Source organism: Myxine glutinosa, chromosome 4, assembly GCF_964187855.1.
Source record: "Myxine glutinosa chromosome 4, kmMyxGlut1.1, whole genome shotgun sequence".
Lineage (NCBI taxonomy): Eukaryota > Metazoa > Chordata > Myxini > Myxiniformes > Myxinidae > Myxine > Myxine glutinosa.
This window is the reverse complement of record NC_136264.1, coordinates 40,870,597-41,010,178: the sequence shown is the minus strand read 5'-3', so window position 1 is coordinate 41,010,178 and position 139,582 is coordinate 40,870,597. Positions and strand designations below refer to the sequence as shown.

Below are 139,582 nucleotides of genomic sequence, written 5' to 3'. Positions count from 1 at the left end.
GATGAACTTGCTGTCACTTTGGAAAATGTTAATCCTGAGCATGATGATGCTGAATTCCCGCCAGCAGAAAATAGCGAAACTGTCGCAGTTACTGCTCTCACTTCATCACCGGGTGAAGCTGGAATCGCAGGAATCAATATCTTGCAAGAGACTCCTATTCTGCTAGATACCGCCACACCATCGGAGGTTGTTGCAGTCGGGGGAAGCAACATCGCTGCATCTGCTGATGCTGTTTCTGTTTCACAAAATCCACAGATTATTGCTGTTATTCCTCAAAGCAATGTTCCCACGGTGGGAGAGCACACAGATGTTACAACTAGTGCAGGTCCGTGTGCCAATATTGATGACAGCAGCGACATGCAGGATTATACAAGCTTGTGTGATTCGGAAATTAAAACTGACTCCGACGAATCTGACCTGGAGGAAGCAAACAGCCAGGTGGAAGCAATGGAGAAACCTACCAGTCTAGGTCCTACTTCCCCTGAACAAATACGACTTTTCTTGCAAAATACGTACAGGAAACGCAGTATAAACCTAACAGAATACTTTCCCGATTTACCGTCCTTCCTTGAGTGTGCTCAGGCTATTATACGCAGGCCTGACTTATTCAACTTTCCTCAGACACATTGTCACCGTTTAAGAAAATTGATCGCCAAGACGAAAAAGACTCTAAGTTAATTCATGGTGAGTTTCAAGAAAGTTAATTCATGGTGAGTTTCAAGATTGGAACAGTAAATGTCAATGGTGGTGGAAGTTCACTCCGCCAGATCCAGATCAAGCAGCTGATAAACGCAAACGGTCTCGACATAGCGTTGTTGCAGGAGACCCACGCTGTCAGATCTGTTCAGGCCCAGTGGCGGCTCATTATGGATAAGGAGTGTTTCTTTAGTAACAGCTCCTCGTCTAAGGCAGGAATCATGTTTGTCTTAGGGAAACATTTCCAACCATCCTCGCTTCAATTTGCGAATATCATTGATGGCCATCTTGCCTCTGTGACCTTCTATCTCAATCAGGTCAAGTTTACAATCCTTAATGTGTATGCTCCAAGCAAAAATGGTGAGCGGATCTCCTTCTTTGCTGAACTGAGAAAGTTCCTCCAAACACTGGGATCTGCAGACTTGTCTAATTATTGGTGGCGATTTTAACTGTACTGTTATGCCTCATGCGACCGAAACGGGCCGGAACCTCAACCATGTACCGCAAAACTCTTTGCAAATATCATCGCAAAATATAATCTCCATGATGTCTGGCGCTTGCAACACCCTTCCGAACAATCCTACACATGGTGTCGTTGTTCCAACAACCACATCTCACTTGCGAGGCTTGATCGCATTATGTAAATTCTCACCTGTTACATGGAGTTTGCAAATCTGACATCGTGCCTTCCGGTTTCTCCGATCACTTCCTAGCTCGAGCATTCGTTCAACTCTCGAAACCGTGTCCAGGGAGTTCTCACTGGAAGTTCAACAATAGTTTAATAGAAGACTTCACTTTATTCAGGCTTTTGAATCTTTCTGGACAGATCTCTTGGAACGGAAGCTAAGCTGTTCTGTTAACCCACTGGTGTGGGTGGGATCTAGTAAAAACCCAAATCAAAGGCTTCTGCCAACAATACCAGAGCTTCTCAAAAAGGGCTGATTATGAAGCAAGGAAATTATTGCAATCAGAGATTTTACATCTTTCAGAGGGTCACAGGACAAAATAATAATGTGCAAAGAGCCTTAACCGAAAAACAGTCTTTATTGAAAGAAATAACTGAGAGGAATGCACGTGGTGCCCTAGTTCGGATGAGGGTGCAGCACCTTAACGAGACAGACATACCAACTAAGTATTTTTTTTCCTTAGAGAAACGCCTCCCGAACAAACAGCTCTCTCAACTGCGTTTGGCAGACTCACCATCACTTTCAACCAATCAGTTATTAAACTTTTCACAAGGAATATTCTCGAAATATACTCGATGGAGCAAATAAATCCCGTCAGTGTCGCCTCTATCTCATAGGGCTGCCAGTGTTGTGTGAGGGTGGACGTTCCTACCTGGAGGGGGCCCATTACCTTGGACGAACTTGGCGCCGCTCTGCACAGCCTTGCTGTTGGGAAAGCGCCCGGATTGGACGGACTCACAACTGAATTTTATAATAAATTCTGGCATCTACTGGTCCCGAACTCCTCAACACCTTGAACGCAAGCTGCCAGCTTGGAGAGCTCCCTCAGAGTTGCCGACGGGCTATTCTCACCCTCATTCCAAAGAAAGGAGACTTGCTCTATATTAAAACTGGCGCCCAATCTCTTGCTATGCACAGACTATAAAGTATTCTCAAAAGCCCTGGCATTGCGACTTACTCCTCATCTCTCCTCATTGTTGAAGAAGACCAATGTTATTGTGTACCCAAGCGCTCCATCTATGACAACATCTCCCTCGTAAGAGACATGATTGAACTGTGCAAAGAAAACCCCACTAGATTTGGGACTCCTTCTCCTTGATCAGGAGAAGGCCTTTGACCGCGTCGATCATCGGTACCTCTTCAAAGTGCTTGAACGGTTTGGACTTGGGTCCGACCTTCATTTCTTACATTAAGATACTGTATAACAATATCTCTAGTGTGCTTAAGATAAACAATGGACTTGTTACACCCTTGCCTGTCAACAGGGGAATTCGACAAGGTTGCCCCCTCTCTGGCTTGCTCTATGCCTCTCTCCATCGAACCTTACTGGGTTATTTGCGTGCTAGACTAACCGGGGTTGGTTTTTCTCATCTTGAACGGCCCATTAAGGTGCTGGCATATGCTGATGATGTGTGTGTTTTTGTGCGGAACCTCAATGACATTAACGTTGTCCGTTATTGTCTATCCGTGTTTGAAAAGGCTTCTTCAGCCAAAGTGAATTGGGAGAAAAGCGAGCGCCATTTGGCTTGGTCCGTCATGTCACTCGGCACCCAAACTTCCTGCTCCTCTTGCATGGGCCACTGATGGCGTGAAATACCTTGGAGTGTTTCTGGGTAATGACGCCACAGTAGCAAAGAATTGGGCTGGTCTGTTGGATCTTGTTGAAGGGAAACTGCAAAAATGGAGAAATCTGATAACACAACTGTCTTATCGTGGAAGGGTCTTGGTGATCAACAGTTTGGTGGCCTCTACCTATGGCACAGGTTCTTTGTGCTGCACCCTCCGGTAGTGTTGCTTCAACAGCTCCAGAAGTGCTTTGTGTCTTTCTTCTGGGATGGAAAGCACTGGTTGCGACCCGAGGTCCTCAGCTTGCCACTGACCGATGGAGGCCAAGGCCTGGTTGACATAAGAGCCGGTTAATGGCCTTTCGACTCTCGGTTGCTCTACGCATGCTGTACATGCACCCCTCTCCACCTTGGTGCGGCGTCGCTCATCGCCTTTTGCAGCAGGCGGGGAGACTAGGCTATGACCACGCTATATTCTTGATGGATCTCTCGCATCTTGATATGTCTCCCCTCTCCAGGTTTTATCAAAGTTTTACTAAACGCATGGCGAACTCTAACAACAACAAGAGCTACGCATTCATACACAAAGCAAATGTTCTTGATGGAACCTTTGTTTTACAATTCAATTTTCCATGATAGCCTGCTGATAGGTGCCTCGTTCAACGCTTTGTCGCGAAGAACATAAAATCGGTCGCCGATCTTTTAAGCCCAAGTGGCAGTTGGATCGGAGCTGATGCATTGGCAAGCTGGTTGGCGTGCGATCCTCCAGAGTTGTGGCACGTATGCTACGCTGTGTGCTTCATACCTATGTACAGCTTGCACCTAACTGGGAGCAAGTCCAAGCAGACAACGAACAAGGTGCCTCTCCTGCTACCTTTCCTGAACTTATTTGCAAGTTTTCTCTTGCCAACTCTCCTCCGTGTACCCCTTTAGCATAGGATTCAATGGGGTTCCGAAACAAAAAGGACCTCTATTTGGGTTGCGTAAGTTTCCTTTTGCAAGGGCAAATGACACAGCGGAGGGTTCGATGGAGAGACTCTTACCTTGTTCCCCCCCATATTTTCCTAATTGGAAAGGATTCTATCATCCTCCTGTGCCGCCACGACATGGTGACCTCCAATGGAGACTTGCACACTGGATCCTCCCCTCTAACCACTTGCTGCACCGCTTCTCAAGTCTCCTAGCAGATGAATGTCCCTTTTGTAAAAGACCTGAAAACCTCTTTCATATTTATGTGAATGTCAACGGTTGGCTCCTTTATTTATCTTTCTTAAGAATTGTTTTGGCAGGATTGGCTTGGTTTTCAACACTTGTGTTTTCATTTATGGCTTAGACATCTCACACAAGAATATGAATGATGTGTTAGGTAATTTCCTGCTTGCACAGGCAAAAATGGCAGTGTATAAATCAAGAAAAAGAAAGTTGATGATCCCGGAGCTAATGAGGAAAATGCCTTATTCTTGTTTAAAAATCTTGTGACGAGCCGTGTAAAGTTAGACTTTGCCTTTTTCTCCATAACAGGAAGGCTGCCACAGTTTGAGACCAAATGGTGCGTAAAAGAAGTCATTTGTAAATCCTGGAGAAACGTTTACTGTTTTGTGAAATGTTTTGTGCATAATTTTTACTGTTTTTTACTGTATTAATATTTTTTTTTGTTTGTTTCTCTGCTTGAAATGACAATGACAATGTGACCCCTATTTGGGGGTTTTCTTTTTCTATTTTTATAATAAAAAGATACAAAAGTCAAGTCTCTCTCTCTCTCATCTCTCTCTCTCTCTCTCTCTCTCTCTCTCTCTCTCTCTCTCTCTCTCTTTCTCTCTCTCTCTCTTTCTCTCTCTCTCTCTCTTTCTCTCTCTCTCTCTTTCTCTCTTTCTCTCTTTCTCTCTTTCTCTCTTTCTCTCTTTCTCTCTTTTTCTCTTTCTCTCTTTCTCTCTCACCATCTGCACTACAACCACCAGCACCTGATTATGCCACCATTGCATCTTCCAGCTGCCATGCTACTGGGCATGCACTCAGTGCATTCTGTACGTCTGTCGCGCAACTCCCCCTAGGTTAAGACCGGGGAAATCGCGGATGGCCAAAGTGAGCTATAACTCCGAGGTGACGTTCAATGGCGGATTTTGCTATACATATGTGCGGGGTAAAGAAGGAAAGAGGAAGAAGCGGCGAGATTTACCTGACGGTCCGCACGCGCCAGCGTCTTCAACCTGCGAAAATTAACTCACATGAACACGGAATTTCGAATAGAAAAGAAAACAATAAAAGGGTTTATTTATAATAACTATGAGGACAAGGAACGCGACGATAAAAACGATACCTAGGTTGGGACGTCCCCACTCACAGACTTCACATACAGCACAGGGGAATGAATAATAAAAATAACCGTTTTATTGTGTTTGTGAATGTGAGCTTATCTCAATCAGTAGTCTGCAGTCGTCAAGGATGGTCCGGCTCCAAGCGCAGTCGTCCGACCGCAGATCCGGTCAGCGGGAAGTAGGCCTCGTACACATGAAAGACATCCTCATACACCTCGTACCCACAGAATCTTGTTTCTCACAGTCTGAGAGTCCTTTAGGTGCTTTTTTGCAAACTCCCAGCGGGCTTTCATGTGTCTTTCACTGAGGATAGTGCTTCCGTCTGGTCACTCTGCCATAAATCCCAGATCGGTGGAGTGTGGCAGTGATGGTTGACCTTCTGGAAGTTTCTCCCATCTCCACACAGGATCTCTGGAGCTCAGCCAGAGTGACCATCGGGTTCTTGGTCACCTCTCTTACCAAGGCCCTTCTCCCCCGATTGCTTAGTTTGGCCGGGTGGCCAGTTCTAGGAAGAGTCCTGGTTGTTCCAATCTGCTTCCATTTAAGAATTATGGAGGCCACCATGCTCTTGGGAACCTTCAATGCAGCAGAATTTTTTTTTGTAGGCTTCCCCAGATCTGTGCCTCGGCACAATCCTGTCTCTGAGCTCTGCAGGCAGTTCCTTCGATCTCATGGCTTGGTTTTTGCTCTGATGTGCATTGTAAGCTGTGAGACCTTATATAGACAGGTGTGTGCCTTTCCAAATCATGTCCAATCAATTGAATTTACCACAGGTGGACTCCAATCAAGGTGTAGAAACATCTCAAAGATGATCAAGAGAAATGGGAGGCACCTGAGCTAAATTTCAAGTGTCATAGCAAAGGGTCTGAATACTTATGTCAATGTGATATTTCAGTTTTTTCTTTTTAACAAATTTGCAAAACTTTCTAAAATCCTGTTTTCTCTTTGTCATTATGGGGTATTGAGTGTAGATTGATGAGGGAAAAAATGAATTTAAACGATTTCAGCATGAGGCTGCAACATAACAAAATGTGAAAAAAGTGAAGGGGTCTTCTGAATGCACTGTATATGTCTAATTAAATACAGTACACAAATTAAAGAAAAATATAAAAATAGACAACAATGTCGAGTTCACTATTTATCAATTTAATTTCTCCCCACCAACATCCACTCCCCCTTTAATATCACTGACTTTCTTTAAAAAGATATACAAAAGATTTCAAAATCAACTCGTTCTGCACATTAAACATCCTAACCTCCTAGCAGACCTCATCTGTTCATAAAACACTGGACCTACCAGACCTCGTACATATAGTGGGTGGATCGTGGATACCATTTTAAGTCGTATCATCTCGATTCTCGAAGAGATGAACTAATAAAATGGGTCGTCCGTCCGTCCGTCCGTTAACTTTTTGCTATTTTTGCTACTCCTCCATTATCACCCGGCTGATTGTTCTGAAACTTGGCACACGAATACAAGACAGTATCCCGCACAAACGTTCGGGCTTCGATTTTTCTTTTTCGGATCATGGGGATTCCCAGGGGGGTTAACCCCCAAACTTTGGATCCCTACTCGTCCCTTATTTACCAACTGCTTCCTCTGCAACTCGATACAACCCTTCCACTCGATAGTCCAAAGGGTCACCCCGTCTTAGATTTTTCGACTTCGGATCGGGGAGCTCCCAGAGGGGGTGGGGGAGTCGGGTTCCCCCAAATCAGCAGAGATCTGAACGACAACCTCGAGATGACCGTCGGCCCACACAGGGCTCTTCACTCGTTCAGAAACTACACCTACGTTTGTCTTCTCTCCGAGGATCTTTTCCATCTGAATGAAGGTGTGCTTTTATGAGGCAAGTAGTGCCCACACGATTAATCATGTTATTTATTGGTACAACTTGAACTGTTGTGACAACGTATTGAATGTTTGCTCCACGTTGTTATGTTTGTGAATGCCGGAATTGTTCGGTTGTCCCATTTATGGCTCCTTTTATCTATTTATGCCATTGTCTGTAAAATAATGGTTGTTACAAAACCAAGGTTCTTTCATCGATCAATGTCCAACTGGTAGTTGTCAAACTTGGGTTCATCATAATATTAGTGCAACAAATCCACACAATCGATAGTACCAAACAAATTGTGACTTCATTGCCTCCCCCATCCTATCCAATTCTCTCTGCTTTACTATTTATCAACTCAGTCCAAGAACATTCATGAAAACACCTTACTCTAGTCTACAAACTACAGTACATTTGGTTTGCCTTCCTATCCAACGAGGGCTCTTCACATGAAGCAAATGTGTGAACTGTGCAAATGATCGAACTTCAAATGAACTCCATGTTCATTTGGTCATCTCTATTCTCAGAGATGAACTTATAAAATGGGTCGTGATGTCCGGATGTCTGTCCGACTGTCCGTCCGTTAACTTTTTGCTATTTTTGCTACTCCTCCATTATCACCCGGCTGATTGTTCTGAAACTTGGCACATGAATACAAGACAGTATCCCGCACAAACGTTCAGGCTTCGATTTTTCGATTTCGCATCATGTGGGATTCCCAGGGGGGTTAACCCCCAAACAAACATTGGATCCCTACTCGTCCCTTATTTACCAACTGATTCCTCTTCAACCCGATACAGCCCTTCCATTCGATGGTCCGCAGGATCGCCCAGTCTTACATTTTTTGATTTTTGTATCAGGTGGCCTCCCAGTAAATCGGGGGGGGGGGGGGGGTCCCTAAAAACCAGCAAAGGTCTGAACTACAACCTCAAGAGATGACCATCAGCCCACTCAGGGCTATTTTTTTGTGTATAGTAGATAAGCTTCTGCCCAGACGGCAACCATACTCGAACAGAGCAAACAGTGTCACCTTATGTTAGCAGTTAGAGAACCTCCAAGAAGACCAGAAAACGTCTTCGCCACAGTTCAAGTAACAATTGTACACCGCTCCTTTCCTATGCCATCTCCAGGCGCTGCATGACGTCATTACCGGGCACCGAAGGGGGCAGGCAATGACGCGCGCTGAAAGGGAGTACTCAGTTTTCACTCTGGTTGTTTGTTTTCTTGTTTTCTTGTTTGTCCAGGCGATATCTCAGCCATACTTTGAGCTAGGAAGCTGAAATTTCGGCACAATAGTGAGTAAATACTTTGTGAAAAACGGTATTTTTTGTTTTTGATTAATGAATTAATTGAGGAGTTATTTAATTATTAGCGATTTATTAAGTAATTATTTATTTCCTTTCTCTTCTGGCCATTATCTCAGGCACCTTTTCAGTTAGGAAGCTGATATTTGGACATGACAATGACCAAGTGCTTTGGCTGTAAAGGCTATTTTTGATTTATTAATTAATCAATTAATCAATTAATTATTCGATTAATGACTTAATTAATTAATTTTATTTAAAGTTACAGATTCAGATGAAACCATGGTGGTTTCGGTATTCTGTTAGCCAATTGATTAATTATTTTATGATTATTATTTATTTATTTTCGTTATTAATCATTTATTTATTTTATTTATCATCTGGGCAATATCTCAGGCACCTTTTGAGCTAGGAAGCTGATATTTGGACATGACAGTGACCAAGTGATTTGGCTATAAAGGCTATTTTTGATTTATTGATTAATCAATTAATTATTTACTGATTAATCAATTAATTATTTAATTTTTCCGATTAATGGCTTATTTAAACACTCTGGGCCTGTCTCTTTGTCGGCTCTGGGCCTGTCTCTTTGTCGGCTCTGGGCCTGTCTGACTCTGCTGGATTGTTGGCCTTGCATGTGTGCTCCTCTCTTGGCATGGTTCACTCTGCCGTGCTGATGATCGACCTCACGCTGCCGGTCCATGTTGGGATCGTCGTTTCCTGCTTGTGCTTCTCGGTGGCGATGACGGGACGGTTGGCGCCACAAGGAGAGGAATTTTGGAGCACGTAGACTTTGTGCTAGCAGGTTCCTTTGTTGTTCGTTACCCTCCCCTCCTCCTTGAGAGTGTGCTGGGCGCCCATGTGATGTATATCCGTAGTAATCGTAATAAGGCGTAGAATAAGCTAAGTTTCTGCTTCTCGTCCCTTTTTCTTTGGTATTGAAATAATCACATTGTAAATATCTGTAATAAATCAAATTGTTAAACGCTTTCCTTCCTCTCTGTCCATGAATGTCTCTTCCTCATTGATCCGCCATTGTTCATATCCAGTTTAACATCAACTGTAACGGCTTTAGCATTACCTAGGCGGTGACCAACGGTTTTCGCTCGGCCATGTAAATTTCCATCAAGGAACAAAGGAACAGGTAAGCTATCGCGTGACAGACCAATCGGTGTTCGTAGTTGCTGAATCGCAACCTGCTGAGTGAGTATGAAGTTATTCGTGCGCAGCAGCCGCAGGTCCAGTAAGTTCTGGAGGGAACAGAGGTTAACCCCCTCGTAGTAAACCCGAACCCCGGGCCATAACACATTTGGTGTCTTGGTGCGGAATTAGAATCCTCCGAGCATCGTAACAAATTTGGTGCCGGGAGTGAGATTCTGCTCCGGATACCGTAACTATATACAGTATATATACTAGCTGAATGCACCCGGCATTGCCCGGGTTCTTTTTGAATGAATTTAATTTTCTGTACTAAAAAGGAATAAAACGCGGCCTTGCGAAGCAGCGGAGTTTGACTATCCGGCCGCGGCCGCATTTCGTTCATTTACTACTATAATTCAGCTTTTACTCGCGGCCGTAGAAGATTGACTCCTATAATTCAGCTCAGCTTTTAATTGCGAAATAGGCCCAGCCCGGCCGAGGTGGGCCTCGACCGGCCTCGCCACACAGCCTATAACCTTCCCAGGGCACGTCTCGACATTTTTTGTTTCAGAGGTTTCCTCCTATCTTTCACTGTTCAGGAGATTAGCGTATGCAGACAAACAAACAAACAAACAAAAACTTTCTTTTATTTATATAGATAATATAGAATATAGATATAGATCGAAGATAGAAGAAGATATATATATATATATATATATATATATATATATATATATATATATATATATATATATGTACATATCACGAAATCTCAAAAAGTTATGGACAGATTATGACAAAACTTGGTGGATGAGTTGGATAGGTGACAAGAACAAGCCAATTCTATTTTGGTTCAGGTCTGAATCTAGATCTGACCTGTCAGTGGGATACAAAACGTAAACTGTTCAGCCTGGCAGAGTTATACGCACTTTTGTGTGCCGTTATAGTTACCTTCGGCACCAAAGGTGTGTGGATGTTATGTTTTCACCCCTGGCTGTTTGTTTTTGAACAGGATATCTCAAAAAGTTGCGGACGGATTTGAAAGAAATTTGGTGTGGAGATTGGGTATGTGACAAGAACGAAATGATAAAAATTTGTCTAAACAATAGATGGAGGTCCTTAACCCTCTGGAGTCTACAAGCCGATTATATCGGCTTCACGTATGCGCCAAAATGTCTGCAAGCCGAATTGATCGGCTCTAACCGCATTACCGCATCTAACCGCATAGTAGACTCCAGAGGGTTAATGCCAAACAGGAAATCAGAGCTGTCTCCCTTAACATATCACGTGCCTTCGATACGGTCTGGCACCTTGATCTGCTCACCAAACTGTCCTCCTATGGTATCCATGGAAAACTCCATGTATGGCTTGCGGACTTCCTCTCTAGTCGTAGTCAACGTGTGGCCCTGAATGGGTTTCTCTCATCTCCCCTTCCTGTTCAGGCTGGAGTTCCCCAAGGCAGTATTCTGGGCCCTGTGCTTTTTGTGGTCTTCATCAATGATCTCTCTGACTCTCTGGAAAATCCTCTCTATCTCTTTCCTGATGACTCTACTCTCTGCTGCTCCATTCCTCAGATTGAAAGTCTGCAGCCTCCTCACTCTCTGCAGACCTGGACAAAATCACAGACTGGTCAAACAAGTGGAACATGTCTTTCAATCCTGACAAATCTCACATTCTTACGATGTCTTTCCGAAAAGACCGACTGGACAACCTTCCCATCTACTTTCTGAACAATCCTCTCCAAGAAGTTCTGTCGCTCAAGCTTTTGGGTCTCACTATCTGTCATGATCTTTCCTGGGAAAACCACATTTCCAAGCTGGCCTCCAAAGCCAGTCGCCGACTGGGCATCCTCCATCGGGCGAAGTCCTTCCTTGGCACACCTGAGCTGCTCAACAACATACAAGGCTTTCATCCGCAGCTCAATGGAATACTGTTCTCCCCTATGGGCCGGTGCTCCTGCCTCACACCTAGCTCGGCTTCACGCTGTTGAAACCAAAGCTTTCAGAATCATTGGAATCTCCCGCGATGAAGCTAACTCCGAGGACCTTTCACTCACTCACCACAGGCAGGTTGGTGGTCTTTCTGTCTTTTACCGACTCCTCTCCAGCCTAGCTCCCCCAGCTCTGTCTGTGCTCTGTCCCCCAAATATTCCTACAGGTCGCACAAGATCTGCCAGCAACCCTCTTATGGTTAAACTGCCAAAATCAAGACTCTCTGCTCACCTTCACTCTTTCATTCCTCCTTTCTCCCACCTCTGGAACAAACTCCCTCACTCTCTTCAATCCCACTCCTTCCACCAGGTCTTTAAAACAGCTGTTCACCACCATCTCTTGTCCTTCCCTCCTCCAAAACCTTGATCTTTTCTACCCCGGTTAATTCACCCCAGATCCACTTTTTTTAATTCCGACTTCTTTCCTGGAAGTCCTCGCAGTCTCCCAAGCCCCCTCCCTCCCACAGATCTCTCGATGTCCCTGCTCTCAAATGTTGTACTTGTGTGCTTCCCTCTCTCTCTCCATCTTGTCTCCCGCTGTACAAAAAAAAAACAAAAAAGAAACATGCGGATCCGGCTACTATAACCATTGAGAGATGTGGCCAAAAACAATATAGAGCAGGATATCTCAAAATGTTGTGGACAGATTCGAACAACACTTTGCGGACATATTCGATGTGTGACAAGGAAGAATTGTTCGATTTTGGTGGAGATTCTAATCCAGATCCAGATCAAAGAATTTTTGAAGTGATTCTTCATCATTGAGTGATAGGGCTAAAAATAATATATAGCACGAAATTTCAAAAAGTTATGGACGGATTCTGCCGAATTTGATGGACATGTTGGGTATGGACGATTGAATTATATTTTGGTGAAAATCCGAACACTGATCTGGAACTTGGGGGATGAGTTGGGTAGGTGACAAGGACAAGCCGATTAGATTTGGGTTCAGATCCGTATCCAGATCCGGCCTATCAGTGGGATATGTTACGAATTCCGGGTTTATGGGGGTTACAATTCAGGTCATTTCTTATTAATGTATATTCTATTAAAGGTTGTTGTGATTAAAGGGTCAGGAGCCCTTCTGGGAAAAACGAGACCGGAAACGGGATCGTGAAGAAGAGGAGGAGGAGAAGGAAGGGCGGCCATCTTGAGCTTCGAGAGCTCCGACGCGAGCGGAGGCGATCGTTACCTACTTTGGAACGGAGTTGGAAAAGCCCATCTGGCGAGAGGAGTTACCTGCGCGGGGTGATTGATTGCCGGTTACGTGTCAAGGTGCCGTGTGGTCCTGGAAGGAACCAAGCGCCCGGCGCTGTTCGCCTCGACGCCTACGAGGGCGTGTACGGGTCGCACCTTGGGCCTGGCGCGCGAAAGAGATTGGAAGGAGACGGTTGAGAGTTGAGACTGCAGCTCGAGACCGAGCCGCCGAATGTGAAGGACAAGGGAACCGTGCCTCGGTGAACCGAAGTCCGCGCGTCAGGAGAGCGCCAGATTACTGCGGAACCTGCGAAGTCGGGTATCCACGCTGAGGTTGTCGAGTATCCTCACTCACAGCCCCGGATTGGAATCGGACCTAGATTCCCCGATCGCTGGATCGACTCGACGTCACCTGGGAGGCGTGCAGGAATCGGACATTGCTTCCCCGATCGCTGGATCGACTCGACGTCACCTGGGAGGCGTGCAGAGACATTGGGGGCAAGGGCCGTGAGTGTTGCCACCTATACTATAGATAAGGATTGTATGGAAGTGCTGTAAACGCATTGTGATTCCTGTGCGGGATTTGGGAATATATTGGGGTTTGTTCGTAACCCTTGGTGTGGACTCGTTATTGATTGACTTATTTTCACCCAAGGACCATACATCTTTCTGCCGGGTTTGTTTCCACAAAACATAAACTGTTAAGCCTTGCGGAGGTATGCGCTCTACCGAGTGCCTTTGCAGTTCCATTATTTAATGGCTTGTGCTTGTAGAGCAAGGGAATTTGGCCAACTCGAAACCAGCTTCTGCTATTTTTAGAGAGTTAAATTTCTAGTTAGATGTACTATATAAGAGAGATGTCTGTCTGTCTGTCTGTCTGTGTCGCCATTTTTCTCAGAGATAGCTGAACGGATGGATCTTCGTCAAACTTTCAGAGGTTCATCAGTGAGTGCCTGGGAATGTTTTACGCAACAACAACAAAAACGATTTAAAAAAAAGAAAAGATCGTTTTTTTGGAGTTAAAAAAAAAAATCGCTTGATAGTGCCTAAGCCTTTTTAAATTAATGACAGTTATATACAAGTACACATTCGCATGTATAAATACAAAACAATCACCAGACATTTGAACAAAAATAAATCAAACAATTCGGGAAGTGTTCGAAGTTGGTAGTACGGCTTCTTCTTCTTCTTGCTCAGCATCACCCACCAGCATATATATGAACCCCCTTCCTCTCCTGCTTCCCCCCCTCCCCCCTCTCCCCTCCCATTCCCCCCTCCCCTTCCCCTCCTCCCCTTCCCCCTTCTCCCCTTCCACCCCTCCCTCCCCTCTACCCTCCTCATTCCCCCTCCCCATCCCCTTCCACTTCCCCTCCTCCCCCCTCCCTTTCCCGTCCTTCCCCCTCCCCTTCCCCCCTCTCCCTCCCTCCCCTTCCCCCCTCTCCCTCCCTCCCCCTCCCCCTCTCCCTCCCTCCCCCCTCCCCTTCCCCCCTCTCCCTCCCTCCCCTCCTCTCTCCTTTCCCCCCTTCCTCCCCTTCCCCCCACTACCCCCCTACTCCTTCCCCCCATTCCTGAAATTAACGGGGGTAGAAAAGACCCCCCTTCCCCCCCTCCCCTCCCCTCCCCCCCCCATTTCCTCCCACACCCCTCCCTCCCCTCCCACGCCCCCTCCCTCCCCTCCCACGCCCCCTCCCTCCACCTCCCCCCCCACGCCCCCTCCCTCCACCTCCCCCCCCACGCCCCCTCCCTCCACCTCCCCCCCAAGAACAAATTGCTGTCTTACTTCCCCCTCTTGCAGAGGAAACGACGGGTTAAATATCCATGGAAAGGAATGGGAGGAGTTACATGTCCATGAAAGAACCATGAGTCCCACGTCATTTCTCATCATTGCCTTCCCACGTGCATGTGACTCCTCACGTGCATGTTGCAGTTGGTGTGGTTGGTTGTGTGTGTGGTCAGGTTTAACTTGTTGAGGGTCACGAGGGATTGTTTTGTGTGAGGACCTCTATGGGAATGTGGAGGTGTGAATGTGTGCTTATCATCATTCACAGGCTTCGTGAGCATGGTATCAGTGGTTTATTAGCACAAATACTATGAATTGCAAAGGTAAATTGCACGAGGTTAATCATTTGCCCATTTCTTTATTTGAGGTGTGCATGGGTTGGGAGCACACTGTTGTGGATTCTCTTCAATGATCATTCCCAAAATATTGTCTTGGAAACTCGGCTGTCTTAACTTCGCAGGTGTCAAGCTCCCTACGTTTGTTCCGTTCATAGAATTAAAAAATAATTATCAGGAGAAATAAATAAATTTAGTTCAGTGAATGTCACTTCCTTTTTATTCAAACAACATTCTGCATTTAGACTTTAAAAAGATTAACTTACTTGTATTTTTGGGAAACAGCATTCCTCAACTACCCATCTGTTTTGAGGTAATCAGTCATGATGACCCCTTCAGTGTTCCTTAAAACAGTGGCCAAGACCATCCCGCTTGATGCCTTCTTATTGAACTTCCGGGGAAGCAGAGAATGTGTGTGCCTTCCGCCTTCCGCATGCTCCGGCCGCAGAATCAAATTGGTGAACCTATGACTCATCCCGGATCACAATCCCAGGTATCAAGATGTCTTGCTTGCCTGACAATGATGAAGACGTTCCCTGCAAATGTCAAGTCGAACTCTGATCAGCAGTGAAGATTCTGGTTACCCATCTTGCCGAAACCTTTTTCATGCCCAATGTTTCAGTGAGCATGGATTGCTGAACCTTGAGCCAGTGCAGCTGCTTGCAAATGCAAAATGGCTCCGCAATTACTGTGTGGACAGTGAAATAATAACCTGGACAGCACATACAGGCTAATGTTGGCTACTCAAGACAGTGTCCCTGTCCCACAATCTCTCAAGGGCCCTTACAATTGCAAGCTCAGACACTTGATTGGGTCGAGTGGATGCCCGTTTTCTTAATCTTCAAAATTGTTTCTTTTAGAGCTAACTGCAATATGGAAGCAAATAGATAACTTTTTTTTTTAAAGCAAATATTTAAAAAACATTCTTTTCATTTTTAGCAAATAGGTAACATTTTTTGGACTTGATGATCCATAATCTTTACAGAGTGTTAGAGCTGCCAAAGCAGGTCCTTGGCAAGGGCTTTCCTGCGTGGTTTTCCATTACCTTCCCAAGGCTGTTTGTACATGCTCTATCCTCTTAAATACTGAGCATCAAACAAGGAAGTAGCAAGTACCATTTTTTAAAGTCTTACTGTACTCACCTTGAAGCTATGATACTGTTCTCACCTTGAAGCTATGATACTGTTCTCACCTTGAAGCTATGATACTGTTCTCACCTTGAAGCTATGATACTGTACTCATCTTGAAGCTATGATACTGTTCTCACCTTGAAGCTATGATACTGTTCTCACCTTGAAGCTTTGATACTGTTCTCACCTTGAAGCTTTGATACTGTTCTCACCTTGAAGCTATGATACTGTTCTCACCTTGAAGCTTTGATACTGTTCTCACCTTGAAGCTATGATACCGTACTCACCTTGAAGCTATGATACTGTAATCATATTGAAGCTTTGATACTGTTCTCACCTTGAAGCTTTGATACTGTTCTCACCTTGAAGCTGAAGGAACTGCGCTCCAACGCGAGTCGAAAGAATTGACGCGACCAAAGACGGAATTCGTCCGAGTTGCTTTATTGAAACAAAACAGCTCAGGTATTCTCACAAGCCCGTTTATCGGGCAGCAATATATATACACATTTATGTCGGGAAGTTTGCCCGGCAAAAGCTATACCGGGCATGCCCGGGTGTCAAGGGCGAGCCTTGGAAAGGCGAGTCTGGACCTGCCCGGGCGTGTTTGGCTGCGGCCTGGCAAGTCGAGGCTGGGCGTGCCCGGGCGCTCTGGACGAGCACTGGAAAGGCGAGAGCGGGCATGCCCGGACGCTCTGGGCGAGCCCTGGAAAGGCGATAGCGGGCATGCCCGGACGCTCTGGGCGAGCCCTGAAAAGGCGATAGCGGGCATGCCCGGACGCTCTGGGCGAGCCCTGGAAAGGTGAGAGCGGGCATGCCTGGGAAAGACGAGACCGGGCGTGCCCGGGAGGTTCGGGCGTGCCCGGGAACAGTGAGTCCGGGCATGCCCGGGAGAGGCGCGTCTGGCCGTGTTCTGGCCGGTGCAAGGCGATTGTGTGCATCCAGCGGTAACCGCTACACACGCCCCTCCAGAATCGACCTGCACCGGCAGGGTCAATTTAAGGGGGGTCCGGATGACCCGGCCGAAGCGACCCCTGGAGGGTCGTGGGGAGGGGTCCGACGTGGTGGTGGGTGGTCGAGCGGGGGGAACTGTGGATGGGGGGCGGCCTCGCCGCGGAGGAAGGGCAAACCGTGGTGGTCGGTCGACGTCCATGTGCGCCGGTTTGAGGCGGTCCACAGAAATCCGGTCCGGCCGGCCGCCGAAGTCGACGATGAAAGACTTGTCGCCCCGTCGCAGGACCCGGAAGGGCCCGTCGTACGGCGGCCGGAGTGGCCCCCGGTGCGCGTCATGACGCACAAAGACGTACTCCGCTGTGCGAAGCGCCGGGGGGACGTAGGACTGGGGGCCACCGTGGCGGGACGTCGGCACGGGGGCAAATCGTCGGGCGGCCTCCTGGAGGTCCGAGCGCTGGCGAGCGGCGGACCAGGGACTGGTAGCATCGGGCATGAATTCGCCCGGGATGCGCAGCGGCTGGCCGTAGACGAGCTCGGCGGCAGACGCCTGGAGGTCTTCCTTGGGGGCCGTGCGAAGGCCCAAAAGGACCCACGGCAGCCGGTCGGCCCAACCGTCGTCCTGAAGGCCGGCCATGAGTGCGGCCTTCATTGAGCGGTGAAACCGCTCTCACAACCCGTTGGCTTGGGGGTGGTAGGCCGTGGTGCGGTGCAGCGTGACCCCCAACGAACGGGCGACCGCGCCCCAAAGCTCAGACGTGAACTGTGGGCCGCGGTCGGACGAGATGTCCGCTGGTGCGCCGAAGCGCGCGACCCAGGTGGCGATGAACGCCTGCGCCACGTCGGCGGTGGTGGTGGAGGTGAGGGGCACGGCCTCCGTCCACCTGGTGGTCCTGTCCACCATGGTGAGCAGGTGGGTGAACCCCCGCGAGGGGGGCAGGGGACCCACCAGGTCCACGTGGACGTGGTCGAAACGCCGTTCAGGCATGGCGAAAGGTGCCAGCGGGGCCTGGGTGTGGCGGTGGACCTTGACCCGCTGGCAGGCCATGCAGGCGTTGGCCCAGTCGCGGATGTTTCGTCGAAGGCCGTGCCAGACGAAACGCGCCGACACCAGCTTCTGAGAAGCTTTCCGGCCCGGGTGAGAAAGGCCGTGGATGGAGGCGAAGATGCGGCGCTGCCAGGAAACGGGCACGATGGGGCGAGGCTGGCCCTGGGAGACGTCGCAGAGCAGGACGGTGCCCGCGAAGGGAATGTTGGCCAGGCGGAGGCCCGTGTCCGCCGCACGGAGTGCCTGCACCGAGGCGTCGGTGGTCTGGTCGGCCGCCATGAGCGCGAAGTCCACGCCGAGGTGGACCGCGTTCGCGCTGGCCCGAGAAAGACAGTCGGCCACGGCGTTGTCTTTGCCGGCGACGTGCCGGATGTCCGTGGTGAACTCCGACACGGCGGAGAGGTGGCGCTGCTGGCGGGCCGACCACGGCTCCATGACCTTAGCCATTGCGTAGACCAACGGCTTGTGGTCGACGAAAGCCGTGAACGGGTGGCCCTCCAGGGGGTGTCGGAAATGGCGAACGGCCAGGAATAGCCCGAGCAGCTCGCGGTCGAACGTACTGTAGTTTAACTCGTTCGGCCGGAGTTGCCGGCTGAAAAAAGCGAGTGGCTGCCAAACCCCGTCCACCCATTGCTCATGGACGGCGCCCACCGCGTAGTTGGAGGCATCCGTAGTGAGGGCGATGGGCGCGTTGAGCACCGGGTGAGCCAGCAGCGTTGCGTCGGCGAGGGCCCGTTTGGCGCTGGCGAAGGCCGCGTCCATGGCCGCGGACCAAACAATGTCATGCTTGGCCGGCTTGCCCCGGAGGGCCTCGTAAAGGGGCCGCATGAGCTGAGCAGCGCGGGGCACGAATTGGTGATAAAAATTCACCATGCCGAGGAACTCTTGGAGGGCCTTGATGGAACGGGGACGCGGGAACGTGGTGATGGCCTCGACCTTGGTCGGCAGCGGCACGGCCCCGGTATTGGTGATGCGGTGGCCCAAAAAGTCAACGGTCGTCGCGCCGAAGTGGCATTTGACCGGGTTGACAATTAAGCCGTGCTCGCTGAGGCGACCGAACAGTGTTCGGAGGTGGAGGAGGTGCTCGGCGCGGGACGTGCTGGCGACGAGGATATCGTCCAGATAGACGAAAAGAAACGGCAGGTCGCGCAGCACGCCGTCCATCAAGCGCTGGAACGCCTGGGCCGCGTTCTTGAGGCCAAATGGCATCCGCAAAAATTCGAACAGGCCGAACGGCGTGATGACGGCCGTCTTCGGGACGTCGGCCGCCCAGACAGGTACCTGGTGGTAGCCCCGTATCAGGTCAATTTTCGAAAAGATGACCCGTCCCACCAAACGGGCGGAAAAGTCCTGAATATGCGGGATCGGGTACCTGTCGGGGGTGGTAGCGTCGTTGAGACGGCGGTAGTCGCCACACGGGCGCCATCCACCCCCCGGCTTTGGCACGATGTGCAGTGGCGAGGCCCACGCGCTATCGGAGCGCCGCACGATGCCGAGGTGCTCCAACACGGTGAACTCGGCCTTCGCCATGGCGAGCTTGGCCGGGTCGAGGCGGCGGGCCCTGGCGTAGACCAGCGGGCCCGTAGTGGGTATGTGGTGCTCGATCCCGTGCCGCACCGCGACGGCCGAAAACGTCGGCCGTGTGAGGACCGGGAATTCCGCGAGCAGGCGAGCGAACTCGTTCGCTGCCGGGAGGGCGCACGCCAGTTCGGTTGGCGCGGAGCTGCTCATTGTGCACGCCAGGGAGCTGAAGGTCTCGGCGTGGACAAGGCGACGTCGTTTGACGTCGACCAGCAGCCCGTGCGCGCAGAGGAAGTCGGCGCCCAGCAAAGCCACGGGGACGCTGGCGGTAACAAAAGTCCATTGAAAACGCTGGCTGCCGAAGCAGAGGGTGATGACGCGTGGGCCGAAAGTGCGTATGGCCGAGCCATTAGCAGCGACCAAAGAGGGGCCGCAAACGGCGTCCCGCCTGTCCTGCTCGGAGGCGGGTATGACGCTCAGTTGGGCGCCGGTGTCACACAGGAAACGCCGCCCAGACGCTTTGTCCCGAATAAACAGCAAGTTGCCCGAGTGGCCGGCGCTCATGGCTGGGAATGAACGCCGGCCCGGCCGTTTCCCGACCTGCCGAAAGTGCACGGGGCTCGGCACGTCCGAGCCTTGTGTCCGAACCTGGCGTGGTAATAACACCACGCCCGGTCAGGTGGAGGCCCCGGCCGTCGTGTCGGAAGCGGGCGGTGCGGCATGGCGGCCGCCAGTTGCACCGGCAGTTCGGCCTCCAACCGCGCAGGGCGCTCGGGCATCGTGGGCGTCGCCTCGGACGGCGGCGGGCTCCAGGTAACCGCGCCGATGTGCTGGCCCGCCGAGGAGATCTTATCGGCTTCCCTGGCGAGGGCGCGGGAATCCGTGATCAACATGCCAGCCAGGGCGAGGCGTACCGGGTGAGGCAGCTGGCGAAGGAACAGCTCGCGGAACAGAAAATCCGGAGAGTGCTCACCGAGCAACGAGAGCATATAGTCCATGCGCTCGGAAGGGCGCGTGTCGCCGAGCTCGGGCAGAGCGAGCAGGCGCCGTGCGCGTGCTGCCGGTGAGAGGGCGAAAGCGTCGAGGAGGAGCGTCTTCAGCGCGTCGTATTTGTCAGCAGCCGGCGGGTGCTCGAGGAGGCTCAAGGCGCGGGCCGCGGTGGCGGAACCGAGCGCCGCCACAACATGGTGGAAGCGGGTGTCGTCCGCAGTGATGCCTCGCAGGGCGAACTGAGAGTCCGCCTGAGCGAACCAAACAGCCGCGTGAGCCTCCCAGAAGGTAGGCAGTTTAAGCGTCACTGCCGTATCCATGTCGGTAGGTCACCAATGAAGGAACTGCGCTCCAACGCGAGTCGAAAGAATTGACGCGACCAAAGACGGAATTCGTCCGAGTTACTTTATTGAAACAAAACAGCTCAGGTATTCTCACAAGCCCGTTTATCGGGCAGCAATATATATACACATTTATGTCGGGAAGTTTGCCCGGCAAAAGCTATACCGGGCATGCCCGGGTGTCAAGGGCGAGCCTTGGAAAGGCGAGTCTGGACCTGCCCGGGCGTGTTTGGCTGCGGCCTGGCAAGTCGAGGCTGGGCGTGCCCGGGCGCTCTGGACGAGCACTGGAAAGGCGAGAGCGGGCATGCCCGGACGCTCTGGGCGAGCCCTGGAAAGGCGATAGCGGGCATGCCCGGACGCTCTGGGCGAGCCCTGGAAAGGCGAGAGCGGGCATGCCCGGGAAAGACGAGACCGGGCGTGCCCGGGAGGTTCGGGCGTGCCCGGGAACAGTGAGTCCGGGCATGCCCGGGAGAGGCGCGTCTGGCCGTGTTCTGGCCGGTGCAAGGCGATTGTGTGCATCCAGCGGTAACCGCTACAAAGCTATGATACTGTTCTCACCTTGAAGCTATGATACTGTACTCACCTTGAAGCTATTATACTGTTCTCACCTTGAAGCTATGATACTGTACTCATCTTGAAGCTATGATACTGTTCTCACCTTGAAGCTATGATACTGTTCTCACCTTGAAGCTATGATACTGTTCTCACCTTGAAGCTATGATACCGTACTCACCTTGAAGCTATGATACTGTTCTCCCCTTGAAGCTATGATACCGTACTCACCTTGAAGCTATGATACTGTACTCATATTGAAGCTTTGATACTGTTCTGACCTTGAAGCTTTGATACTGTTCTCACCTTGAAGGTATGATACTGTACTCATATTGAAGCTTTGATACTGTTCTCACCTTGAAGCTTTGATACTGTACTCATCTTGAAGCTATGATACTGTACTCACCTTGAAGCTATGATACTGTACTCACCTTGAAGCTATGATACTGTTCTCATCCTGAAGCTATGATACTGTACTCACCTTGAAGCTATGATACTGTACGGTACTCATCTTGAAGCTATGATACTGTACTCATCTTCAACCTATGATACTGTACTCATCTTGAAGCTATGATACTGTACTCACCTTGAAGCTATGATACTGTACTCACCTTGAACATATGATACTGTACTCACCTTGAAGTTATGATACTGTACTCACCTTGAAGCTATGATACTGTACTCATCTTGAAGCCATGATAGTGTTCTCATCTTGAACCTATGATACTGTACTCACCTTGAAGCTGTGATACTGTACTCACCTTGAAGCTATGATACTGTTTTCATCTTGAACCTATGATACTGTTCTCATCCTGAAGCTATGATACTGAACTCATCTTCAACCTATGATACTGTACTCATCTTGAAGCTATGATACTGTACTCATCTTGAAGCTATGATACTGCACTCACCTTGAAGCTATGATACTGTACTCACCTTGAAGCTATGATACTGTACTCACCTTGAAGCTATGATACTGCACTCACCTTGAAGCTATGATACTGTACTCACCTTGAAGCTATGATACTGTACTCACCTTGAAGCTATGATACTGTATTCACCTTGAAGTTATGATACTGTACTCACCTTGAAGCTATGATAATGCACTCACCTTAAAGCTATGATACTGTACTCACCTTGAAGCTATGATACTGTACTCATATTGAAGCTTTGATACTGTTCTGACCTTGAAGCTTTGATACTGTTCTCACCTTGAAGGTATGATACTGTACTCATATTGAAGCTTTGATACTGTTCTCACCTTGAAGCTTTGATACTGTACTCATCTTGAAGCTATGATACTGTACTCACCTTGAAGCTATGATACTGTACTCACCTTGAAGCTATGATACTGTTCTCATCCTGAAGCTATGATACTGTACTCACCTTGAAGCTATGATACTGTACGGTACTCATCTTGAAGCTATGATACTGTACTCATCTTCAACCTATGATACTGTACTCATCTTGAAGCTATGATACTGTACTCACCTTGAAGCTATGATACTGTACTCACCTTGAACATATGATACTGTACTCACCTTGAAGTTATGATACTGTACTCACCTTGAAGCTATGATACTGTACTCATCTTGAAGCCATGATAGTGTTCTCATCTTGAACCTATGATACTGTACTCACCTTGAAGCTGTGATACTGTACTCACCTTGAAGCTATGATACTGTACTCATCTTGAAGCTATGATACTGTTTTCATCTTGAACCTATGATACTGTACTCACCTTGAACATATGATACTGTACTCACCTTGAAGTTATGATACTGTACTCACCTTGAAGCTATGATACTGTACTCATCTTGAAGCCATGATAGTGTTCTCATCTTGAACCTATGATACTGTACTCACCTTGAAGCTGTGATACTGTACTCACCTTGAAGCTATGATACTGTTTTCATCTTGAACCTATGATACTGTTCTCATCCTGAAGCTATGATACTGAACTCATCTTCAACCTATGATACTGTACTCATCTTGAAGCTATGATACTGTACTCATCTTGAAGCTATGATACTGCACTCACCTTGAAGCTATGATACTGTACTCACCTTGAAGCTATGATACTGTACTCACCTTGAAGCTATGATACTGCACTCACCTTGAAGCTATGATACTGTACTCACCTTGAAGCTATGATACTGTACTCACCTTGAAGCTATGATACTGTATTCACCTTGAAGTTATGATACTGTACTCACCTTGAAGCTATGATACTGTATTCACCTTGAAGTTATGATAATGCACTCACCTTAAAGCTATGATACTGTTCTCACTTTGAAGCTATGATACTGAACTCATCTTCAACCTATGATACTGTACTCATCTTGAAGCTATGATACTGTACTCACCCTGAAGCTATTATACTGTTCTCACCTTGAAGCTATGATACTGTACTCACCTTGAAGCTATGATACTGTTCTCACCTTGAAGCTATGATACTGTTCTCACCTTGAAGCTTTGTTTTACTCAGACAGGGACCACCGACATCCCAGACTCAGAGTGGACGCTACCAACATTACGCCACCAAGTCTGGTTGATTAACACCACATGCTTTGCTTCTAAACAAATTATTTATTAGGCCTAGAGGTAAACAAGAACAAACAAATAAACCAAATGTACTCAGTGTCAGCAGATACAGCTAAAGAATGACCTAAAGGGGAATAAATCAAATCAAATGAGGGTTGGAGGATTTAAAGGTAAAAAGTATTACGATAGGTCTGTCCTGATAGGAGGACATGGAGGGTACGTGCAGAGAACAGCAGATTGGAGGAGGCAAATAACAGTTTCAGCCAATGCTGCTTCTGAGATCGGGGTGGAGAATTTTAAACCTTTGGTGCAGAGGAAACACCTTCGGGGCACCGGCAGGACAAAGAGCTGCTGCGTGGGTACAGGAGGTGAAGGCGCACAAACTAAGGGCGTTCAATGCACACAAACCACCACAGGAGTCATAAAGACTCATTGATATCAGAAAGAGCGTTGAGGGTGCCAATAACATACCGTACATGCATCATTGCGTGAACATGGGGGTGTCAACATCCTGAGTGTGTCAGCAGTGTGTAAATGGTACAGTCACATTCCAAACTCGTGAAGACAAATGGAACCATCACGACACCAACGCCACCACTTCAATCCCCAGCATGCATTGCTTTACCCCATACTATCATATGAACCAATTCTAAAAGTTGAATGCAACTCTCTGCATGAAACTTTACCACCTCAACTTTCCTCAGATGGCTGTCTCTATGCTGCAGCATCCCTGCTCCAGCTTCAGTCCATCCTTGAAAAAGCCGAAGATCAGATGGGCTGCCTCAATAAACTGTTTTTTTTTCAACCTGAAGATTCGAACCATTGACACGGAATGTATATATTCAAATGCATATTCAACAAGAACTAGTACGGAATTTGTAGAGATCATAGTCTCGCATCGTGTGTTCCATCTGACGACAAATACTGTTGCTAATTGAACACGCTACTATTATGGCCCACTGCTAATATGGCCCATATACCTGTATCATCTATTCACCCTATTATGTCACATCGTTTTTTGCCATTGGTTATGTACGTCATAAAGGGAATTTTTCACTCACATTCGGTCATAGATCAGGATGTACGAAGTTCAGATATTTCGGATAAAGATTTCAATTCAACCGATTATGGCTGGAATACCACTTCACTGATGACATCATTGTTATCACCGAATATACACCTTGGGGAGTTGATGACATATGCCAAGTTTCAATTTTTCCTTTCAATTTTTGTTGAGTGGTTTTGGAGAAAATTATGTTCAATTTTTTCCTTTAATCCAATATGGCTGCCATACCATGCGACCTAAGATGTCAAAGTTAGCAATAAAATATTCTCCATGGTTAAAATTTTTGCATCGATCGGTCAAGCTGTTGCAAAGAAAACCATTTTTAAAGCGAAAACACACACACACACACACACACACACACACACACACACACACACACACACACACACACACACACACAAACACACACACAGAGACACACACCGAGACACACACACAGACACACACACACAAACACACACACAGACACACACACACACACACACACACCGAGACACACACACACACAAACACACACACACAGACACACCGAGACACACACACAGACACACACACACACACACACAGAGACACACACCGAGACACACACACACAAACAGACACACACACACACACACACACACCGAGACACACACACACACACACACACAAACACACACACACACACACACACAGACACACCGAGACACACACACAGACACACACACACACAAACACACACACAGACACACACACACACACAGACACACACACACACACACCGAGACACACACACACACACAAACACACACACACACACACACAAACACACAAAGAGACACACACACACACAGTGGCACACACACACTCACAGAGACACACACACAGTGACACATACACACACACACACACACACGCAGACAGAGACACACACACACACAGACACACACACACACACACACACACACACACACACACCAAGACACACACACACACACCAAGACACACACACACACACACACACCAAAACACACACACAGACACAAACACACACACTGAGACACACACAGACACACACACACTCGCGCGTGCGCACACACAAACACACATACATACAGACACACACACACATACACAAAATTCAACAATCTTTTGCAGAAGGAACAGCTGGGCAAGTCGTTTCCCCAGTTCGTCGATCTGACCATTAGTCATCGCGAATCTGCTGAACTGTTGGACCAGGGAAGAACTCAAGGAACTGCAGAAACTTCCAAGAACGCACGAAATGCCGTTACTGATGATCATTTTTTTTAAATTTCCTGGGGGAGGACCCCCACACACCCCTTAGACCCCCCCCCCCCCGGCGCTATGGGTAGGTGCACCCCTCCGTATTTAAATTCCTAGATCCGCCCTTGTCCTGGGAGGACTCAGTTCCACCATCTGAAACCCATATTATTGAGATAAGAAACAACGACACTCACACAAATACACGTCATTGCGAATCTCCACCTCCGGGAGACGGGCTAATAAATCACACGATCATCAAGTCTCATTCTTATCTTGCCGTTATTGCGACTCAATTTGAATACGTGAAATGATTGTCTGGCAGCCAATGGGAGGTGTCAGAAACAGAACCAGTAACTGCTCATAAAAACGTTCCCTGTGTTCCCTCCATACAAACAGGTTATTTTACTGTTGAAAGAGTTTCTTGTTTTTTCACGACTCTTCTCCGACTTTTTTCACGACTTTTTTTCACGATAGCAGAAAGATTTCCCATGGAGGTGTTTTTTTGGCTTGTGCTATGCGCTCTTTTACAAGGTAAGACCTCACTTACTTTGCAATCCTTCTAGTAGGGTTTAACATCATTAGAAAACAAATTATTCAGAAAAAGTCGAGAGAAATGTAATTGAAATGTTCCCTGATGGTTGAGCCATCCATTTATGGTTGGCACGCACCAAACTCTGTAGTGCAATGGTTGGAGGGTCTGCTCTGGGTCCAGGAGGACGGTGATTCGAATCCTGCCAGAGTCATCCCAAAGTCTATTTAAAATGGTGTGTGCTGCTCCCTTGCTTGATGATAAGTATTTAAGAGGATAGAGCAGGGCCAAACAACACTGGGAAGGCAATGACAAACCATCTAGTATAACCCTTGCCAAGACTGCTTCGGCAGCACCAACGCGCCATAAAGAGTATAGTTATAGTACATCAAAATCCACGAGCGAGACATGGGTAATGAACGTAGAGCAGCAACGAAGGCTGGAAAGGGTGGAAATGCGAATGGTTCGGTGGATGTGCGGAGTATCGTTGAGAGAGAGGAAGACAAATGATGAATTGCGAAAGATGATGGGAATAGAGCCTGTGATTGATGCTGTGAAGAGGAACAGGTTGAGATGGTTTGGTCATGTGTTGAGGAAGGATGAACGTGACTGGTTGAGAATAGTGATGGAAATGAATGAAGAAGGAAGTAGAGGACGGGGAAGACCGAGAAAGTCTTGGCTAAAGATGGTGGAAGAAGAAATGCGGGCAAGGGGGTTAACAAGGAGAGATGCAGAAAATAGGGCAAGATGGAGAAGATTGTCATGGGGACCGCAAGGCTAACCACCGCTCTTGCAGGGGAAATGGCCTTAAAATGCCTGTTGTTGTTGTTGTTGTTGTTGTACGTCAAAATCAACAAGAGGGAGAATTGCTTTGCGATACGTGTCCCCTACCGATGTAATATTTTCTAAGTTCAAAAAAGCGCACAACTCTGTGAAAAATTGATGAAATGCCCTCAAACTCAAACTAGTTGTGTAACTTATCGTAATCGAGCCATGTACCAATGTACCAAGTTTTAGTTCAATATGTTAAAGAGTATGGCGAAAAAGTCTGAAAAACCACAGGTGGGACGGACAGACGCACAAACGTCTCGCGTCCCTTCTGGTGAAACCGGTAGGGGATTAATAACCCAAAAATGTAAATTGAAATTACAGCAAGTGTGAAATGATCTTGCCTCTTATGAGTGAAATACTGTAAAAATAAAACTATCTCAACAGCACCCGTGATTTACTGGGAAAAAAAAATAAAAGGAAAAGCAGACACAGGAAAAGACAATTAAGCCCATCCACCTGTACTGCATCCACAACTAGTGCAAGAGCATCAAACTACTACTATTACCACTACTACTTCTACTACTACTACTACTACTACTATTACTACTACTACTACTACTACTACTACTACTACTACTACTACTACTACTACTACTACTATTACTACTACTACTACTACTACTACTACTACTACTACTACTACTACTATTATTATTATATTGATGGCTCAAACTGTTCCCACAGTAGACAACAAGAAAACCATGAAGACAACAACTTAAAGCACAAATGGCTATGTAGATAGTTTTATCCCTCCTGCCGTCTCGCTCTGGAATTCACCACCTGTAACATGCTTCCCATTATCCGACGATTTACTCTGCTTTAAGAGGAATGTCAATGCATACATACCTCACACTACTCTAGGCAGGAAGAATGTGATTATATACTGTAATCTCACACTACTCTAGGCAGGAAGAAGGTGATTATGGACTGTAATCTCACACTACTCTAGGCAGGAAGAATGTGATTATGGACTGTAATCTCACACTACTCTAGGCAGGAAGAATGTGATTATGGACTGTAATCTCACACTACTCTAGGCAGGAAGAAGGTGATTATAGACTGTAATCTCACACTACTCTAGGCAGGAAGAAGGTGATTATAGACTGTGATCTCACACTACTCTAGGCAGGAAGAAGGTGATTATAGACTGTAATCTCACACTACTCTAGGCAGGAAGAAGGTGATTATAGACTGTAATCTCACACTACTCTAGGCAGGAAGAAGGTGATTATAGACTGTAATCTCACACTACTCTAGGCAGGAAGAAGGTGATTATAGACTGTGATCTCACACTACTCTAGGCAGGAAGAAGGTGACACCTCTCACTGCTCTCGGCAGGAAAAACGACGGTTACACATCTCACACTGCTCTCAAGAAAGAGAGCGGTGACTAATCTCACAAAAGAATGCAGGAAAAAGTATTATCAGGAAGGAATTTATGACAAGATTACAAACTCATAAAAATGACAAAGGAATTCACAAAAAAGATAAATAAATAAATTAAAAACGTAGTTCAAAATAATGAATAATAAATAATGTATTTAAAAAAATAAAAAAAAATTTAAAAAAATTAATATATATCTTTATAATGATAAATTATACTTATAAATAGTACTTATAGTACTTATAATAGTATAGTACTTATAAATAATAAATAATGAATGTGGAGAGTTAATGAGGGATGATGATACCTACCGAGCTGTTTGGTTTTGTATTTTCAGCTATTTGGATGCGAAAGTGATGGAGGCCCTTGATTCGAGTCCTGTGTTGAGTCAGAGTTTTTCACACTTAGCCCCAAGCAGGAATTTAATTCCTGTTTATAAAAATTGTAGATGAGTTAATCTCCAATGCACTTCTACATATACTTGCATACACATACATACGCGTACATATATTTGCGCTCACATCCGGGGTCTGTCTAGCAGGCACGTAAGACATCGGCTATTATAAAGCTCGCAGTGTTAAGTGTGGGGTATTTCTAAGGAGATTTTGCCTGGCTCAATAGCGCAGAGGGCTGTCACCACGAAAGTGATGGAGGCTTTTGGTTCGAGTCCCGTGTTGAGTCAGAGTTTTTCCACACTTAGCCCCTCGCAGGAATATAATTCCTGTTTATAATATACATACATATACTGTATATATATATATATATATATATATATATATATATATATTGTTGCGGTTTTGAGTTTGTACAGTGAGTTTAATAAAGGTTAAAATTTCCCCCTCATAGTTAGTCACACAAGCAACATGTAGCCTCGCGATAGTATAGTTATTTTTTCGTATTTGTGAGCTTAGTCCTTTTCCATTGTTAGTTCTGCGTTGAGTAGAGTCAGGAGAATAGGTCCTACTTCTACTGACTTTCCAGCTTCCCTAGCCTCATGCCCGTTTGCACTAACTTTGGTTCATTTTGGGCGAATTAACACGAGGCAGGCTAGGAGGGTCGGGGCGGAGCCGAAGGCGGAGCGGCAGAAGTGCTGACGGTAAGCACGAGCCGCCAATTAGGGCTCAGAGGTGGTGGTGGTGGCGTTGCGTCACAGGGTGTGGTAAGAAGGTTCGAGAGAGTTCCAGAAGGTTCGGGGGTGTACCGATATAACCCATCGCGCAAAGCCCCCAGGAGGACTAGCGCAGGAGGACTAGCGCAGGAGGACTAGCGCAGGAGGACTAGCACAGGAGGACTAGCACGGGAGGACTAGCGTGGGAGGATTCACTCGCTGATGAGCAAAGGACTCGCGAGAGAAGGACTGGCACGGGAGGACGGCTGCCTGAAGGGACTCGATAGGACTGCCAAGGAATAACTCGCGCTCACTAACCAACTTGGAGGAATCGTGGAAGAGGAGTTGTGATAGTCAGAGAACTGTGCAAGATACGCAGGTGAAGCCAGACAAACATGAACCGAAATAGGCGCTATTAATAAGTGATGCTCGGTTGAGTTTGAGGCCGATCCATATACGGTGCATTAAGTCGCGCGAGTGAGAATGGCTGTGTAATCGCCAGCCGTGCTGAAAGTCCCGCATTTGCCGTTCCACCTCATCATCTGCCTTTGTTCGGGAGACGTGCTACGAGGTTCCTTCCACCGCCTGCTGCCATCTTCGCGGGACGTGCTGGGACCGTGGAGAGCCGGACGGGGCCGTTCCTGGACGACCATGTCGACGCGTTTCGCTGAACATCACTCCATCTGCAATTCCCTGTGTGAGTGTGACGGGCCTGAGTCTGGGAAATAAGATAAGACTGATAAAGTGCTGCCCTGTGTCTCTGCGTCCCCGATCATTGTACATACGTGTGGGAATAATTAAACCTGTGGTCTTCCTTTCTTCCATTCTATTGTTCCTGTGGTTTCTTCATTGGCTAAGCGTGGTACGAATAGAACCGCTCAAATCGGGTTCCACTACAAAACTGTACGGACCACGTGGTACTCAATCCGCTCGGCGTACTCAAACCACATGTGGCTCGTGTGAGGCTTGCTACCTCGCTTCTGTGGCGGCGCAGGGAATTAGGTACGAACGAGAGTTGGTCCCGAAACCCTACTTTGCGTTTGCCCGGAAGGGACGTCTCAAGTCTCGGTTCCGTCAAGCCCAGAAAGAACAAGGGGATTAATCCCCCATTGGTAAGGGGAAGTAGGGCGGCGGAGAACCGTAACAATTGGTGTCAGGAGTGGGATTGGACCTGGAGTGCGCTTCACGCAAGTGAAATTGCGAGTGGACGAAATTTCGTTTTTAAAATTAAAATTTTAAATTCGTACCATGGCTAGCCAAGACGGTCGAATGCCCGTGGGGGTAGAAGATGAGGTAGATGAGGAGGAATTAATGACCCAGGACCCACGGGAAGAATTAGTAGAAGAGGAGGAAGCAGAAGAAGGGCTGGCAGCAGGGGTAGAAAATGGCGGCGCGTCGCACGTGGCGGGGGCAGCCGGGGCCGCTGAGTGGACCGGGCTCGACATTGGGTTATACCTGGCCCGGATAATGAGGAAATTGGACGCCCAAGGCGACAAATCCACCAAAGAAATGAAAGAAATGAAGGGCGAACTGAATTCGAAAATGGACGCCCAAAAGATAAATAAAATAATTGGAAAAATGGACATCCAGAGAGACGAAGTGAGGAGTAACATGGAAAAAATTTGAAAGCAAAATGGGTGGCCAATTGAAAGAAATGGGAGAAAAATCCACCCGGGAATTGGAAAAATTTATGGCGGCGTCGAAGAAGGACCAAAAAAAAGCAGGGAAGGACATAAGGCGCAAGCTGAGCGAGGAGGTCACATTGGTACACGACAAGGTAACGCGATGTGAGGAACGCGTGGAGAGCAAGCTTGGAAAGAGAGCAGCCAAGTTGACTGGGAGCATAGAGATCGCGACACGGGGTGTAGAAAAGCCGACGGCCACCGAATTGGACAGGGGAAATTCATGCGCGCCGGCGGTCGTCGAGGAAAAAGAAATTGGAGAAACAATTGGGGCCGAAGAGACGGCAGAAATAGAAAATGAATCGAGGGAAGAAATGGATTGCACACAAAGTTCGTGTTCGCATCGTGATGTCCGGCTTGCTAGCAAAATGAAAGGATTGCAGGTGCTGCTGGCAAGAAAGAGAATCCCCCAGGTGAGATATAATGGCGCGAATGTGTTTGGCGGGAAAAGGGTTTTGGCGCGCTTGGGATCAAGACGAAACCCGGGCGGTCGTGGAAGGTATATGGTGTGGTGTGCGAGGGCGACTGGTGCGCGGTACAAGAGAGAGTGTGCACCGGAGCACGAGTGGGTGCGAGAAAAGTGTGTTACAGAGTGCAAGGGAGAAAGCACAATGGAATGTGTGCGGGAAGAGTGTGTCGGAGAAGATTGTGTTACGGAGTGTGTAACCGGAGAGTGTGTTACAGAGAGTGTGCAGGAGTGCACCAGAGCATGTGATTGGGTGTGTACCAGGAGAGTGCACACCCGTGGGCATTACGGAGTACGTAACGAGAGAGTGTGTAACGGAGTGTGTGGAAGGTATGAGTGTGCCAGGGTGTGCGCGAGGGTGTGTGATAATGTAGTGTGCAAACGGCATGAGTGCACCTGGGTGGTGTGCACCAGAGTGTGCTATAACAGAGTGCGAGAAAGAATGCACACCGGACCGTGTGCGGAAAGAGTGTGCTGTAACAGAATGCATGGAGTGTATGGGGGCGCCTCAGTGTGCGAGTGTGGAGTGGGTCGCGAGGTGTGGTGAGAACGCGGCTCAAGCATCGACACAGACCGGGGAAGTGGTTAGCGCGATGGATAGCCGACGTGAGCCCTCGGTGAGTTGTGTGCGGTGGGGATAGGCGAGGATCGGTGCCGCAGCGGTCTCACAAGAACCGGCGTGCACGATTCGTGCCGGACCCCGCCCTGTATGGTTGGTGCCGCGCCGTGGCGGTAAAGGCGAACGGCAAGGTTCAAGAGGAGGTAGGAGAGTTCGGAGCCGCGCCCCCTGGCGGGTGCAGTGCTCCGACCGTGGGCGGTTGGGCCATCGTGTGTGGGACCGCGAGGCCACGCATAGAGATGGAGCTCTGAACCTCGGCCCATCCATGCCTCCTCCCCTGGATCGAAAATGCCGGACGGACCCAACCTACAGTCGACCAACCACCCGAATGGATCGCTCGGCCTCTCGAGGTCGAGCCGTAATGGCAATGTATTTCCGCACGAAGAGGCTCAGGTGCAGTGGACGAATGGCAATAGTGTTGGGGAATGGTACCCTGCGTGGAGGAATGGTAGTTTTACCATTCTTCACCCGGGCTCATGAGCATTAGATTAGGGGGATGGCAGTGACATGCACATGGGGGACCAGCGATGATTACCTCCATGGGGCACCGAAGCTTGACGAGGGCGGGCTAGGATAATTGATAGGGAAATTAGATGACAGCAGATGACATGAGATTTAAGTAGTGACATTTGTACGGTAGAGGGGACATAGGTAGCTTAGATGGTTGATAATGACGAAGGGAGTGCTTAGTTTAATGGGATGACGGGGAAGCACGAGTTTTAGGGGAAAAGCAGCTAGCTAGATGATGCTGTGTGTGTGATGATTTGTATTGAGATAAAAGGAATTGTGTTTGAGGTGTATGGGAAAAGGTGTGTGAGCGCAAAAGGTGTGCGAGACGAAAGGGGTGTGAAATAATTGGTGTGCAAATAAATGGTGTGGAATACTTGGTGTGGAATAAAAGGTGTGGAATACCTGGTGCGAAGGAGTGAATGTGGGGAGATGGACCCATTCACGAATACCCGGGGTGGGTAGTTTAAACCCAGGTAGAGGGCTTAGGTAAATTGTTTGGATATTGACACCTGTGGTGCAGGTAGTGGCAATGTAGTGCTTTGGAGGGTGCATGAGTCAGTGACATGGCTGGGTGTGTGGCTTAATTGGTGCGTATGGTTATTGAGGCACTCCGCCACTGGTAGTTTGTCGGCCAGGTGAGGCTGCAGGTAGGCTCTGGGAGCCAGTTAGGGTAGTTGTGAGTTGTTCAGTGGGGCCCGAGGATCCAAGGGAAGGACCCGGGTTGCCCAATGCCAAGGAGGGCATCAGAGGGGTAAAGAGCCAGGAGGGGCCTTCCCCAGTTTAGGTAGTCGCAGGAGCAGGTAAGCTCGGGTGGTAACTTCAGTGGCGGAGGTGCGCAGGTAGGTAGACCTGCTAGTAGAGCCACACGACCCAGCCACGAAATTGTTCAAGGGCACAGTAAGAAAAATTGGGGAGTGAGACCCAAATTCGTATGGCACCGCAGAGTGGTCAATGGGGATTCTGTTTTTAGAACCACATCGTTTAAAGATGGCCGATTGGCAGGGTACGACCCCAGGTAGTGTAAAAGTAAATATCAGTAGTGTAGTTAGGAATTGAGGAACTCCCTTCGCGCCATCCACATCCATTCACCAAGGAGGACGAAGCTCCGTACCAAGATCAAGTGAACTGATTTGAGTGTAAGATGCATCATGACGTAATGGGACATTGTGTTTGTTCCATTCCTTCCTTCCTGGGAGGGATTGGGAGACGAATTTGGATTAGAGGGGGATATGGGAGACAAGACGTAGAGACGAATTTGTAAATAGTTAATACAAGGAAGGGCTAGGGTAGTCTAGCCTACGTTGGGGGGTACGAACGGTTAGGGACGAGCTAGCTCTGCTCGCTCTCCCGCGCCCCTCGTATTGCATTACCTTGTATTGCTGTGTACCTTTGTGCCCTTTCCGCTTTGCTGGTCGTGCTTTGTCTCTCCCCCCACCCCAGGACCATTTTGGAGGTGGAACTGTGCAGCTCCACCTTGCTACACCTGTGCAGCACCCCTGCTGCACTTTGCTACATCTGTGCAGCTGAACCACGCGGCACTTTGCTGCCATATCCTTTTCATTTGTTATAACTTTGCTGCACGTGTGCAGCACTTGCTGCCATAAACACTTTGGTGCACATTACACTTATGGACCACAAGTTTTGTGGCCTTACACCTCACCTGTGTAGCACTTTGCTGCAAATTCACCTTGCATCTTCGGACCACTTGTTTTTGAGTGGCATCAGTGTCACGCAGTCGGACCACATAGGGTTGGCCCTGCTGGCAGAAATAAAACGAACACACTTGTTGTGCATTATTTATTTATTGTGTGCTCGGGACTAGAAGGTGGTAAGTTTATTTAGCCCCGAAGAGCAGGAATGGCCTGTATGCCGGTCCGGGGGCTTGCCGGTTTGATATGTGCACAAAGAAGACAGAAGATGCAAGACACCAGCAGCAAATGAAATGTGAATTTTTGAAATGTGTATTTGTGTACCTTGCTGTGCTTTCTCTCCCCTCCAATCTTCTTTCCAAAAAGGAGGGGTCCTGGGTCATAGAACTGTAAATAAGATTAGGTTTTGTGCTTGTATATAAAAATGCTGCCCACCGGCTCGATGTTTAGATTGAAAACAATTCCGGATTCGGTTAATTGTGGGCGTGATTCTGTTAGTTAGCTACTCAACGCAGTAGGTGGGACATATTTAGTGTTTTAAAACTGTCGCACACACGGGTTAGAGTAAATGTTAGGGGGAACCACATCTATATGTCACATGTAAGTAAAAGTTAGTCCCAGATCTTTCTCAAAAACGGTCGTACCAGATTTTGTAGGTTCGACTCGGGGACGAGTCTGACAAGGGAGAGGGGTAGTGTTGCGGTTTTGAGTTTGTACAGTGAGTTTAATAAAGGTTAAAATTTCCCACTCATAGTTAGTCACACAAGCAACATGTAGCCTCGCGATAGTATAGTTATTTCTTAGTATTTGTGAGCTTAGTCCTTTTCCATTGTTAGTTCTGTGTTGAGTAGAGTCAGGAGAATAGGTCCTACTTCTAACGATTTTCCAGCTTCCCTAGCCTCAAGCCCCTTTGCGCTAACTTTGGTTCATTTTGGGCGAATTAACACGAGGCAGGCTAGGAGGGTCGGGGCGGAGCCGAAGGCGGAGCGGCAGAAGCGCTGACAGTAAGCACGAGCCGCCAATCAGGGCTCAGAGGTGGTGGCGGCGGCGTTGCATCACAGGGCGCGGTAAGAAGGTTCGAGAGAGTTCCAGAAGGTTTGGGGGCGTACCTATATAACCCATCGTGCAAAGCCCTCAGGAGGACTAGCGCAGGAGGACTAGCGCGGGAGGACTAGCATGGGAGGACTCACTCGATGATGAGCAAAGGACTCGCGAGAGAAGGACTAGCGCGGGAGGACGGCTGCCTGAAGGGACTCGATAGGACTGCCCAGGAATAAATCGCGTGCACTAACCAACTTGGAGGAATCGTGGAAGAGGAGTTGTGAGCATCAGAGAACTGTGCAAGATATGCGGGTGAAGCCAGACGCGCATGAACCGAAATACGCGCTATTAATAAGTGATGCTTGGTTGAGTTTGAGGCCGATCCATAAGCAGTGCATTAAGTCGCGCGAGTGAGAACGGCTGTGTAATCGCCAGCTGCGCTGAAAGTCCCGCATTTGCCGTTCAACCTCATCATCTGCCTTTGTTCGGGAGACGCGCTACGAGGTTCCTTCCACCGCCTGCTGCCATCTTTGCGGGATGTGCTGGGACCATGGAGAGCCGGACGGGGCCGTTCCTGGATGACCACGTCGACGCATTTGGCTGAACATCACTCCATCTGCAATTCCCTGTGTGAGTGTGACGGGCCCGAGTCCGGGGGATAAGATAAGACTGATTAAGTGCTGCCCTGTGTCTCTGCGTTCCCCGATCATTGTACATATGTGTGGGAATAATTAAACCTGTGTTCTTCCTTTCTTCCATTCGATCGTTCCTGTGGTTTCTTCATTGGGTAAGCGTGGCACGAATAGAACCGCTCAAATCGGGTTCCACTACTAAACTGCACGGACCACGTGGTACTCAATCCGCTCGGCGTACTCAAATCACACGTGGCTCATGCGAGGCTTGCTACCTCGCTTCCGTGGCGGCGCAGGGAATTATGTACGAGCGAGAGTTGGTCCCGAAACCCTACTTTGCGTTTGCCCGGAAGGGATGTCTCAAGTCTCGGTTCCGTCAAGCCCAGAAAGAACAAGGGGATTAATCCCGCCTTGGTAAGGGGAAGTCGGGCAGTGGAGAACCATAACAATATATTGTTGCGGATCTCCCGAAGCCCGTTCCCGTTACAAAGGGGGGATTAAGCCCCTTTTTTCCCCCTGGGTCTTCGGGTCCGCGAGGCCGAATCGCCACTTCCGGGCAAACGTGAAAAAGGGTATCGGGACAAATTCGCACGTACCTTTAACCCACGCTGCCACGAAAGCGGGGATCGAGCCTCGCACAAGCCACGCTTAATCGAGGACGCTCGAGTGGTATGCGTATCTCGTGACTAGTGCTGTTACTTTTATTGGAACCAGATTTGAGCGGTTTTATTTGTACCATGCGAAGCCAATGGATGGAAGGGGCAGGATGGTCAAATCAGAGGAAGAACATGATTTATTATTATTTACAATGATAATGATGAAGGAAAGGGGGACACAGAGCAGAGCTTAATAAATCTTACCTATCCCCAGACACGGGCCCACGCACACACACGGGGAGAAGAAGAGAAGAATGTTCGCACGCCAAGCGTGCTTCGCCGTCGGTCGCTCCGGGGCAGCTCGCCCGGCGTGGCTCTCCGGTGTTCACGGCACGTACATAGGCGAAGGCAGACAGGAGGAAATCACGCGTCTGTGGCCCGGCGTGGGTCGTCCTCTCGAGCGCGCGATTAATACGGCGCAGAGTGCAGGGCACGGGGAAAGTTCGTGTACAATAGGCAATTCAATTCGCTTGCTCGGCAGCTCCACTCGCGTTCTTAAGCTCAACCCAACTCACTCTCACGGGAACTCTAAATCGTCTCACAGGGAACTGTGACGTGCACACGACTCTGACCGAGAACTCCTCTTACTCAACTCAACTGCCAACTCAACTCCTTCTCAACCCATCTTATGGGCTGCGCGACTCATCTGAGGTGGGGGAACTCGGAGCAGGGTTATATGGCCCCACCCGGCCCAACTCGAATGTTCCAAACCCCGCCTCTGGTCGTCGTGGTTAGCCACTCCCCTCGAGCCCTGATTGGCGGCTCATGCTGACCGACCACTCCTCCCGCCGCGCCTCCCTTCAGCCTCGGTAGACTTGTTCAGGCCTGCCGCATGGCATTTCAGCGCCAAAACCAAACAAAAAGCACCAAAGCAAAGCACCAAAAGAACACCTAAGCTCACTGGCCTACTCAACACAAAACTAAACACAGGAAAGGACTACGCTTACATTCACTAAGAAATAACTGAACTATCATGAGGCTTCATGTTGTGGTGCATCTACCTACGAGGGGGAATTAATCTTTATTCCAAAACCGCAACACTACACCCCTCTCTCGTCAGACTCGTCCCGAGTCGAAACCACCAATGGAACGACCGGTAGAGCCGGACATGCAAAATTAACCTTACTTTTAAATGTGACACATAGGTGTGGTTCCCCCTACCATTTACTCTGACCCATGTGTGCGACAGTTTTAACACTAAATATGTCCCTCTTATTGCGTTGAGCAGCTTCCTAACAGTTTCACGCCCACAACTACCCGAGTATTTCTGGAATTTTAAACTAAACACATGGCCGTTGGGCAGCATTCTTATATTTACAAGCACGTATATTTACAATTCTATGACCCAGGACCTGTTCTTTTTGGAAGAGAAGATTGGAGAGGAGAGAAAACACAGCAAAACACACTCAAAAATGGCACTTGCTGCTTGCTTCTTGCATCTTGCTTCTTGCTTCTTCCGTGTGCGTCTAACAAACCGGCTGGCCCCCTGACCGGCATACAGGCCATTTGAAGCATCAGGGCCAACTACACTTACAGAACTTCGTTATCCCTAGCACACAATAATAAACAAAAATGCTTTTATATGGCCAGCAGGGCCGTTCTCACGTGGACCAACTGCGTGGCATCAATGCCACTCAAACAAGTGGTCCGAAGTTGCAAGATGATTTTGCAGCAAGATGCTGCACAGCAGAGGTGCAAGGCCACAATGCTTGTGGTCCTTAAGTGTGACAAGGTGCAGCAAGAGGTTTGTGGCAGCAAAGTGCTGCACAGGTCGGCTGCACGGGTGCAACAAAGGTGCAGCAAAAGGACATGGCAGAAAGGTGCTGCACTGTTCGGCTGCACAGATGAAACAAGGACAGGGCAGCAAGGTGCAGAAGGGATGCTTCACAGGTCGATGGTGCTGCACAGTTCGGCCTCCAAAATGGTGCTGGGGCGGGGGAAGACAAGGCACAACAAGCAAGCAGAAAAGACGCAATGGCACATAGAAAACAAGGTGGTGCGGTGCGAGGGACGCGGAAGAGCGAACAGAACAGGCTCGTCCCTAACCATCTGTACCCCCCACCGTTGGCTACACTACCCTAGCCCCCCTTGTATTTACAATCCGTCATTACGTCTTGTCTCCCATATCCCCCTCTATGCCAAATTCGTCTCCCAATCCCTCCCAAGAAGGAAGGGATGGAACACACACAATGTCACCCTTACGTCGTGACGCGTCTTACTTTCCAATCAGCTTACAGAGCCTCGTTGTGGAGCTCTGTCCTCCTTGGTGATTGGCTGTGGATGGTGCGAAGGGATTTCTCATCCTAACTACTCCAGTAACGTTAACTCATTTAACCTACCCGGGGTCGTACCCTGCCAATCGGCCTCTTTAAACTATGTGGTTCTAAGAACCCGAATTCCCATTGCCCACACTGTGGTGCACTCTGAATTTGGGTCTCACCCCCACAAATTTTCACTGTGTGTCCTCACACAATTTCTGGGCTGGGTTGTGTGGCTCCACTAGCAGGTCTTCCTACCTGCGCACCTCCGCCACTGAAGCTGCGACCTGAGCCGACCTGCTCCTCGCGACTACCTAACTGGGGAAGGCCCTCTTCTGGCTGCTTACCCCCTCTGTGCCCACTTTGGCATCGGGCAACACGGGTCCTCTCCTGGAATCCTCGGGCCCCACTCACAAACTTCACTATAACTAACCGGCTCCCAGAGCCTACCTGCGGCCTCACCTGGCCGACAAACTACCAGTGGCGGAGTGCCCCAATAACTATACGCACCAAGTAAGCCACATGCCCAGCCATTCCACAGTCTCATGCACCCTACAAAATACTGCTTGCTACTACTTGCACCACAGGTGTCAATATCCATACAATTTACCTACGCCCTCTACCTGGCTTTACACTACCCACCCCGGGCTTCCACGAATGGGTTCCACTCTCCCCCAATTCACTCCTTCGCACCATGCATTCCACACCTTTTATTCCACACCAAGCATTCCACACCACTTATCTCGCACACCATTTATCTCGCACACCTTTTATGCTCACACACCTCAAACACAATTCCACTTTTTCTCACCCACACAATTCCGTTTATTCTCAAACACACAGCATCATCTATCTATCTACTTCCCCTAACACTTGTGCTTCCCCGTCATCCCTTTACACTATGCACTTCCTTTTCTTTATCATCCACCTAAGCTACCTACGTCCCCGCTACAGTACAGGTGTCACTACTTAAATCTCAGTGTTATATGGCCCCGCCCCGGCCCGACTCGAATGTTCCAAACCCCGCCTCTGGTCGTCGTGGTTAGCCACTCCCCTCGAGCCATGATTGGCGGCTCGTGCTTACCGACCACTCCTCCTGCCGCGCCTCCCTTCGGCCTCGGTAGACTTGTTCAGGCCTGCCGCATGGCATTTCAGCGCCAAAACCAAACCAAAAGCACCAAAGCAAAGCGCCAAAAGAACACCTAAGCTCACTGGCCTACTCAACGCAAAACTAAACACAGGAAAGGACTCTGCTTACATTCACTAATAAATAACTGAACTACCGCGAGGCTTCATGTTGTGGTGCGTCTAGCCGTCTACCTACGAGGGGGAATTAACCTTTATTCCAAAACCGCAACACTATATATATTGTTGCGGATCTCAATGTCGGCCTTCCCCCTTACCAAGGGGGGGGGGGGGTAATCCCCTTGTCTTGTATCTAGCCGACGCGATCCGGGGCTATGACGTTCCTTCCGGTCAGCGCTGGGTAGGGTCGTAGGCCGAATTCCTAATACCTAATTACCAACGCCTCCCAGGAAGCAAGGAAATAACCCCGCCCGAACCACGGTTTTAGAGGAAATGCCGAGCGATAGCGAGCCGTGATCCGAGCCGTTAACAAGAACTAACCCGATTTGAGCGGTTCCGAATCGTGCCACGCTTACCCAATGGAGGAAAAGACTAATACGGTCCAATTAGGAAGAAACCAGGAAGAACAATTGGTTTATTAATAATTTGTACAGGAAGGAGCAGAAGTACACAGAGTGAAGCTTATACAGTCTTAACTTATCCCAGGACAAATGGGCCCGCACACACAGACACACTCACACAGGGAGGTAGATGGGCAGGGTTGATGGTCCAGGGATGATGGCATCCAGGGCTCACTCCGGTCCCTGACTCGTACCGTGAAGGCGATGGTCAGGTGGCAGCTGCCAGGATCTCTCCTCGTGTCGTTTGCGTGGAGCGGACAATTACAGGGTGGAATGCGGGTGAAAGGTAGGCTGGCTTGGCGGTTACACTCGCGGCTCAACCGCGTACGTAATAATCGGCAACTTGAACGCGCTTCTTCATGTGTTTCTCCTCACGAGTCCTTTTTGCACACCCAGACGTCTCCACGCTGTCCTCTTAATGCGACCAGTCTTCTGTAATGCGCGAATCGTGCCAGTCCTGTACAGTCCTGTCGAAGGGCTTTGTGCGCGCGTTTATATAGCACCGCCCAGCGAACCCTCTGGAATTTGCCAGCCACGCTCTTACCACGCCCCTCACGCCATTCCACCCGAGCCCTGGTTGGTTGTTGGCTCTTACCGGCTCCGCCCTTGACGTGCTGCTTGACGTGGCCACACCCCAACCTCACGCTCCTCCCCCTTTCCAAGCCTACCTCGTGGCATTTGGCTGGTTTCGAGCAAAAACCCAAGAGCAGCGAACGCTGCTGGCAAAGGAGGTGGATTAGCCGAATCAGGGTGCGGGATGGATGCTGCCCAACAAGGTCGATTTGGAGGGTGGGCCTCAAAATGAATGGGGCCTACTCTTATTTCTTTCACACAACGCAGGTATCACTATTGGAAATGGCCTTATTCTCACATATACTATGACATAACTAAAGTTCTAAGGTGGCCTACGTGTTGCATGTGGACTAACTATGGGGGCAAACCTTTAACCTTTATTAATCAATATGTACATTCTCAGAACCGCAACAATATATTGTTGCGGTTTTGAGTTTGTAAAGTGAGTCTAATAAAGGTTAAAATTTCCCCCTCATAGTTATTCACACAAGCAACATGTAGCCTCGCGATAGTATAGTTATTTCTTAGTATTTGTGAGCTTAGTCCTTTTCCATTGTTAGTTCTGCGTTGAGTAGAGTCAGGAGAATAGGCCCTACTTCTACCGACTTTCCAGCTTCCCTAGCCTCATGCCTCTTTGCGCTGACTTTGGTTCATTTTGGGCGAATTAACACGAGGCAGGCTAGGAGGGTCGGGGCGGAGCCGAATGAGGGGCAGCAGAAGCTGACGTTAAGCACGAGCCGCCAATCAGGGCTCAGAGGTGGTGGCGGCGGCACTGCGTCACAGGGCGTGGTAAGAAGGTTCGAGGGGGTTCCAGAAGGTTCGGGGGCGTACCTATATATCCCATCGTGCAAAGCCCCCCAGAGGACTGAGCGTCAGAGGACTCGACTCGCAGCAGAAAAAGGACTTGCCCAGGGAGAACTCGTGCGCATTGACCAACCAAGAGAATCATTGAAGTGGAGTTGTGAGCATCAGAGAACTGTGAAAGATACGCGGGTAAAGAGAGATGCGCATGAACCGAAATATGCGCTTTTATGAGTGGCGCTCGGTTGAGTTTGAGGCCGATCCATATACGGTGCATTTAGTCGCGCGAGTGAAAACGGCGGTGTAATCGCCAGCCGCGCTGAGAGTCCCGCATTTGCCGTTCCACCTCATCATCTGCTTTGTTCGGGAGACACGCTACGAGGTTCCTTCCATCGCCTGCTGCCATCTTCGCGGGACATCCTGGGACCGTGGAGAGCCGACGGAGCCGTTCCTGGACGACCACGTCGACGCGTTTGGCTGAACATCAACCCATCTGCAATTCCCTGTGTGAGTGTGACGGGCCCGAGTCCGGGGGATAAGATAAGATTGATTAAGTGCTGCCCTGTGTCTCTGCGTCCCCGATCATTGTACATACGTGTGGGAATAATTAAACGTGTGTTCTTCCTTTCTTCCATTCGATCGTTCCTGTGGTTTCTTCATTGGCTAGGCGTGGTACGAATAGAACCGCTCGAATCGAGTTCCACTAACTAAGACTGCACGGACCACGTGGTACTTAATCCGCTCGGCGTACCCAAACCACACGTGGCTCGTGTGAGGCTTGCTTCCTCGCTTCCGTGGCGGCGCAGGGAATTAGGTATGAGCGAGAGTTGGTCCCGAAACCCTACTTTGTGTTTGTCCGGAAGGGGCGTTTCAAGCCTCGGTTCCGCCAAGGCCCGAAAGAACAAGGGGAATAATCCCCCCTTGGTAAGGGGAAGAAGGGCGGCGAAGAACCGTAACAATATATATTGTCATGTATAAAGGTGCAAACATTCCCCGTTTTATCCCAACACCGTGACCGCGGGTTTATTTCCATTTCCGGGAGTTTCGGCTCAGCTCGGACAGCGCTGAGGTGAATCGGGCCTGTATCTGCAGAGTCAATAAATGTGCAACAATCGATCATAGTCTGTCGAGATACATTACATGACATCCTCCCTTTTACAGTAGTATAAGTCCTTATAAATAATGAATATGGATAGATAATGAGGGATGATGCTACATACCGAGCTGTTTGCTTTTGTATTTTGATACTGCATATTGTTTTTGTTCTGTTCTGAAAATAGCATGTAATAACTAGAACGCCACTCAGTAGAGCGCATACTCCCGCCGTGGGTCAAGTTGGAATAGTACGATTACATAAAAGTTTGAGGGAGTAGTTCAGTGACAACACAAGACAAGACAATACAAGACAGACACTGCACAGATATATATTTAGAATACTGTATATAGAAGATAATGTTTAAAAAAAACAAGGCAATTTCACTTACATTTTCGGATTCAGCGTTCAATTCTATATAAGTGAGTGTATTTTGAGGCATGTGTGACTTCAAATAAAATTCTAAGCCAGGAAAAACATTCGTTTCATTCCTCAGGGTTACAACATGTAAAACTGGCCCAAACGTCAAAACAAAACTCGCTCATTTGAAGTCGTCCAAGCTAATGCGACCACTCATTCTTCTGGGAAGAATCCCGTGCACATGCTGGTCACACTTATAAGTCACCTAAGTCTTTATAAGTTAATCAAATACCGACACCGCGATTGACATTCGCTGAGGTAAATGTTGATATCTCTTCTGAGGTTAAAAAAAACAAACAAACAGTTTTAAAGCATTATACGTATCAAACGATACATTTTATGAAACGCGGAACACTAATACACACTTTGGTGGTTTAAAAATGACAGAATATGTCTTTATTAGAAAAAAAACAACCTTGAAGACAACGCTGCTAGCAAAATACACCGCTCTAACGCATAACCACGAGTTTAAACTACATTGTTTACAACAAATATGAAAACTATTTTCATATCACAATGTTAAATATAGAATATATAGAAGATAATGTTAAAAAAAAATGAGCCCTGTCTTCCAATGGTAAACAATCCTTCAAAAAATTCCTGGATCCCGAATAATATCCTGAGCTTCACCAAAAACGAATCAATTCTTCCCTATCCCAAGGGCAATCATCCCACCAACTTTCATCCAAATCCGTTCAGAACTTTTCCAGATATCTTGTTCACAAACACACACACACACACACACACACACGTACACGAGCGAATGCATTACTCCCTCGCGGGAGTAACTAGACTGGAGGAAGTCCTTATTCTCAAAGGAAGGTCTGTGTGCTTACGTCGTGTATCGAAGTACAACTTTTCTTCACAGGTCCACAACTTATCTAACATGTCATTGTTAATTATTATTATTATTTTACAAACTTGTGAAACAGGTATTGGGAATTAGTAACAGGCAAAATGTCTCAACCTGGGTTCATAGTCGATTTATCAGGGCAGGCCATGAATGAGCTCAAAGTCTCACCTTTTACAAACTTGGTCGGGTGTTTGTGGGAGGCAGAGCAGGAGCGAAAATGTGGGAATTCCGATTTAAGGTTGTGTGAAAAACGGTAGTTTACAGAAGTTAAAAAAAAAATAGTTCGAGTCCATGATTCATACAGTGCGGTATTATATTTATAATTTAGATATTAATAGAGGAGATGGTATTACGAAAATGTGACCCAACCCACACCAATGTAATCGGGCAAACAAAATTTTCATATTTATGGTGTTTAAAACTTTATCCCAAGGTTAAACATCAATAATGAACATGACGCACTATTCTGTAAACACAGATTTCTTTATATCCTCTGCTATGACATTGGGGTACAATGTCTGAGTGATGACCCATTGAACCCGATTTAATATGTTTTAGGATAGGACTGCTCAGGCAACGAAGTGATATCCCTGGGATTTATTAGCCCCCGGTGGACTTAGTCGGAAACGGGGGCTTATTGATTGGGTCTCGTCCGGCATACATCCGAAACCGTGTCTCTGACAGGTATAGACCGATTGTGTTCGTACTAGGTGGAGACAATCAATACATGATGGTAAACATAAGCACATTGTACAGGTGCTTGGTGACCTGTTCCACACCGGCGGGCGTATGAACAAGAACGTGACGACAACCTTGCCAAAGAATTCCGTTTTATTCTGGAATGAACAAATCATACAGAAAATATATTAATTCATACAAGCAGTAAGGAGCTATCAAGCAACAAATCGAAAATAAACAACCACGAAGAATGTTGTTAAATGTTCAAGGAGGCAGAAATGAACATCTGAGTTTATTCAAACAACACCGTGACCGAACACCGTGAAGCCTTCGGCTGCAGGGCATCATGGAGCAACTGACTCCTCCTACCCGGAAACGGAAACAGGCTTACATAATACGTCATGTGTAATACCAAAGGGTTTTGCAGTATCCAACAAATGACAATGATTAAAACGGCACAAAGAGCGAATACTCAAAGGAAAATACAAACGGAGAAAAGTGGCGGTTTGCGCACTCGCACGCAAAACGGCAGAAAGAGAGAAAACAAGTACAAAAAGTTTTAATTAAAACAAAAGCCACGTCGATGTTACACAATGCCTAGATGCAGCTGTGCCTATAACGTCGATGTTATAGGCACAGGACATTCCTATTGATTCGATTACTTGATGTTATTTTTGTGCAAAGTGAAAATATATCTCGGCAATTTCCCGTCTGTTATTTCAGGCGGTGTATGACTGACCATGCCGCGATTTAAAATATATATATATCTCGGCAATTTCCCGTGCGTGGCGACACGTGAACGAAGCTATGCTCCTCTCTCCACATTATTGTGACGACGTATAAATTAAATATTTCATCGTGACGATTGTCATCAAATGGACGAATTTTTTATATATCTCGGCATTTTCCCGTCTGTTATTTCAGGCGGTGTATGACTGACCATGCCGTGATTGTAAAAAAATATATCTCGGCAATTTCTCGTGTGTAGCACACGTGAACGAAGCTATGCTCCTCTCTCCACATTATTGTGACGACGTATAAATTAAATATTTCATCGTGACGATTGTCATCAAATGGACGAATTTTTAATATATCTCGGCATTTTCCCGTCTGTTATTTCGGGCGGTGTATGACTGAGCATGCCGCGATTTAAACAAAATATATCTCAATGGACTTGACGTTTCAGGCCTTTGAGAATTCATTTCGTTCTATAAAGGGCAACTTTCATCGGATTTTCTTCCCGTTTTTTTTCAACCGAGTCTAAAACTACGTTAGCGACTGAAAAATGAAATGATATATCGAATTTGATTTGAAAGAAAACTGTGTGAGAGAGGAAGACACCACGGACCTACAAAACAGGCCTCAAAGCTATGCGAGTTAATAAAATGGTGGATATTTGTTTATATGAAGCCTCTCCCACAATGGGTGGAGCTATGGTTCCCAGAATGGGTGGAGCTTTGAGGTTTTGTCTTCTCTGCAAGAACAAGAAGAAGAAGAAGAAGAAGAAGAACAACAACAACAACAACAACAACAGCAGAGGGCACTATGAGCAGCGTCTGCGACGCGGCTAAAAAGGCACTTCCGCCCTCGGCCCGAGTTGTTGTTTGCTGAATCTCAACCGCGGGAGTTGTTGTTGTTGTTGTTGTTGTTGTTGAGCCTCAACGCACATCATTTTGTTTCGTGATGCAATCAAAGATGGCCGACCGGCGGCCATTTTAGTTGTACAAACCCCAATATTGTACATGTACTGAACCATTTCTCGGACATGCATTTACCGATCTTGTTCAAACCTGGCACACAGATAAGGAATGATGGCTTACATATGAAAGTTTTAAAAATTATTATAGATCAGATCCAATATGGCCGACTGACGGCAATTTTGTTATTTCAACGTATCTCCAACCATTTCTCGGACATGCATAGACAGATTTTGTTGAAACTTGGTGCATATACAATACATGAGACTATACATATGCAGAATATATATTTTTGGAATCCGACCAAAGATGGCTGCAGCCTTTAACTCCATACAGCAAAATTACTAAAACCATGGGAGCTATGGCATTGTACGTCTTTTCCCCTTGTATTTTACAAAATCTAAGCTTATGGAAAAGTGAGTTGACAAAGAGCAGAAGGAAAAGTGGTGACACTGAGTGGGGTGCTGGGATGACATGCATGCAGAACAATGGGTTGAATAAACAGGATGAGGAGGGAAAGGAAAGAGAAGGAAATATAGGAACCTGCAAGCAAGTGTGTAGAATTAGTGAGGGATGATGACCTGAAAATATGAGGGATGATGCCCTAGTGCACAACCAACCTGAAGCCCTTGAGGGTATAATGGGATTGAACAGACTCAGGAAGGATGCTCCACAAGTGGGAGAAGAGAGGCGTGTAACGTGCTCAATTAGGCCTTACTAATAATTTTCTTTCGACATGTGATTTTTTGGGGTCCCTCATCATGAGTGACACTCGACCCAAGCAAAGTCAATGGAAATCTGATGCATCAAACCAGGGCAATGCATAATTATCAGCAGAGGCCTGCAGGCCTGATGTCTTCGGCCCACCACAAACCAAGATAGCGGCCATATTATTTTGTCTCTGTGGTGTACGGCAGTTGTCCGATCAATGGGTGCACATTTCAAAAATTAACCCTCACCAGCAACGACAACCAGGCAAAGCGTGTGTAGACCTGCGATACGTCACATGTAAAAACTTGTGCAGTGCTAGCAGAGAGTGTTATATTGATGAACTCACAATCTTTCACAGTTGGTTTTACTTCGGCTAGATTGTCCACATTTTACATGCAATTGGACGTCAAAAGTCTTATGTAATATTTTGAAAGAGTAAGATATGAATAATATGTATGAGAGAGAGTAAGATATGAAATACTGTGCAGGTCAACATAATCTGAAATGTGCAGGTCAACCATGAGGTTTTTTTTTTTTTTTTTTTGTATACAGAGTCGAGGCTCGTGAAAGAGCTAACATTTATCAAACAAACAAATCAAACAAACAAGCAAACAAAGTATATAAAAAGGGGAGCGGTCGACAAGATGGGGAGAGAAGGGGAGGAAGCACACAAACACAACATTTGAGAGCAGGGACATCGGGAGATCTTTGGGAGGGAGAGGGCCTGGGGGGGGGGGGCGGGGCAGGATAGGTATAAAACGCAAGGACACCACGGACTTCCAGGAAAGAGGTCGGCACCTCAAAAGTGGATTTCAAAAGTGGAGATGAAACCTTCCTTCATTAGGTCTCATCCTCCTTTACAAACCTCCTCAAATTAGTGCGGAAATATTTTGTTGCCTGACCTCACTTTGGTTTCCTGCCAATATCACCACCAATGTGCACGTTGAAGTCTACAAAAACACAACTACCAATGGTTTCCCAGTGGAGATTTGATGTTAATGATTTCCCACATGAAAATGACTGTTGTGGAAATGTTAAAAGATAAGATTTGGGATTCAGATGACACTCTTGTGAATATGCATGATGTTCGTAATGTATTTGTAAACAACCTCGGTGGTATTTCTAACAAGATTTTGAAATTGTATAACTAACAACTTTATGCATTTGCCCCAGTGTTTACTTGTAATTATCAATCAATTTTGGACAATGGGATTATTCACCAACATTGGATATCTTCAATCAGTATTCCAGTGCCAAAGGTAAATAAACCCAGTGAGGTGAATGATCTCCCCACTCTACACCTCCTAATAGTATTGATATGTAATGTAATGAAGTGTCTTAGATAGGATAATGTTGAAATTTTAGATAGGGAGGCTTTTTTGACTCATTTCAATTTGCACATCAGAGTAATGAGGGTGTTTGACCTTGCTGTGCTTGTTTATCTCCAAAGGCTGTAGCATTTTTTTTGTATACATGGCCGAGGCTCGTGAAAAATATAGCTGAATGGGATTGAACAAAATGAAAAAGGGAAAGAAATACCAACAGCAGAGTAGAAGTGAGAGTGAGAGTGAAATGAAGAGGAAGGGGAGAATGACACATGGGGGTGAACAACAAGCTGCACACAAGCTGAATGAAACACAACAAGAAGAGGAAGGGGGAAGGTAGGGATGAAACAGAAAAGGAACAAATCAACCAACACCGAAAACAAATGAAAGTAGGTGATGAAAACGGGGGAAAATCACAATAACCTGGAAAAAGGGAGAGATTGGGAATGGATTCATTTGGATCAGAAAATACAGAAAGTATTCACACCCCTTGACTTTTTTCACATTTTGTTGTGCTCCAGCCTGAATTTAAAATGGATTAAATCGAGATTTTTGTCAATGAGCTGCACATTATACCCCATAATGTAAAAAGTGGAATTTTTAAAAGATATTTTCACAAAATAATTTAAAATGAAATACAGAAATACGTATCTAATTTTCAAAAGTATTCAACCCCCAAGTCAATACTTCATAGAAGCGTTTTTGGCAGCGATTACAGCTTCGAGTCTTCTTGGGTATGTCTGTAACAGCTTTGCACTTCTGGATTTGGGGAGTTCCTTCCAATCTTCCTTGCAGATTTACTCAAACTCTGTCAAGTAGGATGGGGGTAGCATTGGTGAACAGCAATCTTCAAGTCTTACCACATATTCTCAATGGGATTCAAGTCTGGGTTTAGCTGGGCCACTAAAGGACTTTCACGTTCTTGTTCTGACGTCATTCCAGTGTTGCTTTGGCTGTATGCTTGGGGTCATTGTCCCATTGGAAAGTAAGTCTTCACTGCACTCCAGGGTCTTCTGCACTATGAAGCAGGTTCTCCTCAAGGATTTGCCTGTATTTGGCTGCATTCATTGTTCCCTCTATCCTTACAAGTCTCCCAGTCTCTGCCGATGAAAAGCATCCCCATAGCATGATGCTGCCACCACCATACTTCATGGTAGGGATGGTGGTAGATGGGTGATGAGCTGTGCTTAGTTTCCACTAGACATAGCACTTTGCATTCAGGCCAAAGAGTTCAATATTTGTCTCATCAGACCACATAATCTTTTGCCTCATGCTCTCAGAGACTTTAATGTGCCTTTTTGCAACCTCCAGGCATGCTGTAATGCATCTTTTTCTCACAACTCGCCTCCGTTTGGCCACTCTCCCACAAAGCCCACATTTGTGAAGGGCTGCGGAGACTGGTGTCCTTCCGGCAGGTTCTCCCATCTCAGCCAATTAACTCGAATTCTGTGAGAGTGGTCACTGGGTTCTTAGTTAACTCCCTGACCAAGGTCCTTCTTGCCCAGTTGCTCAGTTTGACCTGACGGCCAGCTCAAGGAAGAGTCTGGGTCGTTCCATATTCCTTCTATTTCCTAATGATGGAGCTCACTGTGCTCTTGGGAACTTTCAACACTCTAGAAATTGTTTTATACCCTTCCCCAGATTCTATCTCGTCTATGTATGACTGTTCTACGGACAGTGTCTTGGACTTCATGGTCGGGTTTCTGCTCTGACGCACAATCCACTGTGGGACTTATATAGAAATGTGTTTTTTTTAATCATGCCCAATCAGTTGAATTGGCCACAGGTGGATGCTGATCAAGTTGTAGAGACATGTCAAGGATGATATAAGGAAATTGGATACACCTGAGCTCAATTTGGAGTGTCATAGGCAAAGGAGTTGAATACTTATTGACTTATTGACATTTCAGCTTTTCATTTGTCATTATTTTGTAAAAAAAAAAAATAGTAAAAAAACATTCCACTTCGACATTATTGGGTATGTCTGTATCAGCTTTGCACGTCTGGATTTGGGGAGTTTATTATGTGGAAACCATTGACGAAAAAAAAATCTGAATTTAATCTATTTTAAATTCAGTCTGAAAACAACAAAATGTGATAAAAGTCAAGGGGTGTGAATATTTTAAGTGAACATCTATTGTGAAGCTCTGGATCGAAGAATGGGAACGTGGAAGAAACTGAACAGACTGGGGAAGTTGGTTCCACAGGCAACAGAAAAGAGGAACAAATGAGTGTATGTGAGCAGTGAGCCTGGATCTTTGGGAGTTCAACAAGAAGAGTTACTAGCAGACAATGTGCACCCTCCAGAAACCTGGGAGGGACAGATCCAAGAGAGGGCTGAGGGTGCAAGACCAAAAAGGAGGCGGTAGAACACAGAGAGGCTACCAATGTGTCTATGATGGCAAAGTAACAGACCTAGACATGCAGCTTCCTTGTGGGAGATCCCAATGATTATGAGGGCCTTGTTGTCCCTTGATGATCCATGTTCTTTTTTCATATATTTTTTGTATACAGAGTCAAGGCTCGTGTAAGAGCTAACACATTACACACGAGAACAGGCACAGACCCATAAAACACAACAAATAAAGGGAGCGGGTGACAAGAGGTGGAGAGAGAGGAAAGCATATTAGCACAACAACAGTAGAGAACAGGGACATCGGTAGATCTGTGGAAGAGAGAGGGCCGCTGGGGTGAGGGAAGGGGTAGGCCTACATTGTATAAAACAAATTGACACTACTAGGAATTTCAGGAAAGAAGTTGGAGATTGAAAGAGGTGGATTTGGGGTGTTTTAACGGGGGTAGAAAATATCAAGGTTTTGGATGGGGGAAGATAAGAGATGGTGATGAACAGTTCCACTTGTTTGAAATTGAGAGACATGTTCCACTTGTTTCACCAGTTTGTGATATTGTCCAGGTCTGCAGGGAGTGAAGAGGCTGCAGACTGCCGATCTGAGGATGGATGATGATGATGGATTCCATGACCTTGCTGATTATTGGGAGCAGGCTGATTGGTCTGTAGTTGCTAGGATCTGTTTTTGCACCTTTTTGTGTAAAGCGGTGATGTTTGCTGATTTCCAAGACGATGGCAGATGACCTTGAGCAAAGGAGAGGGTGAAGAGAACAGAGAGAGGGAGTGAAAGAGCAGCAGAGCAGGATTATAGGACCCTTGGGCTGATGCCGTCTGGTCTAGTTGCAGAATCAGAGTCGAGGATTGACAGAAACCTCTCCACCTTGTCAGGAGAGAAGGACACAGATTCCAGGAGCAGTTGGGTTCGACTGGGTAAGGTGGGAACAGAGAGATGGGTTTGGGACACAAGATTTTGAGGCAAACACAGAGTTGAGGCATTCGGCTTTTTCACGTGCGGAGTCAGCTGTGTAGCCGTTTGAGGTAAGGGAGGGGATGGAGGGGGAACAAACACCAGAAACAGATTTGACCAGATGCCACCAGGATTTGGATAAAGGAGACAGGTTTGAGAGTTCAGTCTTGAGAGTAGAGATAGTGCTTCCTGGCTCTCCTGAGGGTGGACACACACTTGTTTCGAGCTTTGTGAAAGGAATGGAGATTACCTTCAGTTGGATTTACCTTCAATGAGGAGAAAGCAAGTTGTTTCAGGGCAACTCCCTCACCACAAGATTCCGTGTACCATGGACGGGAGGAAGGGTAAGACAACTGAGGACGAGATGGGATAAATCTGTGCATGAGAGAGAGCAGTTTGCTTTGGAAGAAATGTCTGCGATGGTCAAAGTATAGAACAAGTTTCTCAGGGTAAAGGCCGCCGCACACTCACCAATGTTTGCCGACGCAAGGCAACAACATATTCGTTGGCGAGGATCTTGTACAATGTTGTTTTGTCGGAGACTGCCACACACTTGTCTCACACTACTCCATTGTCGACCGCACAATTGCAGGGAGAAGAGGAAAAGGGTGAAAGCTCTTAGCACTGCTGCTTTGGCACTAGTGCTGCTATGTCACAGATTTACCCTGTGGGTAAAGCTCTGGGTGGAGATGTGGTGGGCAGCTCAATGAGCAATCAACAACTTGTTCGTGGAACTTGCTGTGGAGGATAAGGGAACCCATGTTTATATTTAATAGTCAATACCCATTTCCTCTGGGAGTGTGCCGCCGCATTAAACTAAAAATTTCGCTTCTTCTTCTTCTTATTTTTCGTCTTCTTCTTCTTCAGAAAATTGGGAAAGCCGTTCTTTTAAAACAGGCATCTTTATGTTTAAACGGACATGAATTTTTGTTCCAAATAAATCGATTATTAACTTTCAAACGTCATCATTTTTGTTAGAGCGAGTCGCAATAACTTTGTGTTCTTTGTCCACAAGTAATGAAGTACTGAACTCTAAACAAGTATTGACTCGAAGCAACACACACACACACACACACACACACACACACACACACACACACACACACGTACACACACACATACACACACACACACACATGTACAAACACACACACACACACACACACACATATACACACATACACACACACATACACACACATACACACACACATACACACATACATAAATACACACACATACATACACACACACATACACACACACACATACACACACATACACACACACACACACACACACACACACACATACACACACACAAACACACATACACACACACACACACACGTACACACACACACACACACACACACACATACGTACACACATACACACACACACACACACACACAGTAGTTATTTGTCAAAGTAATTAAAAGGCACAGACTTTGTCATTCAGACGCAGACAAAGTTTTTATTGGCACTAAAATTTTTATAACATAATGGCCCGCTGATAGTACTATTTTATTGTTTCTGAAATTTTGTTAAATAGAGGAAACTAGAACGCCACTCGGTAGAGCGCATACACCCGCCGTGGGTCAAGTCGGAATAGTACGATTTCACAAAAGTTTGAGGTGACAACACAAGACAAGACAACACAAGACAGACACTGCACAGATATATATATATACGTATATATATATATATATATATATATATATTGTACGGAAACGGAGTACGGCGCTCACCCTTAGCGGGGGGGGGGGGGGGGGGGAGGGGGGGGGGGTAATTCCCCTTTTATTTTCACTGGCCGTCTCCGATCCTGAAGCCACAAGGGGGGTAGCTCCGCTCGAGACCGCGGACAAGATGTTATTTGCCGAGCGGATTAGCAGCCCGCGGCTCGAGCCATTAACAAAACTAAACCCGATCCTAAACGTTGGCCAAATCGTGCCACAGGTACTCAATGATGGAAATCACAAAGACGAACGGATGTGAAGAAAGGAAGGCAAAGGTAGGAAGAACAGGGATTTATTACTAATTATGTACAAGTCAAATAAACCAAGGAGAAGGAAAGAAACGAAAATAATTTACAGAAGAGGAAGACAGTGCAATTCTACTTATCTATACAGGCTTACTTAAACCCCAGGGACAACACAGACAAACAGACGACAGTCAGACTTACACGAGTGGGGAATGAAGGCAGGAATCAATGGCTGGAAGGGGGGGGGGGGGGGGGGGAAGGTTCAGCTGGAGCTTGCTCCCGTACGGAACGTTGGGCTGGACATCGACGGCCACCGATGCCACCGCAATCTGGTTCCCGCGTAGCAGCGGGTTGAAGCTGTGTTTCGAAGCTCAACTCAACTACGATGGACTCAGCTGCGGTGGACTCAACTGCGGTGGACTCAGCTGCGGTGGACTCAACTGTGGTGGACTCAACTGCAGTGGACTCAACTGCGGTGGACTCAACTGCGATGGACTCAACTGCGGTGGACTCCTCACTCATCTGCTTGGGTCACGCATCTGCCACATCTGCCGCATCTCTCCGAAAAGGCTTGCGCGGGAGCTTTTATAACGTGCCTCCAGATCAATGCGCGCCACGCCCGGGATGGTATCTCATGAACCCTGGTTGGCTGGTGGGGGCTCGCTGGCTCCACCTTTTGATGACGATGGGCGGGCAACGCCCTTGATGTAGCTCCTCCCCCTTCTTCTCCGAGGCTTGACCATGCCGTAATGGCGGCAAATGCAGTTGGCAATAAATGCAGTTGGCAATAAAGCAGTTGGAAAGGGAGGCTTTGGGGGAATTTGAAAAAGGGGATCTATCTTATTCGATTGGGTGCAATGCAGTGTCAACTAATGGGCAACAGAGCCTTAAACTGGAACACATAATAAGGAAATAACTATTTAGAAGGGTATATGATTTTCTATGTGCATGCGATGTAGTCCGTTGGCTGAGTAGGGTTTACATGCACCCCCCCCACAACTTAACTTCCCGGGTATGTCCATGTACCCCCCACCCTAGGGGTTAGGAAAAACCATGTTAACAGAAAAAAACTCATTCCCTCATAGTTTGACCTCTGGTGACCTCATTAGTGACCCCATTTGCATATAACACATATATCATTGTAAAGCGTGTCCCAGGACAAACATTTTGAGGGGTCATATGCAACCATAGGATGACGAGGTAAAAAGTTATGGCCATTTGAATTTCGCCTACCTCTAATTTTCGGAAATCACTGACACAGGGGGGGTAACATCAAAATATGCGTGGGAGGTACCTTGGGAATGAGTTTTTTTTCTGCTAACATGGTTTTTCCTAACCCCTAGGGTGGGGGGTACATGGACATACCCGGGAAGTTAAGTTGTGGGGGGGGGGGGGGGTGGTGCATGTAAACCCTACTCAGCCCATGGACTAATGGACTAACTAAGGGGACGACCTTTGACCTTTACACAAATTGATGGAGGTATTTACAAAGATCATTACAATTGACAGAGGGTGATATTTACAACACAGGATGCTCAAATCCGCAACAATATATATATATATATATATATATATATATATATATATATATATATATATATATATATTGTTATGGAATCGGAGTACGGCACTCCCCTTAGCAAGGGGGGGTTAACCCCTTGTCTTGTTAAGCTGGCCGTCTTCATTCCTGGTACTTGTAATGCTCTTCTGCGGGGTGGAACTGATCAGGGTTATTTGTCCAGGGTTTATCCCGAATACCTTTATCAGTCCCTCCGCAGAACAGGGAGAGAAGTACCACTCGAATCCCGGACAAGATGGTATTTTGCCGAGCAGTTTAGCAGTCCGGAATCCGAGCCGTTAGCAATAGACTAAACCCGATTGCGAAGCGGTTCGGCCAAAATCGTGCCACAGGTACTCAATCGGGAAATCACTAAAGCGGTCGGATGAGAAAGAAACCAAAGTAAGGAGGAACAGGTATTTATTTATTATTATTTACAACAAACCAAAGAAAGCAGAAGAAACGAAGGTAATTTACAGAAGAGGAGACACAGTGCAATCCTTAAACAGGCTTAACTTATACCCCAGGGACAATACAAACATCACAAACTCACATACACTAATGGGGAATTGAAGGCAGGAATGAATGGCTGGAAGGAGAAGGTGGGACCACAGGGCTGGAAGGATGAGGTTCAGGTCCGTGCAGAACGGCAGGGCTGGAGGCGAGCGGCCGCCGACTCCCCGCACTCTGGTTCACATGGCGGGGTTGCTCGCGGCAGCGCGTCAAAGGTTCACGCGGTAGGGGCTGTTTGAAACAGCGTCTCTCTCTCGTACCTCACTCCACCGAACTCCGAACTTGGTCAACACTCAAGCGCCTCCCTCCACAGAACTGCTTGGTTCGTGCTCCCTCACCCATCTGCATAAGCAGTCCCTCACTCCTCCTTTTATTGCCCTCCCCGAAATCAAGCCGTGGGCTACGAGGGCACGCCTACCGGGTCGCTCACCGCGGTGCTGATGGGCCGTTAGGGCTGGCTGACTCCACCTCTGATGACGATGAGGTGCCACGCCCCCCTTCTTCTCCGAGATGAGCACATGGCAATGGCGGCTTGCAGGAATGGAAAACCACTCGCACCCTTTTGAAGGGAAAATGGGTGTACTCTTATTTGATTGATGCAATGTAGATTCATCTATTGGAAACATGGCCTTACCTGAAACACATAATAATGGAATAACTATGAAAGGGGTCCTATGATTTGCTATGTGTTGCAATGTGGACTAACTAAGGTGAAATTATTTCATTTAACAGCCAGTTAAGGGGAAATGTACACAGGGGTTATTTATAAGGAAATTTACAACTAAATTTACAAAGTAAAGGTTCTAAAAACCGCAACAATATATATATATATATATATATATATATATATATATATATATATTAGGGTGGTGCTCAAAATAATGTTTTTTAAATATTTACTGGGACATGGCTTTTGGTTGTTCCTTTTGTTCGAAAATGAAAAGACACCAAATATGAAAGCAATCTGATTTTATTTAGGGGTGCCACATCAGCCTTCAAACTAAAGGTGTCTACAAAACTTTTCTATATATGGATCGAAAGCAAAACCAGAAGTTTGTTTTATGAAAATCCACCCTCCACTCACTTTCTTTGTATTCTAGCAAACACAAGTTACAATAGCTGCACAAATAGCACTATATTGCTATGAAAACTCAAATTCAATGATAACAATCCAAATGTTCAGTTCATAAAATGAAGAGACACCATATCACATAATATTAAAAAACCCAAATATCATGAGAAATGTAACTCCTATTTCTGGGCCTGTTTCACCACTGTTGCCTTCTTGGCATCGGAGTACATCTTCCTGTGAGCAGCAACAACTTGGAGCAGAGCTTGCTTTTGCTCTTCATCCTTTGTAAGGAGCTTATTGTAGTCTTGTATCAATGCGACACCCCTTTCTGCCCTGTCGTTCACCACGACTAAGCCACTGGCGGCTTTCTTTGCTTCCTGAAAGCTGGTTTCTTGCTCCCATGAACCAGGATCCTTATCCATCCAATCAGTTGGGGTCCCTAGGATGCTGAAGAAATGCTTGGTGTGTTTTGTTATGAGGCCAGCGATTGACAGGGCGGTTCCTCGTTTGATAGCTGGTCTCTTTGGAGAGGGGTTTTCACCGTCATTTTCCAATGCTTCAATCATATTGATCTTGCTTTCTTTGTCAATTCTGGTGTCAAAGAATGCAAATGCCACTAGTACTGGGCTCATGTACCACGTGTGGCGGCCAAGTGCCTTCAAGGCTGCCTGAGCCATCTTCTGATTGATTTGTTCAAACTTTTCCAACTTCTTGAAGAGGTTAATGTCATTCAGGGGAGCCTCAATAGCTTGTGGAGCCCGAAACCAAGCCTGTACATACACAAGGCAGACAAAAATGTTGAAGGCTCGGAGTTCTCTCGCCTCTCGAAGTGTCAAGTGGAACTCTGACCGAAACATGAACACCTGTAGTGAATATTTTGCCATCCATCTGGCTCTGTGCATTGCTCCTGGAGCCATGATCCGGATTCCACGAGGTGGGATTCCTCCCATGTAGATGACAGTCAGTTCTAGGAGTTCACGATAATCATCTCGTGGCTGCTGATCTTTCAAACACACAAGAACGTTTTTGCTTCCAACACAGTGTCTACAGATCCCATTGAAGCCTTCCTCTCTGAGAATTGATCGTGAAGAAACTTCCTGTCCTCGGGGTTGGTGATTATGGCCTCCGAATCTGCATGCCTAAGATCAAACGTCTTCTCCAAGGGGGCCTTGAAGGATGCTTCCTTTTTCTCTTGGGTCGCACCACCCCGCTTTGCACCTTTTTGGAGGCTCCTCCATTCTTCATATAGCCTCTCCAAACGATGGATGCAGTGCTGCTTCGTCGTTGTAGGTAGGTGAGCTTTTTCCCAGAACTTCACAACCTCTTCAATGGTGAGGGTTGCACTCTCCCGGGCAGTGCGATTCTCCTTCTTCAGGTGATGGAAAAACAGGACAAGAGATTGATGCACAGTCGGGAGCTTGGCACCTTTTATGGCATCTCCAGAAGTGGACCCAATGAGATACACATTATCCTGAGCTCGAGTTTTCAATGAAACACTGGTACTAGCACATGCCATATCTGCAAAATAAGCAAGAATGTGGGTAAAATCCTGTTAATTCTTACTCCACAGGGTCACTCTCTACAAAAGAGCCACAGTCAATAAGTTAGGCCTACATATTACACACTAAAAAAGCGTACCCCTGACCCCGGGAACCTGTACAAAACATGCATGAAAATTGCCCAGATAGTGATCATAGGAAGTCTCAAAACTGTATGTATAATATATTGTATATATATAATGTATAATGTGTATTTATGTATATTTATTATTTAATGTATATTTACTATATATTTATTTTTAATATTATATTTAATGTATATATATAATTATGTATTTATTTTGTGTATATACAGCCCAAAAAATGGGAATTCCTATTTTTGCATGGGGGAAAATTCATCACTGATGTGGCACCCCTAAATATTATTGGATTCCATTCAAATTTGGTGTGGTTTCCTTTGACACCAAAGGGAACAAAAATAGACCATGTCCCGGAGAAAATCTGCATTTTGCTTTTTTGAAGCCCACCCTAATATATATATATATATATATATATATATATATATATATATATATATATATATATAATATATATATAGAAGATTAAAAACACCTCACAGCCACGAAACAAGAAATTAAAAACACCTCACAGCCACAAAACAAGAAATTAAAAACACCTCACAGCCACGAAACACGAACTTAATAACACCTCACAGCCACAAAACACGAAATTAAAAACACCTCACAGCCACGTGATTTAAAAACACCTCACCACGACGTCATTTTACACCTCACCACCACGTCATTTTACACCTCACCACCACATAATTCAAAATACCTCACCACCACGTGATTCAAAACCACCACCACGTTATTAGAAACACTTCACAACCACGGAAGTATAAGTTTCAGGGAGTAGTTCAGTGACAACAGACACTGCCCAGATATGTAGATATATAGATAAATAAACCTGAAAATCGCAGAACCAGAATTATTTATTTGGTCTTTGAAGCCCTGGCGAGGTTTCTTGTTCTTCAGTCTTTCACAACCCTTGGTGAATGTGCGATCTTTTAAAAAAAAGTTGGAATTTTTCCAAATCTGTTTTATTCGTTTGTTAATATACCTCAGCCATTGACAAATCTGGAACGAATTCTTTATAAATTCATCAAATACTGACACCGCGAATGACATTCGCTGAGATAAATGTTGATATCTCTTCTGAGGTTATAACAAAAAAAAAAAAAAAAAACAGTTTTAAAGCATTATACGTATCAAACGATACATTTTATGAAATAGTCAGGTTCACTATGTTTTTTCGTTCAAAATTTTGGTAGATTAGCAAAACTATACATTTTTGGAATATTCAGAACATGAGGAATCCAAAAATTAATGTTTACATTTGCGTAGACACCTTTGCGAAAATGACACTCAGGACAGTGATGAAGATCTGTAAAAGCATATTCCTGAACGGTATAGACCGAGTAGATCCTGTGTATAGGCCTTATAGTTCAATCTGATACTACCTATAACTTCCTATAACAACCTATAACTTCAAAGGACTTGCAATATCATGTATTATGTAATACAGTTATATCACAAATATAAAGACAATGGTTTTCAATTACCTTTGTTTGTTGCTTTTCTATAATCCTGAGCACTATTTTGAGGCCTTTATTGGATTCCTTGACCCAGAAAACATAGGATTAGCATATTTAATTAAGTCTCTAGGTTGACTAGAAGCCGAGATCGCGCAAAATATGTATTTTATGGTGACCATTTTCAAAATCCAAAATGGCGGCCATGCAGGTATCTGTGCAAATGCCAACATTGATTTTCGGATTCTCCATGCTCTGAAGATTCCAAAAATGTATAGTTTTGCTAATCTACCAAAATTTTAAACGAAATTATATTTGTTAACATAGTGAACCTGACTAAAACGGGGAAACGTAATACACACGTTGGTGGTTTTAAAATGACAGAATATGTCTTTATTAGAAAAAAAAAAATGAACATTGAAGACGACGCTGCTAAAAAAATACCCCGCGTCCCCGCTCTAACGCATAACCACTGTTGTGATTGGTACTACGTACTGCATAGTGACGTCTGGGGGCGGGGCTTGAGTGGTTAATGGCGGCTCGTCATGATTTGATGGCCGTGTGCTCTGTGAGAGCTTGGTCTTTAATAAAGTCTTTAATAAACCACTTGATTAAAGGAGATTCCTGAATTTACTACATGGTGGCAGCGTGGGATCGTGAAGATCAACAAGCAGTTTGACGTTTGATCTTGTTTTCTTTGCGGATTACCACGGCGGCACGTTCCGTGTTTTTTTCAACATGGCGAAGTTCCCGACAATGGACTGGTCCAGCTCGGACCTGGCGGAGACCTTCAAGTTATTCAAGCAACGAATGAACTTGGTGCTGTCGGACGAGGGCATCGATACTAAAGCCAGGCAGGCCATCAAGATTCAGATTGCTTTGGGAGACGAAGGACTGAGGCGGATCAATGCATCGACTCTGAGTGAGGATGATAAAAAGGATCCGGATACATTATATAAATTATTCGAAGATCAGTTGGACATTCATGTAAACTTTCGGATTCACCGGCTGGAAATGATGAGATTCCGGCAGCAAGAAGGAGAGTCCATTGATGATTTCGTCAACGGATGCCGACGGAAGGGAAGGTTGTGCAATTTCTCCGAAGCAGAACTCGGAACGGATTATCGAGTTGATTGTTGCGAGCACTCCACATGATGATTTTCAAAAGCATCTGCTCGACCAGGAGGTCGGGTATGACATGGACCTGGTTTTAAGTGAGGGACGCAAGTACGAAGCAATGGTAATCGGAAAGCAGGCCATCCAGAAGATGGAAGGGCTTTCATCGTCTGTGAATGCCATGACACATCGACAAAAGAGCAAAAAGTGTGGACTATCACATCCACCACGGAACTGCCCAGCATACAATGATTATTGTAAGTATTGTGGTGAACTGGGACACTGTGCCCGTTGTTGTGAAAATCCCAAACGAAGCACGAGATATGCTGATGGACACGAGTGGAGCCGCCGTCCTGCAATGGGTGGAAGAGGCCGTCACGTCAGCAGAAGCAAGTTGAGAGGTATGCTTTGGGGAAGTAATAATGGGACCTCGGTGAATGAAGTGTCGGGGTATTGTACTGAAGGTGATGAAGACAGTTACGAAAGTGACACTGAGGCATTTGAACACACCAAGCCGTTTCACGTGATCAGGGTATCCGCACTGTGTATGAAGGAGACGAGGGATGAAGTGTACACATTGTTGAACATTGTATGCCCTGACATGAAAGGTGTATACAAACTGCAGTTGAAAGTGGATACAGGTGCGTCAGGGAATACTTTGCCAACGCGTATTGTGAAGGACATGTATGGAAACAAATGGATGTCAAAACTGACTCCGCTTGGTGGGACCAAGCTCACTGCTTACAATGGCAGTGAGATCAAGTGTCATGGAATCCTCAAGCTTTTGTGTCGATATAAAGACTCAGATTGGTTCAAGTACAGGTTCTATGTGGTTGAAGTACCTGGACCTGCTTTACTTGGACTACCAGCGTGTGAACGGCTCAACATCGTCACCATAAACAGCATTGCTGGACAACGGAGGACATTGCTGAAGGCTGCACCTCCAGCATCAAGGATTCCAAAACCAATGCGCCGCAAGGAACAGGCCTACAAGGTGAATTCCGTGGATGATTTGAAAAGGCTGTTCCCGGACAGGTTTGACTGCATTGGGAATTTTCAAGGAAAAGTGAGGCTTCATCTAAAGCCTGATGCAAAGGCATCGATTGACGCACCAAGGAAGTGTAGTGTTCACATCAAAGGGAGGTTGAAGGAGGAACTAATGAAAATGGAAAAACAGGGTATCATCACGAAAGTGGACTATCATACGGATTGGTGCTCTTCCATCTGTAATAGTGTAAAGAAAGACGGGAGCTTAAGAGTATGTCTCGATCCGAAACGCCTAAACTCTTGGCTGAAGAGGTGTCCACATAAAATACCGACATTAGACGAGCTGAACCCAGAATTTGCTGACGCCACAATATTCTCAAAATTAGATGCTCGGGCTGGCTATTGGGCTGTGCATCTGGACGAGGAAAGCCAGGATTTGACCACATTCCGCACACCTTTTTGGCGCTGGTGCTTCAAGAGATTGCCTTTTGGGTTATGTGTCAGCCAGGATCTGTTCCAGCAGGCCATGGACCACATACTCGAGCAAGCACCAGGCTGTATTCGTATCTCCGATGATGTGGCAGTATCAGGACGAACTGAAGAGGAGCATGATCGTAATCTTCTGAACCTGATGGAAGTAGCACGAAGAGAGGGTCTGGTTTTCAACTCTTTGAAATGTATCATCAAGACCGACCGTATCAACTTCTTCGGCTCGTTCTACAGCAAACAAGGAATCTCACCTGATCCTGGGAAGATCTGCGACATCCGGAAGATGCCATCACCGCAGGATAAGGAAGACTTGAGCCGATTCATTGGACTGATGAGCTATCTGTCACCACATATTCCCCACTTTGCGGATAAAGTGGCACCCCTCCGAGATTTACTGAAGAATGGAGTGCCATTCATGTGGCAGGAAGACCATCAGTTTGCATTTGAGCAACTGAAACAGAGTGTTGATGCAGACGCCTGTCTAACATACTATCATCATGACAAGGAGACAGTTTTGGAAGTAGATGCGTCACAGAAGGAACTGGATGCATTAGTGCTGTTAGCTAGATTCAAAATCCCGTCTCGGAACCGTCTCGATAAATTTTCAATTTTCATAACGGGATCTCGGATCGGCTCGGTTCCCGGCAAAGTTAAAAAAAAAAAAAAAAAAAAAAAAAAAAATATATATATTAAAAAAAAAATTAAATAATAATAAGGCTTCAAAAATAATGGAATTTCATTACAATATATAAACAACAATGAAAAAAATTCATTTCTGATGTTGAGTACTTAAATTCCGACTTAGCTTCCATTTACCGGGATGAAATAAAATACACCGCCTACATGCAGATGATCGGCCACCGACGGGACCGGGTTATCTCATTACAGTTTGTATTGTCGTGTAATTTCTTGCTCGGAATGTCAGAGAGAGGGAGAAAATGTTTCTGCCCAGGCATATTCGAGTCCCGGTTGGAGTTTCATTATCATTTTGTGAGTTGTGATCGCCAAGGGGCTTGCCCCCCCCCCCCCCCCCCGTTCCCCTCCCATCCCCCGCCCGGCAATGCCGGGTACTTCTGCTCGTAAATTATAAAGCACGCGGTGTAGTGATCACCCCCCCCCCCCCTCCTTATTTTGACTCTGTGACTAAAGTAAACGTAATCAACTTATCAGGCCTAAAGTGGAGATAAGATAACCAAAATACTTTCACATTCAAACCGTCACACCAAACCCCGAGGGATTCTTAGAATTTATAGCGCTATATAAAATAAATGCATTATTATTATTATTATAGATTTTGCGTTGCAATTAAACATAAACGTTCATCAAAAACTCATTTCATAAAACTACATAATGTATTGTACTTGTATTAATACATTGTGTGTAGAATAATCCGTTATAAACGTGTTTTTAATCTAAATAAACATCGTCCCTCCAATCACGGGGCTCGAGCGAGTCCCTCGATATTAATGTGCAAAAGACCATAGCAACCACATTCCGTAACTCGTCTCCATGGACGGACACGTGACCGCAGCGGGGCGGGGCGAGGCGGAGTGATACAGCGGAAGGATTCAACAGTTTAAATAAAGCCGTGACGCGGCGGATTTTCATTGTGACCTTCATCCTGATTTCGTTACCTCCGCCACCAAAGGTAGATGGAGGTTATGTTTTCACTCCTGTCTGTTTGTCCGTTTGTCCGTTTGTTTGTGAACACAATATCTCAAAAAGTTGTGGACGGATTCGGACGAAATTTTGTGGAGATGCAGCGTGTGTGACAAGGACGGAATGATTAGATGTTGGTGAAGATCCGGATTCGGAATTCGGATTCGTTTGCAGTGCATTGTTTGTTGACAAGGGGAAAATCCTGGAATGGAACAGTGAGTTTACTTTATCTATCATCGTTTGTGTCAGTTCAGCTGCACTTGCGAAAAATGATGCTTGTGCAGAAGCAGAGTAATGAAAGCAAGGCTCAATAAATGCCTCTATTATGGAAAATATCTGCAAGAAGTTGGAATTTTAACCGGGATTTTTTTACCGAGAAATTGCGTCAATCAATTTATCTCGGGACCGTCCCGAGACCGTCTCGAAAGCCGAAACCACCGGGATTTCGTCCCGGTCTCGGCTCGGTTGACAGCCCTAGGATGCATGCCTTTTGCAGGATGACAAGCCTGTTGCTTTTGCGTCACGTACTCTGACACCCACTCAGTCTGCATATTCAAACATTGAATGAGAAACCCTGGCCGTTGTTGCTGGCATACAGAAGTTCCATACTTATGTGCTTAGGAAACGCTTCAAGGTATACACAGACCACAAACCATTGGTCATGATCATCAGCAAACCGCTTACAAGCACCCCTCCACGGCTTCAGCGCCTTCTTGTGAAAATCCAAGGCTACGATTTTGATCTGGAGTATAAGGCCGGCCGTGAGATGATGCTATCAGACACGCTGTCGAGGCTACCGAACCCAGAGAACAATCAGGAACTGCAGTTGGACACACGTGTAGATGGTATTGAGCTTGATGATGTGGATCATCATCATCGCTTTGACCTCATTGATTTCAGCTCAAGGAAACAGGACCAACTCGGAGAGTGTGGAAAGGCTGATAGAACCTTTTCGAGCATTGCAGCAGGTTGTACATCGAGGGTGGCCTGCTAGGATTACAGAGCTGCCTGTGGACCTACGTCCGTACTGGCCAGACCGTGTTGAAATTGGTATTTGTGACGGTGTTCTCTTCAAAGGTCGACAGGTACTAATTCCAGAGCAGCTACATAAGGATATCCTCGACCAGCTCCATAACGTGCACATGGGGATCGAAAAGACAAAACGTCTAGCATGCGAATGTGTTTACTGGCCAAGTATATATCTGGACATTGAGAGAGCTGTCAGAACATGTAAGGCATGTCAAGAGAACCAACCAGAACAAAGGCGTGAGGCTATGATAGCTCATGAGATACCAGCGGTACCATGGACAAAGGTAGCCAGTGATATGTGTGAGCTACACGGGCAGACCTACCTCTTGGTGACGGATTATTACACCAAGTACCCAGTTGTGAAGAGAATGGAATACACGACGAGCAGTGCAGTAGCCAAGGCCACATCTGAATGTTTCAGTATGTTCGGCCCACCTCTGGAGATCATATCGGACAATGGACCTCAATATGTGGGTAAGCCGTACCGTGATATGTGTACCAAATGGAATGTAAAACACACGACAACATCGCCGAGGTATCCACGCAGTAATGGATTGGTTGAGAGACAAGTTCAAACAGTGAAGAACATGATCAAAAAGTGTATTAGATCAGGGACTGACATAGATATTGCACTACAACACCTGAGGTGCACACCTGTAGATTCCCACCTCCCAAGTCCAAGCGAAATGCTGTTCAACCGGCCCATACGCACCAACCTACCAAGTCGTCTGTTGGTTCCTGCACAACAAAGGCATCAGGGATTTCAGGAATGATTAAAGGAATGTGGAGACCGGATGGCGAAGCAATACAACAGAACGGCTGGGCCGCAATTACCTGAATTGGCTATTGGACATCGGGTTCGGATTCTGAACAAGGACACGCACCAATGGTACCCCGGGAAAGTTGTGGCTCGCTGTAATGAACCCCGCCTGTATATAGTACAGACGCCTAACGGGACGCATCTTCGAAGAACCAGGGCACACTTGCGTGAACTTCATCCACCCGATTGTGGCACCAAGTGGAAGGACGAACCGTCCCAACCAACACATCAAAGTCTACCAACTGCTCAACACATATATTTCAACAACGACGCTTCAGCGATGGAAACTACTGGCTGCTCCAGTTCCAAGGATGACGAGAGTGCTGAGACAAGAAGGCCGGACAACTCTCTGTACTCGACCAGATCAGGCCGTGTGATTCGAAAACCGTTGAGATATCGTGATAGTGAATAACGACCACCAGAAATCAGCCCTTGTAATATTGGTGCAGAGACAATGCGTTCATTGGAATGATTCTGTGTTTTCTCTGTTTTAGCTAATCATACTGAGCAATAATTACATTTTGGTTAAGAGTTATAACAGTAACCCCATATCCCATCTATGTGTGGTTCAAGTTGTGTCTGATTGTGTTTATTATTTTGATTTAGTTTAGTAGTGTTTTGTTGCATACAAACATAATAATTTCAATGAAAGGGAGATGTTGTGATTGGTACTACGTACTGCGTAGTGACGTCTGGGGGCGGGGCTTGAGTGGTTAATGGCGGCTCGTCATGATGGCCGTGTGCTCTGTGAGAGCTTGGTATCGTCTTTAATAAACAACTTGATTAAAGGAGATTCCTGAACTTACTACAACTTCAATATATAGAAGATTGAAGTGCGGTGCTATGCGCACGACTTGTTTGCCAAGAAGATAAGCAACAACGCGGGTAACCAAAAAGAGTCTTTATTCCAAAGCTCAACTATAGCACTGACGTGCTCGGGGCTGCGCACTCCGTGTATATCCCGAGGCCACGCCTACCCCTCGGGCGTGGCCGACACCCTCTTGGTGCGCGGAATGATGTCACCGCGCCAGCGAGCCATCGTGTCCGCCACACGCGCCCCCCCAGAATTCCCGCGCACCTGAAGGGTCAGTTTGCGGGGCAAACGGATGACCCGGCCAAAGCGCCCTCTGGCGGCTGGCGGCGTCTGGGATGCCGGGATGTCATCTGGGATGCCTCCGGCGGCACCTGGGATGGGTGCAGGGGGCGTGCCGCGGGGGCCGAGCCACTGGCGGGGGGGGGGGGGGGTGGTCCACGTCGAGGTGGGCCGGCTTGAGGCGGTCCACGGAAACGCGGTCAGAAGTACCACCGATGTCGAGGGTGAAGTGTTTCGCCCCGGTCTCCAGCACGCGGAAGGGCCCGTCGTACGGGGGCCGCAGCGGTGTCCGGTGGGCGTCGTGGCGGATGAACACGTACTCCGCCGTGTGAAGCTCTGGGGCGACGTGCGTTGGCGGGCACCCGCGAACCTCCGGGCGGTCTCCTGCAGTGCAGAGCGCTGCTGCGCCACGGACCATGGTGCCGTGGAGTCGGGGAGGAACTCGCCCGGCACCAGCAACGGTTGTCCGAAGACCAACTCCGCCGCGGATGCGTGCAGGTCGTCCTTGGGCGCCGTCCGGAGGCCCAGCAGGACCCAGGGGAGCCTGTCGACCCAGCCACCGTCGCGGAGGGTGGCCCGGAGCGCGGCCTTCAAGGAGCGGTGGAAGCGCTCGCAAAGGCCGTTGTCCTGGGGGTGGTAGGCCGTGGTGCGGTGCAGCTGGACGCCGAGCCACCGCGCGACCGCCCCCCAGAGCTCCGAGGTGAACTGTGGGCCGAGGTCGGACGAGATGTCCGAGGGGGCGCCGAACCGGGCAACCCAGGTGGCGATGAATGCCTGCGCGACGTCTGCCGCCGTCGTCGCCGCCAAAGGCACGACCTCCGGCCACCGGGTGGTGCGGTCCACCATGGTGAGGACGTGGGTGAAACCCCGTGGGGGGGGGCAGAGGTCCCACCAAGTCCACGTGAACGTGGTCGAACCGACGTTCGGGCACCGTGAACGGGGCCAACGGGGCCTGGGTGTGGCGGTGCACCTTCGCGCGCTGGCACGCGAGGCACGTCCTGGTCCAATCGCGGACGGCCTTCCGGAGGCCATGCCAGACGAACTTGTCGGCGACCAACCTCTGGGAGGCCTTCGTGCCCGGGTGGGACAGGCCATGGATGGCGTCAAAAACCCGGTGCTGCCAGCCCGCGGGCACGATGGGGCGAGGCCGCCCGAGGGAGACGTCGCACAAGAGGGCCGTGCCCGTGCCGTCGAACGGCACCTCGGTGACACAGAGGCCCATGACGGCGGTCCGCAAGGCCTGGACGTCGGGGTCGGCGGTCTGGTCCGCCGCCATCCGGGCATAGTCGATCCCGAGGTGGACCGCGTGGGTGACGGACCGGGAAAGGCAATCCGCCACCGGGTTGTCCTTTCCCACGACGTGCCGGATGTCCGTCGTGTACTCGGACACGGCCGAGAGGTGACACTGCTGCCGGGCCAACCATGGCTCGGCGACCTTGGCCATCGGGAAGACCAGGGGCTTGTGGTCGACGAAGGCCGTGAACGAACGGCTCTCGAGCAGATGGCGGAAGTGCCGGACCGCCAGGTGGAGCCAGAGCAACTCGCGGTCGAAGGTGCTGTACCGGCGTTCGTGTGGGCGAAGCTGCCGGCTGAAAAACGCCAGCGGTTGCCAAGCACCACGCACCCATTGCTCGTGCACCGCGCCCACCGCGTAGTCCGACGCGTCGGTGGTGAGGGCGATCGGTGCATCGAGCGCCGGGTGCGCGAGCATGGTGGCGTTAGCCAAGGCGAGCTTCGTGCCCGCGAACGCCGCGTCCATCTGCTCGGTCCAAACAACGTCACCTTTGCCCGGCTTCCCCCGGAGGGCCTCGTGCAGGGGGCGCAGGAGCTGGGCGACGCGGGGCAGGAAACGGTGGTAAAAGTTTACCATGCCCAGGAACTCCTGGAGCCCCCTGATCGTGCGTGGGCGTGGAAACCCCTTGACCACCTCCACCTTTGCCGGTAAGGGGGTGGCTCCGTGCCTGGTGACGCGGTGCCCCAAAAAGTCGATTTCGGCAACGCCGAACCAGCACTTGGCGGGGTTTACGATCAGGCCATGCTGGCCCAGGCGTTCAAAGAGTGTGCGGAGGTGGCGGAGGTGCTCTTCGCGGGATGCGCTGGCGACGAGGATGTCGTCCAGGTAGATGTAAACGCAATCCAAGTCGCGCAAGACGCTGTCCATCAACCGTTGGAACGCCTGAGCCGCATTCTTCAACCCGAAGGGCATCCGAAGAAACTCGAAGAGGCCGAATGGTGTAATGACGGCCGTCTTCGGTATGCCCTCCTGCCTGACGGGGGACCTGGTGGTATCCGCGGATGAGGTCCACCTTAGAAAAGAAGGACATTTTCGCCAACCGGGCGGAAAAGTCCTGAATGTGAGGGACCGGGTAGCGGTCGGGGGTGGTGGCATCGTTGAGGCGGCGGAAGTCTCCGCACGGCCGCCATCCCCCGCCGGGCTTCGGCACGATGTGCAGTGGCGATGCCCAAGCACTCTTGGAGCGCCGTACGATGCCCAGCCGCTCCAGCGTAGCGAACTCCGCCTTTGCCACCACGAGCTTCGTCGGCTCGAGGCGGCATGCCCAGGCACAGACCGGTGGCCCGACGGTGGGGATGTGATGTTCCACCCCGTGCTTGACGGCCACCGCCGAGAAGGTGGGCCGCGTGAGGGCCGGGAAGCTGGCGAGGAGGCGGGTGAACTCGTCCGCTGACGGAAGCGTACAGACCAACCTCGCCGGGACCGAACCGCTCAGCAAGCCGCTTGGCGAGCCGCTCGGTGAGCCGCTCAGGGAGCTGCCCAACGAACTGCTCAGCGTGCAAGCAAGCGAGCTGAATGTTTCGGCCTGGACGAGGCGTCTGTTCTTCACGTCCACCAACAACCCATTTGCACATAGGAAGTCCGCACCGAGCAATGCCATGGGCACGCTGGCGGTTACGAACGTCCATTGAAAGCGTTGCCCTCCGAACCGCAAGGAGAGGCAGCACTTCCCGAATGTGCGTATGGGTGTACCATTGGCTGCAAGCAACGCGGGCCCCGGCCCACGGTTCGCTTGTCGGACGTGGAGGCGGGGATAACGCTCACCTGTGCGCCTGTGTCGCAGAGGAAGCGACGCCCGGACAAGGTGTCCGTGACAAAAAGGAGGCTGCCGGAATGGCCAACGCTCAGGGCCGCTACCGAGCGCCAGCTTGGTAGTTTCCCGACTTGCCAAGCGAGCACGGCGGGCAACAATTCCTAGCCTTGTGGCCAAACCTGGTGTGGAAACGGCACCAGGTTTGCGGCGGAGGCGGAGGCCGCGGTTTTCGCGGTGGTGGTGGGCGGGGCGTGGTGGCGGCCACGCGGTGTGCATCGGCATCAGCCTCAGGATCCACGAGGTGTGCAGCAGCATCAGCCTTGGGATCCGCGACGGCCGCACCGACTCTCGCCTGCGTGTCACAAGCCGTGAAAAACTTGTCGGCCTCAATGGCCAGAGCGCGGGGTTCCTTTATTTTGGAACCGGCCAACGCGAAGCGTACCTGTGCCGGTAGCTGGCGTAGAAAGAGCGCCCGGAATAAAAAATCTGGGGCTTTGTCACCGAGCAACGACAGCATGTAATCCATCCGCACCGATGGTCGTGTGTCGCCGAGTTCGGGAAGGTCCAGGAGGCGGTCCGCCCGTTCGCACTCCGTGAGGCCGAACGTGGCGATGAGGAGACGCTTGAGCACCTCGTACCTGTGGTCGGCCGGTGGGTTCCGCAGGACGGACACGACTCGGGCGGCTGTGCCGGGCCCGAGGGCGGCGATGACGTGGTAATAACGTGTCTCATCCGCCGTTACGCCTCGAAGTTGGAACTGTGCCTCGGCCTGCACGAACCATACCTCGGCCTGAGCTTCCCAAAATGCAGGGAGCTTCACCGCTACCGCGTTGTTTGACATTGGTGCGTTCTGTTGGTCAGTGGCGGCTGAACCAGCGTCGAGGTCACCAGTGAAGTGCGGTGCTATGCGCACGACTTGTTTGCCAAGAAGATAAGCAACAACGGGGGTAACCAAAAAGAGTCTTTTTTCCAAAGCTCAACTATAGCACTGAGGTGCTCGGGGCTGCGCGCCCCGTGTATATCCCGAAGCCACGCCTACCCCTCGGGCGTGGCCGACACCCTCTTGGTGCGCGGAATGATGTCACCGCGCCAGCGAGCCATCGTGTCCACCACAAGATAATGTTAAAAAAAAAAGAGCTCTATCTTCCAATGGTAAAAAAATCCTTCAAAAAATTCCTGGATCGGGAATAATATCCTGAGCTTCACCAAAAACTAATCAATTCTTCCTTATCCCAAGGGCAATCATCCCACCAACTTTCATCCAAATCTGTTCAGAACTTTTCCAGATATCTTGTTCACAAACACACGAACACACACACACACGGACACGAGTGAATGCATTACTCCCTGGCGGGAGTAACAAAAGGAAGGTTCAGGTGAGTGTATTTAAATTTCATAATACCTTTATTGGGTTCAAAGTTAAGAAAGGCTACAATTTTATTTTTAAATTGATATATGTGGGAAAATTACACACCCAGACAACGAATCGAACCCAGGTGTCCAGTAAACCCACCAGTGATCTGCCATCTGAGCTATCTGGGCGACCCTGAATGAGTATGTCATTTCAATATTTCATTTCAATAATTCATTCAAGAATGACAATGTTTTTTGGCAGATTATAGAAACAACCCAGTGATGTCTGTGCCTGCCCAACTGTTCTCATACCAAACCCCTGCACCCCAACTCCCACCCACCATAACCCCAACAGTAGTGTATATATGTTGCTTCTGGGACACTCTCATTTTCCCATTGACTTACATGTTAATTTTCCTCTTGACCTCATTGCCCATTAACACCTCTATTTCTCCCACCCTAATCTTTATGAACCTTTTGTCTATAGTACCTATTTTTAATGTTGTTCATTAGACCACTCAAACACTTCAAATATTTGTTTTCCCTTATAGACCTATAATCCTTTTTCTACATATCATCTGGCAGATTATCTTTGACCCACTCAAACATCGACCCATTCACTTACATGTTAATTTTCCTCTCACCTCTTTACGAACCTTTTAGCCTTTTGACACCTATGGTCTTATGGTACTCTTGCTATCAATGATCCCGAGTAGACCACTCAAACATCGATCCTACAAATATTTGTTTATGCGTAGGAAATAATTTAATTCTCCTACAACTCTCTTTACCATCTAATATATTAACAAAAAAGATGTTTGAGTTTGGTTCTTTATTAAGATATTTTTACTGAGCTAAGATAAAATGGTAAACCTCCCTCAATGTTCTTGTTTGAGCGCCTCCAGTGCCACATACCATTTTTAAATTAAAGTATATATTTTCCTGACAACCATCAAAGTTTTCTGTCCACTCAAAAATATTTCCATCTTTTTTACCCAATTCACCGGTATTTAAATTAATTCTCTTATTTGTTTTGTAAATTTTTTTACCAGTTGTCTTTTCAATTATACCTATTTGATATTTTTAACATTTGTTATGTTTACCATTTATATACCAAGGTTGATTACACCTCCACTCTTTAGTCTGGTTGGTACTTGGTTCTATCATTTATATAATAGTAAAAAGGCGGCGGTAGCCCGTTAAAATCCCTAACCCCCCTTTTTAACTTATCACTTATATACTTATATAACCATAAGGGAGACTATCAATTCCATTTTCTAAAATAAACCTCTTATCATCAAAAGCCCCCAATGCTTTCTTATTCACCTCTTCTGAATATAATTTATGTTTATAACTTCTTATTCCATTAATCTTTCTAAACTCTTCTTTCTTTGTTGTTAAACAGTTATAATAATCCTTAAAGTTTATTGTTTCTTCAATAACATTTTTCTTTACACCTTTTAACTTCTTATCAGTCTTTTCAACATTATTCACAATGTATTTATAAGCATAAGCCTTAGACCTCAATCCCACAAATTCATTCATGACATTTCCTCCTAATTCATCCTTAAACTTTCCAATCACCTTTTTATTTTTAGAAGAGAACAACTCACTCTCTGGACTGTAATTACTAGTGTCATAGATATTAATGTCCTTTTTCATGTCTGAATAAACATCATCAGTATTAATTTGCAAAATAAAACTATCTGTATCCATATAAAGTAGATTAACATCATTTTGATATTTCTTCCTCAAGTTATTATAAAAGTAATCATACATTAATGACTTTGATAAATCAAGAATTGATGTTCCAATATAAATAGGTTTGTCCATTTCAATACTCTCTTTAATCAAATGGATCGCACAAAAGTTCTCAGTAAAGACCTCAGCTCTAGTAAAACTCGGTCTATTAATTAATTTTGATGCTTGTTTCCAAGATGTTGATAGTCTGATATTTTGTCTTTTCCTCACATTTTCCATGGTCTTACCAAAGACTGCATTATTCATCAATTGATAAAAGTCTTTCTCAAAATCTGTTTTTGACTGTTCTTCTTTGTGTATTAAAATCAATGTACTCCTTTAACCAATGACTTTGATTGAACTTTAGAACCCTATGGATCTTTTCTACTCTTAGACCTTTTGATAAATATTGTCGCAAATTTCTTTGGTGTAGAACATAATTTTTCTTGTTATATAATGTAGTAAGTAATTTTTCTGTTGATTCACCTATATTAAATGATTGTTGATAATCACTTAACCACTCCTTCTTTGGACTCTCCTTTTCACAAGCAAATGGGAGATCTTTGTGTAGGTTATGAAGTTCCTCTGGATATTTCAAATCAACTTCAAAATAATAACCAACTTTTTCTTTATCCAATTCTTTTTGTGTAGAGATACATACATCTTGTAAAACCTTTTTGTAGTCTTTTTCCTTTACCCATCTAAGTTTTCCATAAGGAAGAGCCTGAGACATTGCCCAGCCATACAGGTTGTTCACGTCATCGTACATCAAGTAAGAACTCTCTTTCGTTGAATCATAATTTGGAAGATATTTGTTATTTGCTTTTGCGTATCTACTCGAGCAGACTTGTGAAATTCCACCTCTTTTTGCCTTTTCAATCATCAAAAGCATATCAACATCGGTTATCAAATCCAAAGCTTGTTTTGTCATTTTCAACATCGCACTCCAGGCCAATCCAGGTGCTGTGTAGTAGTGAGCAGGATCCAATCCATATCCAGTGCGACAAACAGATTTAAAGGCTTCAAATACATCGGCCAATAAAAGCACATCAGTTTTGAGATACAAATCGTGATACTCGCCAAGATTCTTGATGTTATATTTTTCCCAAACATTTTGTGCATGTACATAATCTTTATCAGATATATGACTGTTGTTTAATTTGTTATAGAATTTTTCTTTTGAAGGAAGTTGTGTTTCATTGAATCTCTCAAATGAGTCCATATAGTCATAGGGGTAAATTCCCTTTTGTGTTAGAAAATCTTTATCTAAAAAATACTCTGAAAGACATGGAAACTCTTTTAGATTTTGAACCAAGTTAGCCAATGGACTTGCCATGAATTTAAATGTATCAAGAAATCTGATATGAGTAATAGGAGATGTGTGAATTGTTTTTGTGAATGAAATGTATTTCTGATCCGTGTTTGGAATTGCTGAGATACTTCCAGAAGTCTTTGAGAGTTCCTTGATAAATAGATGTGTATCATAATGAGCGTTGTTATGAAGAAAAACAGGAATGAAAGAGGGGAGTTGATAATTAATATTACAACTTTGATGAGCCGGACCTCTATATTTACCAGTGAGATGACAATGGTCTCTAACCTTTAGACCTTTACCAATTTTCTTCTCACAAATATGACAGGCAACCTTTGGCTGTCTAAATTCGCTTTTTTCTTTACTTGTTAAGGACATTGGTTTATTGGTTTCTCTCATTATCTTGGTTAATCGGACACAGTCTTTTTCTAGTCGTTTCACAAACTCCTCTGGGGTATTTGAGCCTCTATACACCTCTAACTTGTTATATTCATCACCAACGGATGATTTGATATAATAACAAAAACCACAAGGAGTATGTTTTTGATATTTATTTGTGTATGATTCTTTTGGATCTGGAGAAGCAGTATCAATTTTTTCTAAAATACTTTCAAAATCAGCATATATAACAAATGGATGTTTTATTGTTTTCTTTTCATCTTTGAATGTGATCTTTGAGCCTTTTTTAGGCATGTTGATTACCGTTGATTTATGTTCACCACAATAATTTGAATGTTTATCTAATCTTTCTTGTGTATGGAAGAAGTTAAGACAACGCATACAAATATATATTTTATTTGTTATTTTACATACTTGTGGTTTTATTAATTTTGTAATATCTTTGATGTATGTATAATGTGAATTTTCGTCTGAATTAAAATATAGAAGATTAATATGAGTTTGTTTACAATTGTCAGAAAGCTTTAAAACCTGAATGTTGTTTGTTTCTGTTAGACCATAAACATTAACTGATAAATTATTCAAATTTTCAAATTTAGGAATATCATTTAAAGTCATCGGAAACTTTAGATCTTTCGTATTTAATGTATTCTCATATTTTTTATAATGAGATACTCTTTCATCATGAAAATGTGGAGGATGTAAGTGTGCTAGAATAGACCAGAGAAAACATTTATTGTCTTTATTTTTGATATTGATAACTGCTTTTCTATTTTTGATAACACTGGGTAAATCAATGTAAGAAGAAGCTTTTAGAGGATCTGATTTAAGAATATGAATGTCTATGTAAATAATTTTTCCTATATTGAATCCACTTCCTACGATTGAATTATCCACATCTTGCTCTTGTTTAATAAGTTCATCATAGACTCCTGATGTTTTAAAATCTTGATATGAAGATATAAAGTGTGGCTCAGTTCTCATGTATGGTGTATCTATAACTCCTTCGTCCTTTGTCATTTCTAATTTTACTCCCATATAAAATTTAAGTGGTTTCATTTCTTTTAGTGTTTTTTCAATCAACGTTTGAACAGCAGGTTTAACTATTTCTACAGCATCAACTATAGACTCTGGTTCAGGAGGTTTGAAGTTAAAGACTCTTATTTTAATATGTCCTTTGAATGCACCATCAGAGTTTTTAGTTGTGATAAAATTTGATAAATGTTTATTTGTTTAAGATGTATTTCGAAGCCTTTCTTGAGGATATTTTTATTACAGGCAGAACAGTGTTTTGTTTCCTTCTGAATAGGAGATAGTAGGTTAAGTAGATTAAATGTGTGTTTGTTAGTTTTAAGGTGTCTTTTGTATTGTTTATATTCTTGTTCACAAATGTCGCAATACGTTGCTTTGATCATATTTATATAGCAAAATTATACTTAAAGTAAAACACCTTTTTAGAGGTTTTAAAAAATATGAAACTGTGCTTAAAGTAAAACACTTATAGAAGAAAGTGCCTTTTTACAGGCTTTTTATATATGAAACTATACTTAAACTAAAACACTTTTTCACTCAGAATCATCTGAGTCATAACTATCACATGAATACTCAGAATCATACTCAGAGTCATCAATAAAGCTACTCTCATAACTATCATTTGAGCACAAACTATTAGCATCATAACTATCATCTGAGTTTAATGAAATACTATCATCACCATCGTCCGAGTTCAATGAAATACTATCATCACTATTGACCGAGTTCAATAAAATAGTAAAATCTTCACTGCTGTAATGACTCATATTTAATTAGCAGGAAAAATATTCCCATCAATATCTATATACTTTCTTTCATTAACAGATTCAATCTCTACATTTTAAATATCAAAAGTTATCTTTAAATAATCTCTAACTATCATAGAACGAAATGACATTTCACCAGAAATATTAACATCATTCATTTTACTTAGATCTACACCCTTTGGATTATTAAAGTAAATACAAATTTCTCCACGAGTATTGTTGATGGTCTTATTATTCTTTTTCAAAGTATCGCGATCGATCACTTTTTCAAGCTTTGAATAAATTGCCAGGAGTAGAGGAGAAACTTTTGTTAGATTTACTTTAATGGATGTCTTTCCAGGTATAGTTAGAGCTCTTCCTTTAAATGAAATAGAGGGGCTCATGTTATTTTCCATAACTGGTTTTACCCAAAAATTTCCATATTTATCTTTGTTCAATTTAACATCTTTGACATATTTTTCTATATCTTCCACCGAAGTAGAGATTGATTGAAATTTGTCTTTTGTGCTTTGAAACATTGTATTTATTAATGAATAAACTTGCGTTTAGTTTAAGTAAAAATTTACTATATAAATATGATAAGTTCTGAAGGATATTTAGAATTTCCAGACTCTCCATATGATAAATTAGAGAATTGTCTGGCTTGTGATAGAATAGGGCGTAATAATGAGGGTTCATATAAACAATGTATTTTCTGTGATTTAATTTTAATTAATGATAATAAAAAATATAAAAAAATATATAACTCTTTTAAATTGGAACCAAAAATGAATTACTTTACAAGATTAATAAGAGAGATGAATGTTAAGTATTGTGATGATAATACACCATTTCTTTCAAGGGAAGAGTCTATTTGTATTAAGGAAATGTATAAGGGTTTAATGATATTTATTATTCAAAATAATTTTAATGGAAATGTTAATACAAGATACTATATAAATAAAATAATGAATTATTTTGAAATTAAACCCGAACTCAGGATAAAATATAGAGTTTCTAAGATAGCTCAAAAAAAGTTAAATGACTTGTTTTCCAAATATATAAATGAATGATTTTTTACCCGTTTGGGAAAATAAGATAAAATTTAATAACCATAAAAACATTCCAAATTCATTGAGATGTCTAATAGTTGGTTCAAGCGGATGTGGAAAAACCTGTTTACTTTTAAAGATGCTCCTTGGTCCTAATTTTTTAGATTATGATAATTTAATAATTTTTACAAAGTCAAGTTTTCAACCCGAGTATCAACTACTCTCACAGGGTTTTAATGCGGGTCTTAAAAAGGAAGACATTATCGGTTTATTTAAACTTCAAAACAAACTAAATGATTATAATATTGAAGATATAATACAATTATTTTGTGATACACAGAAATCAAAATCAAAACCCATAACTTGTATTCTCAGTGATAATACGGATGATATACCTTCACCTCAAGATTTAGATAAATCAAAAAAGAACCTCGTTATCTTTGATGATTGTGTTAATGAGAGAAACCAAACAGTAATGGATAGCTACTATACAAGAGGGAGACATTCTTCTTGTAATTGTATTTATCTTAGTCAGTCATATTTTCAACACCCTCGGCGCTCAATAAGAAACAATGCCAATACTTTTATTTTATTTAAGTTAAATTCAATAGATGTAAATATTTTTTGGAGAGATAATTGCTCTACGTTATGTAGTAAAAAAGAATTTGAAAATTATATGAAACACACGATTGGAAAATATAAATATATTGTTGTGAAACAAGATGAGATACTAACTGATATTTTACACACATAAATGACAACTATTATAAATTATTAATCTTGTGGGTAAATCTGCTTCAGGAAAGAACTTTCATAAATCTAAACTCTTGAATAGTAAAAATGAAAAGATTGTAAGTTTTTTTTTAAAACACCCTATGATTCGTTTTGTAAGTACTACAACCAGAGCAATGCGACCAGGAGAAGTAGAAGGGAAAGATTATTACTACATTTCAATGGAGAAACATATGCGATTGAGGAACGAAGTTCAAATATTTGAGGAGGTCTCTCTTGGTTCTACAAAATATTCACATTGTAAGAGTGAGTTAAATAAAGTAAAATCTAACGGTGTTGGGATTTTAGAAACGAATCCTGAAGGAATGAGACAAATTATTAAACATTTGTGTGGTGATGGAGTTAAGATTTTATCATTCGGTTTTGATATCAATGAGGAGACTCAACGCAAACGTATGAAAAGCAGAGATACAAGTATTAGTGAAGAAGAAATAACAACTCGTATTAATACCAATAAAGAATTTGATGAAATATTTAAAGAAAAGGATTTATTTCAACACATTTACTATAATGACAAAGAAAAGGAAAATTTTCCCATTGACCTTTACAATTCATTAAATGATATTTTTCAATAAATAAATACAGAAGATGAATGTCAAAGAAAGAGCGAGAAAGTTTAAAGAACATCAAGAGTTGGTTTCAAAAGTTGTAAAGCAACAGGAAGAGATAAAGAAGAAATGGAGACAGAAACTAACTGGTGAAGAAGCCTTTGAAAGAAAACAAGAGAAATTTTTTAAACCACTTTTAAAAACTCAACAAACGATTTCACCTACAGTTCCCACGGTAGAATTTACTCCGAAAAAACTTCAAATGCTCAAAGATTTTAGTCAAATGACAGAGCAAGAACTTGGAGAATTAGAATATGATGATGAAGGATTATTTCGGAAACTGGAGGAGGTAAATCAACCCCCTAATTATGTTGTGGAAGCTCTTCAAAACAATGAATATTCGGTGGGTTCAAAAACCAGAGCAGGTCTCATTCCAACAGAAGAACCAGCACAGTTCCATCTTGTGAAAGAAAAGTTATTGATATTTAATGATAAATTGATGTTCTTAAGTTCTGCTCAACCAAATGTTGAATTAACTCCAAGATTAATGTTTCTTCTAACAAACTCCGGATTCAGCGGTTCAAAATATTTTGATGAACCACTTGATATGGAAAGAGAGGAAGATAGAGAGTATATTGAGTTGCTAAATGCACTTGATTATGGAGTTTCTGTTGCTGGTAAAAGGAAGAAGAATGAGAAGGAGAAACATATTATTGATGCTTTATGTAAGCTTGGTTCGGGTGTTAGTTTCCTTCCAAATGACCCATCACAATTAGTTAATAGGTTATTATTGTTGTTAGGTAGTAAGAAGGCTGGAAACAACAATTGTTTTAATGAAGCATCCGCCATTTTAGATCAGTTGATGAATATGAAAATAATTAATAAATGTCAATACAAAGATATTTTATTAGATATTAAATAAGATGAGAAGCACAATTCTTAGTTTTAATTTCACAATGAGTGATTACACAGCATCATTCCCTTACCCACTACAACTTGACCCCCTTACCTCATATGAGGCTTCTTTGTTGTCAATGGAGACTTACAATACCCTTTTTAATATCACAGAGAAAAACAACAAGTTTAGTTATAATCCAGGAAGTGGATATAAAACTATAACCGTTTCACCCGGAGCTTACGAGATTTCTCAAATATCTTCAGAAGTCTCTCGCCTTATGAAAGAAAAAGGTGATGAACCAAAAAATATTGTAATAGATATTCAAAAACACACTTCAAAATCAACTATTAAACTTAAAAATAATTATAAAGTTGATTTCATGATTGAAAATTCGTTCAGAGAGCTATTGGGTTTCTCTTCAAAAAAGATTGAAAATAACGGGACGTTTTACAGTGATAATGTCATTCAAATATCCTTCGGTATTAATTCATTGTGATTTGATCGATGGTGCTTATAACGATGGAATAAGAACAAATACAATATTTTCATTCAGCGCATACTCAACCCCGATTGGTTATAAATTCAATATGGAACCAAAAAATCTTGTCTATTTACCTGTGTCAGGAAAAACCATATACAGAGTAAATTTTAGGATAACCGATCAAGATAATCGTATGATCTCCTTTAATGAAGAAATTATATCCATCAGAATTCACCTTCGTGAAGTTTTTTTTGATAAATAAATAATGGTTATTGTGAGAAAACACGAGTTGGGAAAATATAAAATAATTACAGGGGATGGGATGTTCCTTTCACCATACTATAAGGGTGAAGGTATGTTTCTTGGTAGAGGATACTATAAACCAAAGAGACAACGGGGTGTGGGACATAAATTTAGAAATAAAGGAGATGGGATAATTGATACTCTTATGGGTATTGGTTCAACCATTCTTAAACATAAAGACCTAATTGGTTCAACTGCTTCTGCCGTGGGAAATGTTGCAGGAGCTATGAAGAGTATAAAAGATGCTCAAAAGGAGTCTCATAAATTACAAGCAATCAAAGAAATTAAAAAAGGTAAAACTCAACTATCTTCACAAGAACGACAAAAAATCATTAAAATACTTGGGTCAGGGTTTCAACAATTTTAATGCTATATAAATACAAGTATGGAAGCAATTGATAGTATCTATGATTTGGATGATACAATTATCATTTCAAACTCCACGAAAAAGGAAGACTATTTTTCGGTAAATGCTATAACAGGAACAGACTGGAATTCAAATGGAACAAAAAGTTTTGAAATAAATAATCAACAAACTTACTTGAATCTCGCTGATAGTTTCTTGCTGTGTAAATTTAAATTCACAAAGGCTGCGAATAACACTAATGCTACACTCGTAAATGATTTCTTCTGGAAAATGTTTGATAGTGTTCGCCTGTATATTGGAACACAAGAGGTTGAAGCGGTTGATTATGTCTCTGCTACATCTGAAATGATGAAATTTACACTATATTCGTTTAGTGATAGAATGGGTAAGGGAGCTGTTGAAGGTTTTATTCCTGATATGTCAACGGGAACAAATGTTGACCCTGGTTATAGTCAAAGGAAGTCAATGTATAATGATGAAACAAAAGTAGAGAATAGTTTTACCGTAGCAGTACCTCTGAAAGGTATATTTGGATTTTGTGATTATGATAAAGTTTTGTATGGTCTTAAAATTAGATTTCAACAACAAAGGAATGATAATGTAAATAGGTTGCTTTTTGGGGCTGAAAATGCTTTTGGCGACAATAATAAATTTGTTATTAATGATTTGTGTTGGTATATTAGTGAATATACTCCTAATCTTAAAACGGAAGAGATGTTAAATAGAAGACTTAACTCAAAGACCCCGCTAAATGTATCATACCTTAAAAGAAGATGTCAACACGTTAAACTGGAACACACTACCTACACTTGGAATTTAGGTGTTCTTCAAGGAAAGCCACGATACCTCTGGCTCATTTTAAAAAAACCAGATGGAGAGGACGGTACTAATAAGAATAATGCGCTGTGTGATAATGCTAAGGTGAAACAACTTCGGGTTTCTCTTGATGGTACATTTTATCCGCGAGATAGATTGGAAATTGATTGGGAAAAAAATGATTATGCGGAAGCCTACAAGTCTTACCAAAAGGTGTGTGAAAGCAACGGTAATAATGATCCTATTTTGGATATGGTTGCGTTTCAAAAACTTTATACAATCTACGCAATTGACCTGAGTTCTCAAAAGGAAACTATAAAGTCTAATAGAGTGGATACTTCTCTATACATTGAAAGAGGAGAGAATGAAGAAGTTAATACATATTGTTTGCTTTTGGAAGAAACAGAATTACAGATTAATACAGATAATGGTGTTATGATTAATATCACATAGGTTTTTTCTCATAAATAAATGGTAGGGGTATATGTTAATCAAATCAATCTTAATAAATTAACATCTTGTATTCAAAATCAAAAGCCTTGTATTATTAATGTTAATACAATTCAAAGAAAAGGAGCTGTAAGAATTGATGTTTTACTCACACACACACAAGTTAAAACACTAAATGATACTGGTTCACTTAAAATTAAAATGACAAAACCTATGTTAAAGAAATATTCAATAGACGAGTCAAGAGGAGGATTTCTCCCGTTTCTAATTCCTTTATTTGCTGGTTTAAGTGTGGTGGGAGCATTGACTGGTGGTATTTCAGCAACGGTAAAAACTGCTAACGAAAGGAAGGCACAACTAAAAGCTCAAAAAGAATTGGAAAGACATAACAAGGAGTTGGAGAAACAAATTAGTGGAAGTGGTGTAATTGTAGATTTTGCTCAAAAACTTGAAAGTCTACCTGATAAAGCTAGATTGTTGGTTGGAGATATGCTTTCCTCTATCGCTCAAGCCGGTGTTAAACTAACTAAACGGGGGTAATGGATTGTATCTTTCTCATAAATAAATGAATAAATGGTTTAAACAATTTGGAAAGAATACAACGTCAAATATAGAACTAGCTAAGTATTGTAAAACACTAAAAATTGATAATGTGGTTATTTGTATAAGAGATGAAATAATACATATAAATAAGAATACAAAGAATATTATTATGAATTTAGACACACAGAATGGTTCTCATTGGGTTTGTATTCATAATAGTCAGGATAAATATTATTTTGATAGTTATGGTATGCCACCACCTGTTGAAGTAATACAATTCTTACAGAATGGTGTTTATCAAACATTTCAAGTTCAAGAAATTAATTCTAAATGTTGTGGTCAATTATGTTTATATGTATTATTTCAACTCAACAATAATGAAAATTTTTATGATATCATTTTAAATCTAATATAAATGACCTATGTTGGAAAAGATGGTTCTATCTTTGGAAAATCCTCTCAGGATATTGATTTATCAAATTATTATACAAAGGCACAGGCTGAACGACAAAAATACAGTATAGGTAAAAATATTAATATGAAGAATACTTATAAATTAATCAATTATCCAAACCCTACAGATGCGAATGACTTAATTAGATTCAGTGATTTATCACAATATATATTTTTAAATAAAACAGCACGTTTTGTTAAACAAGTAAAATTTACAACCACAACACCTGGTTATACTGACCATACACCTTTCCTCATTGAATTTAACTACCTGCTTACAATTGAATTTTATAAAGAAGGACATATAGTTAATATGCGAATTAATAAATGGGGGTATGATATGCCTGATTTAGGGTATAATTGGTATTTTTCAATAAACCTAGAAGACCTACATGATTTGAATCAGTCTCGTAAAGAAGATTATTATCCGCTTGGCGAGGATAAGGATTTATGTGGAAGTACAATTAGTAAACAACAAATACATGATTTTAAGAAAAGAAAAATATATGATAGTATAGCGATGGTTAGCATGACAAAGAAGGAAGATAATGAGATAAGGATAGAAAGCCGAGGAATACACACCGATTTGGTAGTGGGAAGATGGGGTGGTATTACCTGTCATAATATTAATCTCACATATATTTCTGATACATAAATGGCAGGAAAAAGACTACAAGAGAATTATAATTTTTGTATTCAGGGATACCTACAAGAAAAGGGTGCTCGGTATTACATACCTTATGATTTGGAGCATATACATGGAAATTCTGTCATAAAAAACTGGCCTTATACTGATATTGCTAAACCCACAAATAGAGACTTGTTTAAAATATTAAATAAAAATGAACTTCTCAAAGTTATGAAATATAAAACTCTTTTAGAAATCGTCAACAAATCTTATTGGTATCCTATTATGAGAAAAATAATTATAGATACAAGAATATCTCAAAATCCAGATGAGTATATGTATAATATTCTTTGGGGCTCAAGCTCAAGGGTAGCAAGGGATGAGGAAGGAGTTGAAGAAGAGAAGGAGGAAAGAGAGAAGGAGGAGAAGGAGGAAAGGGAGAAAAAGGAGAAGGAGGAAAGGGAGAAAAAGGAGAAGGAGGAAAGGGAGAAAAAGGAGAAGGAGGAAAGGGAGAAAAGGGAGAAGGAGGAAAGGGAGAAAAGGGAGAAGGAGGAGAGGGAGAAAAAGGAGGAGGAGGAGAGGGAGCAAAGAGAGAGGGAGGAAAAATATAAAAAGATGGAAATCAGTGAGATTCGTAAAAGATTGAGTGTATTACAGCAAATAAATCAATCTCAACGCACCGAAGAGGAAAATAAAGAATTAACGACTCTTACTAAGATAATGATTTTAAAAATGGTTGAGATGAGTTCAGCGAGGAGATTTACATGAAGAAGACAAAGATTATGTGGTTGATGATGCTATTGACTTTAGTTAGTTTTTATTTGTAAATAAATGGAGGAGAGAGTGAAGGCATTCCTAAGGATTCTTTATGTTTTAAAAATGAAGATAGAAATGTATATGTTGAAAACCAAAAAGGTTTTGATACTCTGTCGGACTTTTTCTGATAAATAAATATGAGTTATTGTCTCAAATGTAAAAAGAAAACTAAATCTAAAAATATCTCTGATGTTAAAGCTAAAAATAATAGAGTTTATCAAAAAGGAATATGTGAAGTGTGTGGCTCTAAAAAGTGCCAATTCATCTCTCCTAAAAGTGGAGGAGACATACAAAAGTTTCTGTCAGGAAGTAAATTTACAACAACTGGAATTCCTGGGGAACTACATCTACCTGGATATTCTTTCTGTGGTCCAGGAACAAACTTGGATAAAAGATTAGATGAGGCTGACAATCCCAAACCTTGGTCTAAGCCTATAAATAGGGTTGATGAAGTGTGTATGAAGCATGATATTGCTTATGGGAATACCACTACATTGGATGAAAAACATGAAGCAGACAGAGAAATGTTGTATAATTTGTCTTTGATACAAAATCCTACGTTGAGAGAGAAAGTTGATAGGTTTATTGTGAAAAAAATGATAAGTGCTAAATTGAAACTTGGTCTTGGTTATTCCTCAAAAAACTATTAGGCTCTAATGATGTCATCAAGACTGAGGAGCTTTTGGCTAAAGAATTACACAAACCAATAATCACCAAGTTTAAAAGAAGGAAGGTTTATTCCAAAGACACTGACCACATATGGTCTGCTGATTTAATCGAACTAAATAATGATAAGGGATACAGGTATGCTTTAACCGTTATTGATTTGAGGAGTAGATTTGCCTGGGTTGTTCCTTTGAAAAACAAGAGAGGTGATACTTTAATGTTAGCCTTCCAACAAATATTTAATAAAAGTAAAAGAAAACCAAAGAAGTTATGGACTGACGAGGGAACAGAGTTCTATCACAAAATATTTATGAAATTTCTAAAGGGGGAGGGTATTAAATTATACAGCACCTTTAATGAAGGAAAAGCAGTTGTTATTGAGCGTTTTAATCGCACTTTATAAGAGAAATTATATAAAAAATTCACACAACTCAGTTCTCAACAATGGGTGTATTTAATTCAGAATATTGTCGATAATTACAATAATACAGTTCATTCATCAACAAAATCAAAACCATCAGAAACATTTACAAAATTAGAATATGAAAAGCAGATTAATTTGAGAAAGCCCAAGTTCAAAGTTGGTGATATTGTAAGAATATACAAATGGAAAAGCCATTTTGAAAAAGGTTATACACAAAAATGGACTCGTGAATTATTTAAAATTGTTGATATAATGGATACAGTCCCTTGGACTTACAAATTATATGATATGAATGGGGAAGAAATATTAGGGGCATTTTATTCACAAGAATTACAAAAAACAAAGCTAATAATTCATTAAACAACATTTCTATTCACCCCACCCAGATTAGCTAATTTAATTAGTGTTAATTAAAAAAAATTAAATAAATAAAAATCATAAGCCACACCCACACAGACCACACCCACACAGACCCCGCCCACACAGACCACGCCCACACAGACCCCACCCACACAGACCCCGCCCACACAGACCACACACATCATCCCCCACCCCCAGTGCGTCCCCCACCCTTGATCCCCCCTCATCCCACCCCCACCTTCCCCACACACACAAGAGGGGAGGGGTGGGATGAGGGGGGGGTCAAGGGAGGGGGACGCATCTTCCCGTCCTTTTTCCTTTATTCTCTTTTTGTAATTAAGAATTAAATAATTGTAAACAAAACAAATATATATAAATATTAAAAACATTAAAATCTTTATATTATTAAAACATTTTTCTTCTTCTCCCCAGCACAAATCATCAATCTCTTCCCAACATAAGTCGAAGGTAGTTTCAACAACAGCAGATGTCTTCAGGTTTTGAATCTCTTTCTGTTAAAGACAAGAGGGGAGAGATATTTATTTCATATTTACGTTCCATGTCAAAGCGTCTTTGAGTTTCTTGAAAAGCGCTACACAAAATAAATGTATTATTATTATTATTATTAATATAGGGTAAAGCAAGGAGAGAAATATATGAATGATATATTTATGGTCGGATGCCCTTCCTGACACCAACCCTGAATCACCTCTTACGATGCGCAGGGATATGGTGTACCTATTATAAACGGTGTACCACACACACACGTACACACATGCTTACCTCGAAAAAATCAAGCTTAGCGTCAAGATCGTTGAGTTGAAAATGTAGAGTATCACAGGTTGGTAGGAAATAACCACTCCTTGGGAGATCAAAATCATCCCACTCAAAATTTTGGTCTTCGAGGTTAATACTGCAAACAAAATAAGGAGAAATTACTATGCTGAAGTAAGCCTGACAAAACATCACACACATGCACATGCACACACACACACACACATACACATACACACACATACACATTCACAGATACATACACACATACACATACACACACATACACACACACACACATACACACACATACACACACGAACACACACACACACATACACACACGAACACACACACACACATACACACACACGCACACACACACACATACACACACACACACATACACACACGAACACACACACATGCACACACATTCACACATACACACACATGCACATTCACAGATACATACACACATACACATACACACACACACACATACACACACGAACACACACACATACACACACACACATACACATACACACATACACACACACACACTAAGGCAGCGTCATTTAACACCAACGTATTTTATTAAGTATCATACCTTTCACATGAATCCTCTAAGAACGGTGAAACAGGCAGGTTGTTCAAGTTCAGTTCGTTGTGAATCTCTTGAGGAAAAACTTGATATTCTGCCAGGTTATTCACAATATTCGCATTGCTGTAATAATGATAAAGGGGGATTAAGTCATGAGTTGTATAATTAATCACATACAAAAGTCTCATTGAACACTTTAATTCTGAATGAAACTTACCAAAGTCCTGGTGAGTTGATATACTCTTCATCAGAGTAAAGGCTGAAGTAAGACTTGTTGTCATTCAGATCCATCGATTCCTAATGTTCAAAACTGTATTCAACATGGCTTTTATAATGTAAAATTTATTTCGGGAAGGGAAGTGCTGCCTGTCGACATTTCGAGGAAATTCAGGGTGTGTGTGAAAACAGGAAACGAAACAATGGAGATTTCTGGGAAGTGATTCAAGTTTTATCGCAAGTCATTTCTCAAAAGTGAGGAGATTTAAAGAAAAACCGGTTTTTTTGTATGGTAATATCTTGAAAAAGAATCAGACTTAAACATTTTCTTTCTTAAAGCTAATGTTAGTGTTAAAAAAGTAAAAAAAGTTAATGAAAAAATTAAATTATTTCCCACACATAAACAAATATTTGTAGGATCGATGTTTGAGTGGTCTACTCAGGATCATTGATAGCAAGAGTACCATAAGACCATAGGTGTCAAAAGGTTAAAAGGTTCATAAAGAGGTGAGAGGAAAATTAACATGTAAGTGAATGGGTCGATGTTTGAGTGGGTCAAAGATAATCTGCCAGATGATATGTAGAAGAAGGATTATAGGTCTATAAGGGAAAACAAATATTTGTAGTGTTTGAGTGGTCTAATGAATAACATTAAAAATAGGTACTGTAGACAAAAGGTTCATAAAGATTAGGGTGGGAGAAATAGAGGTGTTAATGGGCAATGAGGTCAAGAGAACACGTAAGTCAATGGGAAAATGAGTGTCCCAGAAGCAACATATATACACTACTCCCAACACCAACCCCAAAGGAACTTAAGCTATAAAACTGTTTGAGTTAATTAGTGTGGTGATGATGTAGAACATTCTTTATGGGCCAAATAACCTCCTGAACTAAACTTCCTTCTGTATCCATGTGTAGTAGAGGGATCAACATCAGCTACCTCACCAACAAATGGCACAACAATACCTGGACAAACAACACCTGTATCAACAACATCACAAACAAGTTCCATTCCCAGTACGACACCTTCCCAATCTTCATCTTCTGTAACATCATCAACGTCATCAACAAACACAGCTTCTAAACCAACACCTGGATCAACAACACCTGGACCAACAACACCTGTATCAACAACAACACAAACAAATTCCATTCCCAGTACAACACCTTTCCAATCTTCATCGTCTGTAACATCATCAACCTCATCAACAAACACAGCTTCTACACCAACACCTGGATCAACAACACCTGGATTAACAACATTACATACAAGTTCCATTTCCAGTTCGACACCTTCACAATCTTCAACGTCTGTAACATCATCAACCTCATCAACAAATACAGCTTCTAAACCAACACCCGGATCAACAACACCTGGATCAACAACATCACATACAAGTTCCATGTCCACTACGACACCTTCCCAATCTTCATCGTCTGCAACATCATCAACCTCATCAACAAACACAGCTTCGACACCAACACCTGGACCAACAACACCTGTATCAACAACATCACAAACAAGTTCCATTCCCACTAGGACACCTTCCCAATCTTCATCTTCTGTAACATCATCAACCTCATCAACAAACACAGCTACTACACCATCAGCTGGATCAACAACATCTGCATCAAGAACACCTGCATCAACAACACCACAAAAAAGTTCCATTTCCACTACCACATCTACCCAATCTTCATCTTCTGTAACATCATCAAACTCATCAACAAATACAGCTACTACACCAACACCTGGATCAACAACACCTGGATCAACAACACCTGGATCAACAACATCACAAACAAGTTCCATTTCCAGTACGACACCTTCCCAATCTTCATCGCCTGCAACATCATCAACGTCATCAACAAATACAGCTTCTAAACCAACACCTGGATCAACAACACCTGGATCAACAACACCACAAACAAGTTCCATTCCCAGTACGACACCTTCCCAATCTTCATCGCCTGTAACATCATCAACGTCATCAACAAATACAGCTTCTAAACCAACACCTGGACCAACAACACCTGTATCAACAACACCACAAACAAGTTCCATTCCCAGTACGACACCTTCCCAATCTTCATCCTCTGTAACATCATCAACCTCATCAACAAATACAGCTTCTACACCAACACCTGGACCAACAACACCTGTATCAACAACACCACAAACAAGTTCCATGTCCACGACGACACCTTCCCAATCTTCATCGTCTGTAATATCATCAACCTCATCAACAAATACAGCTTCTACACCAACACCTGGACCAACAACACCTGTATCAACAACACCACAAACAAGTTCCATGTCCACGACGACACCTTCCCAATCTTCATCGTCTGTAATATCATCAACCTCATCAACAAATACAGCTTCTAAACCAACACCTGGACCAACAACACCTGTAGCAACAACACCACAAACAAGTTCCATTCCCAGTACGACACCTTCCCAATCTTCATTTTCTGTAACATCATCAACCTCATCAACAAACACAGCTTCTACACAAACACCTGGACCAACAACACCTGTAGCAACAACACCACAAACAAGTTCCATTCCCAGTACGACACCTTCCCAATCTTCATCGTCTGTAACATCATCAACCTCATCAACAAATACAGCTTCCAAACCAACACCTGGACCAACAACACCTGGATCAACAACACCACAAACAAGTTCCATTCCCAGTACGACACCTTCCCAATCTTCATCGTCTGTAACTTCATCAACCTCGTCAACAAATACAGCTTCTAAACCAACACCTGGATCAACAACACCTGGAGCAACAACATCACATACAAGTTCCATTCCCAGTATGACACCTTCCCAATCTTCTTCTGCTGTAACATCATCAACCTCATCAACAAACACAGCTTCGACACCAACACCTGGACCAACAACACCTGTATCAACAACACCACAAACAAGTTCCATTTCCACTACGACACCTTCCCAATCTTCATCGCCTGTAACATCATCAACCTCATCAACAAATACAGCTTCTAAACCAACACCTGGATCAACAACACCTGGACCAACAACACCTGTATCAACAACACCACAAACAAGTTCCATTTCCACTACGACACCTTCCCAATCTTCATCGTCTGTAACATCATCAACCTCATCAACAAATACAGCTTCTAAACCAACACCTGGATCAACAACACCTGGATCAACAACATCACAAACAAGTTCCATTTCCAGTACGACACCTTCACAATCTTCATCGTCTGTAACATCATCAACCTCATCAACAAATACAGCTTCTAAACCAACACCTGGATCAACAACACCTGGACCAACAACAGCTGGACCAACAACACATGGACCAACAACACCTGTATCAACAACACCACAAACAAGTTCCATTTCCACGACGACACCTTCCCAATCTTCATCGCCTGTAACATCATCAACCTCATCAACAAATACAGCTTCTAAACCAACACCTGGATCAACAACACCTGGACCAACAACACCTGTATCAACAACACCACAAACAAGTTCCATTTCCACGACGACACCTTCCCAATCTTCATCGTCTGTAACATCATCAACCTCATCCACAAATACAGCTTCTAAACCAACACCTGGATCAACAACACCTGGATCAACAACATCACAAACAAGTTCCATTTCCAGTACGACACCTTCACAATCTTCATCTTCTGTAACATCATCAACCTCATCAACAAATACAGCTTCTACACCAACACCTGGACCAACAACACCTGTATCAACAACACCACAAACAAGTTCCATGTCCACGAAGACACCTTCCCAATCTTCATCGTCGGTAATATCATCAACCTCATCAACAAATACAGCTACTACACCAACACCTGGATCAACAACACCTGGATCAACAACACCTGGATCAACAACATCACAAACAAGTTCCATTCCCAGTACGACACCTTCCCAATCTTCATCTTCTGTAACATCATCAACCTCATCAACAAACACATCTTCTACACCAACACCTGGACCAACAACACCTGTAGCAACAACACCACAAACAAGTTCCATTCCCAGTACGACACCTTCCCAATCTTCATCGTCTGTAACATCATCAACCTCATCAACAAATACAGCTTCTACACCAACACCTGAATCAACAACACCTGGATCAACAACATCACATACAAGTTCCATTTCCAGTACGACACCTTCCCAATATTCTTCTGCTGTAACATCATCAACCTCATCAACAAATACAGCTTCGACACCAACACCTGGACCAACAACACCTGTATCAACAACACCACAAACAAGTTCCATTTCCACTACGACACCTTCCCAATCTTCATCGTCTGTAACATCATCAACCTCATCAACAAATACAGCTTCGAAACCAACACCTGGATCAACAACACCTGGATCAACAACATCACATACAAGTTCCATTCCCAGTACGACACCTTCACAATCTTCATCGTCTGTAACATCATCAACCTCATCAACAAATACAGCCTCGAAACCAACACCTGGATCAACAACACCTGGATCAACAACACCACAAACAAGTTCCATTCCCAGTACGACACCTTCACAATCTTCATCTTCTGTGACATCATCAACCTCATCAACAAATACAGCTTCTAAACCAACACCTGGATCAACAACACCTGGATCAACAACACCTGGATCAACAACGTCACATACAAGTTCCATTTCCAGTACGACACCTTCACAATCTTCATCTTCTGTAACATCATCAACCTCATCAACAAACACAGCTTCGACACCAACACCTGGACCAACAACACCTGTATCAACAACACCACAAACAAGTTCCATTTCCAGTAAGACACCTTCCCAATCTTCATCGCCTGTAACATCATCAACCTCATCAACAAATCCAGCTTCTAAACCAACACCTGGATCAACAACACCTGGATCAACAACATCACAAACAAGTTCCATTCCCAGTACGACACCTTCACAATCTTCATCGTCTGTAACATCATCAACCTCATCAACAAATACAGCTTCTAAACCAACACCTGGACCAACAACACCTGTATCAACAACACCACAAACAAGTTCCATTTCCACTACAACACCTTCCCAATCTTCATCGCCTGTAACATCATCAACCTCATCAACAAATCCAGCTTCTAAACCAACACCTGGATCAACAACACCTGGATCAACAACACCTGGATCAACAACACCTGGATCAACAACACCACAAACAAGTTCCATTCCCAGTACAACACCTTCCCAATCTTCATCGCCTGTAACATCAACCTCATCAACAAATACAGCTTCTACACCAACACCTGGACCAACAACACCTGTATCAACAACACCACAAACAAGTTCCATTTCCACTACGACACCTTCCCAATCTTCATCGCCTGTAACATCATCAACCTCATCAACAAACACAGCTTCTAAACCAACACCTGGATCAACAACACCTGGACCAACAACACCTGCATCAGCAACACCACAAACAAGTTCCATTTCCACTACGACACCTTCACAATCTTCATCGTCTGTAACATCATCAACCTCATCAACAAATACAGCTTCTAAACCAACACCTGGATCAACAACATCACAAACAAGTTCCATTCCCAGTACGACACCTTCACAATCTTCATCTTCTGTAACATCATCAACCTCATCAACAAATACAGCTTCTAAACCAACACCTGGACCAACAACACCTGGATCAACAACATCACAAACAAGTTCCATTTCCAGTACGACACCTTCACAATCTTCATCTTCTGTAACATCATCAACCTCATCAACAAATACAGCTTCTACACCAACACCTGGATCAACAACACCTGGATCAACAACATCACATACAAGTTCCATTTCCAGTACGACACCTGCACAATCTTCATCTTCTGTAACATCATCAACCTCATCAACAAACACAGCTTCTACACCAACACCTGGACCAACAACACCTTTATCAACAACATCACATTCAAGTTCCATTCCCAGTACGACACCTTCCCAATCTTCATCGTCTGTAACATCATCAACCTCATCAACAAATACAGGTTCTACACCAACACCTGGATCAACAACACCTGGATCAACAACAACACATACAAGTTCCATTTCCAGTACGACACCTTCCCAATCTTCATCTTCTGTAACATCATCAACCTCATCAACAAATACAGCTTCTACACCAACACCTGGATCAACAACACCTGGATCAACAACACCACAAACAAGTTCCATTCCCAGTACGACACCTTCCCAATCTTCATTCTCTGTAACATCATCAACCTCATCAACAAATACAGCTTCTACACCAACACCTGGACCAACAACACCTGGATCAACAACACCACAAACAAGTTCCATTTCCAGTACGACACCTTCACAATCTTCATCGTCTGTAACATCATCAACCTCATCAACAAATACAGCTTCTAAACCAACACCTGGATCAACAACACCTGGATCAACAACATCACATACAAGTTCCATTTCCAGTTCGACACCTTCCCAATCTTCATTCTCTGTAACATCATCAACCTCATCAACAAACACAGCTTCCAAACCAACACCTGGATCAACAACACCTGGACCAAAAACACCTGGATCAACAACACCTGGATCAACAACACCACAAACAAGTTCCATTTCCACGACGACACCTTCCCAATCTTCATCGTCGGTAATATCATCAACCTCATCAACAAATACAGCTACTACACCAACACCTGGACCAACAACACCTGGATCAACAACACCTGGATCAACAACATCACAAACAAGTTCCATTCCCAGTACGACACCTTCCCAATCTTCATCTTCTGTAACATCATCAACCTCATCAACAAACACATCTTCTACACCAACACCTGGACCAACAACACCTGAAGCAACAACACCACAAACAAGTTCCATTCCCAGTACGACACCTTCCCAATCTTCATCGTCTGTAACATCATCAACCTCATCAACAAATACAGCTTCTACACCAACACCTGGATCAACAACACCTGGATCAACAACACCTGGATCAACAACATCACAAACAAGTTCCATTTCCAGTACGACACCTTCACAATCTTCATCTTCTGTAACATCATCAACCTCATCAACAAATACAGCTTCGAAACCAACACCTGGATCAACAACACCTGGATCAACAACACCTGGATCAACAACATCACATACAATTTCCATTCCCAGTACGACACCTTCACAATCTTCATCGTCTGTAACATCATCAACCTCATCAACAAATACAGCCTCGAAACCAACACCTGGATCAACAACACCTGGATCAACAACACCACAAACAAGTTCCATTCCCAGTACGACACCTTCACAATCTTCATCTTCTGTAACATCATCAACCTCATCAACAAATACAGCTTCTAAACCAACACCTGGATCAACAACACCTGGATCAACAACACCTGGATCAACAACGTCACATACAAGTTCCATTTCCAGTACGACACCTTCACAATCTTCATCTTCTGTAACATCATCAACCTCATCAACAAACACAGCTTCGACACCAACACCTGGACCAACAACACCTGTATCAACAACACCACAAACAAGTTCCATTTCCAGTAAGACACCTTCCCAATCTTCATCGCCTGTAACATCATCAACCTCATCAACAAATCCAGCTTCTAAACCAACACCTGGATCAACAACACCTGGATCAACAACATCACAAACAAGTTCCATTCCCAGTACGACACCTTCACAATCTTCATCGTCTGTAACATCATCAACCTCATCAACAAATACAGCTTCTAAACCAACACCTGGACCAACAACACCTGTATCAACAACACCACGAACAAGTTCCATTTCCACTACGACACCTTCCCAATCTTCATCGCCTGTAACATCATCAACCTCATCAACAAATCCAGCTTCTAAACCAACACCTGGATCAACAACACCTGGATCAACAACACCTGGATCAACAACACCTGGATCAACAACACCTGGATCAACAACACCACAAACAAGTTCCATTCCCAGTACGACACCTTCCCAATCTTCATCGCCTGTAACATCAACCTCATCAACAAATACAGCTTCTACACCAACACCTGGACCAACAACACCTGTATCAACAACACCACAAACAAGTTCCATTTCCACTACGACACCTTCCCAATCTTCATCGCCTGTAACATCATCAACCTCATCAACAAACACAGCTTCTAAACCAACACCTGGATCAACAACACCTGGACCAACAACACCTGCATCAGCAACACCACAAACAAGTTCCATTTCCACTACGACACCTTCACAATCTTCATCGTCTGTAAAATCATCATCAACCTCATCAACAAATACAGCTTCTAAACCAACACCTGGATCAACAACACCTGGACCAACAACATCACAAACAAGTTCCATTCCCAGTACGACACCTTCACAATCTTCATCTTCTGTAACATCATCAACCTCATCAACAAATACAGCTTCTAAACCAACACCTGGACCAACAACACCTGGATCAACAACATCACAAACAAGTTCCATTTCCAGTACGACACCTTCACAATCTTCATCTTCTGTAACATCATCAACCTCATCAACAAATACAGCTTCTACACCAACACCTGGATCAACAACACCTGGATCAACAACATCACATACAAGTTCCATTTCCAGTTCGACACCTTCACAATCTTCATCTTCTGTAACATCATCAACCTCATCAACAAACACAGCTTCTACACCAACACCTGGACCAACAACACCTTTATCAACAACATCACATTCAAGTTCCATTCCCAGTACGACACCTTCCCAATCTTCATCGTCTGTAACATCATCTACCTCATCAACAAATACAGGTTCTACACCAACACCTGGATCAACAACACCTGGATCAACAACAACACATACAAGTTCCATTTCCAGTACGACACCTTCCCAATCTTCATCTTCTGTAACATCATCAACCTCATCAACAAATACAGCTTCTACACCAACACCTGGATCAACAACACCTGGATCAACAACACCACAAACAAGTTCCATTCCCAGTACGACACCTTCCCAATCTTCATCCCCTGTAACATCATCAACCTCATCAACAAACACAGCTTCCAAACCAACACCTGGATCAACAACACCTGGACCAACAACACCTGGATCAACAACACCTGGATCAACAACACCACAAACAAGTTCCATTTCCACGACGACACCTTCCCAATCTTCATCGTCTGTAACATCATCAACCTCATCAATAAATACAGCTTCTAAACCAACACCTGGATCAACAACACCTGGATTAACAACATTACATACAAGTTCCATTTCCACAACGACACCTTCACAATCTTCATCGTCTGTAACATCATCAACCTCATCAACAAATACAGCTTCTAAACCAACACCTGGATCAACAACACCTGGATCAACAACATCACATACAAGTTCCATTTCCACTACGACACCTTCACAATCTTCATCGTCTGTAACATCATCAACCTCATCAACAAATACAGCTTCTAAACCAACACCTGGATCAACAACACCTGGATTAACAACATCACATACAAGTTCCATTTCCAGTACGACACCTTCCCAATCTTCATCGTCTGTAACATCATCAACCTCATCAACAAATACAGCTACTACACCAACACCTGGAACAACAACACCTGGACCAACAACACCACAAACAAGTTCCATTCCCAGTACGACACCTTCCCAATCTTCATCGTCTGTAACATCATCAACCTCATCAACAAACACAGCTTCTACACCAACACCTGGATCAACAACATCTGGATCAACAACACCTGGATCAACAACACCTGGATCAACCACACCTGGATCAACAACACCTGGATCAACAACACCTGGATCAACAACACCACAAACAAGTTCCATTCCCAGTACGACACCTTCCCAATCTTCATCGTCTGTAACATCATCAACCTCATCAACAAACACAGCTTCTACACCAACACCTGAACCAACAACACCTGTGTCAACAACATCACAAACAAGTTCCATTTCCAGTACGACACCTTCCCAATCTTCATCGTCTGTAACATCATCAACCTCACCAACAAATACAGCTTCTACACCAACACCTGGACCAACAACACCTGGATCAACAACACCACAAACAAGTTCCATTCCCAGTACGACACCTTCCCAATCTTCATCGTCTGTAACATCATCAACGTCATCAACAAACACAGCTTCTACACCAACACCTGGATCAACAACACCTGGATCAACAACACCACAAACAGGTTCCATGTCCACTACGACACCTTCACAATCTTCATCGTCTGTAACATCATCAACCTCATCAACAAATACAGCTTCTAAACCAACACCCGGATCAACAACACCCGGATCAACAACACCTGGATCAACAACATCACATACAAGTTCCATGTCCACTACGACACCTTCCCAATCTTCATCTTCTGTAACATCATCAACCTCATCAACAAATACAGCTTCTACACCAACACCTGGATCAACAACACCTGGATCAACAACATCACATACAAGTTCCATTTCCAGTACGACACCTTCACAATCTTCATCTTCTGTAACATCATCAACCTCATCAACAAACACAGCTTCTACACCAACACCTGGACCAACAACACCTTTATCAACAACATCACATTCAAGTTCCATTCCCAGTACGACACCTTCCCAATCTTCATCGTCTGTAACATCATCAACCTCATCAACAAATACAGGTTCTACACCAACACCTGGATCAACAACACCTGGATCAACAACAACACATACAAGTTCCATTTCCAGTACGACACCTTCCCAATCTTCATCTTCTGTAACATCATCAACCTCATCAACAAATACAGCTTCTACACCAACACCTGGATCAACAACACCTGGATCAACAACAACACCTACAAGTTCCATTTCCAGTACGACACCTTCCCAATCTTCATCGTCTGTAACATCATCAACCTCATCAACAAATACAGCTTCTAAACCAACACCTGGATCAACAACACCTGGATCAACAACATCACATACAAGTTCCATTTCCAGTTCGACACCTTCCCAATCTTCATTCTCTGTAACATCATCAACCTCATCAACAAACACAGCTTCCAAACCAACACCTGGATCAACAACACCTGGACCAACAACACCTGGATCAACAACACCTGGATCAACAACACCACAAACAAGTTCCATTTCCACGACGACACCTTCCCAATCTTCATCGTCTGTAACATCATCAACCTCATCAACAAATACAGCTTCTAAACCAACACCTGGATCAACAACACCTGGATTAACAACATCACATACAAGTTCCATTTCCACAACGACACCTTCACAATCTTCATCGTCTGTAACATCATCAACCTCATCAACAAATACAGCTTCTAAACCAACACCTGGATCAACAACATCACATACAAGTTCCATTTCCACTACGACACCTTCACAATCTTCATCGTCTGTAACATCATCAACCTCATCAACAAATACAGCTTCTAAACCAACACCTGGATCAACAACACCTGGATTAACAACATCACATACAAGTTCCATTTCCAGTACGACACCTTCCCAATCTTCATCGTCTGTAACATCATCAACCTCATCAACAAATACAGCTACTACACCAACACCTGGAACAACAACACCTGGACCAACAACCCCACAAACAAGTTCCATTCCCAGTACGACACCTTCCCAATCTTCATCGTCTGTAACATCATCAACCTCATCAACAAACACAGCTTCTACACCAACACCTGGATCAACAACATCTGGATCAACAACACCTGGATCAACAACACCTGGATCAACAACACCTGGATCAACAACACCTGGATCAACAACACCTGGATCAACAACACCACAAACAAGTTCCATTCCCAGTACGACACCTTCCCAATCTTCATCGTCTGTAACATCATCAACCTCATCAACAAACACAGCTTCTACACCAACACCTGAACCAACAACACCTGTGTCAACAACATCACAAACAAGTTCCATTTCCAGTACGACACCTTCCCAATCTTCATCGTCTGTAACATCATCAACGTCATCAACAAACACAGCTTCTACACCAACACCTGGATCAACAACACCTGGATCAACAACACCACAAACAGGTTCCATGTCCACTACGACACCTTCACAATCTTCAACGTCTGTAACATCATCAACCTCATCAACAAATACAGCTTCTAAACCAACACCCGGATCAACAACACCTGGATCAACAACATCACATACAAGTTCCATGTCCACTACGACACCTTCCCAATCTTCATCTTCTGTAACATCATCAACCTCATCAACAAATACAGCTCCTACACCAACACCTGGATCAACAACACCTTTATCAACAACACCACAAACAAGTTCAATTCCCAGTACGACACCTTCCCAATCTTCGTCTTCTGTAACATCATCAACCTCATCAACAAATACAGCTTCTACACCAACACCTGGATCAACAACACCTGGATCAACAACATCACATACAAGTTCCATGTCCACTACGACACCTTCCCAATCTTCACCTTCTGTAACATCATCAACCTCATCAACAAACACAGCTTCTAAACCAACACCTGGATCAACAACATCACAAACAAGTTCCATTTCCAGTACGACACCTTCACAATCTTCATCGTCTGTAACATCATCAACCTCATCAACAAATACAGCTTCTACACCAACACCTGGATCAACAACACCTGGATCAACAACATCACAAACAAGTTCCATTTCCACTACGACACCATCCCAATCTTCATCGTCTGTAACATCATCAACCTCATCAACAAATACAGCTTCTCAACCAACACCTGGATCAACAACACCTGGATCAACAACATCACAAACAAGTTCCATTTCCAGTACGACACCTTCACAATCTTCATCTTCTGTCACATCATCAACCTCATCAACAAATACAGCTTCTACACCAACACCTGGACCAACAACACCTGTATCAACAACACCACAAACAAGTTCCATGTCCACGACGACACCTTCCCAATCTTCATCGTCTGTAATATCATCAACCTCATCAACAAATACAGCTACTACACCAACACCTGGATCAACAACACCTGGATCAACAACACCTGGATCAACAACATTACAAACAAGTTCCATTCCCAGTATGACACCTTCCCAATCTTCATCTTCTGTAACATCATCAACCTCATCAACAAACACAGCTTCTACACCAACACCTGGACCAACAACACCTGTAGCAACAACACCACAAACAAGTTCCATTCCCAGTACGACACCTTCCCAATCTTCATCGTCTGTAACATCATCAACCTCATCAACAAATACAGCTTCTAAACCAACACCTGGATCAACAACACCTGGATCAACAACATCACATACAAGTTCCATTTCCAGTACGACACCTTCCCAATCTTCTTCTGCTGTAACATCATCAACCTCATCAACAAACACAGCTTCGACACCAACACCTGGACCAACAACACCTGTATCAACAACACCACAAACAAGTTCCATTCCCAGTACGACACCTTCCCAATCTTCTTATGCTGTAACATCATCAACCTCATCAACAAATACAGCTTCTAAACCAACACCTGGATCAACAGCACCTGGATCAACAACATCACATACAAGTTCCATTTCCAGTACGACACCTTCGCAATCTTCATCGTCTGTAACATCATCAACCTCATCAACAAATACAGCTTATAAACCAACACCTGGATCAACAACACCTGGATCAACAACACCTGGATCAACAACATCACAAACAAGTTCCATTTCCAGTACGACACCTTCACAATCTTCATCTTCTGTAACATCATCAACCTCATCAACAAATACAGCTTCGAAACCAACACCTGGATCAACAACACCTGGATCAACAACACCTGGATCAACAACATCACATACAAGTTCTATTCCCAGTACGGCACCTTCCCAATCTTCATCTTCTGTAACATCATCAACCTCATCAACAAACACAGCTTCTAAACCAACCCGTGGATCAACAACATCACATACAAGTTCCTTTCCCAGTACGACACCTTCACAATCTTCATCGTCTGTAACATCATCAACCTCATCAACAAATACAGCTTCGAAACCAACACCTGGATCAACAACACCTGGATCAACAACACCACAAACAAGTTCCATTCCCAGTACGACACCTTCACAATCTTCATCTTCTGTAACATCATCAACCTCATCAACAAATACAGCTTCTACACCAACACCTGGACCAACAACACCTGGATCAACAACACCTGGATCAACCACATCACATACAAGTTCCATTTCCAGTACGACACCTTCACACTCTTCATCTTCTGTAACATCATCAACCTCATCAACAAACACAGCTCCGACACCAACACCTGGACCAACAACACCTGTATCAACAACACCACAAACAAGTTCCATTTCCAGTATGACACCTTCCCAATCTTCATCGCCTGTAACATCATCAACCTCATCAACAAATACAGCTTCTAAACCAACACCTGGACCAACAACACCTGTGTCAACAACACCACAAACAAGTTCCATTTCCACTACGACACCTTCCCAATCTTCATCGCCTGTAACATCATCAACCTCATCAACAAATACAGCTTCTAAACCAACACCTGGACCAACAACACCTGTATCAACAACACCACAAACAAGTTCCATTTCCACTACGGCACCTTCCCAATCTTCATCGTCTGTAACATCATCAACCTCATCAACAAATACAGCTTCTAAACCAACACCTGGATCAACAACACCTGGATCAACAACACCTGGGTCAACAACACCACAAACAAGTTCCATTCCCAGTACGACACCTTCCCAATCTTCATCGCCTGTAACATCATCAACCTCATCAACAAATACAGCTTCTACACCAACACCTGGACCAACAACACCTGTATCAACAACACCACAAACAAGTTCCATTTCCACTACGACTCCTTCCCAATCTTCATCGCTTGTAACATCATCAACCTCATCAACAAACACAGCTTCTACACCAACACCTGGACCAACAACACCTGTATCAACAACACCACAAACAAGTTCCATTTCCACTACGACACCTTCCCAATCTTCATCGCCTGTAACATCATCAACCTCATCAACAAACACAGCTTCTAAACCAACACCTGGATCAACAACACCTGGACCAACAACATCACAAACAAGTTCCATTTCCAGTACGACACCTTCACAATCTTCATCTTCTGTAACATCATCAACCTCATCAACAAATACAGCTTCTAAACCAACACCTGGATCAACAACATCACAAACAATTTCCATTCCCAGTACGACACCTTCACAATCTTCATCTTCTGTAACATCATCAACCTCATCAACAAATACAGCTTCTACACCAACACCTGGATCAACAACACCTGGATCAACAACATCACATACAAGTTCCATTTCCAGTACGACACCTTCACAATCTTCATCGTCTGTAACATCATCAACCTCATCAACAAATACAGCTTCTACACCAACACCTGGACCAACAACACCTTTATCAACAACATCACATACAAGTTCCATTCCCAGTACGACACCATCCCAATCTTCATCGTCTGTAACATCATCAACCTCATCAACAAATACAGATACTACACCAACACCTGGATCAACAACACCAGGATCAACAACACCTGGATCAACAACACTTGGATCAACACCATCACAAACAAGTTCCATTCCCAGTACGACACCTTCCCAATCTTCATCTTCTGTAACATCATCAACCTCATCAACAAATACAGCTTCTACACCAACACCTGGATCAACAACACCTGGATCAACAACATCACATACAAGTTCCATTTCCAGTACGACACCTTCCCAATCTTCATCGTCTGTAACATCATCAACCTCATCAACAAATACAGCTTCTACACCAACACCTGGATCAACAACACCTGGATCAACAACACCACAAACAAGTTCCATTCCCAGTACGACACCTTCCCAATCTTCATCCTCTGTAACATCATCAACCTCATCAACAAATACAGCTTCTACACCAACACCTGGACCAACAACACCTGGATCAACAACACCACAAACAAGTTCCATTTCCAGTATGACACCTTCACAATCTTCATCGTCTGTAACATCATCAACCTCATCAACAAATACAGCTTCTAAACCAACACCTGGATCAACAACACCTGGATCGACAACACCACAAACAAGTTCCATTTCCAGTATGACACCTTCACAATCTTCATCGTCTGTAACATCATCAACCTCATCAACAAATACAGCTTCTAAACCAACACCTGGATCAACAACACCTGGATCAACAACATCACATACAAGTTCCATTTCCAGTTCGACACCTTCCCAATCTTCATTCTCTGTAACATCATCAACCTCATCAACAAACACAGCTTCCAAACCAACACCTGGATCAACAAAACCTGGACCAACAACACCTGGATCAACAACACCTGGATCAACAACATCACAAACAAGTTCCATTTCCACTACGACACCTTCCCAATCTTCATCGTCTGTAACATCATCAACCTCATCAACAAATACAGCTTCTAAACCAACACCTGGATCAACAACACCTGGATCAACAACACCACAAACAAGTTCCATTTCCAGCACGACACCTTCACAATCTTCATCGTCTGTAACATCATCAACCTCATCAACAAATACAGCTTCTAAACCAACACCTGGATCAACAACACCTGGATTAACAACATCACATACAAGTTACATTTCCAGTACGACACCTTCCCAATCTTCATCGTCTGTAACATCATCAACCTCATCAACAAACACAGCTTCTACACCAACAACTGAACGAACAACACCTGTATCAACAACATCACAAACAAGTTCCATTCCCAGTACGACACCTTCCCAATCTTCATCGTCTGTAACATCATCAACCTCATCAACAAATACAGCTTCTACACCAACACCTGGACCAACAACACCTGGATCAACAACACCACAAACAAGTTCCATTCCCAGTACGACACCTTCCCAATCTTCATCTTCTGTAACATCATCAACCTCATCAACAAATACAGCTTCTACACCAACACCTAGACCAACAACACCTTTATCAACAACACCACAAACAAGTTCCATTCCCAGTACGACACCTTCACAATCTTCATCTTCTGTAACATCATCAACCTCATCAACAAATACAGCTTCTACACCAACACCTGGACCAACAACACCTTTATCAACAACACCACAAACAAGTTCCATTCCCAGTACGACACCTTCCCAATCTTCATCTTCTGTAACATCATCAACCTCATCAACAAATACAGCTTCTACACCAACACATGGATCAACAACACCTTTATCAACAACACCACAAACAAGTTCCATTCCCAGTACGACACCTTCCCAATCTTCATGTTCTGAAACATCATCAACCTCATCAACAAACACAGCTTCTACACCAACACCTGGATCAACACCACCTGGATCAACAACACCTGGATCAACAACATCACAAACAAGTTCCATTTCCAGTACGACACCTTCCCAATCTTCATCTTCTGTAACATCATCAACCTCATCAACAAACACAGCTTCTACACCAACACCTGGATCAACAACACCTGGACCAACAACACCTGTATCAACAACACCACAAATAAGTTCCTTTCCCAGTACGACACTTTCCCAATCTTCATCGTCTGTAACATCATCAACTTCATCAACAAACACAGCTTCTACACCAACACCTGGATCAACAACACCTGGACCAACAACACCTGTATCAACAACATCACAAACAAGTTCCATTTCCACTACGACACCTTCCCAATCTTCATCGTCTGTAACATCATCAACCTCATCAACAAACACAGCTTCTACACCAACACCTGGACCAACAACACCTGTATCAACAACACCACAAACAAGTTCCATTCCCAGTACGACACCTTCACAATCTTCATCGTCTGTAACATCATCAACCTCATCAACAAATACAGCTTCTACACCAACACCTGGATCAACAACACCTGGACCAACAACACCACAAACAAGTTCCATTTCCACTACGACACCTTCCCAATCTTCATCGTCTGTAACATCATCAACCTCATCAACAAATACAGCTTCTAAACCAACACCTGGATCATCAACACCTGGATCAACAACATCACATACAAGTTCCATTTCCAGTACGACACCTTCACAATCTTCATCGTCTGTAACATCATCAACCTCATCAACAAATACAGCTTCTACACCAACACCTGGATCAACAACACCTGGACCAACAACACCACAAACAAGTTCCATTTCCACTACGACACCTTCCCAATCTTCATCGTCTGTAACATCATCAACCTCATCAACAAATACAGCTTCCAAACCAACACCTGGATCAACAACACCTGTATCAACAACATCACAAACAAGTTCCATTCCCAGTACGACACCTTCCCAATCTTCATCGTCTGTAACATCATCAACCTCATCAACAAATACAGCTTCTACACCAACACCTGGACCAACAACACCTGGATCAACAACACCACAAACAAGTTCCATTCGCAGTACGACACCTTCCCAATCTTCATCTTCTGTAACATCATCAACCTCATCAACAAATACAGCTTCTACACCAACACCTGGACCAACAACACCTTTATCAACAACACTACAAACAGGTTCCATGTCCACTACGACACCTTCACAATCTTCATCTTCTGTAACATCATCAACCTCATCAACAAATACAGCTTCTACACCAACACCTGGACCAACAACACCTTTATCAACAACACCACAAACAAGTTCCATTCCCAGTACGACACCTTCCCAATCTTCATCTTCTGTAACATCATCAACCTCATCAACAAATACAGCTTCTACACCAACACCTGGATCAACAACACCTTTATCAACAACACCACAAACAAGTTCCATTCCCAGTACGACACCTTCCCAATCTTCATCTTCTGTAACATCATCAACCTCATCAACAAACACAGCTTCTACACCAACACCTGGATCAACAACACCTGGATCAACAACATCACAAACAAGTTCCATTTCCAGTACGACACCTTCCCAATCTTCATCTTCTGTAACATCATCAACCTCATCAACAAACACAGCTTCTACACCAACACCTGGATCAACAACACCTGGACCAACAACACCTGTATCAACAACACCACAAACAAGTTCCTTTCCCAGTACGACACTTTCCCAATCTTCATCGTCTGTAACATCATCAACTTCATCAACAAACACAGCTTCTACACCAACACCTGGATCAACAACACCTGGACCAACAACACCTGTATCAACAACATCACAAACAAGTTCCATTTCCACTACGACACCTTCCCAATCTTCATCGTCTGTAACATCATCAACCTCATCAACAAACACAGCTTCTACACCAACACCTGGACCAACAACACCTGTATCAACAACACCACAAACAAGTTCCATTCCCAGTACGACACCTTCACAATCTTCATCGTCTGTAACATCATCAACCTCATCAACAAATACAGCTTCTACACCAACACGTGGATCAACAACACCTGGACCAACAACACCACAAACAAGTTCCATTTCCACTACGACACCTTCACAATCTTCATCGTCTGTAATATCATCAACCTCATCAACAAATACAGCTTCTAAACCAACACCTGGATCATCAACACCTGGATCAACAACATCACATACAAGTTTCATTTCCAGTACGACACCTTCACAATCTTCATCTTCTGTAACATCATCAACCTCATCAACAAATACAGCTTCCAAACCAACACCTGGATCAACAACACCTGGACCAACAACATCACATACAAGTTCAATTTCCAGTACGACACCTTCCCAATCTTCTTCTGCTGTAACATCATCAACCTTATCAACAAACACAGCTTCTAAACCAACACCTGGATCAACAACACCTGGATCAACAACACCTGGATCAACAACACCTGGATCAACAACATCACAAACAAGTTCCATTTCCAGTGCGACACCTTCCCAATCTTCATCGTCTGTAACATCATCAACCTCATCAACAAATACAGCTTCTAAACCAACACCTCGATCAACAACACCTGGATCAACAACATCACATACAAGTTCAATTTCCAGTACGACACCTTCCCAATCTTCATCGTCTGTAACATCATCAACCTCATCAACAAATACAGCTTCTAAACCAACACCTGGATCAACAACACCTGGATCAACAACATCACAAACAAGTCCCATTTCCAGTACGACACCTTCCCAATCTTCGTCTTCTGGAACATCATCAACCTCATCAACAAATACAGCTTCTAAACCAACACCTGGATCAACAACACCTGGATCAACAACATCACATACAAGTTCCATTTCCAGTACGACACCTTCACAATCTTCATCGTCTGTAACATCATCAACCTTATCAACAAATACAGCTTCTACACCAACACCTGGATCAACAACACCTGGACCAACAACACCACAAACAAGTTCCATTTCCAGTATGACACCTTCACAATCTTCGTCTTCTGGAACATCATCAACCTCATCAACAAACACAGCTTCTACACCAAAACCTGGATCAACAACACCTGGATCAACAACACCTCGATCAACAACACCTGGACCAACAACATCTGTATCAACAACACATGGATCAACAACACCTGGACCAACAACACCACAAACAAGTTCCATTTCCAGTACGACACCTTCACAATCTTCATCTTCTGTAACATCATCAACCTCATCAACAAATACAGCTTCTACACCAACACCTGGACCAACAACACCTTTATCAACAACACCACAAACAAGTTCCATTCCCAGTACGACACCTTCCCAATCTTCATCGTCTGTAACATCATCAACCTCATCAACAAACACAGCTTCTACACCAAAACCTGGATCAACAACATCTGGATCAACAACACCTGGATCAACAACACCTGGATCAACAACACCTGGGTTACCAACACCTGGATCAACAATACCAAAACCAACTTCTATTTCAAGTACGACACCTTCCCAATTGACATCCTCTGTAACATCACCAACTATAACGGCACTCAGTAGAGAGCATACCTCCACCTGTTTGGCCATATCACTCAATCGTGAAGAATCACTTAAAAATTCTACTAGCTGGATCTGGATCCGGATCTTCACCAAAATTGAATCGATTCTTCCTTGTCACACAAGCTACCTGTCCAACAGGTTTCGTCCAAATCCCTCCACAACTTTTTGAGATATCCTGCCATGTATCGTGTTTGGCCCGATCTCCTAATGGTGAAGAATCACTTAAAAATTTAAATAATTCTCATATCCGAATCCATTTTGAGATCTTTATCAAAATTGAATCAATTCTTCCTTGTCAGACACCCAACCGGTCCATCAAGTTTCGTCCAAATCCATCCATAACTGTTTGAGATATCCTGCTATGTATTATTTTTGGCCCTATCTTCCAATGGTGAAGAGTTACTTGAAAAATTATTGTAGCCGGATCCGAATACAGATCTTCACCTAAATCTAATAATTTCGTTCTTGTCACATACACTACATCTCTGACAAATTTCGTCCGAATCCGTTCATAACTTTTTGAGATATTTTGTTCACAAACGGACAAACAAACAAATGAAAAATCGGTCAGAGACCGAGGACTTGCCGGAATTTACTTTTTTATCGGCCATTTAGGACAAATATGGCGGCTGAACCACCTGACCGATGACATCATCATTAACATATTTTATTCCCCACGGAGAGTTCTTTACAATGAGCCATGTCTCAATTTTTTCTGTTCAGCACTTTTGGAGATAGAGGTGCAACGTTTTTCGGATTTTCCAAGATGGCGGCCGAACCACGTGACCGATGACGTCATCATTAACATATTTTATTCCCCATGGAGAGTTCTTGACAATGAGCCATGTCTCAATTTTTTCTATTCAGCACTTTCAGAGATATGGAGGTGCAAAGTTTTTCGTTTTTTCCAAGATGGCGGCCGAACCACGTGACTGATGACATCATCATTAACATGTTTTATTCCCCATGGAGAGTTCTTTCCAATGAGCCATGTCTCAATTTTTTCTATTCAGCACTTCCGGAGATATGGAGGTGCAAAGTTTTTCGGTTTTTCCAAAATGGCGGCCGAAACACGTGACCGATGACGTCATAAATTGGGCACAGTCTATTCCAGGGCAAGACGAATATGTGTGCAAAGTTTGGCGATTCTCCGTGCAACGGTGTAGACGCAGTGCTGCAAACAGTCAGACAAAGAGACAAACAGACAGACAAACAGACAAACAGACAAACGAACAGATCAACATACTTGCCGGAATCTTTTCCGGCAAGTAATAAACAGACAAACGAACAGATCAACATACTTGCCGGAAAATTTTTTCCGGCAAGTAACGAACAGATCAACATACTTGCCGGAAAAATTTTTCCGGCAAGTAATGAAAAATCACTAAAGGAGCGACACTTGGCAAAAGAGAGCAAAGTAGATTGACACTCAGTCGAGCATCCTTTTGACCTCACATATAATTCGTGGTTGAATTATGTGCCCAGACATGCAAATCGTCTTCAAATTCAAGTCAAGACAAATCTTCAAATTTCAAAATTTCAAGGATGAAAATTGAGGATTTTAGAAATTTGAAGAAGGGTGGTTGACCTTAGGCCTATGTTGACCTTGTGACCTATGTTGATGTGAAAAATAGTTGTTGGTTGAATTAATTTGGCTGATATGAAAATCCTATTCAAATTTCAAGTCAATCAGATGAAAATTGAGGATTTTAGAATTTTGTAGAAAAGTGGTTGACCTTTGGCCTATGTTGACCTTGTGACCTATGTTGATCTCAAAAATAGTTGGTGGTTGAATTCAGTTCGTTGATATGTAAATCATATTCAAATTTCTAGTCAATTGGATGTAATTGAGGATTTTAGAAATTGGAAATGGTTGTTGATCTGTGGTCTATGTTGACCTTTTGGCATATGTTGCACTCAAAAATAGTTGGTGGTTGAATTCAATCAGCTGATATGAAAATCTTCTTCAAATTTCAAGTCATTCGGATGAAAATTTGAGGATTTTAGAAATTTATCAAAACTGGTTGACCTTTGGCCTATGTTGACCTTTTGACCTAAAAAAAAATAGGATTTTGTCGGACCACGAACTCTACCATTTGGTGAAGTTTCATGAAGATCGTTTTATAATTGTGACCTGTAGGCAAGTATAAGTGAGCGGACAGACAAACACACACACAAACCAGAGTTTCAACAACATACTTGTCCAAATTTTTTTTTTTTGGCCAAGTATCAAACGGAGACAGACAGACAGGGATGAAAACATAACCTACATCCACCTTTGGTGGCGGAGGTAACAACCTCTGAGTTGTCTTCCATAACTGCAAAAATGTGAAGGATCATGCATAATGAGTGATTTACGGCTTCTGGAGATTAAGTTTTGCCAAATGATCCATGCTTGACTATTTGTTATAATGTTGTAGTTTATCTCTTTATTAGTCTGCACAAATATTGCTCTCTAATATTTTTCTTAAAGTCAGCCCATGTATGGCCATTAACAAAGTACTACATAGATGTGGCAATATGTACATTAAAAGAAATACACCATCGATTTACCACTCCTACCCATGCGCCATTGTACGTTTGAGCAAATACCCGCCCTATGGGCAAAAGTTTCTCTCTTCCTGCAGATTGCTGTATCTGGGCCTTGGGCCTATTTGCTCTCCCACCAAATTATCCAAACTTAACATAATTCCAAAATGAATTTTTCACACTGAGCACATGAAATTTTATTTTGATGGAGGCTTAAATTACAGATTTTCTGAATGGGGATAGACTACATTATCACAAGAAGTAAAAGACATAAAAGGTCATAGCCCCCATGGTTTTAGTAATTTTGCTTTACAGAGTTAAAGGCTGCCAGTCAGCCATCTTTGGTCGGATGACAAAACAAAATATTCTGCATATGTACGCTCTCATGTATTGTCTTTGTGCCAAGTTTGAACAAAATTGGTCCTTGCATGTCCGAGAAATTGTTGTAGACACGTTTAAGTAACAAAATGGCCCCCAGTCAGCCATCTTGGATCTGATCTCGAAAGAAAATGACGTGCATATGTAACCCATCATTCCTTATCTGTTTGCCAAGTTTGAAATAGATCGGTAAATGCATGTCCGAGGAAAGGTTTAGGACGTGTTAATTTTCAGTTTTTTTTTACAAATAAAATGGCCGCCAGTCTACCGGTCGGCCATCTTTGATCAGATCGCAAAATAAAGTGAGGTGCACGTTTATGTCACCATGTACCGTGCTTGTGCCAAGTTTGAACAAAATCGGACAATTCATGTCTGAGAAATTGTTGGGGATATGTTTAAGTAACACAATGGCCTCCAGTCGGCCATCTTGGATATGACCTCGAAAGGAAATGACGTAAATATGTAACTAAATCTATCGGGGGCTTATAATAACCAGTTTTGTTTTCCTATTTTGTTTTTGGAGTTTAGAAGTTGTTAACAACTCTTTGATCCAACTCGAGAGTTTGCCACATATTACCTGCCCATGAGCGAACATTTGTGTTGGAAGGTGAATTCCAATTTTCCTCAATGTTTGAACCTGACACTTGTTGGCTCTTCCGGACAGATTGGGAATTGCTTTGTCTTCGGGGTGAATGGGTACAGGTTGTCTGTCACTAGGTGTCTTGGGAATCTTGGGAATGAAGAGAGTCTTTCCTGCATGAGGTCCAGTTGCCTCTATATTGTGATTGCCCATTTCAAGTACGATATATCGTGTCCCATTGCAATGTCCGGAACCTGCATCAGATTTTCCGAGGAGCTTTAGGCAAGAGCTCTTCTTCACTTTGAGCGCGTGTGGAGGAAATTTAACCTTTTAATTTAATTTGATCTAAATCATTCTTTTATTTAATCTAACACCCTTTATAACCCTCAGACCCCTAAGTCCCTTTAGACCTCTAATTTATCTCGAACACCGAAGACCCTTAAGAACACGAAGACCCTTTAAGACCCATAGGACCCCTAAGACTCTCGAGAACCCTAAGGCACTTGAGAACCCTAAGACCCTGAAGAGCCCTAAGACCCTGCAAGATCCACAAGACTCTTTATAACCCCAATATCTTGTAGACCGTTAAGACCTCTACGATCCTCTTGACCCTTTATAACCAACTTTAAGACCCTCAAGATACAACGGACCCTTTAGAACCCTAACACCCTTTAAGACCCCTATGATTCTTGAGAACCCTATGAACCTTTGGAACCCTAAGACCCCCTCAGAACCATAAGAGCCTTTAAGATCCCTCAGACCCCTAAGTCGCTTTAGACCCCTAAGATCTCTCAGACCCCAAAGACCTTTTAGAACCTGAAGACCCTCTAAGACCAATAAGACCCCTAAGACTCTTGAGAACCCTAAGACTCTTGAGAGTTCAAAGCCTCTTGAGAACCCTAGCCCTAAGACCCCGAAGACCCTTTAAGATCCCTAAGCTCCTTTAGAACCTTAAGATCCCAAAGACCCTCTAAGACCCTTTAGGACCACAAGATCCTGTACACCCTTAAGACCTCTAAGATCCTTTGACCCTTTACAACCTCAAGACCCTCAAGACACCAAAGACCCTTTTAGAACCCGAAGACCCTTTGAGACCACTAAGACCCGTAAAACCCATAAGTTCGACCTAACCCACAAAACTACGACCGCTCTCCATCGGGAGACGAGCGTCTGTACCACTTGGGACTATACATCTCATCACGACCGAGCGAAGCCGGAGACGTGCGGCATGGTCCGGATTTGCGGCGTTAATTTCCTCAGCCAACTAACCCTCAACGGGATTTCCAATTACCAAAGAGTGACAAGTACGACCTAAATTAACCCCAAACCAGGTATATTTAATAAGAAAAGCAACGAACAATTGGGAATGCTTAATTTTATCAACGTGAATAATTTGCGACAGAAACGAACTGCTTGGTGAAACAAAGTGCACCTTAAAAATTAACAAAACGGTATATGTCGCTTCAAGGTAGCAAAGTGAACTCTGTTGGAATTTAACAAACTAATTCTGAGTGTTCTGGATGTGTGTTCATAAAATGTACACACACGCACACACGCACACACACACACACACACACACACACGCACGCACACACGCACACACACACACACACACACACACACACACACACACACACGCGCGCGCACACACACGCACACACACACACGCACACACACACACACACACACACACGCGCACACACACACACACGCACACACACACACACACACACACACACACACACACACACACACACGCACACACACACACGCACACACACACACACACACACGCACACACACACACACACACACACACACACACACACACACACACACGGGGTATTCAAGAAGTACATGGCATCACAGCAAGGGATGCAGAAAAGAAGCAACAATAATCAAGATTGTTCCATTTTAAAAAATAGGGCCATGGGTCCTGAAGCTCACCTTGATCAGAAGCAACAGTCACTCAAACCCCAAGCAGACCCCCATGGTTCCTCGAGGCCATCCTGTCAGCCCATAATGTAAACAAAAAGAGGTTTTGTTAATTTTTGTAAAGATGCAAAAAAGAAACGTTTTGTTCACATCCCCATTTTTGTTGGGCCACGGACTTTGTGATCACCTCTCTTATTGCGACGATTAAAGCCTTAATTATTTCTTGAGTTATTACCTCCGCCACCAAAGGTGGATGGACGTTATGTTTTCACCTGTCTGTCTGTCCGTTTGTGAACAAAATATCTCAAAAACTTGTGGACGGATTCGGACGAAATTTGGTAGAGAGGTAGCGTATGTGACAAGGACGAAATGATTAGATTTTGGTGAAGATTCCGGAATCGGATCCGGCTACTAGAATTTTAAAGTGATTGTCACCATTGGAAGATCGATCGGGCCAAAACGATACATGGCAGGATATCTCAAAAAGTTATGGACGGATTTGGACAAAACTTGTTGTACCGGTTGGGTGTCTGACAAGGACGAATCGATTCGATTTTGGTGAAGATCCGGATCCAGCTGGTAAAAAATTTTAAGTGATTTTTCACCATTGAGTGATTTGACCAAAAACGATGGGTAGATCAAGATATGAAAGACTGGACCTACTATGGTGATTCCTGTGATTGATTTTGACTAAATGTGATTCTGTATTGTGATTTTCTGGTCTACTCTGAGATACAAAAGGTAAACTGTTCACCAGGTATGCTCTCTTCTGAGTGCCGCTCTGGTTAATAAATGTGACATTTAAAATAAATTTTCTTCGACAGTTGTTAATTAGCTTTCAAGTTGAAATCTTGACTTGATTTAATTCAACAGCAGCAACAAAAATCAAACTCCTTTGGTTTAAGGACCGTTTGCAATAAAGTGATTCATTCTGTTCCACATTTCAATAAAGCCACGACCACCTCGTGCTCCATTCTTTGCAAGAATGGAGGAACTGCGGATTGCACGACCAGGAGATGCACATGTGTGGAACCCTTCATGGGACTGTCGTGCGAGGACGTCCCTGAAGAAGTTGACATCCGTAAGTTACTCATTTGATGTGCAAATCAATCTTGGATAATTCATTCACCAGCATTTGTTGTTTAACAATTAAATATTCTTTTGAATTTTAACAGTTAATTTTTTTTTCTTAATTTCAAAAAAAAAAAAAAAAAATTTTTTGTTAAATTCTAACGAATTCAACAATTTCGATGTTGTTCAACAAAACCGCTCAACTTTTCATATCATTTTCTGTTTTCCATCATGAGTGTAAACCAGCAATTGATGTTTGTCCATCCACCTCCTCTCCCAATGATCGCAGCATTACCACAACGAAATATCACCGTAAAATTTACTATCATAGGAAACTTTACGGACATTGCAACTAAAGAGTTCAATAACACCATCAGTACAACAGTGAGTATGACATTTACTTGTAGAGAATTATGACATTTACTTGTAGAGAATTAAAGTCAGTGTGTTATTTGTAATGGGTGGGTAGTTCGTGTGCAGCCACCCGGCTGCTGGTTGCATCATTTTTCATTGATCTGCCGCTGATGGAATGTCTCTCCATAACCAGTTACCTGGTACTCATTTTGCCCACCTCTGAAGGATGACAGGCTGAGTCAACCCCACCTGGTATTAATTCATCGGGATTACGAACTCAGGACCTTAGGATCCCAAGCCCACCACCCTAACCATTAGGCCAGCACGAGGTGATTATTTGTAGTAATTGAAGTCTATAATTCAATTACTGCAACGCACCACTGACTGAGGAAAGCAGTGAACTCACAAAATGGTGTCCCTGGCATCCAGTATTGTATCCCCCGATAAGTTATGTCGCTTACCCCATGTCTGCTGGCTGTTCACTGATATTTCTTTTTTTCTGATCCACGGATGTCTAATATCTCATTTGCAGTGGCGTGCGAGGTTTATGTGACACCTCTTCCATAAGCCTTGACTTCCGGTGCGCACATGCATTGTCAAAAAACACGAGCTCATGTATACATGTATATGCAGTACACACACACACACACACACACACACACACACACACACACACACACACACGTTGTCATACCGGATGTGACGTGCCAAGTCAGCTTGAAGTTGCCTGGACCACATCAATTTTGAATCCTTCCCTTTTGCTGCTACTGCTACTTAGTTGGCTAGTCTCCTCCCCTCCTGCCCCTCCTCATTTTCCTATTATTATTATCTCCACACTAAAAAAAATGTGGGGATATTGAGATTGGGTCTATCTGTCCGTCCGTCCATTTATCACGCTATCTCCCCCTAAACGGTTGTGCAGAAATTTACCAAACTTGTTCGTTATATGATCACCACATTGCAAGGTGTGAGCAGTATAATTTTTGGCCCCGCCCCCTGGGGCCCTGGGGATGGGTGAAAGGTCAAATACGAACCAAAATTTTTTTAAATGAAACTTTGTAATGCAATCAACATTGGAGGACACATGGAATATGTAGTGATTTATTTGGCTTTGACCTCTGGTTCATGCCCCAGGGAGTAGGCCATGCCTCTGTGTTATTTGCGAAGTGGGTGAGCCATGTAGGGACTTGGGGTAACAGGGGTCAAAACAGAAGATTTTCAAAATTAAATATTTGATATTGGGCCAAATTCCGAGTGGAACTTCATGTCATTTTGCAACTTTGCTTCAGGTGGGAAGCGTGGGTATTTGTGATGACGCCCACAACGACTTCGCTCTAATTATTATTACTAGTGGGGTCACCCGTGGGAATCCCACGGGCATGGAGATGTATCGTTGCGATCGGTGCAGCCGTTTTTGCGGTGCCCGGGACAATAACGTTAGGTGGGAGTCCAAACCTGAAAATGCTGGAGTCCAAACCTGAAAATGCTGGAGTCCAAACCTGAAAATGCTGGAGTCCAAACCTGAAAATGCTGGAGTCCCAACGTGAAAATTCTGGAGACCAAAGCTGAAATTGGAAAAACAATATAGTGTGGAGCTATGCTCGAACCATAAAGCCGGACAAAATGGACGACACCAGAAACGAAGTTTCACTGAGCTATTTATTTTAGCTCAACTCGAAAGAACTCAAAAGCACTGAATAGCCCGTTAACACGGGCGGCAATTTATATCAAAAGTTCACCACACAAAAGCCACGCCTCTCAGGCGGGGCGTGGTATGCAAATAAGTCAGCCACGCCTCTCAACGGGGCGTGGTATGCAAATCGAGAGTCCGCCCAGGCAAGGCAAGTCCGGACACGTCCGGGCAAGTAACCGCCCGCCGGTTACGTCATCGGCCGGTGCAAGGTGATTGTGTCATGCTTCCGGTAACCGCTACATGCACCCCCCCCCCCCCCAGAATTAACTGGCACCGGGAGAGTCAGTTTGAGGGGGTCTTGATGACCCAGCCGAAACGACCCCTGGCGATTCGTGTGGGGGTGGTAGGTGGCTTGGCGGTGGATGGTCGGGCGGGGGGCTTGGTTGACGGGGGACGGCCACATCGTGGAGGAAGGGCCAACCGTGGAGGTTGGTCGAGGTCCAAATGGGCCGGCTTGAGGCGGTCCACAGAGATGCGGTCCGGTTTGCCGCCGATGTCAATGATGAACGACTTGTCGTCCCTCTTCAGGACCCGGAAAGGTCCATCGTACGGCGGCCGGAGCGGTCCCCGGTGTGCGTCGTTCCGGATAAAAACGTACTCCTCAGTGCGAAGTGCTGGGGGGACGTGGGGTTGGGGGCAGCCGTGGTGGGACGTGGGCATGGGGGCAAATATCCTGGCGGCCTCCTGGAGGACCGAGCGCTGGCGAGCCGCGGACCAGGGACCGGTGTCATCAGGGATGAACTCGCCCGGCACGCGCAGTGGCTGGCTGTAGACCAGCTCGGCGGTGGAAGCCTGGAGGTCCTCTTTAGGGGCCGTTCGGAGGCCCAATAGGACCCACGGGAGCCTGTCGGCCCAACCGTCGTCCTGGAGGCTGGCCCTGAGAGCGGCCTTCATCGAGCGGTGGAACCGCTCGCACAAGCCGTTGGCTTGGGGGTGGTAGGCCGTGGTGCGGTGTAGCTTGACCCCCAAGGCCTGGGCGACCGCGCCCCAAAGCTCGGAGGTGAATTGCGGGCCTCTGTCGGAGGAGATGTCCGAGGGGGCGCCGAAATGGGCAATCCAGGTGCCAATGAAGGCCTACGCCACATCGGCGGATGTTGTTGATGCCAGCGGGACAGCCTCCGGCCACCTGGTGGTCCTGTCCACCATCGTGAGGAGGTGGGTGAAGCCCCGCGAGGAGGGAAGGATCCCACCAGGTCCACATTGACGTGGTCGAAACGCCGCGCAGGCACGTCGAATGGTGCCAACGGGGCCTGGGTGTGCCGGTGGACCTTCGCGCGCTGGCAGGTGACACAGGTGTTGGCCCAGTCACGGACGTCCTTATGGAGCCCGTGCCAGACAAATTTTGCTGCCACGAGCTTCTGCGACGCTTTCCGGCCTGGGTGGGAAAGGCCGTGGAGGGCGTCAAAAATGTGCCGCTGCCATCCGGTGGGCACGATGGGGGCGAGGTTGGCCTAGGGAAACGTCGCACAGGAAAACTGTGCCTGTGTCCTCGAAGGGGACGTCGGCCAACCGCAGGCCTGTGTCCGCTGTCCGGAGGGCTTGCACCATGCAGTCGGCGGTCTGGTCGGCCGCCATGCGGGCGAAGTCCACACCGAGGTGGAGGGCATTCACGCCGGACCGGGAGAGGCAATTGGCCACAGCGTTGTCCTTGCCCGCGACGTGCCAGATGTCCGTCGTAAATTCGGACACGGCAGAGAGGTGGCGCTGCTGGCGGGCCGACCACGGCTCTGCAACCTTGGCCATGGCGAAGACCAGGGGTTTGTGGTCCACAAACGCCATGAACGGGCGGCCCTCTAAAAGATGGCGGAAGTGGTGAACGGCCAGGTAAAGGCCGAGGAGCTCGCGGTCGAAAGCGCTATACTTGCACTCGTTAGGGCGAAGCTGCCGGCTGAAGAAGGCCAGCGGTTGCCAAGCCCCGTTCACCCAATGTTCATGCACGGTGCCCACTGCGTAGTCGGAAGTGTCCATGGTGAGGGCGATGGGTGCGTCGAGCGCCGGGTGCGCCAGCATGGTCGCGTTGGTGAGGGCCAGCTTAGCGCCCGTGAACGCCTCATCCATCTCTTTGGTCCAGGCGACCTCGTGCTTGGCCGGCTTGCCCCAGAGGGCTTCGTACAGGGGGCGCATGAGTTGAGCGGCACGAGGCATGAACCGGTGGTAGAAATTTACCATCCCCAAAAATTCCTGTAGGGCCTTGATGGAGCGGGGCGCGGGAAACTTGTGACTGCCTCCACTTGGTAGGCAGCGGGACGGCCCCTCGCTTCGTGATGCGGTGCCCCAGGAAGTCGACGGCCGTTACGCCAAACTGGCATTTCGCCGGGTTGATGATGAGGGTGTGCTGGCTGAGGCGCTCAAAAAGCGTGCGCAGGTGGATGAGGTGCTCTGCCCGGGAAGTGCTGGCGACGAGAATGTCGTCCAAGTAGACGAAAAGGAAGGTGAGGTCGCGCAGCACGCTGTGCATCAGCCGCTGGAAGGCCTGGGCCGCGTTCTTAAGGCCGAACGGCATGCGAAGGAACTCGAAGAGGCCAAAAGGTGTGATTACCGCCGTCTTCGGCACGTCAGCCGGCCAGACGGGTACCTGGTGGTAGCCCCTAATGAGGTCGACCTTGGAAAAGATCACCCGCCCTGCCAAACGGGCGGAAAAGTCCTGTATGTGTGGTATCGGGTACCGGTCGGGGGTGGTGGTGTCGTTGAGGCGGCGGTAATCGCCGCATGGTCGCCATCCGCCACCCGGTTTGAGCACGATGTGCAGGGGCGAGGCCCACGCACTATTTGAGCGCCGCACAATGCCCAATCGCTCCAGCACGTCGAATTCCGCCTTCACCTTGGCGAGTTTGGTCGGGCCGAGGCGACGAGCCCTGGCGTAGACCGGTGGACCTGTGGTCGGGATGTGGTGTTCGACGCCGTGTTTGACGGCGACGGCCGAAAACGTCGGCTGCGTGAGGGCGGGAAACTCGGCGAGCAGGCGGGTGAAATCGTCCGCGGCCGGGAGCGTGCAGGCTAGCTTGGTTGGTGCGGAGCCGCTCAATGAGCAAGCGAGCGAGCTAAAGGTCTCTGCGTTGATGAGCCGATGCCATTTGACGTCCACCAAAAGCCCATGCGTGCACAGAAAATCTGCACCCAGCAAGGCCATGGGCACGTTCGCCATGATGAAGTCCCACCTGAAGCGCTGGCCCCCGAAGCAGAATGCGACGCTGCATGAACCAAGGCGCGGATGGAGGAGCCGTTTGCAGCGACCAAGGCGGGGCCGCAAAGCGCGGCCTGTTTGTGCTGCACTGAGGTGGGTATCACGCTCAGCTGAGCACCGGTGTCGCACAAAAAAGGCCGCCCGGACGCTGTGTCCGTAATAAACAGAAGGCTGCCTGAATGGCCGACGCTCATGGCAGTCAGCGAGCGCCGGGTTGGTCGTTTCCCGACCTGCCGAAAGTGCACCGTGGGCGGCACGCTCTGGCCTTCTACCCGAACCTGGCGTGGTAGTAGCACATGCTCCGCCCTGGTGGAGGCTCCGGCGGTCACGTCGGGTTCGGTCGACGGGGCGTCGCGGCGGCCGCTGCCGCCAGTGGCGCTAACTCGGCCGGTGGTGGCGCCGGTCGTGGCACAGGCGTTGCCTCGGTCGGCCCAGGGTGCCATGCGGCCGCTCCGACGTGTCGCCTGGCCGAGAAAAATTTATCGGCCCCCTTGGCCAGGGCGCGAGGGTCCGTGATGGGCGAATTAGCCAAAGCTAATCGTACCTGCCTGGGTAGCTGCCGGAGGAACAGCTCGCGGAAGAGGAAATCTGGGTTGTGGTCACCGAGTAGAGCAAGCATGTGGTCCATGCATTCAGATGGACGGGCCTCACCCAGCTCCGGGAGGTCGAGCAGTTGTCGTGCGCGTTCGGTCTCCGTGAGTCCAAATGCACTGAGGAGTAGGCCTTTGAGCGCGCCGTATTTGTCGGCGTTCGGCAGGTTCTGTAGGAAGCTCAGGACCCGGGCAGCAGTGGAGGCGTTGAGCGCGGAGACCACATGGTGGTAGCGCGTCGTGTCCTCCGTAATGTTCCGCAGGGCGAATTGAGAATCCGCTTGGGCGAACCAGACGGCCGCGTGCGATTCCCAAAAGCCAGGAAGCTTCAAAGCTACAGATGACTCCATCACCATGTTCTTGAAAAGGGGTCACCAATTGTGGAGCTATGCTCGCACGATTAAGCCGGACAAAATGGACGACACCAGGAACGAAGTTTCACTGAGCTATTTATTTCAGCTCAACTCGAAAGAACTCAAAAGCACTGAATAGCCCGTTAACATGGGCGGCAATTTATATCAAAAGTTCACCACACAAAAGCCACGCCTCTCAGGCGGGGCGTGGTATGCAAATAAGTCAGCCACGCCTCTCAACGGGGCGTGGTATGCAAATCGAGAGTCCGCCCGGGCAAGGCAAGTCCGGACACGTCCGGGCGAGTCTGGGTAAGTAACCGCCCGCCGGTTACGTCATCGGCCGGTGCAAGGTGATTGTGTCATGCTTCCGGTAACCGCTACAATAGCCTATTTTACTCCAGGGGGTCCCAGGATTACCCACCCAAAATTTTGTTGCGATCGGTTCAGCCGTTTTTGCGGTACCTGGGAACGGACGGACGGACGGATAGACAGACGGACGGACATTTGGTGAATTATAGTAAGATTCGACAAAGCTGGTGGTGTTACGTCAAAGCGTGGAGTTATTACACTCAGGATTACTTTAATAATGATTTATCAGAGAGTGTGCTCGCTCTCTCTATGTTGGGATAGTGTGGAAAAAAATGTCGGGCGCACCCACTATATACAAAGCTAAAGTTGAAGTATATTCTCTTAAAAACTATCTTAAGTTACATATGAGAGCCTACCTGGTCTATTCAGCTGAATGTCTCGGCAGGAATCACCCTTCAATACTCCAGACCATGGCAAAGGCAAAAAAGCAAAAAACCGAGATGGTCAAAACTGTAAAAATCTTGTTCTCGTTCTTTTGATAATAATGATCTTCAGAAAGCGTATTTCCGAGCGGCCTCTCTCAATGGCAATGACTCTGGTACATCCTTAAAACAAACAGTTATATCGAACACATACACAAGGACACATGGACACACAGTTCAATGAAAGATGTGGGAATGGTTTCACATGATTATTTCTTGTGAGCATCCCTCCCTACCTTGTTTCCATACATTTTGGAGTAACATCCCTGCATCCTTTTAAATTTTTCAAAATGTTTTTATTACTCGTATCAAATAAGAGTTGAGAGATAGCTGCTTTAAAGGTGCAATGCTTCGACAAAATGTAATGGTTGCTTGGAATGTCATCCGTATCATCAACAACTTCATGAAGTTCACAGGTTCCTCCCATTGAAGTTGATGGAGCATTACAGTCACGTTGTCTTGCTTGTTGTATTTATTAACAACGAGACTAGCAGCTCTTCGCTCAATCCATTCCAATGTTTGTATATCAATGTCGAAATCCAAGATTATTCCAAGTGAGAGCTTGCTAATAGGAAGTATCATGTTTCCCACATTTCCTTTTTTGGGGAATCTTGGATTACGTTTGAAAAGACCCAGCATTCTCTTGGCTTCAGCAGCAATGTAGTTTGGGTGATTTTTCTCCCTCCATCTCAGGTCATCTGACAGATGAAATCCTATGTAGACGTCACCTTCTAAAGATCACACCAAGTATGGATTAGTTGTATTGTGGAGGTTGCTTCTTGTGTGTCATGTGCAGGACGAAGCATTTACTCATGTTGAAGGTCATGCCCCATCTTCGGCCCAATTGGGCTAACTGGTTTAGATGATCCTGGAGGGGTTTTTTTTTTTTTTTTGTACACTGAATCGAGGCTCGTGAAAGAGCTAACATTTATTTCACAAACAAATCAACCAGTCAAACAAAATATATAAAAAGAGGGAGCGGAAGACAAGATGGGGAGAGAAGGGGAAGCACACAAACACAACATTTGAGAGCAGGGAGATGTGTGGGAGGGAGAGAGCTTGGGGGGAGGAGGCGTGGGAAGGGGGGGGGGGGTGGGAGAAGTATAAAACACAAGGACACCAAGGACTTCCAGGACAGAAGTTGGTATTTCTAAAAAGTGGATTTGAGGTGAAATTAGCGGGGGTAGAAAAGATCAAGGTTTTGGATGGGGGGAGATAAGAGATGGTGGTGAACAGCCGTTTTAAAGACCTGCAGGGTGGAGTGGGATTGAAGAGAGTGAGGGAGTTTGTTCCAGAGGCGGGAGAAAAGAGGAATGAAGGAGTGAAGGTGAGCAGAGAGTCTTGATTTTGGCAGTTTAACCATAAGGGGTTGCAGGCAGATCTTGTGCGACCTGTAGGAATATTTGGGGGACATAGCCCAGAGAGAGCTGGGGGGGGCAAGGCCAGAGAGGAGACGGTAGAAGACGGAAAGACCACCAACCTGCCTGCGGTGAGTGAGAGAAAGGCCCTTGGAGTTAGCTTCATCGTGGGAGATTCCAATGATTCTGAACGCTTTGGTTTCAACAGCGTGAAGACGAGCTAGGTGTGAGGCAGGATCACCAGCCCAGAGGGGAGAGCAGTATTCCATTGAGCCGCGGATGAAAGCCTTGTATGTGGTGAGGAGCTCAGGTGTGCCAAGGAAGGACTTCGCACGACGGAGGATGCCCAGTCGGCGACTGGCTTTGGAGGCCAGATTTCAAATGTGGTTTTCCCAGGAAAGATCATGGCAAATAGTGAGACCCAAAAGCTTGAGTGACAGAACTTCTTGGTGGATTATTCAGAAAGTGGATGGGAGGGTTCTCCAGTCGGTCTTTTCGGAGAGACATCGTAAGAGTGTGAGATTTGTCAGGATTGAAAGACATGTTCCATTTGTTTTCCCAGTCTGTGATTTTGTCCAGGTCTGCAGAGAGTGAGGAGGCTGCAGACTGCCGATCTGAGGGATGAGGAATGGAGCGGCAGAGAGTGGAGTCATCAGCTTCAGAGATAGAGAGGATTTTCAAGAGAGTCAGAGAGATCATTGATGAAGACCAGAAAAAGCACAGGGCCCAGAACACTGCCTTGGGGAACTCCAGCCTGAACAGGAAGAGGAGATGGGAGAAACCCATTCAGGGCCACACGTTGACTACGACTAGAGAGGAAGTCCGCCAGCCATGCGTGGAGATTTCCATGGATACCAAAGGAGGAGAGTTTGGTGAGCAGTCCCGGGTGCCAGATCATATCGAAGGCACGTGATATGTCAAGGGAGACAGCTCTAATTTCATGTTTGGCATTGAGGACCTCCATCCATTGTTGAGAAAGCAGAAGCAGCATGTCCAGAGTAGAGTGACCAGGTCTGAAACCAAATTGATGATCAGAGATCAAGTCATTGGAGAAGAGGAAAGATTTCATATCTGAAGCAATGATGGATTCCATGACTTTGCTGATAATTGGGAGAAGGCTGATTGTTCTGTAGTTGCTAGGATCTGTTTTTGCACCTTTTTTGTGCAAAGCGGTGATGTTGGCTGATTTCCAAGCAGATGGCAGATGACCTTGAGCAAAAGAGAGGGTGAAGAGAACAGAGAGAGGGAGTGAAAGAGCGGATTGAGAGTCGGTTGATGATGTGATTTGGCAATAGATGAAGCAGGCATCACCAATTCATTTTATATATGATGAAATAACTACTGTGATGTCATTTATTAAAAGTAAGAACAACAAGGGACCAAGAACCGTCCCCCGAGCGATTCCTGATTCCACTGCGATGAAATCCGAGGCGACACCCTCAGCCACAACATGCCGAGGATGCTTAGGCAGGAATGAAGATATCTATTGGTGGGTGTCTCTACAGGTTTGTGGAACAGTCTTTATGAGGTACTACATCAAAAGCCCTGGCAAAATCAAGAAGGAGGACATCTATCAATTTCCCATCATTGATTGCTGAAGCAAAGTCATGAACTGAGTGACCATGAACACTACCGGTGCTGACGGAAACTCTGTTGCGTGGTCAAAACGATACCATGGGTTTTAAATTTTTCATTATGGAATAATGAATGATGTGTTCCAAGAGTTTTGCAGCATATCGATGTTAAATAAAGTGCTCTGTAGTTAGCAGGGATGGATCAAGTGATGGATGAAAGATGTATTTCAGTGCTTGATGAAAGGCATGTTGAAAGATGTGTTTGCGAAATCTCAAGCAGTTTCTTTCAGGATTCTAGCTGGTAATGCGTCTGGTTTTAGAGCCTTCCCAACTTTTAAACTTACAAGTAACTTTATATTCCTTCTGATGAAATGTTTATCCTTGGTATTACCAGGAAAGGACTGGCTTTTGTCACAGACTATTGTTGGCATCTCCCTTGGTGAAGACAGACTGATATTGATGATTGAGTATATCTGCCTTGGCTCTAATGTCAGACTACACTCAACAACTATCTCAAATGTGTCTGTTGATTTGATGCACTTTGATTTTCCTTAAAGCTGGGAGAAGCCAAACTAGCGATGTAGTTTATCTGTGCCTCCGATTACTCCCTTTAAAATTGTTCCAGTTTTTGGGGATTTGAACGACGTGCCTTATACACCATTCCATTTTCCTGATCAAGTGGTTTATTTGCATGTTGTATTTGTTGGACATTTCTACTGTTACCTCCGCCACCGAAGGTGGATGGTTATGTTTTATATTTTCACCCCTGTCTGATTGTGAACAAGATATCTCAAAAAGTTGTGGACGGATTTGGACGAAACGTGGCGGACGTGTTGGATGTCTGACAAGGACGATTCGATTCGATTTTGGTGAAGATCTGAATATGTATTCGGATACGAGAATTATTTAATTTTTTAAGTGATTCTTCACCATTTGGAAATAGGGCCAAAAACTATACATTTCGGGATATCTCAAAAAGTTATTGATTTAATTGGACCAAACTTTGTGGACAGGTTGTGTGTGTGACAAGGAAGTATCGATTCGATTTTGGTGAAGATCTGAATATGGATTTGGATATGACAATTATTTAATTTTTAAAGTGATTCTTCACCATTGAGTGATATGGCCAACCTGGCGGAGGTATGCTCTCTACTGAGTGCCGTTCTAGCATAAGTCTGTTTTGTTGCAATGTGCTTCTCCATTAAAAATTGCGTTGCCTTGAAATGATTCCAAAGCCCTTGAGGTCAATCATCTCGTGCTAATCTTTCCGCAAAATGTTACTGTATTGCAATATTCCATTAAATTGGGCTCTGATTCCATGAAAAATGCTTTATGAAAAAAATATACATCAGATGAGTTATTAATTTTGACCTTTAATATATAATTCAACAGAGAGCATGTCATGATCACTCGTGCCTGTTGTGATGTGCCAGATGTCCGTCCATAAGATTTTGGTTTGTTTTCAGTAGAATATCCAGGATATTCCTTAACTGTCCTTGAGGGCTTGTAGGATGTCACCATTTATTATGAAGAGTTTTCCCCATAAACTGAAGAAATAAGTTGCACAGGTGCCAAAAGTGCTTCTACGAAGTATTGACTCAGGGGATTGAATACTCATATAAATTAGATATTCTGTATTTCATTTTTAGTTATTTTCTAAAATTTTCCATAAAAATCCATTTTGACATCATGGGGTATTATGTATAGTTCAGTGACAAAAAATCTCAATTACATCCATTTTAAATTCAGGCTGTAACAGCAAAATGTGAAAAAGGCAAGGGGTGTGAATACTTTCTGAAGGCACTACACTGCAAACCGTTTACTCTTTTGTGGCCAAACTAAGCTCGTTAATAAATACAAATCGGAAACCCCTAACTTGACGAGGCAGCAGTCCCATCAAAGCACTTGCTGCACGACCTATTGGCAACAAGTGTCATTTGCCACACGAAGACATGCTCTCTGTATTTACGTAAACCCACAGGGCAGAGAAGAGTTCAAAGTTCAATAAACACGTAATAGGCCAACCAAAATGACAAAACTCGTCCAAATTTGTGCCTATTTTGATACAAACAGTACAAGAGCCGATCAAGTCTCAGGCGGCGTTTCGTTCGTAACCCACAAACTTCTTCAAAAGTGAGGGAACAAATGGAGGGTGTGTGCCTGCTTTTATCTGCTGCTGTTGATCCTCCTCTGGTCCAACATAATAGGACTGATTACTACATAATACTACATAATACTACTCATAACATACTGATGTTTGGAATGGATAACAAAAAATTATTACTTTTCTCTTTCTTGTTCATGCCAATCATCCTTGATTGATTGTTTGCTCCCTCTGCATCTGTTTCCTGCATACAACAACAACAACAACAGGCATTTTCAGGCCATTTTCCCTGCTAGAGCGGGGGTTAGCCTTGCAGTCCCCATGACAATCTTCTCCATTTTGCCATATTTTCGGCATCTCCCCTTGTTAACCCCCTTGCCCGGATTTCTTCTTCCACCATCTTTAGCCAAGTCTTTCTCGGTCTTCCCCGTCCTCTACTTCCTTCTACATTCATTTCCATCACTCTTCTCAACCAGTCACTTTCATCCTTCCTCAACACATGACCAAACCATCTCAACCTGTTCCTCTTCACAGCATCAATCACAGGGTCGATTCCCATCATCTTTCGCAATTCATCATTTGTCTTCCTCTCTCTCAACGACACTCCGCACATCCGTCGAACCATTCGCATTTCCACCCTTTCCAGCCTTCGTTGCTGCTCCACGTTCATTACCCATGTCTTGCTCCCATAAATCATAACACTTCTCACACATGCAGCATACACCTTTCCCTTCAGCTTCAACTTTCAACTTTCAACTTCAACAACAACTTCAACAACTTCAGCTTCAACTTCAGCTTTCCCGTCCTGCATGATCTAGTAAAATATGGATGTGCATTAAAGCTTGGAAAGTTATTGGATATGTATTGTACATCCGGGTTAGTCCTTCTTGGTGAGACGATCTGGTGACGTGGGACTGTTGTGGGCGGGGTTGGAATGTGGGTGGAGCGAGTCTCTCTCAGTGAATATTGTGTGACGGGACGTATCTATTGTGGGTTGATCGGCGTATCCTCTGTGTTCAGTGATCTAGGCAAGTTATGAGTTATTTGTGATCCACACTGTCCTCCTTCTTGGAGCTTGCATCCACCAGTTTCTGCTATTCAGATCAAAGGGTCGTACTGAGCGAGAACTTTCGATGTTTCTTCTGTTCTCTCTTGAGGAAGTTCAGTCTCTCAAACTCCTGGGGCCTCGGTCTCACTATCAGCCATGCTCTTTCTTGGACAAACCACATTTCAAAGTTGGACTCCAAAGCCAGCCACCGACTGCGCATCCTCCGTCATCCAAAGTCCTTCCTTGGCACACCTGAACTCCTATCCACCTACAAGGTCTTCATCCGCAGCTTGAGTGAGTACTGTTCTTCCCTCTGGACTGGCTCCGCTGCCTTACATCTTGCTCAGCTCAATTCCATGGATACCAAGGCCTTCAAGGTCAATGGAATCTCCCTTGCAGAAGCTAAGTCTATGGGTGTATCACCATCCAATCACAGACAGGTCGGTGGTCTCTTTGTCTTCCACCACCTCCTTTCTTGTCTTGCACTTTCTGCTCTTTCCATGCCTCCCCTCCCACCCCCAGGTGTATGTAGGGCACTCAGGCCACCATCAACCCCTTACTGGTGAAACTACATAAATCCCGGTTTACTGCCCACTTCCATCCATTCATTCCTCTTTTCCCCACCTGTGGAATCAACGTCGACATCCTCTTCAATCTCATTCTTTCATCCCGGTCTTCAAGTTAGCTGTTCACCACCATCTGAGATCGTCCACAATCCAAAACTATGAACTTTTCTACCTTAGTTAGCCCTCCCGACAATACCAATCCAAGCCCTCCTCCTTCCAAATTTCCAGTTTTTCCATCCTGAGAGTTTTTCTATATCCATCTTGTCTACCAAGTGTCCTTTCCTACCCCCAATTCCTTCCCAAACCCATTGTTTGTCCAAGTCTCCCTCTATCTCGGCATTCAACTCTGCTGTTGGTGTGTCCCCCTCTCTCTACTGTTCCTTTTGCCTTGTTATGTCATGATCCATTCAATGCACTAGCTTATTCACGAGCCTCGACTATGTATACAATAACAAACAAACAAACAAGCAACTTCAGATTTAGACCCTTTCACCCAAGTGTGACACCAGGACAGCCTAAAGTTTTGATAGGATCAGTGGATGTGATTCATCTGCGGGTTGGTGAATGTGGTGTGTCTGTAGATTGTGAATGTGGTGTGTGTGTAGATTACTGAATGTGGTGTGTCTGTAGATTGTGATTGTGGTGTGTGTGTCTGTAGATTGTGAATGTGGTGTGTCTGTAGATTACTGAATGTGATGTGTTTGCAGATTGTGAATGTGGTGTGTGCGTAGATTACTGAATGTGGTGCGTCTGTAGATTGTGAATGTGGTGTGTGCGTATATTACTGAATGTAGTGTGTGTGTAGATGACTGAATGTGGTGTGTCTGTAGATTGTGAATGTGGTGTGTGTGTCTGTAGATTGTGAATGTGGTGTGTCTGTAGATTACTGAATGTGATGTGTTTGTAGATTGTGAATGTGGTGTGTGCGTAGATTACTGAATGTGGTGTGTCTGTAGATTGTGAATGTGGTGTGTGTGTCTGTAGATTGTGAATGTGGTGTGTGCGTATATTACTGAATGTAGTGTGTGTGTAGATTACTGAATGTGGTGTGTCTGTAGATTGTGAATGTGGTGTGTGTGTCTGTAGATTGTGAATGTGGTGTGTCTGTAGATTACTGAATGTGATGTGTTTGTAGATTGTGAATGTGGTGTGTGCGTAGATTACTGAATGTGGTGTGTCTGTAGATTGTGATTGTGGTGTGTGTGTCTGTAGATTGTGAATGTGGTGTGTCTGTAGATTACTGAATGTGGAGTGTCTGTAGATTGTGAATGTGGTGTGTCTGTAGATTACTGAATGTGGTGTGTCTGTAGATTGTGAATGTGGTGTGTCTGTAGATTGTGAATGTGGTGTGTCTGTAGATTACTGAATGTGGAGTGTCTGTAGATTGTGAATGTGGTGTGTCTGTAGATTGTGAATGTGGTGTGTCTGTAGATTACTGAATGTGGTGTGTCTGTAGATTGTGAATGTGGTGTGTGTGTGTCTGTAGATTGTGAATGTGGTGTGTCTGTAGATTACTGAATGTGATGTGTTTGCAGATTGTGAATGTGGTGTGTGCGTAGATTACTGAATGTGGTGCGTCTGTAGATTGTGAATGTGGTGTGTGCGTATATTACTGAATGTAGTGTGTGTGTAGATTACTGAATGTGGTGTGTCTGTAGATTGTGAATGTGGTGTGTGTGTCTGTAGATTGTGAATGTGGTGTGTCTGTAGATTACTGAATGTGATGTGTTTGTAGATTGTGAATGTGGTGTGTGCGTAGATTACTGAATGTGGTGTGTCTGTAGATTGTGAATGTGGTGTGTGTATAGATTACTGAATGTGATGTGTATGTGGTGTGTGTGTAGATTACTGAATGTGATGTGTTTGTGGTGTGTGTGTAGATTACTGAATGTGATGTGTCTGTAGATTGTGAATGTGGTGTGTTTGTAGATGACTGAATGTGATGTGTATGTGATGTGTGTGTAGATTACTGAATGTGATGTGTGTGTAGATTACTGAATGTGATGTGTCTGTAGATTGTGAATGTGGTGTGTTTGTAGATTACTGAATGTGATGTGTATGTGGTGTGTGTGTAGATTACTGAATGTGATGTGTGTGTAGATTACTGAATGTGGTGTGTCTGTGGTGTGTGTGTAGATTACTGATTGTGATGTGTATGTGATGTGTGTGTAGATTACTGAATGTTATGTGTGTGTAGATTACTGAATGTGGTGTGTCTGTGGTGTGTGTGTAGATTACTGAATGTGATGTGTGTGTAGATTACTGAATGTGATGTGTATGTGATGTGTGTGTAGATTACTGGATGTGATGTGTGTGTAGATTACTGAATGTGGTGTGTCTGTGGTGTGTGTGTAGATTACTGAATGTGATGTGTGTGTAGATTACTGAATGTGATGTGTGTGTAGATTACTGAATGTGATGTGTATGTGGTGTGTGTGTAGATTACTGAATGTGATGTGTATGTGATGTGTGTGTAGATTACTGAATGTGATGTGTATGTGATGTGTGTGTAGATTACTGAATGTGATGTGTATGTGATGTGTGTGTAGATTACTGAATGTGATGTGTATGTGATGTGTGTGTAGATTACTGAATGTGATGTGTATGTGATGTGTGTGTAGATTACTGAATGTGATGTGAATGTGGTGTGTGTGTAGATTACTGAATGTGATGTGTATGTGGTGTGTGTGTAGATTACTGAATGTGATGTGTATGTGGTGTGTTTGTAGATTACTGAATGTGATGTGTATGTGATGTGTGTGTAGATTATTGAATGTGATGTGAATGTGGTGTGTTTGTAGATTACTGAATGTGATGTGTATGTGATGTGTGTGTAGATTACTGAATGTGATGTGTATGTGATGTGTGTGTAGATTACTGAATGTGATGTGTATGTTGTGTGTTTGTAGATTACTGAATGTGATGTGTATGTGATGTGTGTGTAGATTACTGACTGTGATGTGTATGTGGTGTGTGTTGATTACTGAATGTGATGTGTCTGTAGATTGTGAATGTGGTGTGTATGTGGTGTGTGTGTAGATTACTGAATGTGATGTGTATGTGGTGTGTGTGTAGATTACTGAATGTGATGTGTCTGTAGATTGTGAATGTGGTGTGTATGTGGTGTGTGTGTAGATTACTGAATGTGATGTGTATGTGGTGTGTGTGTAGATTACTGAATGTGATGTGTATGTGGTGTGTGTGTAGATTACTGAATGTGATGTGTATGTGATGTGTGTGTAGATTACTGAATGTGATGTGTATGTGATGTGTGTGTAGATTACTGAATGTGATGTGTATGTGGTGTGTGTGTAGATTACTGAATGTGATGTGTATGTGATGTGTGTGTAGATTACTGAATGTGATGTGAATGTGGTGTGTGTGTAGATTACTGAATGTGATGTGAATGTGGTGTGTGTGTAGATTACTGAATGTGATGTGTATGTGATGTGTGTGTAGATTACTGAATGTGATGTGAATGTGGTGTGTGTGTAGATTACTGAATGTGATGTGTCTGTGGTGTGTGTGTAGATTACTGAATGTGATGTGTATGTGATGTGTGTGTAGATTACTGAATGTGATGTGAATGTGGTGTGTGTGTAGATTACTGAATGTGATGTGTATGTGATGTGTGTGTAGATTCCTGAATGTGATGTGTATGTGATGTGTGTGTAGATTACTGAATGTGATGTGTATGTGATGTGTGTGTCGATTACTGAATGTGATGTGTATGTGATGTGTGTGTAGATTACTGAATGTGATGTGTATGTGATGTGTGTGTAGATTACTGAATGTGATGTGTATGTGATGTGTGTGTAGATTACTGAATGTGATGTGTATGTGATGTGTGTGTAGATTACTGAATGTGATGTGTATGTGGTGTGTGTGTAGATTACTGAATGTGATGTGTATGTGATGTGTGTGTAGATTACTGAATGTGATGTGTATGTGATGTGTGTGTAGATTACTGAATGTGATGTGTATGTGATGTGTGTGTAGATTACTGAATGTGATGTGTATGTGATGTGTGTGTAGATTACTGAATGTGATGTGTATGTGATGTGTGTGTAGATTACTGAATGTGATGTGTATGTGATGTGTTTGTAGATTGCTGAATGTGATGTGTATGTGATGTGTGTGTAGATTACTGAATGTGATGTGTATGTGATGTGTGTGTAGATTACTGAATGTGATGTGTATGTGATGTGTGTGTAGATTCCTGAATGTGATGTGTATGTGATGTGTGTGTAGATTACTGAATGTGATGTGTATGTGATGTGTGTGTAGATTACTGAATGTGATGTGTATGTGATGTGTGTGTAGATTACTGAATGTGATGTGTATGTGATGTGTGTGTAGATTACTGAATGTGATGTGTATGTGATGTGTGTGTCGATTCCTGAATGTGATGTGTATGTGATGTGTGTGTAGATTACTGAATGTGATGTGAATGTGGTGTGTGTGTAGATTACTGAATGTGATGTGAATGTGGTGTGTGTGTAGATTACTGAATGTGATGTGTATGTGATGTGTGTGTAGATTACTGAATGTGATGTGAATGTGGTGTGTGTGTAGATTACTGAATGTGATGTGTATGTGGTGTGTGTGTAGATTACTGAATGTGATGTGAATGTGATGTGTGTGTAGATTACTGAATGTGATGTGTATGTGATGTGTGTGTAGATTACTGAATGTGATGTGAATGTGATGTGTGTGTAGATTACTGAATGTGATGTGTGTGTAGATTACTGAATGTGATGTGTATGTGATGTGTGTGTAGATTACTGAATGTGATGTGAATGTGGTGTGTGTGTAGATTCCTGAATGTGATGTGTATGTGATGTGTGTGTAGATTACTGAATGTGATGTGAATGTGATGTGTGTGTAGATTACTGAATGTGATGTGTATGTGATGTGTGTGTAGATTACTGAATGTGATGTGTATGTGATGTGTGTGTAGATTCCTGAATGTGATGTGTATGTGATGTGTGTGTAGATTACTGAATGTGATGTGTATGTGATGTGTGTGTAGATTACTGAATGTGATGTGAATGTGGTGTGTGTGTAGATTCCTGAATGTGATGTGTATGTGATGTGTGTGTAGATTACTGAATGTGATGTGTATGTGATGTGTGTGTAGATTACTGAATGTGATGTGAATGTGATGTGTGTGTAGATTACTGAATGTGATGTGAATGTGGTGTGTGTGTAGATTCCTGAATGTGATGTGTATGTGATGTGTGTGTAGATTACTGAATGTGATGTGTATGTGATGTGTGTGTAGATTACTGAATGTGATGTGAATGTGGTGTGTGTGTAGATTCCTGAATGTGATGTGTATGTGATGTGTGTGTAGATTACTGAATGTGATGTGTATGTGATGTGTGTGTAGATTACTGAATGTGATGTGAATGTGGTGTGTGTGTAGATTACTGAATGTGATGTGTATGTGATGTGTGTGTAGATTACTGAATGTGATGTGAATGTGGTGTGTGTGTAGATTACTGAATGTGATGTGTATGTGGTGTGTGTGTAGATTACTGAATGTGATGTGTATGTGATGTGTGTGTAGATTACTGAATGTGATGTGTATGTGGTGTGTGTGTAGATTACTGAATGTGATGTGTATGTGATGTGTGTGTAGATTACTGAATGTGATGTGTATGTGGTGTGTGTGTAGATTACTGAATGTGATGTGTATGTGATGTGTGTGTAGATTACTGAATGTGATGTGAATGTGGTGTGTGTGTAGATTCCTGAATGTGATGTGTATGTGATGTGTGTGTAGATTACTGAATGTGATGTGTATGTGGTGTGTGTGTAGATTACTGAATGTGATGTGTATGTGGTGTGTGTGTAGATTACTGAATGTGATGTGTATGTGGTGTGTGTGTAGATTACTGAATGTGATGTGTATGTGGTGTGTGTGTAGATTCCTGAATGTGATGTGTATGTGGTGTGTGTGTAGATTACTGAATGTGATGTGTATGTGATGTGTGTGTAGATTACTGAATGTGATGTGTATGTGGTGTGTGTGTAGATTGCTGAATGTGATGTGTATGTGATGTGTGTATAGATTACTGAATGTGATGTGAATGTGGTGTGTGTGTAGATTACTGAATGTGATGTGTATGTGGTGTGTGTGTAGATTACTGAATGTGATGTGAATGTGGTGTGTGTGTAGATTACTGAATGTGATGTGAATGTGGTGTGTGTGTAGATTACTGAATGTGATGTGTATGTGATGTGTGTGTAGATTCCTGAATGTGATGTGTATGTGATGTGTGTGTAGATTACTGAATGTGATGTGTATGTGATGTGTGTGTAGATTACTGAATGTGATGTGTATGTGGTGTGTGTGTAGATTACTGAATGTGATGTGTATGTGATGTGTTTGTAGATTACTGAATGTGATGTGTATGTGATGTGTGTGTAGATTACTGAATGTGATGTGTATGTGATGTGTGTGTAGATTCCTGAATGTGATGTGTATGTGATGTGTGTGTAGATTACTGAATGTGATGTGTATGTGGTGTGTGTGTAGATTCCTGAATGTGATGTGTGTGTAGATTACTGAATGTGATGTGTATGTGGTGTGTGTGTAGATTACTGAATGTGATGTGTATGTGGTGTGTGTGTAGATTACTGAATGTGATGTGTATGTGATGTGTGTGTAGATTACTGAATGTGATGTGTATGTGGTGTGTGTGTAGATTACTGAATGTGATGTGAATGTGGTGTGTGTGTAGATTACTGAATGTGATGTGAATGTGGTGTGTGTGTAGATTACTGAATGTGATGTGTATGTGATGTGTGTGTAGATTCCTGAATGTGATGTGTATGTGATGTGTGTGTAGATTACTGAATGTGATGTGTATGTGGTGTGTGTGTAGATTACTGAATGTGATGTGTATGTGATGTGTGTGTAGATTACTGAATGTGATGTGTATGTGATGTGTGTGTAGATTACTGAATGTGATGTGTATGTGATGTGTGTGTAGATTCCTGAATGTGATGTGTATGTGATGTGTGTGTAGATTCCTGAATGTGATGTGTATGTGATGTGTGTGTAGATTACTGAATGTGATGTGTATGTGATGTGTGTGTAGATTACTGAATGTGATGTGTATGTGATGTGTGTGTAGATTCCTGAATGTGATGTGTATGTGATGTGTGTGTAGATTACTGAATGTGATGTGTATGTGGTGTGTGTGTAGATTACTGAATGTGATGTGTATGTGGTGTGTGTGTAGATTACTGAATGTGATGTGTATGTGATGTGTGTGTAGATTACTGAATGTGATGTGTATGTGATGTGTGTGTAGATTACTGAATGTGATGTGAATGTGATGTGTGTGTAGATTACTGAATGTGATGTGAATGTGATGTGTATGTAGATTCCTGAATGTGATGTGTATGTGATGTGTGTGTAGATTACTGAATGTGATGTGTATGTGATGTGTGTGTAGATTACTGAATGTGATGTGTATGTGATGTGTGTGTAGATTACTGAATGTGATGTGAATGTGATGTGTGTGTAGATTACTGAATGTGATGTGAATGTGATGTGTATGTAGATTCCTGAATGTGATGTGTATGTGATGTGTGTGTAGATTACTGAATGTGATGTGAATGTGATGTGTGTGTAGATTACTGAATGTGATGTGAATGTGGTGTGTGTGTAGATTACTGAATGTGATGTGTATGTGATGTGTGTGTCGATTACTGAATGTGATGTGTGTGTAGATTACTGAATGTGATGTGTATGTGATGTGTGTGTAGATTACTGAATGTGATGTGTATGTGATGTGTGTGTCGATTACTGAATGTGATGTGTATGTGATGTGTGTGTAGATTACTGAATGTGATGTGTATGTGATGTGTGTGTAGATTACTGAATGTGATGTGTATGTGATGTGTGTGTAGATTACTGAATGTGATGTGTATATGATGTGTGTGTAGATTACTGAATGTGATGTGTATGTGATGTGTGTGTAGATTACTGAATGTGATGTGTATGTGGTGTGTGTGTAGATTACTGAATGTGATGTGTATGTGGTGTGTGTGTAGATTACTGAATGTGATGTGTATGTGATGTGTGTGTAGATTACTGAATGTGATGTGTCTGTAGATTGTGAATGTGGTGTGTGTGTAGATTACTGAATGTGATGTGTCTGTAGATTGTGAATGTGGTGTGTGTGTGTAGATTACTGAATGTGATGTGTCTGCAGATTGTGAATGTGGTGTGTGTGTCGATTACTGAATGTGATGTGTCTGCAGATTGTGAATGTGGTGTGTGTGTAGATTGTGAATATGGTGTGTCTGTAGATTGTGAATGTGGTGTGTGTGTCGATTACTGAATGTGGTGTGTGTGTGTAGATTACTGAATGTGATGTGTCTGTAGATTGTGAATGTGGTGTGTGTGTGTAGATTACTGAATGTGATGTGTCTGCAGATTGTGAATGTGGTGTGTGTGTCGATTACTGAATGCGATGTGTCTGCAGATTGTGAATGTGGTGTGTGTGTAGATTGTGAATATGGTGTGTCTGTAGATTGTGAATGTGGTGTGTGTGTCGATTACTGAATGTGGTGTGTCTGTAGATTGTGAATGTGGTGTGTCTGTAGATTGTGAATATGGTGTGTCTGTAGATTGTGAATGTGGTGTGTGTGTAGATTGTGAATATGGTGTGTCTGCAGATTGTGAATGTGGTGTGTGTGTCGATTACTGAATGTGGTGTGTCTGTAGATTGTGAATGTGGTGTGTGTGTAGATTGTGAATATGGTGTGTCTGTAGATTGTGAATGTGGTGTGTCTGTAGATTGTGAATGTGGTGTGTGTGTAGATTGTGAATATGGTGTGTCTGTAGATTGTGAATGTGGTGTGTGTGTGTAGATTACTGAATGTGATGTGTCTGCAGATTGTGAATGTGGTGTGTGTGTCGATAACTGAATGTGGTGTGTCTGTAGATTGTGAATGTGGTGTGTGTGTAGATTACTGAATGTGATGTGTCTGTAGATTGTGAATGTGGTGTGTGTGTAGATTGTGAATATGGTGTGTCTGTAGATTGTGAATGTGGTGTGTGTGTAGATTACTGAATGTGATGTGTCTGCAGATTGTGAATGTGGTGTGTGTGTCGATAACTGAATGTGGTGTGTCTGTAGATTGTGAATGTGGTGTGTGTGTAGATTACTGAATGTGATGCGTCTGCAGATTGTGAATGTGGTGTGTCTGTGGATTACTGAATGTGATGTGTCTGTAGATTGTGAATGTGGTGTGTGTGTAGATTGTGAATATGGTGTGTGTAGATTACTGAATGTGATGTGTGTGTGTAGATTACTGAATGTGATGTGTGTGTCG

At 44.4% G+C, this 139,582-nt stretch overlaps 5 protein-coding genes across 5 annotated transcripts; 4 read left to right on the top strand and 1 right to left on the bottom strand.

Annotated features, from left to right (window-relative positions):
- Nucleotides 1-26,638: 26,638 nt before the first annotated feature.
- On the top strand, nucleotides 26,639-91,409 carry LOC144891592 (uncharacterized). Its single transcript, XM_078775212.1, has 3 exons — nucleotides 26,639-26,777; nucleotides 89,939-91,119; nucleotides 91,206-91,409. The coding sequence occupies exons 1-3, from the start codon at nucleotides 26,735-26,737 to the stop codon at nucleotides 91,407-91,409; spliced, it is 1,428 nt and encodes a 475-aa protein (XP_078631338.1). The 5' UTR covers nucleotides 26,639-26,734.
- Nucleotides 91,406-94,619, bottom strand: LOC144891591 (uncharacterized). Its single transcript, XM_078775211.1, has 3 exons — nucleotides 92,894-94,619; nucleotides 91,581-92,641; nucleotides 91,406-91,495 (listed from the first exon to the last, which is right to left on the bottom strand). The coding sequence occupies exons 1-3, from the start codon at nucleotides 94,617-94,619 to the stop codon at nucleotides 91,406-91,408; spliced, it is 2,877 nt and encodes a 958-aa protein (XP_078631337.1).
- A 61-nt stretch (nucleotides 94,620-94,680) lies between these two features.
- LOC144891590 (uncharacterized) lies at nucleotides 94,681-96,404 on the top strand (the record flags this gene model as incomplete). Its single annotated transcript, XM_078775209.1, has 2 exons — nucleotides 94,681-95,958; nucleotides 96,213-96,404. Coding segments are annotated over 2 exons (1,470 nt in total), but the record flags the coding sequence as incomplete, so codon positions are not given.
- A 6,164-nt stretch (nucleotides 96,405-102,568) lies between these two features.
- Nucleotides 102,569-104,168, top strand: LOC144891589 (uncharacterized). Its single transcript, XM_078775208.1, has 3 exons — nucleotides 102,569-102,573; nucleotides 103,065-103,817; nucleotides 103,910-104,168. The coding sequence occupies exons 1-3, from the start codon at nucleotides 102,569-102,571 to the stop codon at nucleotides 104,166-104,168; spliced, it is 1,017 nt and encodes a 338-aa protein (XP_078631334.1).
- Nucleotides 104,169-105,654: 1,486 nt separating this feature from the next.
- On the top strand, nucleotides 105,655-106,588 carry LOC144891588 (uncharacterized; the record flags this gene model as incomplete). The annotated part of the gene is made up of 2 exons (XM_078775207.1): nucleotides 105,655-106,414; nucleotides 106,557-106,588. Coding segments are annotated over 2 exons (792 nt in total), but the record flags the coding sequence as incomplete, so codon positions are not given.
- Nucleotides 106,589-139,582: the final 32,994 nt, after the last annotated feature.

Excerpts from the sequence above, each read along its gene's own strand:
- LOC144891592 (XM_078775212.1), top strand. The coding sequence starts at position 26,735 with ATGGAGGTGTTTTTTTGGCTTGTGCTATGCGCTCTTTTACAAG. Across the intron at positions 26,778-89,938 it reads GCTATGCGCTCTTTTACAAG|TAGAGGGATCAACATCAGCT; the intron begins GTAAGACCTCAC and ends ATCCATGTGTAG. Across the intron at positions 91,120-91,205 it reads CTTCCCAATCTTCATCCTCT|TTCCATGTCCACGACGACAC; the intron begins GTAACATCATCA and ends ACCACAAACAAG.
- LOC144891589 (XM_078775208.1), top strand. Across the intron at positions 103,818-103,909 it reads CCTGGATCAACAACACCTGG|CTTCTACACCAACACCTGGA; the intron begins GTCAACAACACC and ends CAACAAATACAG.
- LOC144891591 (XM_078775211.1), bottom strand. The coding sequence starts at position 94,619 with ATGGAACTTGTTTGTGATGTTGTTGATCCAGGTGTTGGTTTAGAAGCT. Across the intron at positions 92,642-92,893 it reads TCCAGGTGTTGTTGATCCAG|GTGTTGTTGATCCAGGTGTT; the intron begins GTGTTGTTGATC and ends TTGTTGATCCAG. Across the intron at positions 91,496-91,580 it reads TCGTACTGGGAATGGAACTT|AAAATGAAGATTGGGAAGGT; the intron begins GTTTGTGGTGTT and ends ATGATGTTACAG.